The following is a 144,179-nucleotide window of genomic DNA, read 5'->3' on the forward strand; positions in this document are numbered from 1 at the left end:
CCTTTCCAGTTCTCCATTTTGTCAAAGGTCACAAAACAGTTTTTAACACCTGGTATTACATGTAGTCTGAGATATTCTGCTGGTCTGAATTGACCTTTATTCAAGGTCTTTTTCTAGTTACATCATCAGCTGATTGTAATCCCTCAGCACCAGGGAGGCTTATCTCTGGAAGACATGTACAATGCTGGGGGGAAGGTAATGCATTTACATGCTGAGTTTGGCTTAGAGAATTGTCACATTTGAGCAACATGGAGGCTCTCAGGAGATAACTATTAGGCACACTGCAGCTCTAGGTCTACTTCATATTTAAGGCACACAGGCTTATAATCAGAGCCATCAGTATCAAGGGCTCATTGTTGGACCATTCATCTTTATTGTTCTTTGCCATTGCACTTGGAGGATTGTTGCTGTTCCATTGCAGAATGTGATAGAGCTGCCCTGGGTAAGAACTCAGCACTCTCTCAGTTGTCATTTTTAACTGAAACTGTTGTAGAATTTGAGAGAGGCTCAATTATTTGTGTATAGAGAGGCCAGGACTCAGGAATGATTTTGAGAAGGAAAAATGGTTTATTGATGGCCGGCCGGACTCGGGAGCTTTCTGTTTGAATCCCGAGCCATGAACAAGATTTTCGAATGTCTTTTATACCGCGAGGAAAGGCCAAATGGTCGCTTTGTTTCAGTTCTCAATAGGCTTCAATTAGCATATATATCTTCCACATCTTAGGTAAGCTTTTAGGATTGACTCCAGACATTCTAGATAAGCCTTTAGCATATTTTGTTTGCATTTCCCCTGAATACTTAAAGTTTATAGACCTTGCATTGTTAAACTGTTTCCTGCTCCCCAAGGGCAGGACTGCAGCCTTTCATCATCCCACACCCACAAGTCACAGATAGTTTAGATTATCTCTGAAGAGACAAAGAGCCTGTCACCCATAGCCCACATCAAAACCACTATGTAAATATCCAAACATTTTTATGTACCCTGTACATAAAATGCCCTGGAGAACTCCCAACCATGTGCCCCTATCAATAACACCCAAAACCAGTGTTCCTCCCTGCCATAGTTGAACATCTCTGTAGTCCAAAACTTCTTTAAAAGGAAGTCTAATATATTGCCAGGTCCCATTAATAGTAAAATGGAATATAGTGATAAGTTTAAAGGTTAGATATAGAATACATGCTAATTTAGAAAAATTAAATAAAGCAAAAATAAATTGGGGTATCAAAAAATGAAAAAAATGAAAAAGCTCTGTTTTTGACATTTTGCCTTTCATCACTGCTATAGGTGTTGCCCTGTATGTACAGTGGCAAGGCAGTTCCTTCCATTTCTTCCTCAGTGTCCACATCCTTTCTTTTTTTTCTAATTATTGTTTGTCTTCACACAAGTTTTAGATCACAGTGCGGCTGGGGCGGCTTGCACCCCGACGCTGACAGGGGGGTTTGGAGGGGTCAGCTGGCTGCAAAGGCGTCTGAGGCTGCGGCAGACAGCCTCAGAGGGGCTCTCAGGCGTGGAGGACGCGCGGCGAGGGGAGAAAGAATGCCGCGGAGACCAGGTCTGGTACGCAAGTCCGGTTTATTGCGGAAGGGGACATAGCTTTATAGGGTTAGGGACTGCATGGAGGGATTTGATAGGTGCGGGCGGGTACTGCTTCCTGATAGGTGATTGTAAGCGGTTGCTAGGCAGAGGGCTGGCGGAGAGGTTTGGAATAGGGGAGGGGAAAGGGGGAGTGAGAGCTGGCCGGATGTTGGGCTAGGCGGGAGATTAAAAGGGGGAGGGCAGCGCCGGCCAGCCGTTAGCAGCAAAGGCCTAGTCAGGCATGGTCACCTTATCTAGGCCCAGTGGGCAGAGGCGGTATCACTTCTTGCTGCACCGTTTGCTACTGTGGCAAGCCGGGCGCCCTTCCTCCCACATTTCCCCCTTTGTTTTTATTAAGCTCCTCCGAAAAGCTTGATTTGAGGAGGGAGGGGGACTGTGCCTGTCTTAGGTCGGGATTGCGCCCAGCCGGGCAATGCCCGTGCCACACAGGTGGCCAGTCTTACCCGTCATGGGGAAGCGCGGCAGCAAAAGGCCGTGTCCCTGCCTTAGGTTGACTGGCGGGCCGATCCCGTTGCCCGTCATTGGCTAACCAGTCCAGCGCCTCGATGGAATGTTGGCGGCCTTAGATAAACAGGGTGGGGGAGGGGAAAGGGTAAGGGTAAGGGGTTAGGATGGGCGGTGAGAAGGGGTAGGGGCAGGGGGGCTGGGGCTTGGGTGCGTTGAGAGGCGGCTGGCCATTTGGGGAGGACGGCAATTAATGGAGACTCCTGGTGCGTCTTCGTCGGTGGTGCGGATTCGCTGGTACCGGACCTGGATGGGCTTACTAAGGACAGAGTTAACTTGATTTTTGACAAGCCGGACAATTCACCTGATGACCCAGGGTCCTAGGGCTAATAGGAGGACAAGGGTGAGGAGCAGGCCTAGAAAGGGGAGAAAGTAAGAAAGGATTCCATTGGGCAGCCCCCAAGAGAAAGACCATCCGGCTTCACATTCCTGCTTTCTCTTGCGGAGGCCCTCCCTAACTTGTGCGAGGTTATCTCGAATGAGGCCAGAGTGGTTAGCATAGAAGCAGCATTTTTCTCCTAATGCTGCGCAGAGCCCCACTCTTTTAGGAGGAGGAGGTCTAGGCCCCTGTGGTTTTGGAGAACGACCTCGGACAGGGAGTTGAGAGATGTTTCAAGGTGGGCCATGGAAGTCTCAAGGCGGGCGATGTCTGCATCGACAGCTTGCCTAAGGGTTGAAAAGGAATTATCTTGGAGGCTGAGAGCTGCAGCTCCAGTGGCTGCGCCGGCAAGACCTAGAAGGGTGGCAGTTGTGATGGCGGTGAAGACTTCCTGTTTCTGCTCGTGCTGCGGGGAGCTGAAGTGCTGCCAGGAGTCAAAGAATTGGTTATCAGTATAAAAGAGAATGCGGGGGGCAATGAGTATGAGCACACAGGTGTCGCTGGTGGAGTTAAGGGTTTGAACATTGAGACATGGAGTGAGGCCGGAGGAAGAACATAGCCATTTGGTGTTATTAGGGGGAATTAGGAACTTGGTGGCTGCATTAGGGGTGTGAGTTAGGCTGCAGAGGGACTGCATGGAGGGGAGAACCTTGCCACCGATTCTTATTATACAGAGTCCAGTCTGGGAAACTGATCGGAGGGTGAGTCCTCTTTTTGTTTGGTTCCAATTGCAAGAGGTACCGGTGGAGTCTGGGGAGGCGCGATAGGCGCCGTTGGTAGCTATGGCTTCATAGAAGGGAGCCGCGGCGGAGAAGCAGAGCCAGCAACGTTGTGTAAGGTTGGGCTGGGATAAGTTTAAGGAGATAAATGATGCATTGAGGAGGGCTACAAGAGGGTTGGGGGGTGGCAGGGTTTGGCGGTGGGGAGGATACCTAGTGATGGAAGGATTTAAGGTGGTAGTGGGAGGAGAAGGAGAAACAGAGGGAGGAGGGGGAGGCCATGTGTGGGGAGGATTGAGAACTTGATTTGGGCTCACGGCGGCGGATTGTGTGCGGATTGAATTTTTCTTTATAATGAAAAAGGCACCGTAATCATAGTTGCTCATGTAAAGTCAGGCTCCCCAGGTGCGGCCCTGTAGCCAGCCTGCATTTTTAGGGTTTTTGACAGTGAGTGTAATGCTGCTCCAGTAGGGTTTAATGCTGCTCCTGTGACTTTTATCCTTAAAAGAAAGGGAGAGGTAGGGGTCCCTATTGGGAGCTCCCGACCATCCGTGGGCCATGGTTTTGCACCCCCAGGAGGGGCAGTAATAGTGCGCTGGGTCATAGCAGCCTCTGGCCGTGGAAGGACAAATATAGAAGCCTGAGACTTCATGATTATAGGGGCCGTCAAGGCCTGTAAGTGAGCTGTATCAACACCGGTGAGTCTTGTGTGTAACGTCTACGAGGGAACTGATGACAGGAAGGTTGGCAAGATTACATATGTGCACTGTGAAGGAGGGAGCACCTGCAGTAATGTTATTAGTGAGGAGCTTTTCCTGCTGCTAAAGAGAGAGTGTCCAGTTAAAGGGCCGATGGCTTATACTAGCCTGGTCCGTAGTGGAGGGGAGCAGAGCTAACATGAAAAGCAGGAGAGAGCGTAGATTTTTAGGTTTTTTGTTTGAAGCTAAGGCGCGGACAGCAAGCTGTACTAGCTGTCCAAGGAGGAGGGTGTCATGAGCTAGGTCTGCGGCCATATTTAGCCTCTCCATCCGATGGGCGAGTGCTCTCATCATCTGTCGTTGGAACCTGCTGCTGGCCGGTGGCAGTTTTGACGTTTTTCCCGGGGATCCAGAGCGGCTGGGAGGCATTTTCTGGAAAGACACAAGAAAACCCTCTGCCTTGGGTGAGAAGGGGACTGGGTCCCTGCCAATTGTTTGTTTCTGGGTCCTTCCAAAACACCATCGGGGCAACTGTTGGTGCGTAGGAGGGGCCCCAATGCTTATGGAGGGGGGAAAGACCGTTTTTATCAAAGGAGAGGAGGTTTATGTGAATGAGGCAGGCAGTGATAATGTCACCTGGTTGACTATGTGGGCGTAGATCCTTCTCTTATTGAATTTGCACTTTGAGCTGGCGGTGGATGCATTCTACTATAGCCTGCCCCTGGGGGTTGTATGGAATGCCGAAGTGATCAGTAACGTTGTAGAGCTGGAGAAATGCAGTGAATGAGGAGCTGCGATACCTAGGCCTATTATCGGTTTTAACATCCCAAGGAACCCCCATGAGTAAGATGGCTTGCCGCAATGCTTTAATGCAATGCTTGGCTGTTTCTCCCGGTAAGGGGACGGCGTAGCAAAGGTGAGAAAAGGTGTCGACTGTGACATGGACATACTTGAGGCGCCCAAATGATGGCACATGGGTGACGTCTATTTGCCATCGGGAGTTTGGCTTGAGGCCGCGGGGGTTGACCCCTTGTGGCTGCAATGGTCCAAGCGGCAAGAAGGGGGTGCATGTTTTACAGGCGCGCACCAAATGCTTGCACGTTTCCTTGGGGAGGCCCGGCAAAAGACGTTGAAGTGAGGCTGCTGAAAAGAGGAACTTAGAATGGAGAAGTTTGGCTTGATTGACCAAGTCTCCGACAGTGGCTATTGTATGGGTGGAGACGGCTTGGTCGGCAGCAGAATTACCCGTGGCTAGAGGCCCGGGCAGCCCTGAATGGCTGCGAATATGAGAAATGCACCATGGCTGTGTGCAGAGCTTGAGCTCTCGCTGCAAGGCACGGAGTGCTTGATCAATGGGCGTGTCACATGGAAAGAAAACAGCATGGGCAATAACTGAACAAACTTGCAGGGCGTACTATCAGTGAAGATGTTGACGGGCTCATTGCCGTGGTGTTGGAAGGCAGTGAGGATGGCTAGTAGCTCGGCCATCTGAACCGATCCGGGATGGGTTTGGCAGTAAACGGTTGGCAAGTCATGGCTGGGAGAGTAGGCAATATAAGTAAACTTGGTCTTAGAGGCATCTGTGAAGACAGTAGTGGAGTTGGAGAGAGGCTTGGAGCCAGGGAAAGGGTGGTATAGTGGGGAGAGGGGGAGACTTGTGAGGCCCTGGAGCAACTTGTGTGTGGGGGGGTAATGGCAGTTAAAGGTCCCGTGGAAGATTTCTAGAAGAATTTGAGCACGGGGGTTTTCAGAGAAAAGGGCAGTGGTGTGCTTGTCAGTAAGGCATACATATTCAGAATCAGAGACAATATTCAAGGACTCTTAAAACATTTGTAAAACTTTAATGATGGCTCAAAGCTCTGTGCATTGAGCAGATGAATAAGGGAGTTGGCTAAACCTGTTCTTTTTGGAAAGTAACACATGCTGTTTTTTTTTTTTTATGCTGCTTTTTCATTACTATTACTATTAGTAAATACTGTACAAGATGGTTGGGCTATGCACATAGCCTTGAAAAGCACTGCAAAAGTTTATTGTTGGGTTCTTTACAGATAAAGGAATGCAGTTGGCTTGATTTGTCCAAGAAGACATTAAAGAAAGTCTTAGGAAGTTTTAAAACAAAGTGATAGCCATGTAACTGGACTTTAACTTTTTGCAACAAACTAGCAGTATTTGGGATTGATGCATACTAGTGTTGTTACTTTAATCTATGGTAAGGGGTTGTTTTTGTGACATATACTCTTTTATAATAATTAAAACTATAATTAACCTTATTGTACTTTTCTTTAATATTATGCTGAAATATTGGTAACTTTATACACTTTTAAACATTCATAGAAACCTTTTATCCATACGACTTTAATTAATAGAGGGTTTAAGGGAAGAAAAAGTTGTTAATTTTATAACACTGTAAAACACCTTTATTTAGCTTATAACATATTAAATGAACTTAATTATTACTTTAATTTTTCTTTCAAGGTAAAAGAACAAATCTCTTATAATTAGTTTGGAACAAAAGGCCACTGTTCAGGATTAGGTCTTGAGAAAGCAGTTTTGAACGTTATGTTCCTTTAAGAGATAAAGCTTTCTTTCTTGGAACACCGAGGAAAGGAAACAATAAGCACAAGAAACATTAGATAGACTTTCTTTGTATACTGACTGAGGATAAGAACTTTTATCAAAACAGATTAATGGTGAGAGGCCTTGAGAAAGAACAAAAATTTTCAACTTTGCATCAGCATACTACCCGACACCAAAGCTTGTAAAATTTTATAGATAGACCCATTAAATTTTATTTAACTTTAACTGTAAAAATTCTTTGTCCATTAATCTTCTGCAGTTTTAGCATTCACTCAGGTTTCGTCCTATACTCTACTTTTTCCAATAGTCAATTATTTTATTTCAGGACAAAATTATTTTCTGTTTCCTTAATAATAAAAACACATTCCATATAGCCTACATCAAAGTTATCAAGCAAACCTCTTATAACAATACTGTGAACATTAAACAAGCTTGTTGAAATAATGAACTTTTCTTTAAATACTTAGTAGCATGCAATATTGGCCATTTGTATAGAGCTCTTTTATAAATTTTTATTAATTTATATTTACCATCCGGAGGTATCAAAATATACACTGACATTGAAAGAACAGACAAACACAGAACAATCACAACACAGTAACAGAAACATACAGTTTACAATTAATTCATAATTCTTACTTTCTTGGTATAGCTGCTTTTAAATCCTCTGTTATATAGCACATTTTAGATTGTACCTTTCAAGATTTTCTCTGGAACCCATGCTGCCTGCAACACGAAAGCCTGTGCTCGGAAACATTCCTATCAGTTATCAGCAATCAGCTAAAATAACCTGAGCAGCAGTTAGGCAGACCATTAGCACACATTTTTGGATAATTACTGTAAGACTATACTGAGACTTGAAGTTCAGGAGTAAACTATTGATTTAAAACTGAAAATTCCTTTTTAAACCTTGATAAAATTTTTGTACTAATTTTAATATCTTGGTTAAAGAAGTCCAATTAGAATTAGCATGGAAATAAAACAAAACACAAATGTTGCCACGTTTTTCTCTCATACCAGTGGATTAATTATATCAGCCTTCACTAGCCCAGAGATACATTGTCATGTAGATAGTAGGGAGCTTGAGGAGTTGTGAACAGGGGTGGGCGTTTGCTGGAACAGAGTTGATTGCCTTATAAGCTTGTGTGGATTTTCGGGCTTGTGGCTGGCCTTGTTGATAGGTGGGGCCAATTTCAGGTAGGTATCAGGGTCTGAGAGATTGGCAGTGAAAGCCAGGGGTTGAAGGGGACCAGTAGATCCCAGTAAGCCTGGAGTTGCCTGCCGGAAACTTTACATTGGTGGCAGGCTAGTAGGCCAGCAAGCACTCTGACTTGCGGCGCTTGGCGGGAAGATAGACGTCCGCCCATTTTTCTGCCGGGGGCCGATAATGGGGGTCCTTACCTTGAGAGCGTGGTGAAGGGGTGGGAGCAAGGTCCCACGGGGGTGAGGCAGCGGTCACGTCGGACCAGACTTGAACTGCCACCACGTTGGGGCGCCAGTTGCGGCTGGGGCGGCTTGCACCCCGACGCTGACGGGGGGGTTTGGAGGGGTCAGCTGGCTGCAAAGGCGTCTGAGGCTGCGGCAGACAGCCTCAGAGGGGCTCTCAGGCGTGGAGGACGCGCGGCGAGGGGAGAAAGAATGCCGCGGAGACCAGGTCTGGTACGCAAGTCCGGTTTATTGCGGAAGGGGACATAGCTTTATAGGGTTAGGGACTGCGTGGAGGGATTTGATAGGTGCGGGCGGGTACTGCTTCCTGATAGGTGATTGTAAGCGGTTGCTAGGCAGAGGGCTGGCGGAGAGGTTTGGAATAGGGGAGGGGAAAGGGGGAGTGAGAGCTGGCCGGATGTTGGGCTAGGCGGGAGATTAAAAGGGGGAGGGCAGCGCCGGCCAGCCGTTAGCAGCAAAGGCCTAGTCAGGCATGGTCACCTTATCTAGGCCCAGTGGGCAGAGGCGGTATCACTTCTTGTTGCACCGTTTGCTACTGTGGCAAGCCGGGCGCCCTTCCTCCCACATCACAGTAATTCATATACACAATATATGGTACTCCCACATATCCAACATCAAGCCCTTTATCCCTTCCTGAGCAATAATTACTTTACATGTTCATATTATATTTGCTGCAGCTGATGTACAGATTTTGAACCAATAGCTTTCAAACTTGGTTCCATTTGAGTTTACATTATTGTTTATATTTTTCACTATATGTAGATTTCTATATGACCTTTCTATACTGCTTAGCCTAGTTTGGATTCCTGGAATATTCATTCACATATATAACTGCATATTTAATTTGTTAACACTTTGAATAGAGCTCTTTTAAGGATTTTCATTTGTTAATTTGATATTACCATATCTATATATGAAAGTATACACTAAAGAAATAGGCAGAAACTCAGCATGTAAATGCATTGCCTTCATCCCAGCATGGAACATGATTCCCAGGAATGAGTCTCCCTGGTGCAGAGGGGTTAGTAGCAAGTACCAGCTGATGATGTAACTAGAAAATGACCTTGAATACAAAGATCAACTTGGACCAGCAGAATATCTCAGTCTACATATAATACCAGGAGTTAAAAATGCTTTCTGACCTGAATCAAGGGGGAAATGGAAAGGACAAATGAGTTTATATGGCTATGAGTCTCCAAAAAAGAGCCTGGAGGTTATCAGAGAGGTTGCCCTTATGCACACCTCAACAGAGTCCCAGAGACAGATAAAGTAGATACAACCCCAGGTATTGATTCTTCTGAGGGCTACAGAGACCCACAGGTTCTATGGTCATGGCAGATGGAGTTCAGTGCCATGTCAGTTGGCCCTTCTTTGAAGTTTGTGTTTCTGTGTGATGGAGCTGGACTCAGATGTGATCTTTTTCCACAAGCCTCTCCTGTTATGTTTACCAGAACTGTAGATGGTGCTGGGGTTTAATATATACCCAGAGGATCTGAATCTCTGGACTGACCATATGATGGCCAGGCCCTGAGCCTCAACAGACTTCAGCTCCTACACTCTGGTTTATTGGACTTACCCCACTCAGCTAACATGGAGTTGAAGAGGGTCAACCACCACACCATGGAGCCAAGAGTGCCTACAACTGAAAGCAGGAGGATTGCATCCAGCATCCATGTGGAATCTAAGCCCCCTCTTGATATATATGTGGAGTGGACACAACCAATCCAAGGTCCACAGGATGCAGGAATAGAATATGGATTAGAGTGGACTTACTGATATTCTATTCATGAACTATTGTGATTAGTAGTCGAAGAAAATGTGGCATTGGTGTGGAGAAAGGGGCCATGGTGGTTGCTGGGTATGGGGAATGGGAGGAAGAGATGAGATGTGGAGGTATTTTCAGGACTTGGAGTTGTCCTAGGTGGTGCTGCAGGGACAATTACCAAACAAGTCCTCCCATGGCCCACTGGATGGAATGTGGGACACTGTGGGCTATGATGTGGACCATTGACCATGAGGTGCAGCAGTGCTCAGAGATGTATTCCCCAAATGCAACGAATATCTCATGATGATGGAGGAGATTGTTGCTATGGGGGGAGGAGTGGGGGGAGGGCGGTGGGGGGGTATGTGGAGACCTCATATTTTCTGAATGTAATAAAAAAGAAATAGACACAGAGTTAGAAAAAACACAACTCACTGATGTTACTTATACTTTGCATATTTTACAAAATATGTTTAATTATGAAAGAACATTTTTTGAGCATTTGTTTTTATTGTATTTTTTGAAGATACATAGATCACAAAAAGTATTACATTAAAAAATATAAGAAGTTTCCACACACCCCACACCCCCACATGTCCCACATCAACAACCACTGTCATCATTGTGGCACATTTATTGCATTTGGAGAATACACTTTGCATTTGCATTTGTAGAATACACTTAGGAGCACTGCTGCAGTGCATGGGTTATAGTTCACATTGTAGTTTTCACTCTTCCCCAGTACATTCAGTGGGTTATAGCAGGATGTATAATGTCCAGCATCTGTCCCTGAGTCCCAAAAATGCCTCCACATCACATCTCTTCTTCCTTCTCCCTGCCCTCAGCAACTACCATGGCCATTTTCTCCAGATCAATGCTGCAGTTTCTTCCATTACTAGTCACAATAATTTTATAGTAGAATACCAGTAAGTCCACTCTAATCCATATTTTATTCCACCATCCTGTAGACCCTGGGATGGCAATGACCACTCTACCTCTAAATTGAGAGGGAGCTTAGAGCCCACATGGCTGATTAATGTGATTTTTCTGCTTGCAGTTGTAGGCACTTTCAGTTCCCTGTTGTGGTGGTAGAACATCTTCACCTCCCTTTTAGCTGACCTGGATAAGTTCAATGAACTGGAAAGTAGTGCTGAGGCTCAGTACCCAGCTGGTACATGAGATTCAAGCCTCCTGAGTATACACCAACCCCAGTGTCACACACAAGTTCAGTAAAAGTGAACAGAAGAGGCATGTGTAGAAAAGCCACATCTGAGTCCAACTCCATCTCATTCAGGAACACAAATTACAAAGTAGGGCCCACTGACAAGGCAGTGAACTCCAGAGCCAACTGCCATGACTGTAGAACCCGTGTGTCTCCATAGCCCTCAGGACCACCATATCTAGGATTGTTAAAGAAATATCCCTAGCCAGCACCTTTCCTAGTGTCAGTCCAACTTGAGTATTTGGTCTAGAAACTAGACCCAGATGTCCCCAAGACTTCTAAGGCTCTGGGGATGCCAAGAGATAAAGCTCCTGATCCCCAGAATATGGGGATGGTGAGTAGGGCTCCCTGATTTTCAGGACACTGGTTTGCTGATAATTCATTCTGTCAGATCTAGTGGTGTGATAATCCCAAACCAATGAATGTATTTTATTCTGCTCTAGGATAATGGGTGGCTCTTCCAGGATTCTCCATTGAGATGAAGAAAGAGGTTAATCTTTTCCAGCCATATCACATAGTCACAGTATGGCCAAGAGTGGGCTCTGTATAGGACCATGAATTCCTGTGTAAGAAAGGCTGACAAATCTGAGTGCCAGAGACCATGTGGCCATGCATCCATAAAAGGATGAGGAAATTCACTGTAGTTACTAAACTTCTCTCCTGTAGAATAAGGAACCTCCTCATGTGCCATCAATTAAGATTAAAATGTTCCCGGTTTTACTAGCCCCCTGCCTATTTCTTTGTACCACTCCAATCATTCCAGCAAAAAAAGCTATTGCATGGCTTTACCCCTTGCCAGTAGGTAACCAAATGGATACAACCCCCAGAGGACCACCAATTTATGTCTCATCAGGGGCACTACTTCTCTGGACCCCATAGCTCCAAATTTAGCGGCTACCCAGGGATTTTCCTGGAGGAACCAAAATTAGGGTCCTGCATGAAATTTCTGCCATGGACAGAGAGTGGGAGTTTTGCATCTAGGTGAGGAGTTGGGGAGGCCTCCCACCTTGATTGTTGAGGATCCTAAAAGCAGCAATTCATGAGAGAAACCAGTTTCCCTGAGGCTTTAATAACCTCAGTGAGTATATACTGAAATTAGAGTTTTCTGTCCAAGGTCTGCCAAAGTCAAAATGGGAACTAAGCAAAGAATTTATTGGGAAGTGGGGGGAAAGAACATAACTTAATGAGAAATGGCAGAGATAATCTAGTTCATGAGGGCCAAAAGTGACGGCAGTTGCCCAGAGGTTAGGGGAGCACTGACCCTACTCTGACTCTGACAGGGGTAGACTGTAGGACAAGCTTGCTCTTGGGGCTCCTTACTCTGCTGCCATCTTGCCACTTTCCCCAGGTAATTAAGTTTATGGAAGGAATGAGGGGAGAGAGACAGAGACAGAGAGAGACAGAGATAGGGAGACAGAGAGACAGAGAATTATCCTTTACAGTGCTTTAAAATTTATTCCCAATGGAGAGTACACTAGGGTGGCCAACATGGGTGGTGTGTGCATTGACAATAATCGAAACAAGAACCATTACAAAAGATGAAGAGATATTTTATAATGATAAATTTCAATATTCAAGGAATATTAAACAACATTGAAATTGATGGACCTAATTATATAACCTCAGAATATATTAGCCAAAAAAATAGGAAAGTTGGAAATCCGTAATAACATTGGGAAATTTTAGCACATCTCTCTTGCTAAAAAAACAAAAACAAACAAAAAAACAAAACAAAACAAAAAACCTGCCCTCAAAAAATTTCAGGTTTTCTTTACTTTTAAGAATTTTATTGAAATTAAGATAAATATGGTCATGGTAGTTGCTGAGGACAGGGAGAGGGAAGAAGAGATGTGATGTGGGATCATTTTCAGGACTTGGAGTTGTCCTAAATGATATTGCAGGGGCAGATGCAGGACATCATATATCCTGCCATCACCTACTGAATGTACTGGGGGAAAGTGTAAACTACAAAGTAAACTATTATCCATGTGGTTCAGCAGTGCTCCAAAATGTATTCACCAAATACAATGAATGTGACACAATGATGAAAGAGGTTGTTGATGTGAGAGGAGTGGGGTGTGGAGGGGTGTGGAATATATAGAAACCTGTTATATTTTTTAATGTAACATTTTTTGTGATCTATGTAGCTTCAAAAATACAATTTTAAAAAATGTTGGGGGTGAGGGGTGGGAAGTGGGGTATATGGGAACCTCATGTTTTTTAATGTAACATTTTGTGTGATCTATTAACTTTAAAAAAGATAATTTAAAAAATAACGGATGGAGGGTCTAACCAAAAATCCAATGAAGAAATAGAAGCCTTAAATAATACAGAAATGTAAAATGTCCTTAGGAGGAAAAATTTGTGTTAGTTATATGGTATCTCACTTCTTTGTGCATAATTTTTCTGTAAACCAACAAATGGTCTAATTAAATAAAATAATAAAATTAGTTGCTGGTAATAAAATGTTTCAAATAAAAAATTAAAACAAATATATGTGCACTTATTTTGGATGACTTTTCATGATCTGCATACATCTTTGTAATTAGCCTTCAGATCAAGCAATACATTAGCTCTATTTTTCCATAATTTGTTAATTTTCCCTTTCAGTCACTAACACACACCCTGCATGACCCAATCAAGTGTCTACTTTCCTGATTTCTAATAGCATATATTATTTTGTCAGTTTCTGAATTTTATACCATGTAATCACACAGTTTCCACTAATTAGTAGGGGGTAAGAGAGACACGTCAACCATCACAAAGACCCTGTAGAGCTGACAATTGACCTAGGAAAGGGCATTCAATTCACAGAGGGGGTCAGGGATATAGACTGAGTTCACAAAGCTTTAAATTTATTTGTTAAATTAAACTGTTTTCTCTAGATGACAATAGGATATTTATCTTATTTAATATTAAGATGTAATTTGTGCTTATTATGCAAATTAATTTTCAAAAGTTAAATATTATCAAAGTTGTATTCCTGCAATAAACAAAAATTTCTCCCTTAAATATTTAAAAGTATTATTGGTGATTCCATTCTTCCATGAATTTTATTTTGTACTCTCCAATTTCTATAACTTCCAAAATTTCAATTAATTAAAGAAATACTACTAATCATATTTTATAGTTTTTCTTCTATCAGTTTTGTTAGGTTTTGTTTTCTGGGAGTTTGTCAATTTAATATAAATTATTAAATATAAAGTATTAAAAGTATAATTTTTATGACTATACAATGTAACACTGAATCTTCTTATAATATATACTGTTTACAATTTTTATTCATTCCTAATATAGGTTATTATTTCCAAAAGATTTATTAATTTCATTTATTATAAGATGGTATTTTTTAAGGGTTGGTTTTGCCATTTTGAAATTCTGTTATAGATTTATTTTCTATTTTGTTAATTTATGTATTTGTTTTAATTATTTCTTTATTTGTATTTTGTGCTTTATAATTTTTTTCTAACATTTGTGATAAAAATTTACACCACTGTTTTTTAGGTTTTCTTCTTTTCTGTTATATAATATTTGGGTCTATATAATTTTCTCAGAGCAAGACTTTTGTTGCATCCTGGCATTTTTGATATGCTATAAGTGTTAGTTTAAAATTTCTTCTAATTTTGATTCCAGTTTGTTTTTGGACATATTAGCTATTACAATGCAAATGCATAAACATCTAAGGCTTTTCTCCTTATCCTTTTAAAATTTCTAGCAGTTTGATATTATTGATGTATTCCACAAAGAAATATTGGATTATATTTGTAAACTGGTCTGTACCTGGGCATAATTAAATTATGATTAGAGCTCTGATTGGATCATGTCAGTAGGGCATTGATTCCACCCCTTGGTGTGTGGGGACTCATAGATAAAAAACATTGCAAATGAAGAGAGTTTTTGCTCTTGGAGTTTGATGCTGGTATCTTGAACTGGAGCCCTGGGATGTAAGCACACAGAGGAGCTTGGTTGTGAGGAAAGAGAAGCAAGACTCAGGAAAAGAGGAAAACTGAGCATGGGGAGAAGCAAGCCCTGAAAAGAAAGGAACCCAGGGAGCCTGAACCCTGACAGACATCAGCAACCATCTTGCTCCAACACATCACAAAATACTTTAGTGAGGGAAGTAACTTATGATTTATGGACTGGTAATTTTAAGCTCATACCCCAGATAAATATCCTTTATAAAAACTGACAGATTTCTGGAATTTTGCATAAGCACCTCTTTGGCTGATTAATACAAAAACTTAACTCCATTGTGACCATAGAAGATACAATATAAGTTCTATGATAATTTATAGGGAAGTATAAAGTTGAATACAAACCTTCTCAACCAAGGCCCTATGGCCATTTTAGAACAGATCATTCTTTGTCATGGGGGACAGTTCTGGATATTGTAAGATATAGTGGCTTAAAACTTTGTACCACAGAAAAACATTTCATTAACTTATTTGATTCCTGTGGAGGAAAATTTGGTGAGATTACTTCAGTTAAAGTGTAGTCCAACAGAATGAGGAAGATTCTTAATCTTATTACTAGATTCCTTTAATGACTGAAGGAAATTCCAAGACATAGCCATAGGAAGCTGGCAATAGCTGGAAATCAATGGAACCTAGAGAAGGCAGGGGAGATCTACACATGCTGTGCCATGTGGCAGAAAAACAAGGAGCAAGGATTTTCATAATCCAGCTCCAGAACACCACAGGCTTCTGCAAGAAAGCATTGTTTGGAGGATACCTTGATTTTGGACATCCTCTAACCTCAAAACTGTGAGTCAATGCATTCCAGTAGTTTAAACCAACAAATTGCATGGTATTTGTATTAGGAGACAGGAAATGATTGGTAGCAGCATCTTTTGCAACTATGCAAAGACATGAGTAGCATACCCCACCCCAATCATGACAATGAAAATTACCTCCAAAATTGACAAATATTCCCTAGAGTTCAACATTGCCTAGTGTTAACAAAAATTAGTTTAGCCCATGCTCATTTTTCTGTAAGTTCTCTGTGCATTTAAAGCTAAGGTGAAATCTGGCATTGTTATATCTGATATTCTATATATGTCAATAGTTCGATTTTGTTATGCTTTTTAAATTTTTATATCATTTCTCTTATGAATTACTGATTAATTTTTAAATCATAATTATTTATTTTAGCATTTATTTTCATTAAATTCTGTTGCAAGTAATTTGATATGTTATTAGATTTACACAAATTTGGAATAGTAATGTCTTCATAATGGAGTGCCATTTAGTCTTTCTCAATACACTTTACATTCTGATATATTCTGGTTAATTTTAACTTCTCACCTTTATTTTTTAATCACCTCATCTATTCATTCCTCTCACTCCTTTCTTATAATCTTTTTTTAAATGAATGACTTCATTTAAGAAATGTTTATAAGAGAAAATACACATATAGTGTTGTTCAAAAATAACTAGAAAAGGATAAGTGGCAAATACTCCTCTCCTTCACTCTGTGTTATGCTTTCAATGTCTAAATCACAATTTCCAGGATTCTCTCCTACTTTGAACTGAAGCCGCTAATGCATAAGCTACTGTTTTCTTAGTGATACTTTCTCCCTTATCTCCAATTCCATTTCAAAACCAAAAGCTAGTATAACTTGATAGCTTGAAATGAAAAGTTTGTGACTTCCAGAACAGATACAGAAAGAACATTTTAACAATAAATTTCATACTAAAATAAATATTGATCATGATCTATTATGGTAAGTCATCAAACAAAGCACCCAAAAGAATGGAGGACAAGGCAAATTCAAGTTTTAACACATTCAGATTTAATTACACTGCAAAGATAGAATTCACATGGCATAACCAATTTTCTCCATTAGTTTTGTAATAAAATTTCAGGTTGTGTTTCAAGTTTTGTGGTAACATTAAATGAAAAAATTTTCACTACTTTATACTTTCTAGAGGGTATTCAAAGAAATATATGGTGTGTGTTTCATTAGATATCATTATATTTACAAACTTTTTTATGTTTTTAAATTTGGGTATCCATCCACTATGCTTACAACCTTTCATTAAAACAAGATGGAGACTGAAATCTAAGCTAGTGCTTCTGGGAAATTGTAACAAGACATGGCTCAACCCTCATAAAAACATGGAGGAAAGGCAAAAAGCTTTCCAAGGAAGCTGGTTTGGTGGCCTGCATAAAAGGAGAGTGATGTGCCTCATCCAGGAGGGATAGGGACAGAGAGACAAAGAGACAAATGAAAATAGGACAACTACACAGATATATATTCATGCTATAGTTGCTGCAGCTGATGTACAGATATTGAATCATAGCTACCAAACATGGTTCCATTTTGGTTTATGTTATGGTTTTATTTTTTAGCCTATAGACATTTATATAGTCTTGGTGAAATTTAGCATGTCCTATATCCATCATTGTACAACCTTGGGGAACATTTTCATTGACCCCCATTTACCCTGCTTCCATTGATTCTACTCCTCCCTCTCTCCTCATTGCCCACAGTGAAAACCAAACTTCACTGCTTAAGGGACCAGATTCACAGATATTTGCAACAATACTGAGGGCTTGACACATTAGGCTGTCCTCCACCATTGGGAGCCACCAATTCTTTTGAGAGACACAATTCCTTATGTTTGAGAACTTCAGGCCTCCCCAGGATGGGGGTATAACTTTTCACTCATTGTATGGGTCCCCACCAAATGGTATAACACCCATTTACAAGGATAGCACTCACACACTCCATAGAAGACTGCTCCTGTGCCTGATGTCCCCCATTAAGCACCTTATTATATTTTCTAAAGAATTTTCTCATCATTATAATTTCAACCATATGGGACAATCTCCCATGTTCATCTGTTCCCCCAACCCTCCTCCTAATTCCTTGGGCCATCTGACCCATCCTCCCAACCCCAGTCCCCCCAAGCCTGCAAAGCCCCACCCAATAGTATCCCTATGCCCTGTCATCCCTTTCCTGTATGACTACTTACCTCCATATTATCATAGATTTTACCCATATAGGGGTCAACTCACAACCTTCCTCTCATCCCCTGCAATTTCCTGAAAGCCTATTATCCAATCTCTAGCTCTCTGAGACAATTTGGTTTGTATATTTCATATCAGAGAGGTCATGTAAAAAGATCATTGCTGGGGAAGGGTGAAAAGGATTTGATGTTGGATATATGGGAGCTCCCTATATTGTATAGTTGACTTTACTGTGATCTAAAACTTTTTTGAAGATCAAATTAAAAATTTTAAAAAAGGGTTTAGACACTGAGGAAGGAATGAAATAAATTGCCTTGCCACTATACATGCAGGGCAACATCTATTACAGTGATGACAGGTAAAATGTCAAAAACAAAGTTTTATGATGTTTTTAATTTTTTAATACACCAATTAATTTTTACTTTATTTTAGTTTTTCTAAATTAGTGTGTATTCTATTTTTAATCTTTAAACCTATCACTACTATTTCATTTTCCTAGTAGTTGAATTTGGCAATATATGAGGCTTCATTTTTGAAGGAGTTTTGGACCACAGAGCATTCAACTATGGCAGGGGAGGAACGCTGGTGTGGGGTGTTATTGATGGGGACACATGGTTGGGAGGGAGTTCTCCAGGGTATGCATATAGGGTACATAAAAAATGTTCGGGTATATGTTAGGTATTTTCATAGTAGTTACATTTACAAATGACAACTGAGGGAGTGCTGAGTTCCTAGCCAGGGGAGCTCTGTCACATTCCCCAATGTAACAGCAACAATCCCCCAAGTGCAAGGAAGGGTGGTCCAATGATGAGCCATTGATACTGATGGCTATGCTTATGAGCCTGTGTGACTGAAATTGTTACTAGGTCTAGAGCTGCAGGGTGCCTAAGAGTTACCTCCTGAGAGTCTCCATGTTGCTCATACGTAGCCACTCTCTAAACCAGACTCAGCATGTAAATGCATTGCCTTCTTCCCAGCATAGGACAAGGTTCCTGGGGATGAGCCTCCCTGGCACAGAGGGATTACTACCAATCACTAACTGGTGATGCAACTAGAAAATGACCTTGAATAATAGGTGGATAATGGTAAAGGCAAATGAGTTTATATGGCTAAGAGTCTTGAAAAAAGAGTTGGGAGGTCATCAGAGGGGCCTCAGGAACCAAGAGACTGTCAAAGTAGATACAATCCCAGGTACTGCTGCTCCTGAAGGCTATGGAGACACACAGGTTCTATGGTCATGGATGATGGCTCTGGAGTTCTGTGCCTTTTCAGCAGGCCCTACTTTGTAATTTGTGTTTCTGAGTGTGATGGAGTTGAATTTAGATGTGACCTTTCTATACATGCCTCTTCTGTCACCTGTGGGTGACACTGGGGTTGGTGTATCCTCAAAAGACTTGAATCTCTGGACTGGCCATGTGCCAGCTGGGTACTGAGCCTCAGCAGAGTTGCAACTCCTACTCTCTGGTTTATTAGACTTACCCAGGTCACTAACAGGGAGGTGAAGATGGTCAACCACCACAACAGGGAACCAAGAGTGCCTACAACTGCATGCAGGAGAATCACATCCATCAACCATCTGAAATCTAAGTCCCCTCTTGATTTAGAGGTAGACTGGATATCACCATTCCAAGATCCACAGGATGGAGGAATAAAATATGGAATAGAGTGGACTTACTGGCATTCTACTATAGAACTATTGTGACTCTAGCAATTGAAGAAACTATCATTGATATGGAGACAGTGGTCATGGTAATTGCTGAGGGCAGGGAGAGGGAAGAAGCAATGTGATGTGGGGGCATTTTTGGGACTTGGAGTTGTCCTAAATGATATTGCAGGGACAGATGCTGGACATTATACATCCTGCCAAAACCCATGGAGTGTACTGGGGCAGAGTGTAAACTACAATGTAAACTATAATCTAGGTGGTGCAGCTGTGTTCCAAAATGTATTCACCACAGTGGTGGAAGAGGTTGTTGATGTGGGAGGAGGGGATGGGGTGTCAGGTATATGGGAACCTCTTATATTTTTAATGTAATATTGTTTGTGATCTATGTATCTTAAACATGGGAATTAAATAAAAATTTTTAAAAAGAAAGGAAAAGAAAAGGGATATAAAATAAATGGAACCAAGTGTCAAAGATGAACCTTAACACAAAACAAAACAAAATAAAAGCCTAGAGTAGAAACAGAAGCTAACCACAGAAAAAATCCAAGATAAACAGATACCTAGAAACCAGCAAAAAATTACAGGCCATATTAAGAAACAGGAAGACATGGTACAGTCTAAACAGGAGGATCAACTTAATGACGTGAAGGAAGAGATAAAGGATATTAAGAAATTGGGTGAACATGCAGAATTAATTGTAAACAAACAGATAACAGAGGTGATGGTGATGAATGGCACAATGCAAGAAATTAAAAATATTCTGGAAGCACATGATAGCAGACTTGACAGTGAAAGAATTAGTGATGTCAAAGATCTGAAATTGTGCAGATAGTATGAAAGATAGATAAAAAATTATAAAAAATTCAGCAGCGACTTGGGTTTGAATGATAACATGAAACACACAACCATATGCATTATAAGCATTCCAGAGGGAGAAGAGAAGGAAAAGGAGCCAGAAGGAGTTTGGGAAGAAAGAATGACTGAAAATTTCCTAACTCTTTAGAGAGACATGGATGTACAGGTCCAGGAAGCACAGCATACTCAAACAGTATAAATCCAAAAACACCTACCACAAGACAAATACTTATAAAATTGTCAGACACTCAAGACACAAAGACAATTCTGAAGGGAGCAAGAGAAAAGAGACCCATCACATACAAGGGAAACCTGATAAGGTTAAGTGCTGATTTCTCATCTGATATAGACGTGAAAAGGCAGTCTTATGACATAGTTAAGCTTATAAAAGAAAAAAACCTGCCAACCATGAATCCTGTTCAGCAAAACTGGCATTGAAAAATGAGGAAGAGTTCAAAATATGCAGAGATAAACAGAATTTAAGAGAGTTTGTTAGCAAGAAACCTGCCCTTCAAGAAATAATAAAGGGAATTCTGCAAGTTAAAAGGAATAAATAGGAGAAAGAGGGTTGGGGGAGAGTGTAAAAAAATATTAGTAAGAATTAACAAAAAAGATAAACAGAAATAGAAACAAAATATGAAACATAAACTTAAAGAAAGAATGGCTAATGTAACAACTTCCCTGTTAGTAATAACATTGAATGTCAACAGATTAAATTCTCCAAGCAAAAGAGGCAGATTGGTAGAATGGATAAAGAAATATTATGCAAATATACAGTCTACAAGAAACTCACCTTAAATCCAGAGACACAAGGAAGTTACAAGTGAATGGTGGGAAAATGATTTAACTAATTAACATAAAAGGGTTAGAGTAGCTATACAATATAAGATAAAACAGGCTTTAAAAGCAAAACTATTGTAGGAAACAAAGAAGGACACTATATATTAATAAAAGGGGTATTCTATCAAGAAGAAAGAACAATTATAAAATTTATGTATTTAACCAGGGTGTCCCAAATACATGAGGCAAACACTGGACAAACTAAGTGGAGAAACAGATGTCTCTACAATTATAGCACACTATTTAATACACCATTATAACATTAGACAGAACATCTCAACAGAGCATCAATAAAGAAACAGACATTGAAAAATAAAATAAATATGTTGGTTTTTATAAAGGGTACTTATTTGGGGTAGGAGCTTATAGACACCAGGCCATAAAACATAAGTTACTTCCCTCATCAGAGTCTATTTTCACATGTTGGAGCAAGATGGCTGCCAATGTTTTCATGGGTTCAGGCTTCCTGGGTTCCTCTGGGGTTCAGTTCCTCTGTTTTCTCCACAAGGTCAGCTGCAAACTCTCAGGTGAATGGCTTTGTCTCTCTCCCTGAGTCTCCAGGTTAAGACTTCAGCATCAAACTCCAACATCAAAACTCCAAGATTAAAAGCCCCCAACTCTGTCCTTTGCCATGTCTTTTATCTGTGAGTCTCCACATCCCAAAGGGTGAGGACTCAATGCCCTACTGGCACAAGAGATTTACATGACAACTTAATCAAGCAAACCTCTGAATCCAATATAATCTAATATGTCCAGAGAAAAAGATCAGTTTACAAACATAATCCATTATTTCTTTTTGGAATTCATCAATAATATCAAACTGCCACATACACCTAAAGACAAACACAGAACATTACTCCCAAATATGGCAGTATATACATTCTTCTCAAGAGCACATGGACATTTTTCCAGTATAGACCATATGCAAGGTCACAGAACTAGTGTTAATGATTTCAGAAAGATTAAAATTATACAAAGAAGTTTCTCAGACCACAATAGAATGAAGCTGGAAAATAACAAGGGGCAAATAACCAGAATAGGCACAAAAACATGGGTGTTAAACAACACACTTTTTGACAATTAGGGCATCAAGGAAGACATTGTAAAAGAAATCAGTAACTACTTTGAAACAAATGAAAATGAGAACAGAACATATAATAACCTATGAGAGACAACATAAGCAGTGTTGAGAGGGAAATTAATAGCAATAAATTATTATATTAAAAAAGAAGAAAGAGCTAAATGGAAATCCTAACTGCACAGGTGGAGGAACTAGTGAAAGAACAGCAAACTAATCTCAAAGCAAGAAGGAAGATGGAAATAACGAAGATTAGAACAGAACTACATGACATTGGGATTAAAAACACAAGAAAATTTAACAAAATTAAAAGCCATTTTTGAGAATTTTAATAAAATTAATAAATGCTTAGACAAATAAGAGAGAAAATGCAAATGCATAAAACAAAAAAGAGGGGACATCACCATTGATCCCACAGAAATAAAAAGTACCATAAGAAAATACTTAGAAAAATTTTATGTCAACAAGATGGAAAACTTGGATGAAATAAACAAATTTCAAGAAACATACAAGCAATCTACATTGATGAAAGAAGAAATTGATGAACTCAATAGGCCAATCACAAGTAACAAGATTGAATTAGTCATCAAAAATCTCCCAACTAAGAAAAGTCCAGGACTGGATGGCTTCACAGGTGCTAAATGTTTTAGAAAGAACTAACACCAATCCTGCTTAAAATCTTCCAAATATAGAAGTGGAGAGAACATTACCTAATTCATTCTATGATGTCAATATTACCCTAGTAATAAAGCCACATAAAGATACCACAAGAAAAGAAAACTACAGACCAATCTCTCTAATGAAGTTAGATGCTAAAATTCTCAACAAAATGCTTGCTAAACATATTCAACAATACTTGCTAAATGTGTTCAACAGCATATCAAAATAATTATACACCATGATCAAGTGGGTTTCATTGCTAGTATGCAAAGATGTTTCTATATAAGAAAATCATCTGAAGTAATACACCACATTAACAGATGAAAATTAAAAAAAGTCAGTATATGTTCTCTGTTGATGTAGAAAAAGAATTTTCACAAAATACAACATCCTTTTTGTTAAAAAAAAAACACTTCAAAAGATAGGAATTGAAGGTAACTTCCTCAGCATGACAAAAAGTATATATGAAAAACCCACAGCTAACATCATATTCTAGGACAAATGCTAAAGGCTCTCCCTCTAAGATCTGGAAGAAGACAAGGATGCCCATGTTCACTGCTCTTATTTAACATTATGTGGAATTACTTGCTCAGCCATCCAAATTGTAAAGGAAGAAGTAAAAATTTCACCATTTGCAGATGACATGATCCTACTCATAGACAAATCTACAGCAAAGCTTCTCAAGCTGATAAATGTGCTCAGTAAAATGACAGGATATAAGATTAACAAGTACAAATAAGTAGCAATTCTGTACACCAATAATCAGCAGTCTGAGGAGGAAATTAAGAAAATAATTCCATTTTCTATAGCAACCAATAAAATCAAATATATAGGAAAAAATTAAAGATGTAAAGGACTTGCACACAGAAAAGTATACAACATTATTAAAGGAAATCAAGGAAGATTTAAATAAATTGAAGAATATTCCAAGATAATGGATTGGAAGACTAAACATCATTAAGATATCTATCTTCCCCAAGTTGATTTACAGTTTTAATGCAATCCCAATAAAAAATAAAACAACATTTTTTACTGAATTGAAAAAGCTAATTATGAAATTTATTTGGGAATGAAAGGGAGCCCAAATAACAAAAACTGGCAATGGGGATAAGACTTCCTGGCACTGGGGATTATTACCTAGAGCCAACTTGTGATATATTTGGAAAGACCTTGATTATACTGGGGAAATATTAAATAAAAGTAAGTTTTTCTGGCTAAGTGCTTTCAAAGTGAGTTGGGATTTCATCCCAGAGGTTACACTTATGTATATCATTAGTATCCATTGACTGCCAAAGTAAATATTACCTCAAATAGCAGGGATCCTGATGGCTCTGGAGACATCCAAACATTATAAGCAGAGTAGACAGCTCAGGAGTTTGTCACCCTACCAATGGGTCCTCCTTGGAATTCATGCTCCCCAGTGTGATAGAGTTGGACTCAGTCGTGGTTTCCCTAAACATGCCTCTTCTGCCCCTTCTATTTAAAACTATAATTAGTACTAGGGTTGATAGGTGTATGTCCAAGAGGCTTAAATCTTTTGGCTGTCCATTTACAATTTGGGACCAGAATTTCCACAGAGTTGCAACACCTACTCTCTAATTCATTGTACTCACCCAGGACAAATAACAAGGAGATGATGATGAACAATGACCATCTCAAGGAACAGAGAGAGTCTGCAACTGAAAACAAGATAGTCCCATTCCTCTGCCCCATGGGACATAAGCCCTCTCTTAACTGGAGGTGGGTTGGACATCACCATCCCAGAATCCTCAGGATTGAGGAGTAAATGATGGACTATATTAGACATACTGTTATTCTACTATAGACTTATTGTGATTCTAGTAATTGAAGAACTTTTGTCATTGATGTGGAGGCAATGGCTACTGGAAATTCTGGGAGAGAGAAAGGGAAAAATAGGTGCAATATGGGGTCATTTTTGGGACTTGGGAATCATCTTGAATGACATTGGAAAGACAGATACAGTCCATTGTATATCTTGTCATAATTTACAAAATTGTGTAGCAGAGAGTATAAACTACAAAGAAAACTATAATCCACACTTAGTGGCAATGCTCCAAAATGTGTTCATCAATTGTAACAAATGTACCACCCTAATGAAGGATGCTGTTATTGTGGGAAAGTGTGGAGAGGAGTAGGGAGCAGGGCATATGGGAATCCTCTATACATTTTTATGTAACATTTATGAATCTAAGTTTCTTTAGGAAAACTTTAAAAGTATATTAAAAAAATAAAAATGGTAAGGATATTTGAATAGACATTTTTCCAAAGAAGGAATAGAAATGGCTAAAATCATATGAAAAGATGCTCAAAATTACTAGCTATTGGGAAATGCAAATTAAAACTACAATGAGATATCTTCTGTATTAGTCAAAAAGGTTGCAGATCAAAATAAGAGAAATCAGTTGGTTTTTGTTTGCATTAGAAGCTTACAGTTACCAGACCATAAAGCATAAGTTACTTCCCACACCAAAGTCTGCTGCCAAATATTGGAGCAAGATGGCTGCCAATGTCTCCCAGGGTTCAGGCTTCTTGGGTTCCTCTCTTCCCAGGGTTCATTTCTCTCTGGGCTCAGCTCCTCTGCTTTCTCCACAAGGTCACTGTAGAGTATGAGGTTCTCTAGACTTTGCCTCTCTCCACAAGGCCAGCTGTAAACTTTCAGGTGACTGGCTCTGTCTTTCTCTCTGGGGTTTGTTTTTCCCTGGGCTCAGCTGCTCTGCTCCTCTGTATGCTTGTTTTGCAGGCTCCAGCTCAAAACCCGAGCATCAAAACTCCAACATCAAAACTCCACCACCTCCAACAACTCTTCCACTACAATGAGATATCTTCTGTATCAGTCAAAAAGGGTGCTGTTATATTCTCAATTAGAGGGGCAAGAATATCTGGACAACATCAGTAGTCCCTACTAAAAGGAAACAGACCACTGTGTAAAGCCCTCAATATTAATTATGGAACTATGAACCTTATTCTTCAAAAAATGTAACAATCATTGCCATAGGTTCTGAGGGGAAGGGGAGGTAACAATAGATGGAACATAGGAATTTTTCTGCATGATCTTGCAATGATGGATACAGGCCATTATACATTATGTCTAAATGTATAAAAGTGTATTGGGAAAAATATAAACCACAGTGTAAACCACTGACCATTTTTATTAGCAATGCTTCAATATTTTTCATCAATTGTAACAAATGTACCATACTCATGTAAGATGTTACTAATAGGGGAAAATATGAGGGGAGAGGGAGGGAGGTAAATGGGACACATATAATTTCTATGTGACTTTTCTGTAACATAAAAATTTGCTGAAAATAAAGTGACACTGGGGGAACATACAAAGGAAATTGTCACTGTACACAAAATATAACACTTAAAGGTGATGAAAAACACAAGGCAATTTTTCAATATTTTATTTTTTTGTATTTGTTTTTTTTTTATTTCAAAAGTGTTGCAACTGTGACAGTAAGTTCACTGGTGTAGGTGTCAATTTTGGGGATTATATGAGGAGGGGTGCACCTGGGGCATGCCTCTATGGAAAATGAATGTATTCATGTGCTCATGGGGTGCTGTCTTGGTGGGTGTAGATCCACAAAATAATCAAAAGAATATTGAATTACTACCCTGGGAAGTCCTGCTACATTCTCTAATATAGTGGCAAGAATCTCTACAGTACATGGGCAGGACCTAGTGAAGGAGGACAGACCAATTCACCAGGCTCTAGATATTGATGCTTGTACTTATGACCTTGATCTTACGAAATTGAAACTTAGCCTACTATTGTATATTGCCTAAGGGTTACCTACTGAAAGTGTCCTTGTTTCTCAAATGTGACCTCTTTCAAAGCTGAACTTAGCATATAAACTTACCTTCCCTATGACATGGACCCAACTCCTAGGGATGAGTCTTCCTGGCACTGAGGGTTATTACTTAGAGCCAACTTTTGATACGTTTGGAAAAAGACTTTGACCAGAATGGAGAAATATTAAATAAAAGTAAGTTTTTCTGGCTAACCGCTTCAAAAGTGAGTTGGGAGTTCATTCCATAGGTTACACTTATGCATGACTCAGGAGGATCTCACTGACTACCACAGTAAATGGTGCCTTAATAATGGGTTTTCTTGAGGGCTCTAGGGACATCTAAACAGTATAGGCAGGTCAGAGAATCACAGTACCTTGGAATATATGATAATCAATGCATTGTATTTGGATTCATTTATAATTTCCCTACACATGTGATTTATGTCCCTTTTATTTGAAACTCTACTTAACACTATACCCATTAAATATGTGCCCCAGAGACTTAGATATTCTGGATGATCATATGACATTTGAGCCCTGAATTTCAGCAGAGATGCAGCCAACACCTATTCTCCAGTTCATTGGGCTCACCCAGGACAACTAATAAAAGGATGATGATGGACAATGCCCATCCCCCAAAACAGAGAGTATCTACAACTACAAACACGGAAGTTTCATCCATCTGCCACAAGTGATCCAGGCCTCCTCTCAACTGGAAGCAGAGTGAGCATCACCATCCTCAAATCCTCGAGACTGAGGAAAGAGCAAATATAAGGGGGGAATGCAACTATGGACTAAAGTAGACATTATTATTCTAGTAATGGAAGAACTTTTAACATCAATATAAAGGCAGTGGTCATAATTGGTCTTGAAGGGAGGAAGAGGGAAGAATAGATATAAAATGGGTCATTTTGGGGACATTGGAATTGTTCTGCCTGACATTGCAATGATGGACACAGGCCATTATACATTTCTCAAAACCTATGATATTGTGCAGTATAAAGTGTAAACCATAATGTAAATTATAGATCATGGCAGTAGCAATGCTTCAATATGTGTTCCTCATTTGTAAAAAATGTGCCACATTTGAAAGTTCTTGTTAGTGGGGAAAAAGTTGGGAAGGGGAGGGAGTGTGGTATATGGGAATCACCTATATTTTCAATGTAACATTTAAGACATGTAATGCTTCTTTAAGAATAAAATAATTTTTAAAAATCTGGAAATAGAAAAAGACCTTTAAGCACATCTTCAGCCAAATTCCACAAATTATGCTGTTTTATTTTTGCTTAAGTTTAGATTAAAATAATTCCTTTCAAACATATGGACTTTTTTTAGAAATTTGCTATTTAATTTTGAATTTTTAAGATAGTCTGTTATTTATACCTTTCTCTTATTGATTTAAGTTCAATTATTATCAAATAATATACATCCTATTATTTCAGCTCTTAAATGTATTGTTTTTTTCACTAACTAGGACATGTTTTGTATTTGTGAATATTCTGTGTAAACTTGAGAGGAATGTGATTTCTGCTGTTGTTGGGTGGAATGGTTTAGTAATGCCACTTAGATACAGTTAGTCAATAGCATTGTTCAGATTTTTCTATACCTTGGTTGAGTCCCTATACTAACGATAACTGAGAGAGGAAAACTCTAACTGTAATTGCAGCCTTGTTTTTTTTACCCTTTCAATTCTGGTACTCTTTTCTGTTTTTCAGCTTTCATCCAAGATTATGACTTGTTTGTACATTGATCATCCTATCATTATCTCATGCATCCTTTATTCTTGGTAGTTTATTTGTGGTAGTAATAGAACCACTCCAGCATTTTAAAATTAGGGTTTGCCTAGTATCTTTCTCTTAATGTTACTTTTAGCTTACCTGTAGCATTATATTTGGAAAGAGATTTTGCTTACATCACATGCTTGGGCCATTTTTAAAATCAGTTCTGACAATTTCTGCCTTTTGATTGGTGATATTTGACCATTTTAATGCAATATAATCATAGTTATTAGGGGGTTAAAGATTATACTTTAATTATGTTTTATATTTAACTTTTAAATCATTTTCATAGAGAATATTTTAATACAAATTTTTGATAGAATATAATTCTTTTTTAAATATAAATTTTAAGTATAAAAAGGAAAAAAAATAAAGGGTGACAATTAAAGCTCTCTGACATGTATAAATCACTGAATATGGGTCATACCGGTAACTGAACTTAGATCTTGGAAGAATGCCCATAACACGGCAGTAGCAATTTACTATCCAAGTAAGAAAAGCAACTGCATATGGTTCCTATTTATTTAATGTGATTGACTGGACGCCATCACATAGTTACATTGACACACAATTTTAACCATCATAGCATGGGATTGAAAATCTGGGCTCCATTGCCTTCAAATACCAAGCTGTCCATGATCCAACAGGAAAACATGCCACTGGGTTCAAGTTTTGGCAAATTAAAACCCAGTTTAATTAGCCACTTGGGAACTCTAGAATATACGTACATCTTAATATCTTTTAGATCTAAACACTTAAGAGAGAAAATGCAATGTCATACTGACTTGATCTCAAATAATACAAACCTGTTCATCCAGATCGAATTCCCAAAAGAAGGTCTGCTTGGTGAGTACATAAATGTATAGTATTATACAAATCTCTACTTATAGATCTACTTTGCATAAAGAATACCTATAAGGGAGAAGTGGAATTGAGAGACTGCTGATTTCTATATGGTGAGACAATTTCAGTCCATTATGAGTGATAGTTTCCTCACACTCGTTTGTCACTTGCTGTTAGCCCAAATGAAAGCAGAAGACTAGGAAAGGACATGCTACATTTAAAAAGTATAGTTACAGGTTCTCTGCCCCCCCCCCCCCATCTGCTCCTTTCTTCTCAAAATAAAGAAGATGAGATACTAGGTGACTCCATGCTCAAACAGTTAGGACTATTTTAAAATCAATTCAGTTCAGTATATTTTGACAAGTCTGTATCTGACAAGCTGATCTATTCTGATTTCTCTTTATTTTTACATTGACTACATAGATCATATTTTCCCAGTACAAACTATAAAAAAATTTGATCATGTTCTGATCTTCTCATTATGATATTTTCACTTGGTAATTGAAATACTAATTCCACCACTGTAGCTCCTACAAAATAAGCCTACTCTCCTTTTTGGGAAAGTAAAGAGAGGGATTGGACATGATATTTGGAAAGTTTTCCAATAGCGCTGTTAAATATAAGCACACACATGCACATATAATTCATTTAAAATTACCTATATCATATAGATATGTGCAAATACTTACATGTGCACACACATTTATACAACTCCACACACACTTATAGGGATTTTAAGAGTTGATTTACCTAGTGATATACCAATATATATTTTCTTTATTTGTCATCGAATTTCCCTTCAACATTTTACACAGCTCTAGAAAGTATATGGCATTTTTCTATTCTTAGGAAATTAAAATATTTTCTGCTGGAGGTCAAGAAAAGTGCACAGATATATAAGGATTTTTAAAATAAATAAAATAAATAAATAATAAATAAAATAAACTTTGTAGGTAAAGGAGAACATATTTTGTTGATCATGTTAGTAAACAAATTTAGCTCTAGTGTATTCAGAATATGCTCCAAAACTATTCTCTCTCCTTCCAGAATCTGAAGGCACAGTCAGTGATGTAGCCCTTCTGTGTTCATGCCCCACTCATAGGCAGATTTATTAATGTTTATATTATTATTATTCACTCTACATATTTTATTTTATTTTTTTTAAATTAAAATTATTTATTTTTATGAATTACATTAAAAAAACATGAGGTCCCAATCAACCCCACCGCCCCCACCTCCCACTCCCCCCACAGCAACACTCTCTCCCATCATCGTGAGACATCCATTGCACCCAGTAAGTACATCTCTGAATATCACTGCACCCCGTAGTCAATGGTCCACATCATAGCCCACACTCTCCCTCGTTCCATCCAGTGGGCCCTGGGGGGGTCTACAATGTCCTGTAATTGCCCGTGAAGCACCACCCAGGACAACTCCACGTCCCGAAAACGCCTCCACATCTCATCTCTTCCTCCCATTCCCCAAACCCAGCAGCCACCATGGCTACCCTTCCCACATCCATTCCACATTTTCTCTGTGGACATTGGATTGGTTGTGTCCATTGCACACCTATGTCAAGTGAGGGCTTAGATTCCACATGGGTACTGGATGCACTCCTCCTGCTTTCAGTTGTAGACACTCTAGGCTCCATGGTGTGGTGGTTGACCTTCTTCAACTCCATGTTAGCTGAGTGGGGTCAGTCCAATAAATCAAAGTGTACTCTACATATTTTAAAAGGAAATCAATTTCACATGTTAGAATTATCCCATAATAGACTTATAACTAAGCATACCACTCATAATAGAAAAGCATTTAAGGCACTAGCAGAAGAGATCGGGTGCAGAGCTCTGAATAAGCCTGCTGTGTTTTGTTTTTCTGTTTTCACTCTGAAGAATCAGCATGCCTGAGAAATTTATCAACATGACCATCATAATGGAATTCTTGTTCATGGGATTCCCTGATGACTGGATGCTACAGAGACTGTATGCCACACTCTTTCTCCTCATTTAACTGGCAGCAGTGATGGGGAACTTCCTCATTATCATCATCACCACCACTGACCAGCATCTCCAAGTGCCTATGTATTTCTTTCTTAAGAATTTGTCCTTCATTGACATCTGCTGTATCTCTGTCACTCTTCCTAAGCCCATCATGAACTCTTTGAACAACAGTCATTCCATCTCCTTCCTAGGATGTGCCATGCAAGTTTTTCTTTTTGTATTATCCTTTGGCACAGAGTATGCTCTCCTTATAGTGATGTCCTATGACCGCTATGCTGCCATCTGCCATCCTCCGCACTATGAGGGCATTATGCACAGAGGAGCCTGTGTGCAGATGGCAACAGCATCATGGCTCAGTGGATGTGTTTATGGTGCCATTCATGTAGCAGGTACATTCTCTATCAGTTTCTGTGGGTCCAACATAGTCCATTAATTCTTCTGTAATACTCCATCACTGCTTATGCTTTCCTGTTATGGAGAGCACATTTTAGAAGATACATTTATTATTCTTAGCTGTTGTTTGGTTTTTGTGTGTTTCTTTAATGGTTGTTTCATATGTTCACATTTTTACCACTGTTCTAAGAATCCCATCTGTAAAGATAAGACAAAAACTCTTTCAACCTGTCTGTCTCACCTCACTCTGGTGATACTGTTCCTGTTCTCTGGGAGTATTACATATTTTGCAAAAAATATCAAATCTGGGAGTTTAGGCAAGATGGCGGCTGAGTGAACAGCCCTGTTAGGGTCCTCTGCAGGGAATCGGCTGGGCGGCATTGGAGACTCTTTGGGACCGGATTGTTTCGGGATTTTTGCTGGTCCGGAGGTGTCTGGACATTGATTTGGAGGGAAGGTAACAGAGAGGATCCGTCTGTGAAATATACACGGAGATCCCAGCTACCTGTAGAGGATTCCCTCCTTGGGTAGGCGGAGACGAGGCATCTAGCCCCGCTCGGTGGGGCTGAGCCAGGCTGGGCCGCAGCGGCGGACGCCGGAGCCAGGCCAGGCCGGGCTGCGCCTGCGGCGAGCGGGGCCGGGCGGGGCCGAGCCGGGCCGAGCCGGGCCGCGGCGGCGTGCGGAGCCAGGCGGGGCCGGTTCAGGCCGCGGCGGCGGGCGGCGGATGCCGGAGCCGGGCCTGGGCCACTGTAGCGAGCGGAGCCGGGTGTAGCCGGGCCGGGCCGCGGCGGCATACGGAGCCGGGCGGGGCCGGTCCACGACGCGACGGCGACAGGCGGAAGCCGGAGCCGGGCCGGGCCGCTGTAGCGAGCGGAGCCGGGCGTAGCCGGGCCGGGCCGCAGCGGCGTACGGAGCCGGGCGGGGCCGGTGCAGGCCGCGGCGGCGAGAGGCGGACGCCAGAGCTGGGCCGGGCCGCTGTAGCGAGCGGAGCCGGGCGGAGCCGGGTCAGGCCACGGCGGCGTGCGGAGCCGGGCGGGGCCGGTTCAGGCCGCGGCGGCGGGCGGCGGATGCCGGAGCCGGGCCTGGGCCACTGTAGCGAGCGGAGCCGGGTGTAGCCGGGCCGGGCCGCGGCGGCATACAGAGCCGGGCGGGGCCGGTCCAGGACGCGGCGGCGACAGGCGGAAGCCGGAGCCGGGCCGGGCCGCTGTAGCGAGCGGAGCCGGGCGTAGCCGGGCCGGGCCGCGGCGGCGTACGGAGCGGGGCGGGGCCGGTGCAGGCCGCGGCGGCGAGAGGCGGACGCCGGAGCTGGGCCGGGCCGCTGTAGCGAGCGGAGCCGGGCGGAGCCGGGTCAGGCCGCGGCGGCGTACGGAGCCGGGCGGGGCCGGTCCAGGCCGCGGCGGCAAGAGGCGGACACCAGAGCTGGGCCGGGCCCCTGTAGCGAGCGGAGCCGGGCGGAGCCGGGTCAGGCCGCGGCGGCGTACGGAGCCGGGCAGGGCCGGTCCAGGCCGCGGCGGCGAGAGGTGGACGCGGGAGCCGGCTGGGCCGCTGTAGCGAGCAGAGCCGGGCGGGGCCGGTCCAGGCCGCGGCGGCGAGAGGCGGACGCCGGAGCTGGGCCGGGCCGCTGTAGCGAGCAGAGCCAGGAGGACCCAGGCCAGGCCGCGGCGGCGTAAGGAGCCGGGCAGAGCCGGTCCAGGCCGCGGTGACAGGAGGTGGACGCGGGAGCCGGCTGGGCCGCTGTAGCGAGCAGAGCCGGGCAAAGCCAGGCCAGGCTGTGGCGGCGCAAGGAGCCGGGCAGAGCCGGTCCAGGCCTCCGCGGCGGGCGGAGCCGGGCCTGCGGAGGGGTTTCTGTTCTTTGTGTTGTTTTTTTAATTTATTTTACTTAATTTTTTTTTTTTTTTGAGCATCTACAGTACTGGGGAGTTCGTGGGCCCTGGGCGGCCTATTGGGGGTTTGTGGGAAGGGAGGTGCTTGCAGACCCATTTGGGCAGACAGACGGGGGTTTTAGGGCAAAGCGGGGGGAAGTTGTTGTTTTAGATAGTGTTGCAATTGTGACACGTGTATACCTGTATCTCTCTTCCCCCTATCCGTTCCCCACCGTTTGCCCATCCGCTTTTTCTTTCTTCCTTTCTTCTTGTCTTTCTTTTTTTTCTTTATTATAATTAGTTTTTTTTTTTCGGTTTTCTCTTTCCCTCTTGTCCCTCATCTTCCACTTATTTTATTTTAATTCAAGTATACAATAGGTGATACAGGGAACACCTCACATTTGCTGGGTTTTCCCATCCTCCACTGCCTCATTTCTGTGTGAACTGATTTAGGCTACCTACACTATCCCCCTTTCCCTGCATCTTGTTATCCACTATCATCTACTGTCTCTTCTATATTCCACCCCCCACCTCCCGTTCTTTGATCCACAAAGTGTCTAACTCTTAATTTCTAATACCTTTGTTCTGTTTTCTGTCTGTTATCCACTCTTGAAACTATTACCTTTCTTTTCTTTTTCCCTCTCTCATGAAATCAATAGCTTTGTAGTTCATACCATATTCCTCCCATATTCAGTCATCTACTTCATAAAAGGTACTCTACCTACAGCTATAACTCTATACAATCTACATAAATCTAACCTCCATCCTCCCAGATCTCATATTCTTGCTTTGTTAACATACATCACCAATACTACTTTACACTTTTCCCTTGCTTACACAATTGCCTTTCCCCAACACTAATACTTTCCTCTAAAGTGAACTTAACCAACAACAAGTAACTAGAATAAGAAGAAAAAAGTGACAAAGAGAAGATATAACACCTATGCAAAAATAACAACTAATTAACCTCCAAGAGCAGACAAAGAAGCTAAGGAACTGATTAAATTCGTCAAAATAAAGAGATGACCAGAAAGCAACAAAAATCTACAAACCAAACCAATAATCAGGAAAACATGGCTGAATCCAAACAACAAACCAATAATCACGAAGGGGAGCAAAACTTGGCACAAGCAATGAAAGATCTCAGAACATTTATCACCGACAAATTTGATGCAGTAATGAAAGAGGTTAACAACATGAAGACATCACTTAGAGGGGAAATTGCAGACATACGCAAAAACATAACAGATATGATGGGAATGAACACCACAGTTCAAGAAATCAAAAATACACTTGCAGCAAATATCAGCAGACTAGAAGAGACAGAGCAGAGAATTAGTGATGTGGAAGACAGTACATCAGAAATCAAACAGATAGTAGAAGGGGTCAATAAGAAGATAGAAAAAATCCAATTAGGATTTAGGGACCTGAATGACAATGCAAAACGCTCAAACATACGTATTATAGGCATTCCAGAAGGTGAAGAGAAGGGAAAGGGGTCAGAAGGAGTGTTGCAGGAAATAATGGCTGAAAACTTCCCAAATCTACTGAAAGAGACAGATGTACATATCCAAGAAGCACAGCGCACTCCACAAGTCATAAACCCCAACAGGCCCACCCCAAGACATATACTTGTCAAATTATCCAATGCTCAAGACAAAGAAAAAATCCTAAAAGCAGCAAGAGAAAAGAAAACCATCACATACAAGGGAAGCTCAATTAGATTAAGTGCTGATTTCTCTTCTGAAACCATGGAGGCAAGAAGACAGTGGTATGATATAGTAAAGGTACTAAAGGAAAAAAATTTCCAACCAAGAATACTCTATCCAGCTAAACTAGCATTCAAACATGATGGAGAGTTCAAAATATTCGCAGACAAACAGAAACTGAAAGAGTATACCAACAAGAAACCTCCCCTTCAAGAAATTCTAAAGGGAGTTCTGCAGGAAGAAAGGAAAAAACAGGAAAGGCAAAGTTGGAGGAGAGTATAAGACCAACAACAACAACAAAAAAGACAAAAAAAATATACAAACAAAATATGACAAACACAAATCCAATCAAAATATGGCTAACACAAATAATTCCCTGATAGTAATAACACTGAATGTCAACGGATTAAACTCACCTATCAAAAGATTCAGACTGGGACATTGGATAAGGAAATATGACCCATCCATATGCTGTCTACAAGAGACACATCTTAGACCCAGAGACGCATGGAGATTGAAAGTGAATGGCTGGAAAACAATCATACAAGCTAACAATAACCAAAAAAAGGCAGGAGTAGCTATATTAATATCAGACAAAATAGACTTTAAATGTGAAACAATTGTGAGAGACAAAGAAGGATACTACATTTTAGTGAAAGGGAAAATCTGTCAAGAAGATCGAACAATCATAAATATCTATGCCCCTAACAAGGGTGCCTCTAAATACGTCAGGCAAACGCTGGAAAAACTAAGTGAAAGAATAGATACATCTACAATTATAGTGGGGGATTTTAATACACCACTATCAACTCTGGACAGAACATCTCAAAAGAGAATCACCAAAGAAACAAAACATCTGAATAGTATATTAGAGGAGCTGGATCTAATAGACATATATAGATCGCTACACCCAAACACAGCAGGATATACATTTTTCTCAAGCACACATGGATCATTCTCCAAGATAGATCATATGCTATGCCACAAAGAAAGGCTAAACGAATTCAGAAAGATTGAAATCATACAAAACATTATCTCTGACCACAGTGGAGTCAAGCTGGAGATTTGCAAGGGACAGAAGCCCAGATTTCACACCACGATTTGGAAATTAAACAGCACACTCTTAGAAAAACAGTGGGTCAAAGAGGAAATCTCAAAAGAAATCAATGACTACCTTGAAACAAATGATAATGATAACACAACATACCAAAATTTATGGGATGCAGCAAAAGCAGTACTGAGAGGGAAGTTTATAGCCATAAATTCATATATCAAAAAAGAAGAAAGAGCAAAAATTGAAGAACTAACTGCACATTTGAAGGAATTAGAAAAACAACAGCAAAGTAACCCAACAGGAAGAAGAAGGAAGGAAATAACAAAGATAAGAGCAGAACTAAATGAAATAGAAAGTAAGAAAGCACTTGAACAGATAAACAAGACCAAGAGCTGCTTTTTGAGAAGATTAACAAAATTGACAAACCTTTACCAACACTAACAAAGAAAAAAAGAGAGAAGATGCAAATACACAAAATAAGAAATGAGAAAGGCGATATCACTACTGACCCCACAGAAATAAAGACTATCATAAGAGGATATTTTGAAAAACTATATTCCAACAAAAATGACAATCTAGAGGAAATGGACAAATTCCTAGAAACACATAAGCAGCCCATATTGACAAAAGAAGAAATTGATGATCTTAACAAACCAATCACAAGCAGAGAGATAGAATCAGTTATTAAAAATCTCCCAACTAAGAAGAGCCCAGGGCCAGATGGCTTCACAGGTGAATTCTACAAAACATTCCGGAAAGAACTGACACCAATCCTGCTGAAACTATTCCAAAACATCAAAACAGATAGAACATTACCCAACTCCTTCTATGATACCAACATTACCCTAGTACCAAAGCCAAACAAAGACATCACAAGAAAGGAAAATGACAGACCAATTTCTCTAATGAACCTAGACGCAAAAATACTTAACAAAATACTTGCTAATCGTATTCAACAACACATTAAACGTATTATACACCACGACCAAGTGGGATTCATCCCAGGTATGCAAGGATGGTTCAACATAAGAAAATCAATCAACGTAATACACCATATAAACCGATTGAAGGAAAAAAATCACATGATTATATCTATTGAAGCAGAAAAAGCATTTGACAAAATACAGCACGCTTTCTTGATAAAAACACTCCAAAAGATTGGAATACAAGGGAATTTTTTGAACATGATAAAGAGTATATATGAAAAACCTAAAGCCAATATTGTTTACAATGGAGAAATCCTAGACTCCTTCCCTCTAAACTCAGGAACAAGACAAGGATGCCCACTGTCTCCGCTCCTATTTAACATTGTCTTAGAAGTACTTGCTCGAGCACTGAGGCAAGAACCAGAAATAAAAGGCATTCAAATTGGAAAGGAAGAAGTCAAAATTTCATTATTTGCAGATGACATGATCCTACACATAGAAAACCCTGAGAGATCTACAACGAAGATTCTAGAACACATAAATGAGTTTAGTAAAGTCGCAGGTTATAAGATCAATGCGCAAAAATCAGTAGCATTTCTGTACACCAATAATGAGCAAGATCAGGAGGAAATCAAGAAACAAATACCATTCACAATAGTAAATAAAAAAATCAAATACTTAGGAATAAATTTAACTAAAGAGGTAAAGAACTTATACACCGAGAACTATACAAGATTGTTCAAGGAAATCAAAGAAGACCTAAATAAATGGAAGACTATTCCTTGTTCATGGATAGGAAGACTGAACAATTTTAAGATGTCTATCCTACCAAAACTGATCTACACATTCAATGCAATCCCAATAAAAATCAACGCAGCCTTCTTTAAGGAACTAGAAAAACTAACTATGAAATTTATTTGGAAAGGAAAGAGACCCCGAATAGCCAAAGACATACTGAAAAAGAAAAACGAAATTGGAGGAATCACACTACCTGACTTCAAAACATACTACAAAGCTACGGTGGTGAAAACAGCATGGTATTGGCATAAGGAGAGACACATAGACCAATGGAATCGAATTGAAAGCTCTGATATAGAACCTCACATATACAACCACATAATATTTGATAAAGCCACCAAACCCTCTCAACTGGGAGAGAATGGCCTATTCAACAAATGGTGTCTGGAGAACTGGATAGCCATATGTAGAAGAATGAAAGAGGATTACCATCTCACACCTTATACAAAGATCAACTCAAGATGGATCAAAGACCTAAATATAAGAGCCAAGACCATAAAAACCTTAGAAAGCAGTGTAGGGAAACATCTACAGGACCTTGTAATAGTAAATGGATTTATGAATACCTCACCAAAAGCACGAGCAGCAAAAGAACTAATAGATAAATGGGACTTCCTCAAAATTAAAGCCTTCTGCACCTCAAAGGAGTTTGTCAAGAAAGTAAAAAGGGAGCCCACACAGTGGGAGAAAATATTTGGCAGTCATATATCTGATAAGAAACTTATAACTTGCATATACAAAGAACTCCTATATCTTGAAAATAAAAAGATAAACAACCCATTTAAAAAATGGGAAAAAGACTTAAACAGACACTTCTCTGAAGAAGAAATACAAATGGCAAGAAAGCACATGAAAAAATGTTCCAAATCTCTAGCTATCAGGGAAATGCAAATCAAAACTACAATGAGATACCATCTTATACCCATAAGATTGGCAGCTATGAAAAAAACAGAAGAATACAAGTGCTGGAGAGGATGTGAAGGAAGGGGAACACTCATCCACTGCTGGTGGGAATGCAGAAGGATCCAACCATTCTGGAGAACAGTATGGCGGTTTCTCAAAAAACTAGCCATAGATTTGCCATATGACCCAGCAATACCACTGCTAGGTATATACCCAGCAGAACTGAAAACAAGGACACAAACCGATATATGTACACCAATGTTCATAGCAGCATTGTTCACTATTGCCAAAAGTTGGAATCAACCCAAATGCCCATCAACAGACGAGTGGATCAATAAAATGTGGTATATACACACAATGGAATACTACTCGGCTCTAAGAACAAACACACTACAAACACATGTGATAACATGGATGAATCTTGAGAACCTTATGTTGAGTGAAGCAACCCAGACATTGAAGGACAAATACTACATGACCTCAATGATATGAAATAAACAAGCTGCCCTAGATAGCAAGAGACTGAACGATAGGTTTACAGGAAATCGGAGGGTGGAGGAAGGATATGAGCCGATGTCTGCAGGGGTGGAATTTAAGACGAGATGGTGGTAAGTATGAACACAAAGAAGAGATAAAAGGGGGGCAAGGGGTTGCCTTTGGTTGGGGCTTTGCGGGTTTGAGGGTGGCTGGGGAGGGAAGGATGGGTAACGTTGCCCAAAAGTGGGGGGAGGGAGGGGTAGCATACGAACACAGGAGAGGGTCAGGTGTTGGTGGAGAGTAAAATGCCGAGAAAATCATATCAAAATATAATAAAGAGGGTTACCTGTTTAGAATGTTCGGAGGGGAGGGTCTGATGCAGGACGGGCTCCTGGGGAATGTCTAAATGCTCATTCTGCCAGAGTGGGTGACACCATGGGGTAGAAACCCAAGTAGTGAGAGTGGGGGTGGACCCACATCCTGGGGAGGACTAATGTCATCAAATAGAGGGAACTGTATCCCTCGAGAGAAAGGGTGGCTCCCAGGGCATTGGGGCAGTTGAGCAAGTTAGGCCCTGAACACTATTCCATCTATCTCTGGAAGTGGCTCCTCAAGAAACGGAGGTTGGCTGTCACTGTGGGCACCAAGGTGGAAGGGAAAATGGACGTTAAATGTGTGGAACCAAAGTAAATAGGGGGTAAGAGAGGAGTTTCTTGAGAGTACACAAGGATGGATATAAAACATGTAATATTACACCATAACATATAGGAGATGGCAGACTGATAATGTAAACCATAATGTAAAACATAGGATAACTAAAAATGTAAAGAACTGTGTATCCTAAAGTATGCACCACAATGTAAGCACAGATGTCACCTTGCTAGAAAGCTAAGGTCTCAGACTCTGTACATCACTTTAAGTAAATATGATATGAATAGGTCGTAAGAGTATCACTGTGGAAGGGAAAAGGTTTTCTGGTGGATGTGTGGGAGTGCTGTATATTATATATATACATTGCTGTGGTCCAGGACTCCTGTGAAGAAAAGCTGAATAATTAGGGGGGGGGGGGGAAAGAAAAAGATAGGATGTGGAATTTTTTCAAGTCAACATTCTTTATCTAAGTTCTTTATCTAACTTTATCCAAGTTCTTTATCTATCCTTTAAACCCATCGCTATATGCCATTCCCTAGTAAGGGACCATGACATTATATTGGGCTTCAAATCTCGGGGAGTTCTAGATCACAGAGTGTTTCAACAATGGCAATGGAGGGATACTGGTATGGGATACCAATGACAGGTGATATATGGCTGACAGGGAGCTGTACAGAACATATGTCCAGGGTGCATGGTAATGTATGGATATACTCATAGTGGCAACAATTAAAAACCACAGTAGGGGGGGTACTGGGTTCCTGGCCAGTGGTGCTCTGTTGTGGTCCCTAGGGGAGCAGCGACAGTCTCCCAGGTACAGTGGCGGGGACCGGGAGGGAGTGAGGGTTCAACAGTGAGCCCCTGATGCCAATGACTATGCTTGTGAGCTGATAAACCTAAAATAAGAACAAGGCCTAGAGCAACATTGTGCCTGGGAATTCCCTCCTGTCAGCCTTCATGTTACTCAAATGTGGCCAGTCTCGAAGCCAAACTCAGCATGTAAATGCAATGCCTTCCCCCCAGCGTGGGACATGACACCCGGGGATGAGCCTCCCTGGCAACGAGGGACCACTATCAACTACCAACTGATGATGCAACTGGAAAATGACCTTATACGGAAGGTTCAATGCGGAGCGGCAGAATATCCATGTCTACATAAAATACCATGACTTTAAAATGCTGTTTGACCTAAAGTAAGGGGGAAATGGAAAGGAGAAATGAGTTTATATGGCTACGAGTTTCTAAAAAAGAGTCTGGAGGCTGGCAGAAGGATTGCCCTCATGCACAACTGAGCAGAGTCAGAGAGACAGATAAAGCAGATACAACCCCCAGATATTGGTTCCTGTGAGGGCTAAAGAGACCCATGGGAGTTATGGTCATGGCCAATGGGGTTAACTACCAGGTCAGATGGCCCCTCTTTGGAAATGGTGTTTATGTGTGATGAATCTGGACTCAGATGGGATCTCCCTTCATAAGACTTTCATGCTAATGTGCTGGAGGTGCAGTTAGTGTCAGGGTTTAAGATATATTTAGGGGATTTGAATCTCTGGACTGACAATGTGATAGCCAGGTCCTGAGCCTCAACAGACTCCAGCACCTACAATCTGTTTTATTGGACTTACCACACTCAGCTAAGATGGAGTTGAAGAAGGACAACCACCACACCATGGAGCCTAGTGTGATTACAACTGAAAATGGGAGGATTGCATCCAGCATCCATGTGGAATCTGAGCCTCCTCTTGACATAGAGGTGCAATGGACACAACCAATCCAATGTCCACATAGAAGAGGTGGCATTGGATTGGGAAAAGTAGACATGGTGGCTGATGGGTATGGGGAAAGGCAGGAAGAGATGAGAGGTGGAGGCGTCTTTGGGACATGGAGCTGCCCTGGATGGTGCTTCAGAGGTAATCACCGGACATTGTAAATCCTCACAGGGCCCACTGGATGGAATGGAGGAGAGTATGGGCCATGATGTGGACCATTGACTATGAGGTGCAGAGGTACCCAAAGATGTACTTACCAAATCCAATGGATGTGTCATGATGATGGGAACGAGTGTTGTTGGGGGGGGGGAAAGGGGGGTGGGGGGTGGGGCTGAATGGGACCTCACATATATATTTTTAATGTAATATTATTACAAAGTCAATAAAAAAAAATATCAAATCTTCTTACCTGAAATTGTTGATATCTGTGCTTTACACGGTGTTATCCCCCACCCTGAATCCTCTCATCTACAGTCTGAGAAACAAGGACATGCAGACAGCATTAGGAAAAGTGATAGTGATAAAACTTGCAAAGTGATTTCTTGATTTTAATATTGTTTTAATTAATATGAACAACTTTTAAAGATAGACATCTTTATTTTCCAATTTCTAATCAAGAGAGTTTAACATTGTGCTGTGTTAAGAGTGTACCAGGTCAATATTTTATTAACTTATTTTCTGTGTAATAAATGAGAGTTTGTAAATGCTTGACTCAATATTTCTCTTTCCAGTATCAATTTCATATTATCATGTTCTATTTGGGAGCAAATTCTGGATGTTTTACACTCACAGTGAGTGTTTCCAAATACATTGCAATCTACCAAAATTTTAGGGTTGTCATGAAAATAGCATTTTAAAATTTTTATTTCTGGAAGTGACTTTATTTTTAGGGCATCTGTAGTTAAAATGGGAAGGCATAAAAATTCATAACTTGTCTTTAAGAATTCTGTTGATCCAAGCTACTTAAATATTTACTTGTGGAGTTCAGTGCAGAAACATTATAGGATTTGTCAAATTGTGGTGATTTTTGGTCACTTAAGAGTTAAGAATGTATAAAAGTCATGATGATAACATTCTTATTATTATCCAGATCAGTATAGAAAATCATCAGGAATGGTTTGTTTTGTTATATGGAATCACAGTCTATGACAGTCCTGAAATAATTCTGAACATGTCTCATCTCCACATATTTATGACTCTAATTCACCTTTTCTGAATACAATATTCTACCACAAATTTCTGTGCCTTCCTTTTCCTTTCTTTCCATTTCCCCCCTTTTATTCTGTAATTCCTTCCTTCATCCCTACTTTCTATCCTGGACTTTATGGTTTCCCTTTCCTCTTTCTCTTGTTTATTCTCCTCTTCATCTTCTGTCTTTTTTTAATCTTCAACAATTTAAGAATAGATTCTTCAGGTCTCCACTTATTTATAAGCTCATTTCACTGTTACTTGTTATTCTACTTATATTCCAATTCAAATTATCCTAGGACCTACAGAAAACTCATATTACATCTATCTTCTTTTGGTTACCTTGGAGTATTCAATTAATTTATTATTACATGCAATTTTGTTTATACTGATGATGACTTTTAAAATCATACTTGAAAATACAACCTCCAGGCCAATAAATGTGGTTTGTTAAATTGACTGTTATAGTAAAATGTTTAATCCCTAGAAAATAACATCAATTACCACTACTATCAGCAGAATATCAGAGTATTGTTCTCACTGTGTTTTAACCAGCTTTAATAAGTTTTTTTGAAATTATTTTTCTGCTCATATGGGAAAATTAGTGATATAACTTAATTTTTCAATTTTTATATTCCATGTGTAAGATTTAATTTGTAAATTTCAGTCCAATTTCTTTGTCCATTTTTCTCTTCGGATGAGATATTTATCTAGTAACATGTAAAATTCTCATTCCATTTTGTGAGATACTATTCCTTTGTAGTTTGTCAATTTTTGTATCTGATGCACACTAATACCTAAAAGGTTACACCTATTTCAAATATCCAAGAAGATCAATCCAAAGCTTCTACTTCATATAAATTAAATATCTGCCTCCAGGTAGATTTTACTCTAACACTGTGTTTTGATTCTATAAGAATATGGTTTATTTATACCAATCACACATTAGTCAAAATTTAGAAATAGCCCCAAAAGAAGATTTTCTGTTTACATGTTTGGCTAGCAGTTTAGTAATTATTTTAGGATATATAGAATAGAGTAATTACCATCTTTCCTCTATTGTTTTGTATTTTATTTTAATTATTTGAAAAGTACATGACCATGAGGGTAAATAACTGAATATAATTTCCATTTCATTGTGAACCTAACTACTTTTAAGCACCTAGGGCTATAGGCAGTGTTACTGGAATTATTAGTTGTCTATAAATTTTTCTCTTTACTTCAGTTTTCTGGTCTCCTTCATCAATTTGTTAATTATTATTTTTTGACTGGGTACAGTGTACTTTATTGATGGTACATGATAAGGTAGGGCCCTCTGAGCCCCTCCTCTCAATCAGGAGTCTGGTATGGAAGCTGTAGAGGATGGGTCATTCTCAGCTATGAGGGATCAAGTTGGACTAGGACTCCCCAGCAGTGACTACTTCTTTCCTCCTCTCATGCTGTTGCTGGGGCTGGTGGTCCAGGGGCTCTTACTTTTTTGGAGGTCATGTGGACCATAAGGTCCACCACCCTCTTGCTGTAGCCTAAATCATTGCTGTACCAGGAACTGAGCTTGACAAGGTGTTTGCTGAGGGCAAAGTCAGCCTCAGCATGAAAACTGGAAGATTGTGTGTCACTGTTAAAGTCTCAGGAGACAACCTGGTCCTCAGTGTAGCCCAGGATGCCATTCAGGGAGCCATATGATGCCTGCTTCACCACCTTCTTGATGTCATCATATTTGTTCACTTTCTCCAAACCAAAGGTCAGATACTCATGGCAGCAGGGTTGATATTGAAGATAGAAACGCATTCACCAGTTATTTTATTATTTAAGATTATATGTTAATCACCATATTGAACCACAGTTTATTCTCTAGAAAGGTTTTCAGAATTTTAATATTATTCATAATATTTGGAAATGGCCAACTTTCCCAGCAATGAACCATAGCAGGCAATTTTACCTCAGAGGCTGATAGCCAGATAGATATCAGTCGGGTATCACAAAATCTTTAGAAGCAGCTGTTGAAACTCATACTCCTGTCGAAGAAAGAAGGTATGTTTCCAGCATTCAAATTTTGTGCAATAGACTATTTATATGAAACTTAGAAAGAAGTTTTGCAGAGACTATTGCTTTGTTTCCCTTTATGTTTATATCAAGATGAAAATTTTCATTCAGGAGTTACTGATGATAAATTTTGGAAGCCATGGACCAGAGTCTCAGTTGTTTCAGTTTGGGGAATGACAGATATCTCAGCCTGGATCAATGGAGAGCAAGCCTGTTTGTGCAGTATTTCCTTGAAAAGAAAACAATTACTAGACTATGAAACAATTACTAGATTAACAATTACTAGATTAACTACGAATTTGCAGACATTCATAGTTCAAACTAAAATTCCAAAAACTGAATTAGAGGAAGCCAACTTATACAACCATACGGACAATAGTGAAGACTTTACACATATCTGCTGTTTAGAAAAGTGTCCAGCAATTCAAGCACAGAACAAATATTTGTCTATTGATGATGAAGAAATAATTTTTGTAAATAATTTTATGGTCTATAGAAGTCAACTACTAACTTTGGATACTCTCTTGAGTAGACTAAAACTATATTTGGTAAAGGATCCCCTTTTAGATTTCAAAGGACAGATCTTCACAGAAGCTAATTTTTTCAGGTACTAAATTGTCTAATACTATAAATAGTTTTAAAAGGAAAAAATAATCTTGTATCCTCAAAAGTTTAGATGTTATCAATAGTAATAGTTTGCCATTGCTTTGCTTCAACAGCAATTTAATCATTATGCTTTTCAGTTGTCTAAAGTTCTGGACACATTTCCAAATCTTTGCCAATAAATACAGTAAAAATATTCCATAAATATGCTAATTGAAAATTATGTTAAATTTCAACACAGAAAAATGAGATGAAAGAAAGCCACTTCAGTTTTCTATTTTATTAAAAATTAAACCACTGAGTTGAGATAACTACAATTACTTGACACCATTATTTCTTTATTTTGTGATATTGAATTTAAGCTGAACTTTGGTATCTTATAATAAAATATCAGGTAGTTTGGTATCAGACTATAACCCATTTTTTACTCACTACAAATAATCTAGATGCATAGGTTGCAGAGACAACAAAATAAAATGTAATAAAGATACATTCCATTAGTAATTTTTAACTTTTTATACTAGAATTTTGATGACTATATTTTCAAAGCCAGAACTGGGGTATGTGGTGTAGTAAAGTCATTTTATTTTGTTTGCATTTCTGGGTGCACAAAGTAATATAAGAATGCAAAAAATAATGACTTTTTTAAAATTAAAAAAAGAAGAAAAGAAATGACACTACCTAGCTTTGCTGTACAACATGGCAGAAGCTACTGACATCAATTTAAATTAATTAAAATTAAATACAATTAATAATTCAATTTTTCAATCAGACTAGCTATATTTCAAGTGCTCAATAATGAAAGTTGCCTAATAGCTATCATATTGGATAGTGCATGTAGGACATTTCTAACCTTGAAAGTTTTAATGGGTAACTGTTTTTTGCTTTCTTTTATTTTTTTGTCTACTTTCCTGATCTTCTTAGTAATATTGAAAACCTCAGAGCAGTCTTCAGGGATTTAAGTACATTACTCCAATAAAACAACCCATATTTTCCCTTCAGAGGCCTCTTTGTTTTATCTAAACTTGATTCTGAATGACTTTAACAATTCCATAAATCTCTGGCAAGAGTTCCAAGGAGAATCCATACATCTCAAATGTTCATTAATCAGTAGTATTGAAATGAATGTGCAAATATGGCAAAATCATCCCCTTCCAGAGTAGAGGAAGAAAGTCAATGGAATCTCCACTTAAATAGAATTTGTAGGCTTACAATCAATTTTTCATTTTGCCTTGCTCTCATTTGTCTACAATTTACAGAGTTAAATTCATTGTAAGTCTAGAATTAGATAGTGAGGAAAGATGTGATATAAACATTGAAGCACAACATATTCCCCTTAGTTTTGATGATTCTACTATTACATTTTTGTTCTTCCAGACCTGAGGCTTGATAGTTGCTCCCTGAAGTTGATATTTCTTCAACTCTGCATTATCACCTTGCTTCTGAAATGATTAGCCTGTTTTATATTTTCCTAAGTAATCCCTGTTTTATTCTGGGCTCTGAATTACATAGTACTCTTGTACTGAAACTTTAAATCCCTAAGTTTGGCATTCCCTTTCTGTCAGGCAGAAGCAGCTATAACAACTCACCATCTGATTACTCATCAACTTATCAGTCAACTGAGGCAGCCATAACTTCATCTCTTGGGCACTCTATGCAAGCAGGTCATTAAAAATCAACAATGAATCATTAGCTTCCATTTTCTCTTTAGCAAGAACTTAACATTGTATTTTGGGCCAAAGAAACAATTGAATCAGTCCTAGAGTCCTACATTTGAAGAACCATATTCATGGAACACATGATATCAAGTACAATGTAGGAAAATATTGATAAATTGGACTATACTAAAATTAAAATCTTGTGACCATCAAAAGACCACAATACAATAGCCAAAAGATAAGCCATATGGTAGGTGACAGTTTTTGATATATATATATGTATATATATATATATATATGGATATATATTTGACAAAGAACTCTTATTCAGAATATTCAAATAAATCCCACCAATAAAAAGTGAATATTGTATAAAGAGATGCATAGATTTTGAAACAAATATAATATAAAGAAATGAGGTTATATTGAGATTTATACATACATACATACATACATATATATATAAATATTTGGAGATATTTCTATGTGGAAACCTGAATATTATATTTTTATTTTCTTATTTTATTTTAATAGGCTTTCTGTATGTGCATTTTTTCTTTATTACTATCATTTTAAGTTTTTTACTTTTTAAAGATACATAGATCACACAAAATGTTATATTAAAAATATGAGGCTCCCATATACCTTACTCCCCACCCCCCCCACTCCTCCCACATCCTTTTTCATCAGTGTAGCAAATTCATTGCATCTGATGAATACATTTTAGAGCACTGCTACACCATATGGATTTTAGTTTACACTGTAGTTTACACTTCCCACCAGTCCATTCAGAGAATTATGTCAGGATACATAATGTCTCGCATCTGTCCCTGCAATATCATTCTGTACAACCCAAGTCTCAAAAATATCCCCATGTCACACTCTCTTTCACTCTTCCTGCCCTCAGCAACTCCATGTCTATTGTCACAACCTCAATGACACAAATTCTTCCATTGCTAGAGTCAAAATAGTTCTATAGTAGAATATCAGTAAATCCACTCTAATCCATATTTATTCCTCTATTCTGTGGACCCTGGGATGGCAATGTCCACTCCACCACTAAATCAAGAAGGAGCTTAGATCACACATGGCTGATGGATGTGATTCTCCTGCTTCCAGTTGTAGACTCTCTCAGTTCCCTGATGTGGTGATCGACCTTCCTCACCACCCTGTTAGCTGACCTGGGTAAGTGCAATGAACTGGAGAGTAGTTGTTACAATTCTGTTGAGGCTCAGGGCCCAGCTGGCAAATGGACAATCCAGAGATTCAAGTGTCCTGAAGATACATGAACCCAGTGCCAACCACAGGTTCAGTAAAAGTGACAGAAGAGGCATGTATAGAGAGACCACATCTGAGGCCAACTCTACCACACTCAAGAGCATAAATTCCAAAGAAGGAGAAGTTTTTTAAAAATTTTAAATACACTTAGATTACATAAATGTTACAAAAACAAGTAGGGTATTCCCATATGCCCCACTCCCTACCCCTCCTACACTTTCCCATATTAACAGCATCCTTCATTAGTATGATACATCTGTTGAAACTGATGAATACATATTGGAGCATTGCCACTATTTTGGGATTATAGTTTATATTATAATTTCAACTCTCTCCCACAAAATTTTGTAAGTTATGACAAGATATACAATGGCCTGTATCTGTCATTGCAACCTCATTCAGAACAATTCCAAATTCCCAAAAAACACTCCTATATTACACCTATTTTTCCCTCTCCCTCCCCTCAGAACCTCTAGTGGCCCCTGTCTCTATGTCAATGATAAAAGTTCTTCCATGGCTAGAATAAGTGTAAGTCTATAGTAGAATAACAATAAGTCTATTTTAGTCCATTGTTCATTTCCCACTCCTGATGATTATCAGATAGTGATGACCTCTAATTGAGATGGGGCTTAGATCCCATGGGACAAATGGATACTATCATGCTTGCATTATTACACTTTCTCTGTTCCTTGGGATGTTTGTTGTCTGTTATCATTTCCTCATTAGTTGTCTGGAGGAGCCCAATGAATTGGATAGTAGGAGTTTCAGCTCTATTGAGATTCAGGGGCCAAGTGGCACATGGAATGTCCAAAGACAAGTCTCTTGGACATAAACCTATCAACTCTAGTACTAAATATAAGTTCAAATAGAAGGGGCAGAAGAGCCATGTGTAGGGAAACCACAACTGAATCCAACTTTGTCACACTTGGGAGTAAAAACTCCAAAATAGGGCCCACTGTCAAGGCACAAAGCTCCTGAATGTTGGCTTTGACTATAGTGTCTAGATGTCTCCAGAGACCTCAGGAGCCCTGCTATTTGAGGCAGTATTTACTGGGGCAGTCAATGAGATCCTGCTGAGACAAGCAGAAGTGTAACCTCTGGAATGACCTCAGACTCATTTTGAAGTCTCTTAGCCATATAAACTCATTTGTCTTTACTCTTTCCCCCTTTTGATCAAGGCCCTTTTCAAGTTGCAGTGCTAGTTGTTTCTTAGTAGTAATCCCTTGGTGCCAAGGAGGTTCATCCCTGGGACTCATCTCTCACACACCAGGGGAAGGTAATGCATTTATATGTTGAGTTTGGCTTAGAGAGTGGCCACATTTGAACAACAAGAAATCTCTCAGAAGGTAACTTTTAGGCAACCTACAATACTAGGCCAAGTTTCAGTTTCAAAAGAAAAGGTTCATAAGTACAGTCATCAATATCAAGGGCCTGTCAGTGCTACATTCTCCTTCACCAGTCACTGCCCCTGTATTCAGGGGATTCTTGCTATCCCATCAGAGAGTGTGGCAAAACTCCTCTGGATGGGAATTTTTGTATTCTTTTGGTTATTTTGTGTATCTCCACCCCCATGACAATGCCCCATGTACACTTGAACACATTCATATGCCTGATAGGTATGCCTCAGGTAAGCCTCCTCCCTATATGGTATTTTTAAAAGTGTGTATATTTTATATATGTTCTATTTTCTCCCTGATTAAGTCTTATATCATATAGTTATAGTTCATGATTTTTTTTTTTTTTGTTTTTTGGTACATTTTGGAAGGGAAGGGGCCTGATTTTAAAACACCACATCAGTTTCCTTTATGTGAATTTTTGCCTGGAATGGCGTTTTCCATATTTTTCTCCCAACATACCCACTTCTTGCTTTAGTTGTATCTCATAAAAACAGCATAAAACTAGCCTTGAAATTTATATTATATCTGAAAATGTAAGTCTAAGAAACATGTAGCTATCTTTCTTCCATTTTAACCATTATTTTAGTTTGTTCCATATTTAATGCTTGTTTTTAAACTTTTCTCATTTTTAAGATCTATATTTCCTCCTAATACAATAATTTTAACAAATTCATGTAACTTGGTCTTTATTTATAACACTAATCTATTGTTACTTGTTACTGTCAAGATTTTGATTTCTTGGCTAATTGGTGTTTCTCCTCAAAAATAGTTTTTATTTGGTCTCAACTATTTTTAAAGACAGCTATAAGTCTCATCAAGTTATCACTTATAATTCATCTATTTCTGGAAACACCATGTGATTCTTTTTCTTCCTCTTTAAGTATTTTCCCAAAATATTTGAGGTCTTGATCTTAGTGTGGCAATTCTTGAGAGAGTTTATATTTGAGAGTACATTTTGAGCCTTTAAATTTTTATAAATGACTGTTGAGATATAATTTGGACATCATAAAATTCATTCATTCAAAGTGCATAATTCAATGTATTTTGTTTTTTGGTTTGTTCACAGAGTTGCACAACCATCAACACAGTCTAAGTTTAGAATATTCAGAGAAATTTCTAACCGCTGGGAATTTGCAGGACTAAGCTCACCAATTACTTGCACATCTTATTAAGATGCAGATTTGCTTGTGTATTCTGGAGTGGGGACTCCAACTCTCCATTTTTAATAAGCTTCCTGGTGATGCTCATGATGACCCTCACAGGCCATTCTGTGAGCAACAAGGATATCGTGACCAAGTAGAGTTGCTCTGTACCTGCTTAAATCCACGTTTTAGATGAGAGAAGCTCTGGTCTGAAAACATGACCTAGTCTTTTGAGCCATTGCTAAGAATCTAAATGTAATGACCCAGTATTGTTTATTGCAATATGCTGGTGAAGGAGAAAGATTGTAAATTATGGAGTCTATCGTATGCCCTCTCCCACCTATTTGACTTTCCTCTTCTCCAAGCTACAGCCAACTGCACACACAGGCGATCCACAAACACAAATTTATCACACAGCCTTTACTCTGCCCAGGGGTTTTCATAGTTTTCATAGTTTCCACCATAGTTTCCAGATTAATAACATCTTTCATTAGTGTCGTAATTTTGTTACAGCTGATGAACACATATTGAAGCATTGCTACCAAGTCTGAACTGTGGTTTACATTATAGTTTACACTGTACTCCACACAATTGTTGATAAAATATATTATGGCCTGTGTCCATCATTGCAATGCCAAGCAGGACAATTCAAACGTCCCAAAAATGTTCACGTTACACCTATTCTTCCCTTTCTCTCTTCACAGAACCTCTGATGGCCAATGCCTTTATATCAGTGATACAAGTCCTTCCATTCTTGAATAATAATAAGCCTACTTTGTTCCATAGTTGAATTCCCCCTATTTTGTTCCTTCCTCAATTTTGAGTGTTTGGGGATGGTTATGCCCACTCTGTTTCTGATTGAGAGGGGGTTTAAATATTTTTGATATTTCACTTTAAGATTTACTTTGGTGAAGGCTATGAGATATTTATGTACAAATTGTTAAATTTAACACTGTCTATTTCATACACTTTTGACATTATAACTGATGTCATGCTTTTAAATTATACTTAATTTTTTTGAGGATGGATTTTCCATTTTCTTGAAAATATGCATTTAGGAGCTTGGAAATATCACATTTCATTTCTTAGCAAAACATTTTACAGGTTTACTTAAATATAATCATACAAACAAAACTCACCACTATGTATACCACCGCACTTATATGTATTTCAAAGAACTGTTATGGGATTGAAATGAGAGAAGGTTCTGCACTAAAATTAAACATTAATGTGAAAACATACACAGAATGCAATTTAGTTTCTACTTTGAAGAGGAGTAACTGAAAACATTGTAACGAGTCTACAAATAAGAGGACAAACAAGTCTACATTAGAAAATAAAGAGAATCAATATATTTCTTCAAAAGAACAAAGGGAAAATGATGCTGACTATGGGAAATACCAGTTTTATTTTTCACATTTGTTTCTGGACTTTTGACATTCTATCATCTTTTTGTCCTGAGTCCTTAGAAAGGTTTTCAGCTGTGGGGCTTTTCTTAGGGGCTGTCGGTCACTAAGAGAAAGAATGAGTGCTACCATAAGAGGAAGGAAAATAAACTTCCCATGACATAGTCCCCCAGCTTCTGTACAGTGCTTTAATTGCACCACCACCTGGTCCATAATTAGTGACCTTTTAATTCATTATAAATCATCCTATTATTTATTATTTTAATTTTTAAAAAGCTTTTTTATTTTTTTATTTATTTCTCTTCCCTGTCCCCCCAGTTGTCTGTTCTCTGTGTCCATTTGCTGTGTGTTCTTTTTGTCCACTTCTGTTGTTGTCAGCAGCACAGGAATCTGTGTTTCTTTTTGTTGCATCATCTTGCTGTGTCGGCTCTCTGTGTGTGCGGTGCCATTCTTGGGCAGGCTGAACTTTGTTTCGTGCTGGGCAGCTCTCATTACTGGGCACACTCCTTGTGTGCATCAGCATTGCACATGGGTCTGCTCCACATGGGTCAAGGAGGCCTGGGGTTTGAACCGCGGACCTCCCATGTGGTAGATGGATGCCCTAATTGCTGGGCCAAGTCCGCTTCCCTCATCCTATTATTTAAATTCATTTCTCATAGTATCACACATTTTATGTTTAACTCTAATATATTTTTAAGCCTACCCTTATATTAATATTTTTAAATTTGTCTTTTTATCTTTTCTAAACTGTTTGAACCCAACTCCTGAAGGACATGAGCTGGTGTGACTGCAAGACCAAACAATGTACCTGGCACAGTCAGACATAAACTTTATTGAGATGTATGAACAGAAGAGAGTCTCCAATTGTGGCCTTTGGTGAATGAAGATAACACTCTACAAAAGAAAATGAATGGTGATATGAGGGTTTCAGAAGAAAAACATTCCATAGGGTATGAGAACAGAGTTTCTGCTAGGGTCCCATGAAAACACACATGAAGCCTGTTGATGTTATCCAGGAATGAAGTTTTACCACTCTGAGGAGATTCAGGTTATGGTACCATCTATACATTATCTCCCCTCTGGGGAGGGTTGCTAAACTTTAACTTATGTCAAGGTCATGCAGGTGGCAACATGCTGAGGATTTAGGAGGAATGCAGTCCTTGGATTCTCATATTCCACCCCCATGTAGTGACCTACATTGACCATAGGACAAGCATCACATCCACATTCCACAGCAATAGTATAAAAAACAACAGAAAAATAGAAGTCCTCCACCAAAAACTAGTAGACCTATAAAAACATGTCACCAGGACCAAGAAAGGAAAGTAAATCAATTAGATAAGGGGTCAGTAGCTAATTTATCAATGTGTTTCATGTTCTCTTACCTATGATTTAGAGTTTGTGAAATGTATTGTGAGTGACTGGGAAGATATATACATTAAACATTAATGAGGGCACACGTCCCACCTCCAGTGAGAACATGTAATGTATCCTATTTTGTAAAACAACATTTTTAGTTGGGTAGTTTCTTAGCTTGATAAGTTAATGCTACTTTGGAATCATTAAGAGCTTGAGCAGTGTAATTGGCTAAAGTCTATATGTTTTTCAGTGACAATTGCAAGACTACCTGGCAAAAAAATGGTCAATGGGTAGAACCATCAGGATGCACACTTTTCTCTATATCTAGCCTTGATCATTTTGCGATTACTTCAAGTATAGGGTAATGAGTCATATAGGGTGGCAGAGACTTAAGGCTCTCCCCACATGCATCAAGCAGTCCAATTATGGTCCAAATTCTGCCCCCATTTTGTCCACAATTCCATAGCCATCCTTTAGGGGGCTGGCAAGCCCCAGTTATTTAGTGGTAAGCCTACTATTGTAAAAGACTATCATTTTCTAGTTTGAGGGTAAAATTACACAACTCAGGGGGTAACCACCCCACATCATGGATTCTCTCCTATTGTTCCATGCAGACAGGGTGATGCAGTCTAGAGTGATAGATTCAGTGGTTAACCATCCTAAACAAACCACCATATGTAGCATATCCTAATAAAGGCCTGCACTTATTCACCTGTTCCCTTACAAGGTTTAACAATATACAAGCAACATTTCCATTAGTAGATAAAGTACCAGGTAGGGGAGTCCTATGAGGAGATTTCCAAAACCATACATTTTCCCCTTCTAATTTCCCCTTCATAATTCCCCTTCTGAATTTTCTGTGGTGACATCAAAAACTATTTTAGGCATTAGGAGAGTCCATATAGACACACATAGGGTCCCAGCAGGAAAAAAACTGACACCTGATTACTAATAAAGATTTTTCTCTTTATTTTTTTAAATGTTATATTAAAAAAATATGAGGTCCTCATATACCACCCACCCCCTTCGCCCCACTCCTCCCACATCAACAACCTCTTTCATTGATGTGGGACATTCATTGCATTTGGTGAATACATTTTGGAGCACTGCTGTACCACATGGATAATGGTTTGCATTGTAGTTTACACTCTCCCCCAGCTGTCACAGTGGGTCATGGCAGGATGTACAATGTTCAGCATCTGTCCCTGCAGTCCCACCCAGGACAAATCCAAGTCCTGAAAATGCCCCCACATCATATCTCATCTTCTCTCTCCCAACCATCAGCAGCTTCTGTGGCCACTTTCTCCACATCAATGCTACAATTTCTTCCATTAGTAATCACAATAATTCCATAGTAGAATATCAGAGAGTCCACTCTAGCCCATACTCTATTCCTACAACCTGTGGATCCTGGGATGGTTATGTCCATTCCACCTCTATATCGAGAGGGGGCTTAGATTCCACATGAAGGATGGATGTAATTCTGCTTGCAGTTGTAGGTACTCTTGCCTCCCTCATGTGGTGGTTGGCTTTCTCCTCCTCCCTGTTAGCTGGCTGATGTAAGTCCAATAAACCAGAGGGTAGGAGTTGCAAGTCTATTGCGGCTCAGGGCCTGGCTGTCACATGGACAGTTCAGAGATTTAGGTCTCCTCAGTATACACGAACCCCAGTGCCAACCACAGGTCCAGTAAAAGTGACAGAAGAGGCATGTGTAGAAAGGTCACATCTGAGTCTAACACTATCACACTCAGTAGCACAAACTCCAAAGTAGGGCCAACTGACAAGGCACTGAACTCCAGAGCCATCTGCCATGTCCATAGATCCTATGGGTCTCTGTAGCCCTCAGGAGAATCAGCACCTGGGCTTGTATCTACTTTGGCTCTCTCTGGGACCCTGCTGAGGCGCGTGTAAGCCCAACCCCTCTGATGACCTCCCAACTCTTTTTTGGAGACTCATAGCCATATAAACTAATTTGTCCTTTCCATTTCCCCCTTTTATTCAAGGTCAAAAAGCAGTTTTTAACACCTGATATTGCATGTAGGCTGAGATATTCTGCTGGTCTGAGTTGACCCTTTTATTCAAGGTCTCTTTCTAGTTACATCATCAGCTGGTGTTTGGTAGTAAACACCAGGGAGCCTCATCCCCAAAGTCATGTCCCATGCTGGGGGAAGGTAACGCATCTACATGCTGAGCTTGGCTTAGAGAGTGGCCACATTTGAGCAACACGGAGGCTCTCAGGAGGTAACTCTTAGGCATCCTGCAGCTCTAGGCATAGTTCATATTTCAGGTGCACAGGCTCATAAGCATAGTCATCAGTATCAAGGGCTCATTGTTGGATCATCCTTCTTTATTGGTCTTTGCCATTTCACTTGGGGATTGTTGCTGTCCCATTGAGGAATGTGATAGAGCTCCCCTGGCTAGGAACTCAGCACTCCCTCAGTTGTTGTTTTTTACTGTAACTACTATGAAAATATCCAAACATTTTTATGGACCCTGTATACATGCCCTGGAGAACTCTCTCCCAACTATGTGTCCCCCATTTGAATAAATGGAATCAGTGTAACTGTGGGGCAATGGAAGTGTTATACAAGATCATGCAAAGATGGATATAGGACAATCTAAATTACACCAAAAATGTATAAAAGTCTATAGGCTAAAATGTAAACCATAATGTAAAACATTTATAACTAAAAATTTAGAAAATTATATAATCTAAAATAAAAGTCATAATGTAAACTCAAATGGAATCATGTTTGAAAGCTATGTTTCAATATCTGTACATCAGCTGCAGCAAATATAATATGAACATGTAAAAAGATAATTGCTGGGGAAGGGACAAAGTGTTTGATGTTGGATATGTGGGAGTACACTATATTGTATATGTGAATTACTGTGATCTAAAACTTTTGTGAAGACAAACTTAATAATTAGAAGAAAAAAAAGAGAAAGGATGTAGACACTGATGAAGAAATGAAAGAAATTGCCTTGCCACTGTACATACAGGGCAACACCTATTGCAGTGATGACAGGTAAATCATCAAAAACAAAGTTTTTTCATTTTTTCATTTTTTGATACTCCAATTTATGCATTCTAAAGCTGACCTTTAAACACTGATGTGGGGTGTTACTAATAAATACTTTAATGGCACGTAGTCTTATAACAATGCTTTGGGCAACTTCTATTCACAATGGGCTTCATATTCCTAACCAGGAAGCCTGCATAGGTAAGTACCATGGTCAAAGGACCTCATTTTCCTCAGTTTGTATAGTTTGAGGCACAGGCAACAACAGATTATTATTACTTCCTCTTTTGAGCTGTAGAGCTATTGGTCCTTTAACTTGTATTCTCAGCACTTGCATTGGTCCTGCTGTTAGCCATTCAACTGGAGCAGGGGCAGCAGCCCCAGCACCAAATTTAAATGGATCAAGATTACATACAGTCTCTTAGTCCATTGTTGTAAAGATCTCTGCCTTTTATTTGTTTCTTTAAAAAGTTATTCATCCTTTCTTTAGACCTGCTCTAGTGGGATTATAGGCTAAATGGAAAGTCCAAGCAATATTTTGTCCATCACCCAAAACTGTGTGAGGTGACTGGTTTATGGAGTTCCTCAGTCACTTACTTTGGGCAGGCACACTTTGTACAGCACATACCTTTTTGAAACAGTGAATAATGGCCCACTGTTTGGCCTTTCCTACTGGGAAGGCCAACAAGAATGCTGTGGCAGTGTCTGTGGCAATGAAAGCATACCCTGACCCATTCCAAGAGTGGGAGGGGAATGATGTAATCCACTTGCCTTCATGCTACTGGAGTTTGTGCTTGATCTGATATGTCCCATTCAAAGAGGTAATTATTGCAGTGATTATGTTGAAGTGAGCATGATGAACACTCATGTGAGATGTTCATGAGCTTCTGGTGAGTGACAGGAAGCTGGAACCACTGGGCTAAGCACCACAGGGTCTGATAATAGCCACAATGTCTTCTTCTGTGGAGCCATTCCACTAGTTCTAGGGTCTCAGTGGTATGGCTTTGCCTCAGCATTCCTGAGGAATATTAGAGGAATAGGCAGGGACACAGATGGCATCTCCCTCTATATTCCCAAGAAGGGTGTTAGAGGAGTGGACAGCAACATGGTAGACAGTTACTTGTCACCACTGGCAGACATCCCAGATGTCCTTCCATAGATCTATCCCCCACAGAGGGCAGCCCATGATAGTCCATTTTTTTGTTTCCAAGTTGCCATCCAGGTGGCAAGGCCTTTGTACACTGCCCAGTTATCAGTACAGATTGATAATGCATTTTTTTTTGGCTCATGTACTCAGTCATACACACCATTCTTAATTCAGCCATTGACTGCTTTGAATGGTGCCTGTTTCTCACCAAATAGTGCCAGTGCTGGGTTGCACAGCCATGACTGTCCATGCAGGAGGTTGTCAGCTAGTCAAATTGTCCATGCACCATAAATTCTCTGGAACTGTTCCTATGCCTTCTTTATTGGACTCTTCAATGGGGAATTTAGGGGTTGTAATTTGGACTGAAGAATCTTCCACATAAGGCAGTGGGCCTAGGATTTTATGCATTTTGGTACTTAATGGGCTAGTGTTGAAGACACTCTGCTGCAGCTGATAAGATTTCCACTTTGTTAAGGTACTCAATTGTGCACTCTTGAGCAAGGTCTGTTCCTGGTATCTGTGATCTAACCCTGGATAGTGATGGCAATCTTCAGAATGACTGGACACTTTTGGGTTAAACTTTCTACCTGCAACAAGGCATTTTGCTGCACATAGCTGCTTCCCTAAGGGGTTATATCATAACCCAGGCCCTGTCCATAATTTTGACCAAAACCCAAGGTTACTCTCTTAAAATATTGCCTTTGCCACAAACCATACCCAAAGCCAATATCATTGTTGGCCACATATAATTCACAGAGTAAGTCAGCGTCCACCTCACTGTAGTGCTTGTGTATGACTGTGTTATTACCCTCTTTGCTTCTTTAAAAGCAGCCTTCTGGGGGTCATCCCACTCCCATGTACAACCTTTCTACATACGATGGTTTCAATATTTGAGCTAAGTGAGGAATGAACAGTCTCCAATACCCCAACAACTCAAGAAAAGCCATGAACTCTTTTGGGGTTTGTGGTATGGGAAAACATTGTACATTATTGATTCAACAGAGAATATAGCTTTTGTCTTACCTGACCAAAGAATGCCTGATAATTTGACAGAGCAGTTAGGGACTTGCAGTTTGTCCTGATTGATTTTTCATCCCTGACTCTCAAGAAGAGGTTCTATTGTCTCTGATGCTCCTTTTAATTCTGAAAGAAAATTACTAGTTAACATATTATCATTAATATAATGAAATAGGGCTAAAGCTACAGGTTTCTTCCATGCTGTCAGATCCTTTGTCATGAGGCCATGACAAATGGTTGTACTATGTATATAGCCTTGGGGAAGCACTGTACAATACACTGTTGTCCTTCCTAAATGAAGATGAATGCAGGTTGACTTGACTTGTCTAAGGAAATACTAAAGAAAGCAATAACAAGATCTAAAATGAAGTTATAGTGACAAAATTGGGTACCAATTTCTTGCAATAAATCAACAGTGTTTGGGACTGCTGCATATGGTGCTGGTGTTACTTTATTTTACTCATGATAATATACTGTCAAGCACAAGCCTGTGGCAGCCCCCTGGTGACCACACTTTTTATGTAGCCATAGGGCTGCCTCTTCAGTGGAGGTGGGGCAAATTAGATGAGTACATACCAAAGCATTGCCTCTTGATTCCCAGTTGGGGAGGTTGTTTCTGTGACATACAGTATCATAAAAATAATAATAAATACACTGTTATATAGTGTAATTCAGGAAACATTGTTAAATCTCTAGGGATTTTACACAATCTTTAAATATTTATATGGATATTTTACCCATACAACTTTGATTAACAGAAGGTTAGAAAATCCCTTCTAATGTTTGTACACTTTTTAAAACTTTCCATTCAACTTATAACATATTAAATGAACCTAACTACTTTTTTAAATATACATTTTTATTTTTTAAAAGAAACTTAGATTACATAAATGTTACTTAAAAAATATAGGGGATTTCCATATGTCCTGCTCCCTACCACTCCCATATTTTCCCACAATGACAACATCCTTCATAAGTGTGGTACATTTGCCACAATTGAGAAACACATCTTGGGGCATTGCCACTAAGTGTAGATTATAGTTTACATTGTAGTTTATACTCTCTCATATACATTTTTGCAAGTTATTACAAGATATACAATGGCCTGTATCTGTCATTGTAATGTCATTAAGGAAAATTCCCAAGTTCCAAAGATACCCCCCAATTACACCTATTTTTCCTTCTCCCTCCACTCAGAACTTCCAATGGCCACTGCATCCACATCAGTGATAAGCATTCTTCCATTGCTAGGACAACAGTAAGTTTGTAGTGGAATAACAGTAGGTCTACTCTAGCCCATTATTCATTTGCCATACTTGAGGATTCTGGGATGGTGATGTGCACTCCACCCCTAATTGAGAGGGGGCTTAGATCCCATGGGTCAGATAGATGAGATTATCTTGCTTACAGTTGCAGACTTTCTGTTCCTTGAGATGGTTGTTGTCAATCAAAATCTCCCTTTTAGTTGTCTGGGTTAGTCTGATGAATTGCACAGTAGGTGTCACAGCTCTGTTGAGGTTCAGGGCCCAAATTTTACATGGGAAGCCCAAAGATTTATGTCTCTTGGACATACACCTATCAACTCTAGTACTAACTATAGGTTCAAATAGAAGGGTCAGAAGAGTATGGGTAGGAAAACCACATCTGAATACAACTCTATCACACTGGGGAACATAAATTCCAAAACAAGGCCTGCTGGCGGAGCACCAAATCCTGAGCTGTCTGCCCTGCCTATAGTGTCTGGATGTCTCCAGAGCCCCAGGAACCCTGCTATTTGAGGGAATATTTTCTTGGGCAGTCAATGAGTTCCTGCTGAGACATGCATAAGTGTAACCTCTGGAATGACCCACTGACTCACTTTGAAGTCTCTTAGCCATATAAACTTATTTGTCTTTACCATTTCCCCCTTTTGATCAAGGTCTTTTTCCAGTTTCATTGCTAGTTGGTGCTAATCCCTCAGTGCCAGGAATACTCATCTCTGGGAGTCATGTCTCACACCTGGGGAAGGTAATGCATTTATATGCTGAGATTGGCTTGGAGAGAGGCCACCTTTGAGCAAAAATAAATCTCTCAGAAGGTAACTCTTAGGCAATGTACAATACTAGGCTAAGTTTCAGTTTAAAATAAATGGTTTATAAGTATAGGCATCACTATCAAGGGCCATCAATGATTCATTCTCCTTCACTAATCACTGCTGCTGTCCTCAGGGGATTCTTGTCCCATTAGAGAATGTGGTAGAATTCCCCAGGATGGGAATTTGATATTCCTTTGACTGTTGTGTGAATCTCCACCCATCTTGACCTGTGATCATACCCCATGAACATTTGAAAACATTCATATACCTTATAGGTATGCCCCAGGTGAGACACCTCCCATGCATCCATCCCCCATCTCTGACACTCCACACCAATTATCCTCCCTTGCCAGAACTGTAACCCTTCTGTGATCCAAAGCTTCTTCAAAATATGAGCCAACAAAGTAATCAAATACAGCCATATAATTATATATATAAATGACATAATAATGATAGTTTTTAAAATAATGAATAAAAAAGAAAATTTTTAAAAGTTTGAAATAATAAAAAATGAAAAAATTGACATTATGTCTTTCCTCACTGTAAGATCTGTTGTATTGTATGTACAGTGACATTTTCTTCTGTTTATTCACCCAGTGTATTATTTTTTCATTTTGTATTCAATGAAGCTTTAGTTTACAGAAAATTCATGTACAGAATATAGGTGGTTCATATATACCCACCCTCTTCCCCATTTTCCTCTTTCACCTATTAATAATGTTTTACATGTGGGTGGTATATTTGTTACAATTGATGTATAAATATTGAAACATTGCTAATAACTATGGTCAATGACTCACACAATGGTGTACATTTTGGACCATACAATTTTATAGATTTTAATGAAGGTTGACATGGTCTGTATTCATCATTGCAAGATCATGTAGAACAATCTCATCACCCCCCAAATGTCCCACATTACATCTTCATTCCTCCCTACCTCTACTTTCCATCAAGACTCATGGTAACCATCAAGATTAACTCATTGAAGGAAATGATTCTTAGTTACTTGCAACAACAATGAGGTCTTGACATAGTGGCTTGGCCTCTTGTATTAAGCACTGCCTATGCTCTGAATAGGTTCCTGCTGTTAAAGGTTCCCTCTCACTAGGTTTGCAATAATTAACAAGCTTTGACTCAGTTCCCCCTGATATGCATTAAGGAAAGACATGTCCCTCCACCTTTTAAACCTACATGTCTGAAAACACATCACTTCCCCTAAGGTTGAACAAAGAAACCACATGGAAACTGGAGTAAAGGGAGATAAAGTCCTTCTCTCCCTGCAGATCAAAGCACCACCTGCTCCACCAGCATTCCAAGAAAACATAACTCCCTAACCCACTACCCTCTAGCAATACAAGGAAAAATTTTTCACCTCTAGGGCTTCCTATTGGCCCCTGCACCTCACTCAGACCCTCAACCGCCTCCCACTGAATATCATTTCCCCACCTAGGAATGTACTATATAAATTCAAATCCCCCCTTTCTAGAAGTGGGCTGAAGTCTCTCTTCAGACCCCTACAATGCTGGCAGGTAGGCCAAAGTCTATTCTTAAGATCCCCTCCACTGGGAGAGCTTCCTAATAAACTTTCTGTCTTTAATCAGTCTCCATATACCAGTGAGCTCCCCCTTTCTCTCCAACATTTGGTGCCAAAAACCAAGGACTGGGGTCATGTTGAGACTGGTTGATTGGTGAGGAATCTCCCCTCTGCCATGGCCAAATGACCGTCCAGCACTGGACATCAAATCTCAGCTGGTTGAGTTAAGGATTTCTCTGCTGGAGAATCCTACTCTCTCTCTCTATCTCCTTTTCCATTGTCCAGCACAACCTATGGGAAAAATCCTAGCACTATATCAGTGATTTTCACTGTCCCCAAAGGCCACAGTGGGTGGAAGGCCTGCATCCTCATGGGAAGAAACCCCTTGGCTCCAGAGATATCTGGCTCCAATCATTGTTTCCTGTTTCCTTGGAGATATCTGACTGATTCAGGGATGCCTGTCTCACTCAGAATCTCCCCTGTCTTAGAGATCCTTAGTCTCACCCCAGCCACCTAAAATGGAAAATTCAATTTTGCCACCCCCCTCCAAACCATGCCTCTGAGCTGTCTCCTTCATAACCTTAAAACTCTGTACCTGGAAAGAGACATCAGACCTAAAAAGCTCATTTTCTATTTTTTTGGTAGTTACAGTGTATTTTTTAAAAATAACTTTATTTTGTACATTTAATCATTGAAAATATAAACAACTAAAAACTAAAATGAAAACAGTTGAATAAAAACATACATTTCTCAATTAAATATACTGGATACATGTACTTTAAAAAATCATACAGTATGTTACACAATATATTTGGTTCATAGTAATGCAATCATACAGTATTTGTCCTTTTGTGTCTGGCTTGCTTTGCTCAACATAATGCCCTCTAGGTTCATCCATGTTGTCATTTAAGACATAGGATCTTTTTTTTTTTTCCAACATTTATTGGCAGGTGGCATTGTTTGTTAGCAGGCTCCTGTGTTTCATTGGGATGTTGGAACTTTCAAGATATGGCAAGAGAGTCTTGAAGTGTGATAAAATTCTCAGGCAGGAGTGGGTTGAATTTGCTATTTTGTGCATTTAGTATCATACACACTGCAGAGTATCTGCAGTCGCACCTTCTCTGCCTCGGGCTGCATCGCCTCCTTCATCTGCGACATCCCCTTCATCTATGGCATTGGCACCTGCTCTGGCTGTAGGTGCAGCAACATTTATATCTGGCCATGGTGCTCAAAGAACTTGACCTGGAGGCTCAGAGCTGTGGGCTTCACTTGGGTTGAGCCAGCTAACCTGTGAGCTGGTGGAACTTTGTGGCTGTAAGATGTAGGATCTTAAAAGAGGTAGGATCCCATGGTACCATGGCTGGCTCCTTCCCTATCCCTTACTGGCTTCGCATGGAGTTAGCCTTCATTCCCAGTGTGAGCCCCTGATCCACCCTCATGCACATACTGTGAGCACACATGCTCTGCCCAATCTGACCTGTGAAGCCCTGAGGGACTGAACCAGGGCACTCATTGCAGGTTCATCACTCTAGAAGTTGCTCCACCTGTAGGAGGCAGCTGACAGAGCTCTCCTATAGAACACTGTCAGAGAGCAGCCAAGTTGTGGTTGCCTGGGGCAAGGGACTGCTGGCTATAGGACATATAATCCAGTGCCCGGGACTGTGAGAAAATGGTTTCCTAAGGAAGAGTGGATGTTCATATCTGTGTAAAAGGTCCATCATTCTCCACAGGGTTCACTGTGTTATACAGCCATCCAAAGTGTACTCACGGTGGCTCTCAGTTTCATCACAGATTTGTGCTGTCATCAGCTCAGTCCATTTCAAAACATTTTCATTATTCCAAAAGGAAAAATCCCATACCCCCTTTAACTCTCCCATTATTGACCTTTAACATTGACAGAGTGCCTTCTTTGTCATTGCTGTAAAAAATTACAATATTACTGTTAACTAAAGTCTATACATTAGTTGCATTTTTCCCATGTATCCCTTTATTCTTAACACCTTATAATAGAGGAATATCTTTGTATCTGTACTATTAGCCACAATCATCATCCACCACTGAAATCACTATGTTATACATTCTCTAGATTATCCTCTAGTTTTCTTTCAGTTGCATTAACCTCCTTAGACTACTCCCTTCAGCCACATTCACTTTTAAAAATCATCAGTGTTAGTTATACTCACTATAATGTATTACCATCAACTCTATCCATTTCCACATTTTTATAATCCACCTTGTAAAACATTCTACATGCATTCTGCATCAGTTCCCCTTTCTCAAGCCACATTCTGTCTCCTAGTAACCTATACTTTATAGTTTAACTCCATGAATTTATTAATCATATTTAGTTAATATAGGTGAGACCACACAATATTTGTATCTGGATTATTTCACTAAACATAATGTCCTTAAGGTTCACCCATGTTGTCACACTGACTTCATTTCTTCTTACATCTGAATAGCATTCCAGCATATGTATATATCACATTTTGTTTATCCATTCATTGGTTGATGGACATTTGGCTTGCATCATCTTTTAGCAACTTTGAATAATGCTGCTATGAACATCCATGAGCAAATATCTGTTCTCATCCTTATTTTCAGTTCTTCCAAATATATTCTTGGTAGTGGGATTGCCAGATCATATGACATTTCTATATTTAGCTTCCTGAAGAACTGCCAATATGTCTTCCACAGAGGCTGCACAATTTTACATTTCTACCAACAGTGAAAGAGTGCTCCTATTTCTCTGCATCCTCCTCAGCTTGTAGTTTTCTGGGTTTTTTAAAAATTTGTTTGTTTTTTATTTATAATAATGTCCATTCGGTAAGGTGTGAAATGATATCTCTTTATAGTTTGACATTTTCTTTTTTATTTGTTAGCTCCTTTAAATCTGAACCATCAAGCATGGTGAGCAAAGCAGGCAGGAATATGCAGGTGATTTCCTTGTCTCTCCTGGACTCTAGGCTCAGGTTGGACTTCAAATCTGTTCCATGTGTCTTCATCCTGGGGCCCAAGCTAAAGGCCAGCTGCTTTCTGGGACATTGTCTTATGGAGGATCCAAGAAGTATGTCCTCATTTTCTATTCAACCTCTGTGTGACTGCAACACAAATTGGACAATGAAAGTCAATGGCCAGAAAATGGCACTTTCAAATTCCAAGAATTAGAGAACTTTATCCAGTGCAATGGCAGATGGTCAGAGATCCCTTACATTCAGGCATTCCTTTTCCTTCTTTCCCTCCCTCTGCCAATCCTGCTCTCCCTGCCAAAATCTTCTTTTACATGAGAAACCTCCTCAGAAATCTTCCTCTTCATCACTTCTATCCACTAGAACTTCTGAACACTCCAACTTTGATCCCTCAGATCACATCCCCCCATTACCTCCTCCATATAATCCTCCAGAATTATCTCTGGGCTAACCCTGCACCCCTTCTTCCCCACCCTTCATCACCACTGCCTTCTACCCCTCCCTTCTCCCCTCCTCATATGCACTTGCAGAGACCACCTCACCCTCCTTCTGCACCACAGCACTCCAACTCTATCAGCATGCAGGCTCCTAACTCCACACAGATGCCAGTTCCTCTCTTACCCCTCCAGGAAGTAGCAGGAGCTGAAGGATTAGAGTACACATTCCTTTCTCACTCTCATATTTAAGCCAGATAAAGGACCAGTTAGGAACTTTCTCTGAAAGCCTGTGTATAATTCTTTCCACCTGTCTATCCCCAGAAGAAGAAGAACATATTTGTCTTGCAGCCCAAATGCTTGCAAATACTATAAATCAACAAAACACTGCCAACAGCCCTGTCAGAGCCACAGCAGCCCCCAAGGGGAACAAAAAGCTGTAAATTATCCACCTTCCAGAGTTGCCAACAGTTGCCCCATCCTAGGCAAATACAAAAATCCACCAAGGCCATGCTTCAAATGCAGAAAGCCTGGGCACTGGGCCAAGCAGTGCCCAAACCTACAACCTCTTCAGAGGTTATGCCTGCTGTGCAAGCAAGGAATCCACTGGAAGTCTGTCGTCCTCAGGCCTATCAAGGCAAAAAGGCATCAGTTAACCAGTCAGACCCAACCCCCAGATTCAATCTCCCAGACCTTCTGGAACAGACAGCAGACAATTAAATGTACCCCAAACCATGCAGGCCCCCACACTTATCACCAAAGCAGAGTCTCAGGTAACTCTGATGGTAGCAGGTAAGCCAATTTCATTTCTTATTAATATGAAAGCCACTTACTCTGCCCTTCCCAAAGTCCCTAAACCCTTAACTCACTCCTCAATCTCAATCATGAAGGTCAATAATTTCACAACTGCTCTTTTACTGCACCCACAAAGAAGCCACTTGTTCACCTACTCACTCCTTCCTCTGCTCCCACTTTTTCCACCAAACTCTGTCAATCCTGAAATCTAAAATACTAAAGTTCTTGTCTTTTCTGCCCACCAAAATCCAGTCACAGTTCAACTAAAAAATCCTACCCTCATACCATTCAAACCCCAATATCCTGTCCTTCTTGATGTCCTGCAAAGTATCAAACCTACAATTATTCACCTCTTACAAGTAAACCTTTAGCTCACTCCTGAACTTTAAATCTAAGTGTACTCCAAAAAAGTAATAATCCAAAATATATGTGTTAAATATCTGTCTATATACACTGCAAAATTAAACTTAACTGCATTTATACTGCTCAAATATTCCTAACTGGTTGCTGATTACTAATAAAAATATTTCCAAGAACAAGCTTGCATATTACAGACAACACTGCTTCCAGAAAAATCTTAAAAGCAGTAAAATCAGAAATGTGAAATAATAAAAACTTAGAAAAAAACCACACCAAAGAGTAAGAATTATAAGTAAAATTGGTGAGTTTTATGTTCTGCAGGTGTGTCTAATTAAATCATTAGCATGACAAGTTCATTTAATTTTTTTTCAGGGGGTCTGTGAGTAAAGACTCATCAGACAACTTTATTAACTACAGGTAGTATTATATATACTCAAGCTATCATGAGAACAAGCACTAACATATACCTACACATTAACACTACTCGTATACAAAAGGGACTTACAGATCATATCTTAGAGTACAAAGTCTAAGTGTTCTTTTAAGCTACAAAGCATGTTTGCTCATTTTTCTTTTTGCCTGTGACAGCTTCATCCTGTTTACCTGGAATGCTTAACTGGTGCATTCCTTAGGTTACAAGCATCATTATGGGAACAGCACATCTCTACTTGTAAAACCATTATGTTCTTTGTTTCCAATATTTCCCCCTTTTTGTTTTAGTCAAGGTGACTGTGCCTGTCTTAGGTTGCTCTTCTCTTAAGAGTCTTACCTGTCATTGACTACCAGCCAAGCTCTTTGACTTGGGGAAATTACTGAAGTGCTTTTGTCACCACCAGATTATTCACCTGTCCCATAGATGCCACACTTTGCAATATTCTAAAACACCGTCCAACACAGGTGAAAATTATGAGCAAAATTATGAATGTTATCAACCCTATCCTAATGCTGACAAGAAATGTTGTGATTTCCACCAATTAAGTGGATTAAATTTTGTAATGTGTGAAATCATATCTGAAAAAACATCTTTATCATTTGCCACATGTATTTGATTGTGAGACAACTTCAATATTTTCCTTTGTAATTCAATTATTTCTAGAGAATTGTTACTCCTATGGTCTATTAAATGATTTTTAACTTCTCCCACTCTATATCTGAAAAATTATATGCAGGTAGAGTTATACAGAAATTACTCTTATTCCAGTCATGCCTCAATCCCCTTAACAGATTTAAATTATACAATTGAACTCCAATATGCAGCACAACTGATTCCAAGTCATTTACTTGATTACTTAACTGTTCAACTATATGCTCTTAACTATGCCACAAATCACTAGCATTTTTATGCCAATCATGTACATATTGTGTTTGTACTGTTTCATGCAAGGCTATGGCAGCAGTAGCAGCAGCTATAATTATTCCATGATAAGAATTTCAATAAATCATTTCATCTGTTTCAAGAATTCTTGTGCCATATGCAGTAGTAATTGACTTTCAGGAGATGATTGCCAAGTTTGTGTCATTTTCATGGGTATCTAAATGCCTCTTCTTCTTGCCATTGTTATTGTTTCTCCATCCTGTAACACACTTTCTGATAGACAAGTAAACAGGGTACACTTTTCATAAAACAATGAGTCATTCTTAAAAGTTATTTTACCAGTTATGAAAACAAATGGATCTCTAACACAGGCTTTAAAATGATACATTTGGTTAATTGTCAAATACTGTCCTGTATTATTTTTATTTCCCAACTATTCAAATGTAGGGGTAATTCCAAGAAATATTTTCCACACATTCTTCTGTATATTATGACTAAAAGTGTCTATTAGCCCAAGGGACTTGTATCCATTTTCCTTTGTATTTCCACACAATAGATTTATTAGTAAATATAGTTTGTTCATTCATAGACCATGAAAAAAGATGTTGCATATTACTGATAACCTTTTATTGTTTATTTATTTATTTATTTATTTAATGTTACATTAAAAAAAATATGAGGTCCCCATATAGCTCCCACCCCCTCACCCCACTCCTATCACATCAACAAACCACTTTCATCATCATGGCACATTCATTACATTTCGTGAATACATTTTGGAGTACTGCTGCACCACATGGATAGTGGTTTACATTGTAGTTTACACTCTCACCCAGCCCACCCAGTGGGCCATGCAAGGACCTACAATGCCCAGCAACTGTCCCTGTGGTACCACCCAGGACAACTCCAAGTCCTGAAAATGCCCCCACATCATATCTCTTCTTCCCTCTCCCTACCATCAGCAGCTGCCATGACCACTTTCTCCACATTAATGCTACATTTTCTTCCATTACTAACCACAATAGATCCAGAATAGAATAAAAGTAAGTCCACTTTAGTCCATAATCTATTCCTCCATCCTGTGGACCCTAGGATGGTTATGTTCACTCCACCTCTATATCGAGAGGGGCTTAGATTCCACATGGAGGATGGATGCAATTCTGCTTGCAGTTGTAGGCACTCTTGGTCCCCTGGTGTGGTGGTTGACCTTCTTTATGTCCTGGCTGGAGTAAGTTCATTAAACCAGAGAGTAGGAGAAGCAGGTTTGTTGAGGTTTAGGGCCTGGCTATCACATGGACAGTCCAGAGATTCAGGTCCCCTGAGCATACACCAACCCCCAGTGCCAACCACAGGTCTGGTAAAATTAACAAGAGAGGCTTGTGAACAGAGATCACATCTAAGTTCAATTCCATCACACTCAGGAACACAAACTCCAAAGTGGGGCCAACTGACATGGAACTGAACTCCATCTGCCATGACCATAGAACCTGAGGGTCTCTGTAGCCCTCAGAAGAACCAATACCTGGGCTTGTATCTACTTTGGCTGTCTCTAGGACCCTGCTGAGGCATGCATAAGAGCAACCCCTCTTATGACCTCCTGACTCTTTCCTGGAGACTCACAGCCATATAAACTCTTTTGTCCTTTCCATTTCCCCCTTTTATTGAAGGACAAAAAGCATTTTTGACAGCTGATATTTCATGTAGGCTGAGATATTCTGCTGGTCTGAGTTGACCCTTTTATTCAAGGATGTTTTCTAGTTACATCATCTGCTGGTGTTTGGTAGTCAACCTTCAGCACCAGGGAGACTCATCCCCAGGAGTCATGTCCCACACTGGGGGGAATATAATGCATTTACATGCTGAGTTTGGCTTTGAGAGTGGTCACATTTGAGCAAAATGGAGGCTCTCAGGAGATAATTCTTAGGCACCTTGCAGCTCTAGGCCTAGTTCTTATTTCAGGTGCACAGGCTCACAAGCATAGTCATTAGTATTAAGGGCTCATTGTTGGACCATCCTTCTTTATTGGTCTTAGCCATTGCACTTGAGGGATTGTTGCTCTTCCATTGGGGAATGTGATAGAAACCCCTCTGACTAGGAACCCAGCACTCCTTCAGTTGTCATTTTTAACTGTAACCACTATGAAAATACCCAAACATTTTTATGTACCCTGTATACATGCCCTGGAAAACTCACTTTCAATCATGCATCCCCTACCAATAACATCCCACACCAGTATTCCTCCCCTGCCATATTTGCACCTCTCTGTGATTCAAAACTTCTTCAAAAATGAAACTTAATATATTGCCAGGTTCCATTAATAGTAAAATGGAATATAGTGATAGGTTTAAAGGTTAGATGTAGAATACATACTAATTTAGAAAAATTTAAGTAAAAATAAATTGGGGTGTCAAAAAATTAAAAAATGAAATAGCTTTGTTTTTGATGATTTGCCTTATCACTGCTATAAATGTTGCCCTGTATGTACAGTGGCAAGGCAATTTCTTCCATGTCTTCCTCAGTGTCTACATGCTTTATTTTCTTCTTCTTTTTTCAATTATTAAGTTTGTCTGTCTTCACAAAAGTTTTAGATCACAGTAATTCATATATACAACATATGGTACTCCCACATATCCAACATCAAACACTTTGTCCCTTCCCCGGCAATGATCTTTATACATGTTCATATTATATTTGCTGCAAATGATGTACAGATATTGAGACAATAGCTTTCAAGCATTGTTACACTTCACTTTGCATTATGATTTACATTTTTGCCTATAGGTTTTTATACACTTTCGGTGTACTTAATGTATACTATATCCATTATTGCCTAAACTTGTTGAACACTTCCATTGCCCCACAGTTACACTGATTCTATCTGTTCAATACCTCTTTCCCCCTCCCCTCAGGGCCCACAGTGACAATCAATCTTCATTACTTGAAGGACCATACTCAGAGATACTTGCAACAATGTTAAGGGTTTGACGTTAACATTGGGCATAAGGGCTTGACTGCCCTAACTCACTGGGAGCCACAAATTCTCTCAAGAAATATAAATCCCTCTATTTGATAACGTCAGTGCTTCCCAGAATGTGGGTATACCTTCACTCTCATTGTATGGGTCTCCATTCAATGATATAACTCACTATGACAAAATGAGTGCTCACACACTCCCTAGAAGCCTGCCCTGTGTCAAATTCTCCCCTTTAAGTTTCTTAAACAGATAACCTTCCTTATTATATTTTCAAAAAAGTTTTCCCAATATTATACTTTCAACCACATACCTGACTATCTCCTATGTTCAAATGTTCCCCATACCTTCCCCCTATTTCTTCAGCCATCTTACCCATCCTCCCATACCTATTTCCCTCAATCCCACAAAATCCCCACCCAAAGGTATCCCTATGACCCATTTTATCCCTTCCCTGTACAAAGACTTACCTCCAGCTTATCACAGATTTCACCCAGGTAGGTGTCATCTTGCAACCTTCCTCTACTCCCCAAATTCCTTTAAGCCTATCATCCAGTCTCTAGCTCTCTGAGACAACTTGATTTACTTATTTCGTATCAGTGAGGTCATGTAGTATTTGCCCTTCAATGTCTGGGTTGCTTCACTCAATATAAGGTTCTCAAGATTCATCCACATTACCACATGTGTTTGCGTTGTGTTCAATCTTATGAATGAGGAGTATTCCATTGTATGTATAAACTACATTTCATTTATCCATTCATCTGTTGTTGGGCATTTGGGTTGATTCCAACTTTTGGCAATAGTGAATAGTGCTGCTATGAACATTGGTGTGCATATATCAGTTTGTGTCCTTGTTTTCAGTTCTACTGGGTATATGCCCAGCAGTGGAATTTCTGGGTCATATGGCAAATCTATAGCTAGTTGTTTGTTTTTTTTTTTTTTTTTTTTTTGAGAAGCCACCAAACTGTCCTCCAGAATGACTGGATCCTTCTGCATTCCCACCAGCAGTGGATGAGTGTTCCCATTCCTCCACATCCTCTCCAGCACTTGTTGTCTTCTGTTTTTTTTCATAACTGCCAATCTTGTGGGAGTAAGATGATATCTTATTGTACTTTTGATTTGCATTTCCCTGATAGTTGAAGATTTAGAGCATATTTTCATGTGCTTTTTAGCCATTTGTATTTCTTCTTTGGAGAAGTGCCTGTTTAAATCTTTTTCCCATTTTTAAAATGGGTTGTTAGTCTTTTTATTTTCAAGATATAGAAGTTCTTTATATATGCAGAATATAGGTCTCCTATCAGATATCTGGTTACCAAATATTTTCTCCCACTGTGTAAGCTTTCTTTTCACTTTCTTGACAAATTTCTTTGAGGTGCAGAAGGCTTTAATTTTGAGGAAGTCCCATTTATCTATTTGTTCTTTTGCTGCTCGTGCTTTTGGTGTGAAGTTCATGATTACAATGCCCTGTAGATGGTTCCCTACATTAGTTTCCAAAGTCTTTATGGTCTTGGCTCTTATATTTAGGTCTTTGATCCATCTTGAGTTTATTTTTGTATAAGGCATGAGTTATGGATATCCAGTTCTCCAGGCACTATTTGTTGAAGAGGCCATTCTCTCCCAGTTGAGTGGGTTTGGTGACCTTGTAAAATATTATATGGCTGTATATATGAGGATCTATATCAGGATTCTCAATTCAGTTCCATTGTTCTGTGTGTCTATCCTTGTGCCAATACCATGCTGTTTTCACTACTGTAGCTTTGTAGTATGCTTTGAAGTAAGGTAGTGTGATTCCTCCAATTTTGTTTTTCTTTTTCAATATGTCTTTGGCTATTCAGGGCCTCTTTCCTTTCCAAATAAATTTCACAGCTAGTTTTTCTAGTTCCTTAAATAATGCTGTGTTGATATTTACTGGGATTGCTTTAAATGTGTAGATCAGTTTCAGTAGAATAGACTTCTTAATAATATTTAGTCTTCCTATCCATGAACAGGGAATATTCTTCCATTTATTTAAGCCTTTTTTGATTTCCTTGAACAGTGTTGTGTAGTTTTCTGTGTACATATATTTTTACATCTTCAGTTAAATTTATTCCTAGGTATTTTTTTATTTACTATTGTAAATGGTATTTGTTTCTTGATTTCCTCCTGAGATTGCTCATTATTGGTGTACAGAAATGCTACTGATTTTTGTGCATTGATCTCATAACCTGAGACTTTGGTGAGCACATTCACAAGTTCTAGAAGCTTTTTTGGAGACTTCTCAGGGTTTTCTATGTAGAGAATCATGTCATGTGCAAATAATGAAATTTTGACTTCTTCCTTTCCAATTTGGATGCCTTTTATGTCTGGGTCTTGCCTCAGTGCGTGAGCAAGTACTTCTAAGACAATGTTAAATAGAAGGGGTGATAGTGGGCATCCTTGTCTTGTTCCTGATCTTAGACAGAAAGATTTTAGGATTTCACCATTGTAAATGATGTTAGCTGTGGTTTTTTCATATATACCCTTTATCATGTTCAGAAAATTTCCTCCTATTCCGATCTTTTGCAGTGTTTTTACAAAGAAAGGGTGCCTTATTTTGTCCTATGCTTTTACTCCATCTATAGATATGACCATGTGATTTTTTTCCTTCAATCTATTTATATGGTGTATTACATTAATTGATTTTCTTATGTTGAATCATTCTTGCATATCTGGAATGAATCCCACTTGGTCATGGTGTATAATTTGTTTAATGTGTTGTTGAACATGGTTAGCAAGTATTTTGTTGAGGATTTTCATGTCTAAGTTCCTTAGAGAGATTGGTCTGTAATTTTCCTTTCTTGTGGTGTCTTTGTTTGGACTTTAGCATTAGGGTAATGTTGGCATCATAGAATGAGTTAGGCAATGTTTCTTTTGTTTCAATTTTTTGGAAGAGTTTCAGCAAGATTGGTGCTAGTTCTTTCCAGAATGTTTTGTAGAATTCACCTGTGAAGCCATCTGACCCAGGACTCTTCTTAGTTGGGAGGTTTTTAATGACTGATTCTATCTCTTTACTTGTGATTGGTTTGTTGAGATTGTTAATTTCTTCTTTCATCAATGTAGACTGCTCGTGTGTTTCTAGGATTTTGTCCATTTTCTCTAAATTGTCCTTCTTGTTGGAATATAGTTTTTCAAAGGTCCTCTTATGATAGTCTTTATTTCTGTGGGGTCAGAGGTGATATCTCATTTCTCATTTCTTATTTTGTGTGTTTGCATCTTCTCTCTTTTTTTCTTTTTTAATCTAGCTAAGGTTTTGTCAATTTTATTGATCTCAAAGAAGCTGCTCTTGTTTTTTTTATTTTTTCAAGTGCTTTCTTATTTTCTATTTCATTTAGTTCTGCTCTGATCTTAGTTAATTCTTTCTTTCTTCTTCCTTTGGGGTTAGTTTGTTGTTTTTTCCCCCTAATTCCTCCAAATATGCGGTTAGCTCTTCAATTTTAGCTCTTTCTTCTTTTTTTGATGTATGAATTTACGGCTATAAATTTCCCTATTTATAGGGAAAAGTAATACTTTTGTTGCATCCCATAAGATTTGATATGTTGTGTTATCATTTTCATTAGTTTCAAGATAGTTATTGATTTCTTTTGAAATTTCCTCTTGACCCACTGTTTTTCTAAGAATGTGCTGTTTAATTTCCAATCTGGCCCTTGCAGATTTCCAGCTTCACTCCACTGTGGTCAGAGAAATTATTTTGCATGATTTTGATCTTTGTGAATTCATTGAAACATTCTTTGTGGCCTAGCATATGGTCTATCTTAGAGAATGATCATATGCACTTGAGAAAAATGTATATCCTGCTGTATTTGGGTGTAATATTCTATATATGTCTATTAGGTCCAGCTCCTCTAATATACTGTTCAAAGTTTTTGTTTCTTTATTGATTCTGTTTTTAGATGTTCTGTCCAAAGTTGATAGTGGTGTATTAAAGTCCCCTGCTATGATTGTAGAGATATCTATTCTTTTACTTAGTTTTTCCAGTGCTTGCCTCACATGTTCAGAGGCACCTTTGTTAGGAGCACAAATGTTTATGATTGTTCATTCTTCTTGAAAGATTATCCCTTTCACTAATATGTATTGTTCATCTTTGTCTCTCACAATTGTTTTTAATTTAAAGTCTGTTTTGTCTGATATTAATATAGCTACTCCTGCCCTTATTTGGTTGTTTGATTATAATATTGTTTTCCAGCCATTCACTTTCAACCTCCTTGAATTCCTGGGTATAAGATGTGTTTCTTGTAGACAGCATGTAGATGGGTCATATTTCTTTATCCAGTCCTCCAGTCTGAGTCTTTTGACAGATGAGTTTAATCCATTGACATTGTGTTATTACTTTCAATGAATTATTTATATTAGCCATATTTTCTTTGGGGTTGTGCTTGTCATATTTTGTTTGATTTTCCTTTTCTGTTTTTGTCTTTTTAGTTGCTCTTAAACTCTCCTCCAACTCTGCCTCTCCTGTTTTTTTCTTTCTTCCTGCAGAACTCCCTTTAGTACTTCTTTAAGGGCAGGATTTTTGTTGGCATACTCTCCTAGTTTCTGTTCATCTGTGAATATTTTGAACTCTCCATCATTTTTTAATGCTAACTTAGCTGGATAGGCTATTCTTGGTTGGAATTTTTTTTTCTTTTAGTACCTTGACTATGTAATACCACTGTCTTCTTGCCTCCATGGTTTCAGATGAGAAATCAGCACTTAATCTTATGGAGCCTCCTTTGTATGTGATGGTTCTCTTTTCTCTTGCTGTTTTTAGAATTTTCTCTTTGTCTTGAGCATTGAATAATTGACAAGTATATGTCTTGGGGTAGGCCTATAGGGATTTATGCTGTTTGGGGTATGTTGTGCTTCCTGGACATGTACTTCCATCTTCCTCAGTAGATTTGGGAAGCCATTATTTTCTCCAACACCTGTTCTGTCCCCTTTCCCTTCTCTTCTCCTTCTGGGATGCTTATATTGTGTATGTTTGTGCATTTTGAATTGTCATTCAAGTCCCTAAGTCCTAGCTGGATTTTTTCTATCTTTTTATTGATCAGTTCTACTATCTGTTTGATTTCAGATGTACTGTCTTCCACATCACCAATTCTCTCCTCTGCCTCTTCTAATCTGCTGTTATTTCCTGAGAGTGTATTTTTTATTTCATCAGGCCATGTTTTCCTGATTACTGGTTTGGTTTGTAGTTTTTTGTTGCTGTCTGGTCATCATTTTATCTTGACAGGTTTAATCGGTTCTTTAGCTTCTTTATCTAGTCTTGGGGTTTAATTGGTTGTTGTTTTTGAGTACATATTATGTCTTCACTTTGTCACTTTCTTCTTCTTACTCTATTTTCTTGTTGCTGGATAAATTCACTTTGAAGGAAAATATTAGGGTCAGGGAAAACAAAATGAGTAAGAAAAGAAAATGTATAATAGTAGTATTGATAGTAAATGTTAACAGAGGAACCATGTGAGACCTAGAAGAATGGACATTAGACTCAGGCAAGCCTTGTAGAATTATAACAGTAAGTAAAGTAGAGTACCTATAATGAGACAGTCAACTGAATATGGGGGGGAGGGAATATAGTATGAATTAAAAGGCCAGTGTTTTCAGGAGAGAGGGAAAGAAAAAGAAAGACAATAATATAAGGAGTGAATAAAAGACAGAAAACAGACAAAGGTATTAGAAATAAAAATTTGGGGGCCAAAGAGTGGTGGAATATAATGGAAACAATAAATGATAGAGGATAGAAAGATGTAGAGGAAAGGGGATAGTGCTGGTGGCCAAAATCAGTATACACAGAAAAGAGGAAATGGAGGACGAGGAAACACAGCAAATGTGAAGCACTCCCTGTAACACCTAATATAAAAATAAATAAATAAATAAATAAATAAGAAGAGAAAAGAAGCAAAAAAGGGGGGCAGACAAAAAAAGCAGATGCAAGCAAGAAAAAGAAAAAGAAAAACAGAAAAGAAAAGGAAAGGAAAAAAAGGTTTTGGGGCTAAAGAGGAAGGAAAAGCCAGAAGACAAACCAATGACAACAAAAATAAAACCCAAAGTTTCAAGCTAGGAATCCTCTTTGCAGTTAAATAAAACACTTAGGAATCTGACATTCCTCCTTTCTCCATTCCTCACTTCCATCTCTCCCAGAACAGCAGGAAAGCTGCATGAGAGGTCTGATAGGAGTTTCAAGTGGGTCCTTGGTGAACTAACTCAACACAGAAGGCTGAGCCTCTTTATTTCCAGTGAGAGAGCATCTATACCTCACCAGGAACCCCAAATATGCTATTGGAAGCTTGGAAAGCATGTGCTATGGTCCCTCTCCCTTAGGTATGCTAGGGGAGAGCTAACTGATATTCTGACTCCTCCTTCTCCTAGACCAAGTTTCCTATCCCAGGGTGTTTAGGTAATTGGGCTTTTCAGCAGATTCGCCTCTCCTTTCTTCCAAGGTTCTCCCCAAGCCAGCTGGTATGCTCCTCCATGCTCAAAAAAAAAAAAAAAAAAAGGGAGGGGGAACCAGAAATTTAACTTACTCATCTAGCCCCTCTGTATCTCCCACCAAATTTCTCACACTCACAGAGACAGTCCAAAAGTGGAGGGCTAGGGCAATCATGGACCTCAGGGAGTGCTGGATTTGGGAATGGAAGTCCAGAATATTGCAGACTCAAGGTATGTAGATCTGTGGAGCATGGGTTATGGGGGTTTAGGGGATATGGACCCCAGAACCACGCATCCAGGAAACAAGGGGCTTGGGAATGCCACCAAACAACCAACAGTTTTCAGGGAATGCCACAGCCACCAGCCCTAGGGGGAAGGATCCCACCCACAACTTTGACCTCCATATCAGAAACCCAAAATTCTATCTCTAGCAAGCACCACTTCTGTCACTGTCTCTCCAAATTGACATACAGACACCACCTGCCCTGCAAGCCCCTGAAACAGCCCACTCTGGCAGGACTCCAACCCCACCCAGCCGCTTCTTTGCAGAAGAGATAAAGAGGTGCACTCACTCAGATGCCATCTTGCCCCGCCTGTCCATTTAATTTTAATGGTAATTGTATACTATAAGAAGTTTGCTTTGAAACAATTTCCAAAGTTGTTTTGGTAACTCAAATATGGAAGGTACATAAAATGTGTTATTTTCTTCATAATAAGGGATAAAAAGTAATTTTTCCTAAGATAAAAGGACTGGTTATTAAGAAAGAATAAAATGCAGGACAAAACCTGAATGAACACAGGCAGTGCAGAAGGTGCACAGAAAAGAAATTTTTGGTTAAAGTTGAATAAGATCGGGAAACGGACTTGGCCCAGTGGTTAGGGCATCCATCTACCACATGGGAGGTCCGCGGTTCAAACCCTGGGCTTCCTTGACCCATGTGGAGCTGGCCCATTGTGCAGTGCTGATGCGCGCAAGGGATGCCGGCCATGCAGGGATGTCCCCCGTATAGGGGAGCCCCACGCGCAAGGAGTGCACCTGTAAGGAGAACTGCCCAGCGTGAAATAAAGTGCAGCCTGCCCAGGAATGGTGCCGCCCACACTTCCCGTGCCTCTGACAACAAGAAGCAGACAAAGAAACAAGACGCAACAAATAGACACAGAGAACAGACAACCGGGGGAGGGGGGAATTAAATAAATAAATAAATCTTAAAAAAAAAAGTTGAATAAGATTAATGGGTTTATATCAAATAATATACCAATGCAAAGTCAAAATTTTGTTCTTTCTCTGTTAAAGTAACAAAGTTTCTTAAATTGTTGGTCTGTTTTAGCAAAAGTTTATGAAAAGTTTTTCTCCTGACCAATCAGTGTACAAAAAGTATCTTTTATCAAAATAACTTATTGTACTTTAACCATATCATGTCCTTAGCTGTTTAAGAAAAACAAGTCATCACTTTTAAAGAAACATAATGTTCAAACCTGCTTTCTTAAAATCAAATCCTGAAAAGTAACTTTTATTTCAAATTATTGCAAAAGATTTGTTGTTTCACCTTAAAAGGCAAAGTAATAAAATAGTATATTTCATTCGATATGTTAGAAGTTAAATGAAAATTGCTTAGAAAGTGATGTAAAATTAATTGGGATTCTTTAACTCTCTGTTAATTAAAGTTGTATAAGTAAAAAGTTCATACAAATACTTTAAAAATGTATAAAATTTCCAAAAATTTAACAATGTCCCAGCATAATATTAGATAAAATATAATGTTGTTAATCATGGCTTTAAGTATTATTAAAAGTGGCATGTATCACAGAAACAACCTCTCCACCTGGAAATCAAAAAGCAAATACTTTTGGGCATACTCATCTGATTTACACTGAAAGCTGCTACAGGACAGATGCTCTAACTCATACTTGCCCAATTCACACTGAAAGCTGTCATGAGGTGATATATAACAGTGAGCTATCATAAATTAAAGCCACACCACTGCTGTACGCAGCAACCCTAAATATTGTCAGTTTATTACAAAGATTAATATCTAGTTATCTCACTATCACTTTGTTTTCAAACTTGTTAATGCTTTCTCTAGTACCTCCTTAAGCAAATCAAGTCACCCTGCATTCACCCTAATGTGAAAAAGCCAACAGTGGATTTTGCAATGCTTTCCCAAGACTGGTTATATAAGCTAATCATCTACCTTGTCTGGTGACAAAAATCTGACTGTATAAAAACCTATAGCTATAACCCCATTTTGTTATATTAATAATATTATGTTAACCAATAATTCCTTTTACAAAATTAAAAGAAGTATCAGGAACAATAGCATCTTATCTTAAAAACCTGAAATGGGCAAACAATTGAAACAAGATATTAAGTCCAAGCTGCACTGCCAAATTCTTTAATGTTGTTTGGATATCCTAATGTTGTAGGATAATACAAAAACTACTACCTTCTGCTGTAATTGCTAAAGTACAATGTTTTCTCAAATTAATAAGAATTTATAATATTGTTAAGATATTGAAAACCCTTCATCCCTCATTTAGCGCAAATATTAAAGCCATTGTGTGTGTTAACCTAGAAAAGTTGTTCATGGAAATAAGAGAACCTCCAGCAAGCTGCTTTTTATTTTTAAAAAAGCAGAGAAGGCATTGGCACAAGCTTAAGCAGGAAGGGGTGAACACTAACTAACCTTGTAAATTAAATATAGCCAGCACCAACATTAGCTTTAAGTAAAGTTTGCAGCAGAGGCAACATTCTAAAGAAACACACATTGGGTTGTAATCACAATTGTAATAGGAACCAAATTTATAGCCCCTTAATTAAAAAAAAAAGACAAGAACAATGAACTGTTGTAAACCACCCTCCGTGAAGAAGAAATCTGTGGAACAACATCTGAAAAAATACCTACTGGCAGTAATGGGACTGTCATATCTGTCTAACATTCCTCTCAGGACTATTAAAGCAAATACCCTCACAAAGATCCAGAGCCATACCACTGAAACCCAAGCAGCAGTGTAGTAGCAGTAATGTGGAGAAAGTGACCACAGTAGCTGCTGAGGGTAGGGAGAGGGAAGAAGAGATATGATGTGGGGGCATTTTCAAGACTTGGAGTTGTCCTGGGTGGGACTGCAGGGACAGATGCTGGGTATTGTCCATCCTGCCATAGCCCACTGGGTGGACTGGGGGGGAGTGTAAACTACAATGTAAACCATTGCCCATGTGGTGCAGCAGTGCTCTAAAATGTATTCACCAAATGAAATTAATGTCCCACAATGATGAAAGAGGTTGTTGATGTGGGAGGAGTGGGGTGAGGGGGATGGGGGTATATGAGGACCTCATATTTTTTAAATGTGACATTAAAAATATAAAGAGAAAGAAAAAGGGACATCATGACTACTGAACCCTGTAGCAGCACTTCTAGCTGTGTTGCTTGCCAAGAGCTCATGAACATCACCCACAAATATTCATTGTGCTCACTCAACAAATGAACATCAGTCCCCTCCTGCTCTCAGAAAGAACAAGCTATACTTTTACTATTACAAGCACTGCAACAAAACTCTTGCAACAAGCCAACTACTGTTTGCTGCCTAAAAATTTAAGTACCCTATATAAAATGCCAGCCACTCTACAGCCCAAAATGAAAAGTAATAATAATGCATTGTTGCCTATGCCTCAAACTACATGAACAGAAAAAAAATCTTTTTAGCCATACTATGCAGCCTTACTGGATGGGAATCTTAAGTCCATAAAAAACAAGTCACCCAAACATTTTTATGAAACCACAGTTTTAATAATCTGAAGTCTCCTGTTTCCACTAAAACTCTATGTATGTCTATGTAAACTCTTCTTATACCTTAACTAATTTTTAATATCACTCGAACCTCACAGCACACAGACCATCAAATAAGTTATCTTAATAATCTACCTACTGACACTATGTCCGATTGGTTTTCCTCATTATCTTAGCCCTGAATCTCATAGTTACTTCCCATATTCACCTCACTAATAACACTCCTTTTAATATCAGCAAGACCATACATTCTCCAAGGTACAATGCAGTTAATTCAACCAACAGTCTAAAGCATCACCCAGAATCATGTGATCAAGCTTTTCCTAATGCATGAAATTCAATACCGGCCATTAACCCCTAAAGCATCATTGCAATAACTCAACACAACCCCACTCCACCTCTCAACAGCAGGAAAGAGCCTGAGATAATAACTATGTAAATAAAACATGACTATACTCATTCCTCTCTTATTTTTCTACACTCTTAAAATCAATCCTTTTACCTCTTATAACACCATTACTGATAGTATTGCTGTTTTTCTTTTTAGTCCTTGTCTCTTACAGCTTCTCTCCTTATTCATACACTGAATCATGCAATCAACAACCCAGAAATATGTAAATGCCATATTTCTGCTGCTTGAGTGATAATATCAACCTCTGCAGAACCTGAAGCCACAGCCCACTGGACAGAATGAAAGGGAACTTTCCCCTGTCCCTTGGCAGCAGGAAGTAGCCAGATTGAGCCAACACTCTGAATCCCCAGTACTATATACCCCAATACCCAGGTCCCCCAACAATAACAAAGAGTTAGGAATATTAGAGATTCCCTTTCACTAAGTTTGCAACAATTCACAAGCTGTGACTCAGTTTCTCCCGACATGCATTGAGAAAAGACAAGCCCCTCTCCCTTAGCCTATATGTCTGAAACCTGGCACTTCTTCAAAGGTTAAACAAAAAACACATGGAAATGGGAGTAAAGGGAGATAGAGATCTTCACTCCCTGCAGATCAAAACAACACCTGCTTCTTTAGCATTCCAAGAAAACATAACTCCCTAAGTCCACTACCCTCTATCTATACAAGGGAAAATTTTCACCTTTAGGACTTCCTATTGGCCCCAACACCTCATTTGAACCCTCAACCTCCTCCCACTGACTATCATTTCCCTGCCTAGGAATGTACTATATAAATTCAAATCCCTCCTTTACAGAAGTGGGCTGAAGTCTATTCTTCAGATCCCCTCTGTTGGAAGAACTTCTCAATAAATTCCCTACCTGCAGTCATATCAGTCTCTATGTCCCAGTGAGCACTGTTTTTCTCCAACAGAAAAGTAAAACTTCCACTATTCACTGATGATATGATCCTATATCTAGAATTTCCTGAAAAATTGACAACAAATTTACCAGAACTAATAGACAAGATCAGTAAAGTAATGCATACAAGATTAATATGCAAAAACTAATCATGTTTCTATTGTACTATGTGCAATCTGAGGAGGAAATCAGAAAAAAATTCCATTTGTGATAGCAACTAAAACAATCAAATATTTAGGAATAAACTTAGCCAAAGAAATAAAGGACTTGTATTCAGTATTTACAAAATATTGCTAAAAGGAATTGATGACATAAAGGGAATGATATTCCAGTTTATGGATTGGAAGACAAATATCACTAAGATGTCAATTCTACCCAAATTGATTTACAGATTCAGCACAATCCCAATAAAAATCCTAACAGCCCTTTTTACAGAAGTGAAAAAAACAATTATCAAATTTACCTGGAAGGATTAGGGTCCCTGAATAACCAAAAATATCTTAAAAAAGAACAAAGTTGGAGAATCTCAGTTTCAGACTTTAGGAATTTAAAACATATTACCTAGCTACAGTGGTAAAAACAGCATGTTACTGGCATAAAGACAGACACATTGACCAATAGAAGTGATTTGAAAACTCTGAAATAGTCCCTCACATCTACAGTCAAATGACTTTTGACATAGCAATCAAGACTTCCCAGCAGGGCCAAAATAGTCTATTCAGCAAATGGTGCTGGGAGAACTGTATATCAATATTTAAAAGAAAGAAAAAAGACCCCTATCTCAGATCATATACAAAAATTAACTTAAAATTGATCAAGGATCTAAATATAAAAATGACAACCAAAACTCATAGAAGAAAATATAGGAAAACATATTCAAGATCTTATGGTAAGTCGTAGTTTCTTAAACCTTTCACCCAAAACATGAACAACAAAAGAAAAAATAGATAAATAGGACCCCCTCAAAATTCAACACTTTTGCATCTCAAATGACTTTGTCAAAAGAGTGAAAATACAGCCAACACAATGTGAGAAAATATTTGGTAATCATATATCTGATAAGTGTTTAATATCTATAATATACAAATAGATCATAAAACTCAACAATAAAAAGACAAACTACCCAATTGAAAAATGGGCAAAAAACTTGAAAAGACAATTGTCCAAAGAAGAAATACAGATGGTGAAACATATGAAAAAAATGTTCATCACTAGCAAGTAGTGAAATGCAAATCAAAACTGCAAGGAGATATCAGTTCACACCTATTAGACTGGCCACCATCAAAAAGTCAGAAAATTGTAAATGTTTGAGACTATTTGAATAGATAGGAATGCTTATTCACTATTGGTGGGGATGTAGAATGGTGCAGGCACCGTGGAGGGCTGTTTGGCAGTTCCCAAGGAAGTTGAATGTAGAATTGCCATGTGACCCAGCAATACAATTATTTGATATATACACAGAAGAACTGAAAGCAGAGACACAAACAGACATCTGCACAACGATGTTCATAGCAGCATTATTCACAATAGCTAAAAGTTGGAAACGATCCAAGTGTCCATCAACTGATGAATGAAAAATTGTGATGTATGCACATGATGTAATATTATGCAGCAGTAATAAGAAATGAAGTTATGAAGCATATGACAACATGGATGAACCTGGAGGACATTATGCTGAGTGAAGCAATCCAGACACAAAGAGACAAATATTGTATGATTGTGCTATTATGAACTAAATATACTGTGTAAACTCATGGAGTTGACAATTAGAATATAGATCACCAGAAAATAAAAGGAAGATAGAGAATGGCAAGCTGAGGGCTATTGTGTACAGGGAATTCTTTAAAAGGTTGTAAATCTTTGGAAATGAATGGAAATGATTAAAGCAAATCATGGTGTTTGTAATTATCAGTGCTATTGTATGGGTATGACTGGTTGAAAAGGAAAGTTTAAGGTCATGTATTTTACTAGAAGGAAAGCTAAAAACTATAACATGGAACACTATAAGATAGTGAAAAATGTGTGTACCTAATGGAATACACAAATATGGGTGATATTGCATATATAAGAAAATTTTTACAAAATATAAATACAAATGAACTAGAGAGAAGAAAAGGAATAGCAGCTATGTATGCCAGGTGAGGCATAGAGAGATTGAGTTGTAATGAGATTTATTGGTTTGTTTTTTTAATTATTATTACTGAAATAATGAAAGTGCTCTGGGAGTGACTGGGGTGATGAATGCACAAAGATGTGATAAAACTGAACATCATTAATTGTATTCTTTGGATAGATTTATGGTTTATTAATGTGTATCAATAAAATTGAAAAAACTTGCTTAAGGAAAAGCATACAAATGTACAAAATAAATTAGAGACACATGAAATAGCAGTTATGTATGGCAGGGGAAATTTCAAGATATTGAAAGGTGACTATTGAGGGGTATGGTTTTTTTGTTTTCTGGTTTTTTTTGTTTATTATTGCTATTACTATTAGAATAATGAAAATACTTTAATAATACCTGAAATGATGAATACACAAATATGTGATTATACCAAATACAACTTTGGATAGATTGTATACTTTATTAATAAATATCAGCAAAATGGATTTAAAAATTTTTAAGTGAGATGATTCTTTTAAACAATAAGGGACATGATAAAGCCAACATAAAATACAGGAAAATATTGTAATAAGACACAGGCTATCTGCTTTCTAGGCAAATACTTAAAAAGTAAATATACCTATTTTTTTGTTTTTTAATTTAATTTAATTTTAATTTAGTTTTATTGTCTTTTTTTACAGAAAAGTATATCACATAAAATGTGACATTATAAAACATAAGAGGTTTCCATATATCCAACTCCCCACCCCACCCCCACTCCTCCCATATCGACATCCCCTTTCATTAGTAAGGCACATTCATTGCATTTGGTGAATACATCCTGGAGCACTGCCACACCACATGGACAAGAGTTTACATTGTATTTCACACTCTCCGCCAGTCCATCCAGTGGATTATGGCAGGATATACAAAGTCCTGCCTCTGTCCCTTCAGTATCATTCAGGACAATTCCAAGTCCTGAAAATGCCCCATATTATACCTCTTCCTCCCTTTTCATGTCCTCAGCAACTCCCATGGCCACCATCTCCACATCAATGATACAATTTCTTCCATTGCTAGAGTCACAACATTTCTATAGTAGAATACCAGCAAGTCCACTCCAATCCATACTATATTCCTCCATCCTGTGGGCCCTGGGATGGCAATGTCCACTCCACCTCTAAATTAAGGGCCTTAGATCCCATGTGGCTGATGGATATGATTCTCCTGCTTGCAGTTGTAAGCACTTTCAATTCCCTGGTGTGGTGGTTGCCCATTCTTACCTCCCATCAGCCAACCTGGGTAAGTCCAATGACCCAGAGAGTAGGTGATGCAACTCTGCTGAGACTCTTTTTTTTTTTTTTTTAATTTATTTTTTTATTGACTTTGTAATAATATTACATTAAAAATATACATGTGAGGTACCATTCAACCCCACCCCCCCACCCCACCTCTCCCCCCCCCCCCCCCAGCAACACTCGTTCCCATCATCATGACACATCCATTGGATTTGGTAAGTACATCTTTGGGCACCTCTGCACCTCATAGTCAATGGTCCACATCATGGCCCACACTCTCCTCCATTCCATCCAGTGGGCCCTGCGAGGATTTACAATGTCCGGTGATCGCCTCTGAAGCACCATCCAGGGCAGCTCCATGTCCCAAAGCCTCCACCTCTCATCTCTTCCTGCCTTTCCCCACACCCATCAGCCACCATGTCCACTTTTCCCAATCCAATGCCACCTCTTCTATGTGGACATTGGATTGGTTGTGTCCATTGCACCTCTATGTCAAGAGGAGGCTCAGATTCCACATGGATGCTGGATGCAATCCTCTCACTCTCAGTTGCAATCACTCTAGTCTGCTGAGACTCTTGACCCAGCTGGCACATGAACAGTCCACAGATTCAAGTCTCCTGGGCATACATAAACCCCAGCAGCAATCACAGCTTCAGTAAAAGTGACAGAAGTATAGAGAGGTCGTAATCAGGAGCACAAATTCCAAAGTAAGCCCCACTGGCAAGGCACTGAGCTCCAGGGCCATCTGTCATAACCATAGAACCTGTGTGTCTAAGGAGCCCTCAGGAACACCAGTACCTGGGGTTGTATCTACTTTGGCTATCTTTGGGTTCCTGCTGAGATGTGCATAAGCATAAATGTATCTTTTTACAATCTCTTACTAAGAAGAGACCAATAATCCTAGTTAATATAGAAATCCTAGTTTAACATGACTATAAAACATTTTTTAAAAATCTTATAGGAAAACCTAATAAATCTTACCCAGATTTGACCATGAAAAATAAAATTCCTTTTCTGCAAATCATTGACAACTTTCCATATTCCTTTGGGTTTTACCAAACATTTTTCTCTCTTTCCCCTATCCTCCCCAAAATGGCTCCCTCTTCTCTCTATTCCGTGTGTCTGCTTGTTGTCTGCTTGTCCTCTATTAGGAGGCAATGAGAACTGAACCTGGGAAGTCAGATGCCCAAATGCTTGAGCCACATCCACTCCCCCATTTTTTTCTTTTTAATTCTGTAATAACTTTTTATCTTTAGTGCACAACTATTCATACAATGTTTTTCAAAATTCAACTTATCATGAATGCTCCACTTTTCTATATTCATCCCTGGACTATTTTTAATGTTTAAAAATACTTGTCTTTTTTGGAAAGGGGACTGATATTGAAACCTCCTAATGCTTGTGGGCATTTTTAGTAAAATATAAAAAATAAAATTCAAATAAGTAAATAATATTTGCAGACCACTTTCTATGTGTATGTAAAATTAGAAAGATCTAGATAGATGGACAAATATACACAAGAATTTTATAATTCAGAAATGGATATGATCATGATATCAATAAGTAAAAAATAGTCATTCACAAATATAATAATTTTGTTTTTATTTAATTAATAAATATTTATATATCTAAAATATGTATTTTATTAAGTTGTAATTGTAGGTGAAATTTGAAAAAGAAGAGAATATAAAAATTTGAGTATCAAAATATTTTAAAATTTTTGGATTATTTAGTATTCACATTAACAAAAAATAGCATTATTTTCTTATATTTTCCTTTATTTTTGTCTCATGTATTCAATATTTAATTATATTATTTAGCACTTCAGAACACTGTCAAAAAACAAGTTTGGCAGATAGTTAACGGGTTTTTTGAAGAAATATTCTTTAAAGTCTTTCATTAGTTGCTACATTACCTACTGCATTCCTCTTGAATTTAATGCACACCTGTCATTTTAAAATAGTATTAATTTGAAATTTTTATTAACTTTTATTTTTTCCTTAAGATAACATATTTAATTTTGTTACATTTTTCTGAAAAATTCATATTATCTGTATTATTATATATGATTATTATTTTTATATTTAATGTGGTATATTATGAAAGTTTCTGTGCATCAGCTTGAAAATCAATAGGAATGGTCTTTTTTAAATGTTGCACTTCTTATCAAAAGAAAAAATTAAATGTAGAATAAAGATTTAAATATTTATAATGAGTATCTGCAATCCATTATTCTAGCTTACATTATAAAATGAAGATTTTGATATAAAAATTTTAAGTATTTATTTATTCCTTCTTTCCATTTATTCAACCATAATGGTTTCTTTACCTATATATATATTTAATTTTCTTTGTATTTAACATTAAGTTGTAAACATCATTATTTTTCACTCTTAAACACATCAGGGTGCCTGTCATTAATTGAAGTCAATTATTTGATTATGGTTCTTGTGGTTTAAGGCAAATTTTATAACCAAATGCATGCATTTTTAAATTCTTTTGTTTCATTTAAATGACAAAAAATCACTGGAACCCAAATCTCTATCAAATAGCACATTTTACAAACATTTCAGTGAGTTTTTTCTCTCCATTCTGGGTAATCCTCAAAAAAAAAAAATTCTCCCTTACTCAGAAGCATGATTTAATCCATGATTTATTTATTTTACACTTGTTTAATTTTTCCTGCAGTAAAACTTTACATAAATTACATCATGCTACAGTCACTCTTTGGTGCAAGGTGCTTTTTAAAAAATCTAAATAGTTTTGAAATACATCCATAATATTGGGCATGTCAGTTTTCTATCACTTTTTTAAAAAATTTGTACTATTTTGTTGTAGAAGTAAACTACAAATTAGTTTTCAGTTTTTCTTAGATGCACACCTGTACCATTTCCATATTTTTGTTAATATGAATGAAGCTAATATAAAAATTCTTGTACAGTTTTTCTTTGGATTCATTCTTCCAGTAATCTTGAGTACATAATGAAAATTTGACTTACTGGTTCATCTTAGTTTTATGAGACACTGCACAATTTTTTTTGTGAATTATGGTAGGATCTTGAAAACCATCAAAATGCATGAGATGTTATGTTGAGCAATATCATCACCATCATTTTGTGTGTGGTTATTTATTTTACAAATTCTGGAGTTTTAATTCGCATGGGATTATGGTTTCATTACATTTCCAATGAAAATATACCAGGATGGAACACATACTGAGCCATAAAACAAGTATGTATGATTTCAAAAAGACTTATGTTTGCATGTGTTCTCTGACCACAATAGAATTAAATTAGACATCAAAAACAACAAAATATTTGGAAATTTAATAACATAAATTTACCAAATTTGTGAGTAAAAGATAAATCAGAAGGAATATTTGAGAAATATCTAAACATTTTCATGGAATGATAGAAAAATAAAATATATCAAAAGAAGTGCAATAAAAACAAGAAAATCCCTAGAGATTTGCTTACATTTGTTAGTGGTTATTCTTAGGAGAAAAAGGAGAATGGACTAAAAGCAAAGACCTATAATTACCTCTGATAAATCCAGGAAAAGAAGAGCAAAGTGAACCTCCATTAAGTGTAAAAAAGAAGAAAATAATGAAGAAGTAATAATAAAGGAATGAGTACAAATCAATATTATCTAAAAGAAAGAAAGAATAGAAAAAGTGACAAAAGCTAAAGATTTTCTTTGAAATGTTCAACCAAGCTTATTACTTTCTTCTTTGATCAATCAAGATTAGAGAATGGTCTCTAGTTTTCTTGTCTTTGGCAACTTCATGTGATTTTGGTATTAGGGTGATTTTGGCATCCTAGAATGAGTTAGGTTATTTTCCCTCCACTTCATTTTTTGCAAGAGTTTAAGCAGGATTTGAATTAGTGGTTTTTAGAATAATGTAGAATTCACCCAAGAAGATGCCTGGTCCTGGACTTTTATTATTTTGGAGGTTTTTGATGGCTAATGCAATTTCATTACTAGTGATTCATCTGAGTTTATCAATTTCTTCATTTATCAATATACATTACTTTGCATTTCTAGAAGTGTGTCTATTCCATCTAAATTATTCATCTTATTGACATATATTTTTCAATGTATTCTATTATGATACCCATTATTTCTGTGGTGATATCCCTTCTCACATTTTATATTTTAATTATTTACATCTTGTTTCTTTTTTTCTTTGTTATTCTAGCTAAGGGTTTTTCAATTTATTAATTGTTTCAAAGAAACAGCTTTTGTATTTGTAAATTTTTCTTGTGCTTTTTATTCTCATTTTAATTTAGATCTACTCTAATCTTTTCATATCCTTCTTTCTGCTTGTTTTGGGATTCATTTTTTGTTCTTTTTCTAGTTCCTTGAAATGTGCATTTAGGCTTTTGATTTCAGCTCTTCTTTTTTAATAATGATATTCATGGCTATAAATTCCACTCAGTACTGCTTTACCTGCATCCCATGGGTTTTGATATGCTGTGTTCTCATTTTCATTCATTTGAAGGTAGTTTTATATTTATCTTGCAATTTCTCTTGACCCACTATAGTTTAAGATTGTGTGGTTTATCTTCCATATCTCTGTGCCTATTCTGGTTTGCTGTCCTTTACTAATTCCCAAGTTCATTCCGATATGGTCATGGAAAATACATTGTATTATTTCAATCTTTCTAAATTCACAGAATTGTTCTGTGACCTACCATGTGGTCTAACCTGAAGAATGATCCCTTTACATTCAAGAATAATGTATATCCCACTCTATTTTGGTGTAATATCTGTATTTATCTATTAGATCCTCTAACATATTATTCAGGCTCTCTTTCTTTTAATTGAGCCTCTGTTGAGATGTTCTGTCTAATAGTGATAATGGTGTATTAAAGTTTCTCTCTATAATTATAGAGGCATCTATTTCTCTCATTAGTATTTCAATTGTTTGCCTTGTATATTTTGGGGCATGATGTTTAGGTGCATAAACATTTATGATTGCTATTTCTTCTGGATAGATTATCCCTTTTCCTAAAATACAGTGCCCTGCTTTGTCTCTTATAGTATTTTTACATTTAAAGTCTATTTTTACAGTATTATTATAGTTCTTTCCACCCTTTTTTTGGTTATTGTTTTCATGTAAAATTGTTTTCCAACCTTTCACTTGCAACCTCCTTGCATCTCTGGATCTAAGATGATTTTCTTTTAGACAGCATATAGGTATGTCATATTTCCATTTCCATTCTGCCAGTCTGTTTCTTTTGATTGCAGAATTTAAGTCATTAAAATTCAATGTTATTATTGTCAAGGCAGTTCTTACATTAGCCTTTTTTATTTAGGTTTACGTATGTCATATCTGTTTTTCTTTCTGTTTTGATTATTTTAGTTGTTCTTACTAATAATTTTCCTTTCTACACTCTTCTCCAATCCTCTTTCTCCTGGCTTTTTCTTTCAACCTGCAGAACTCCTTCATGACTTAGATGTTAACATCCACAACAAAATATTTGATAATTGTATTCAACAACACATCATTGAATTATACACCATGATAATGAAGTTGGATTTAACCCTGGTATACAGGGATGCTACTACATAGGAAAATCCATCAATGTAATATGCCACATTAAGAAATCAAAAGAAAACAAAAATCACATGATGATGAATATTGATGCAGAAAAGGGATTAGACAAGATACAGCAATCTATTTTGATGAAAACACTTTAAAATATAGGAATAGAAGGAAACTTCTTCAACATGATGAAGGGTATATATATATAAAAACCCAACAGATAACATCGTACTCAATGGTGGAATGCTAAAGGCTCTCCCTCTAAGATCTGGAACAAGAGAAGGATGTCTGCAGTCACTGCTCTTATGTAGTATTGCATTAGAAGTATTTGCTTGAGCACTTAGGCAAGAATAAGAAATAAAAAGCATCCAAGTTGGAAAGAAAGAAATAAAAATTTCGCTACTTGCAAATGACATGATCCTTTATATAGTAAGTCCTTAAAAACCTACGACAAAACTTCTAGAGCTGATAATCAAATTCAGGAATGTGGCAGGATATATGGTTAAAAGAAGAAATCAAGAAAAAATTCCATTGACAATAGCAACTAAAATAATCAAATATCTAGGAAAAAACTTAACTAAAGATGCAAAGGACTTGTACAGAGAAAACTACACAACGTCATCAAAGGAAGTCAGAGAAGACCTAAATAAATGGAAGAATATTCCATGTTCATGGTTTGGGAGACTAAACATCATTAAGATGACTGTCTTATCCAAATTGATTTACAGATTTAACACAATCCCCATAAAAATCACAACAGTATTTTTTACTGAATTGGAAAAGACAATTATGAAATTTATCTGGAAGAACAAGGGGCCCTGACAAAATCATATTGAGAAAGAAAAAGGATATTGGAGGAATCATGTTACCTGACTTTAAAGCATACTCCAAAGCTATAGTGGTCAAAACTGCGTGATATTTGCCAAATAATAGCTATACTGATCATTCAAACTAAACTGAGAGTTCTGATATAGATCTTACATACACAGTTAACTGATATTTGAGAAGGCCAACAAGCCCTGTTAACTGTGCCAGAATAGTGTCTTCAACAAATCGTGATTGGAGAACTGGACATCCATATCCAAAGAATTAGAGAGGATCACCATCTCACTCCTTATATAAAAATTAACTCAAGATGGATTAAAGACCTAAATATATGAGCCAAGACCTTAAAACTCCAAGAAGATAATGTAGGGAAGCATGTATAATTTTTGGTAGTAGGAAATGGTTCCATAAACTTGACATTCAGATTGCAAGCAATCTGAAAAGAAAAAAAAGATAAATACGACTTCCTCAAAATTAAAAACTTTTGTGCTACAAAGGGGTTTGTTGAAAGAGTGAAAAGGCAGCCTACTCAATGGGAAAATACTTAACTACATATCCGATAAGGACCTAATATATAGCATATATAAAGAAAACCTACATTTGAAGAATAAAAAGATGAGCATCCTATGTTAAAAACAGGCAAGAGATTTTAATAGTTTTCTCAAGAGGAAATACAGATGGCTGCAAAACACATGAAAAGATGCTCAACATCACCATAGGAAATGCAAATCAAAAATACAATGTGATATCATCTTACACCTATTAAAGTCAGCTATTAAAAACACAGAGAACCACAAGTGATGGGAGTATGTAAAGGAAAGTGAGCCTTCATCTACTGCTTTTGGGAATGCAGGAAGGTGCAGTCATTGTGGAAGACAGTTTGGTGGTTCCACAGAAGCTAACTATAAAATTACCATACAATCCAGCAATCATACTCCTGGGAATATACCCAGAAGAATTGAAGGCAGGGACATGATCAGATATATGCACAACAATGTTCATAGTGGCATCATTCATTACTGCCAAAACTTGGAAGCAATCTAAGGGTCTATCAACAGATGAATGGATAAGCAAAATGTGTTATATACATATAACAGAATATTAGTCAGCTGTAAGAAGGAATGTAATATTGACACATGTGACAACTTGAGGACTTATTTTGAGTGAAGTAAGCCAGTCACTAAAGCGCAAAATATTTCATGACCTCGCTGATATGACCTAAGAAGATTCACAGTGATAGACTCTGGAAGATAGGTTATCAGGAGACCAGGAGTAGAGGGTGGTGAGCTGATGCTCATATAAGCAAAATGCACGCTAAGTTGGAAGGGGGTGATTTGGCAGTGGATGGGGTGGTACAGGGATGTGAGTAGGGTTGACAGTGCATTTGTGGGTCGCAGGGTAGGGCTTTAGGTTAGACTATCCATGGAACTCAGAGGGAGGGCTAGAGGAAGGAAGAGGTAAACTTGGGATTTCTAGGTGTGTGGTTAAAACCACAATGGTGGCAATGTTCTTTTGGCAAATATGGAAACGGATGGTCACTGATGCTGGGTGTCAGTTGTAGGGGGAAATGTGAGGAAAGCCATGCTTCTGTGGAATATGAATGTGTTCACCTTGTCCTAGAGTGTCATCTCAGAGGATGGAGACCCATACAATAAACAAGAAAACATTAAACTCCCTGCTTCCCCACAAAAAAGAGAGTGGAACAAATTACTACTGCCACTAATTAAATATAGGCTATTCTTAAAAGACAGACAACAGGAAAATATACTTTGCTACTTGGCAGGTCTTTTCTAGAAAAGGAATATATAGAAACAATTAACAAAAATAATTGCTAATGATAAAAGTTGAGTTTCAAATTAATTAAATGTGCCCCCCAGAACAAAAGAGGCAGTGATCTTTTTTATTATAGAATTAGACAAAGAGAGGAGGCACCAGGGATGCTATATGCAGTTCACCTGCAAACTGGGGTCTGCAAAGAGGGCATCAGAGGAGGGGGAGAAGGGTGATCTCATAGTTGCTGTTTATGCCACCATAACTGTGCTCCTTAAAAATGCCTCAGGCTTCTCCATCCAGCATAAGTTTTATTAGGGGGAGAAGAAAAACAGGAGCTTGTTAGGGAGCAAGAAACAGGAAATTGTTAGGGAGTGGAAAACAGGAACTTACTTTGCGACTAAAGACACTTTTCATGAAAAGGTAACAATGGACAGCTCCATGCAAAAAAAATTACAGGAGTGAGAAAGTATAGTTATAACTAAAATATCACTTGTTAGCTTTCTAAAAATTAAAGTTCTAGTGTAACATGTATCACATGACTGTTTTTTGTCTCTTTCAATTTTAATAAATGTGAATTACTTTGTTAATATATAATGAAATACATGTATTTGGAATGTCTGCATCACTCTGTGAACCAATATTTTCCAGTTGAAACTGCAAGATACCATGAAATCATGCATGAGTAAGAGATATACTCAAAATGTTTTAATGGATCATGAATTCAAATCTTACAGAGTATGAAAAGTTATTTCTCTGATGTGAGATTAAAAATTGCAAGACTTCTTAAAAAAACTACCATTTGTTGGCATTTGGTGTAGAATCAGAAGAATATGATAATTTTCTGAAAGTGCTATGAGTTATTTTGTAACTATATATTTGTGTGAGATCATATTTTCTTCATACTCTTCAACCAAGATAGTATTGCAAAAGTTTGAATGAAAAAGCCAATATGAGAATCCAGTAAGGTTCTATTAATTCAGAAATTAAAGAGAGTGTGAAAATGTAAAGGGGGATTTCTGCTTCTATGGATTTGATTTCTAATCACTCAATCGCCAAACTTCAGCCTGACTTTTATAACTGTGGTGATAAACTGTAAAGGTACATAGAGGCATCTATTTTTGAACCTTCAACTCAAAGCGTTTCCAGAGTTTCTTAGCCTCTTATACATTATACTTCTCTCCATATTGCCAGTCATCAGTAAAAAAATGCAGAGCAATGAGTTGATTCCTTCCTTAAGAAAGTCTTCTGAGGGGAAATAATTTACATTCTGAAGGGAACCCAGCTTAATGATCATATCCAAAGTGTGAAGATCTGTTCAAAACACATTTGGTGAATGAGTTCCATTCCATGCCACAACCACTTTTTAATTTTTGTTTTTTACATATTTTCCTTTTAAATTCAATTCTAGAGCATTTCATTTTCTTAAATTTAGTAGCTGATTAAAATTGATTTTTTTCAGTAATTTTTAATCTGCATGTGATTTTCCTTAATGCCATAATGTTAGTACTCAAACTTTAGAAAACATATGTTTTAGGTTTAACAAGATATTGTATATTTTCTATATGAAAAAAAGACATTTATATTCTGATATAAAATTGAAAATATATTCATTTGTTGTGAATTGAGATACTTTAATGAGCAATTCATTTGTTAAGTTTAACAACAACAAAAAATTACTAGTTTTATTTCAAAGAATCACCACTATCTCAAGGGTATAGAGAAGGAATTCTTACCAAGCACAATTTGAAGGAAAGCTTGTTCTCTTGAGATTGTGATTGACAGTTAGCCATGTCTCATGGGAGGTATGACCCATAAGTGTCCTTACAAAAGAAAAAAAAAACATGTATATAAAGAATCCAGAGCAGAATAGATGTTATAAGTGCATCTACCTGATAAGGGAGTCTATGAATTGTATCAGTGAAGGAAGAGGCAGGATAATGGATGTTATGGATCTTCTAAATATTACAAAGATATATTTATGTTATGGAAGATAATCTCTCACTTTTCAGGTATATTTGCATATTATATTTGAATTTCTTTTATATTATCAATGAATAATTCTCTGTCACAACATTGTTATGCCTCAAGAATTACTTCTTCGCATATGGCACAATTTTGCTTATAAGGTAGGCTGGATTTTTCAATCGTTCACTTTGTCATTTTTTACTATAGTACCTTAAAATCTGTCTGTGATTACACAGTTTGACTCAAAATATTGGAATTATATTAATACCAAAATCCCCTGAAATCGAAGTATTAGAAGCAAAAAGAATTAGGTATTTTTAGAGCTAGATTCTAAATGAGAGCTAAGAATTTACAGGCCAAAAAAAAAAAAGTTATGATGGTATTTCATGTAAATCTATCAAAGTAAATAAAAATCAATATTAAAATATCAATGGATGTAAAGATTTCCAGTGTAGTTTTTACAAAGAGCAATTTCTGATATTTATATGCTGGATATTAGGAAGCAGCCATGCTCTATGTTGATCATTTTAATGCATTACTACATATCATCTTTTTAAAAATAGATAAGGAATTAACAATCCCACTCATTATGTTATTGTCCACATTTTTAAATTGTAAAGTAAAGGCTTCCTAAAGATCCCTGAGATAATAAGGCACAGAGGAAAATCCTTAAACTGTCTGTGTGTCAATAACTATTCATTTGACCATTCATTTTGAAGGAGAAGATGTGCAGTAAATTTAGCATAATTAAACAAGAATTTCTATAGACTGAGGAAAAAGATACAATCTGAAGAGATGGAAGATAGGAAGGAGCGTTTAATGATCAAGGGCAAATGCATGATTCTGATAAAGCAAATATTTAAAAATAATTTAAGAAACAAGATGTACATATGGGTTAATTTGGTAACATGTAACATAGGCCATTTGCATTTACCATAACCACTGAGTGTTTTCATAGTTAATACGTTACCTTCTTAACATAATTTCCATACATTAGAAATTGAGAATATTAGAAGAAACCACATATTATAGAAATGATATTACAGAAAACAATTTGCTTAAAATACTTTTCAATAAACTAGGAATTCTTCTGGATAAAAACAATGTAAGAAATACATTTTCAATACTATATATAAAAATAGCCACAAAAATGGAAAAATATATTTGTAAAGACAAGGGATTTTATATAAAGAAAATATTAATAAAACAGATTCTAAACACATATAATTCCTTAATTCTAGCTCTCTGACAAATGAAAATTAAATAGTATTAAAATTCTACTTCAACATAACTAGTTTTAGCAATCAAATATAATGTTGAAATAAGATTTCTTTATGATTTGAACTGCTTCAAGACAAGTCCAATTTAATACATTTGTAGCTAGCATAATTATTTATGAATGAGATTTCTGCAACCTAAAATAGCATATAGAAAAGAGATTGGGCCAGAATGTGAACCTTCACTAAATATTTGAATTCATGCTAGATGGTAAAAGGATGCTTTATATAGGAGTATTGTCAGCTGGAATGCTTTTCTTAGATTCTGTGTGTAGGTGAGAAAGTTAACTAGAGTGAAAAAGAAGAAACTTGAGATGCACACTCCCATCTAAACCAAATATAATTTTATGCACATTGTCACAAAGAAGAGTTGAAAAAATCCATCTGCATTTCCTATAAAGCACCTAAAATTAAAGAATGTCCAAGAACGATCATTTGTTTTATTTGGAATAAAATCTCAGATGATCCTCAGAACTATTTATTATCTTTGTTATAGAAACAATTTCTAGGTCATATTGCCATTGCTGGGAAGATAAAGACATTCCTGTTCCCTGATACATGAAGAGATTCAGTAACAGCTTGTAGTGGTAGAATCCTCTGGTCCATGTAGAATCTTTCTTACAGGTCATGTCTGCTTTAATATTTGATATTGTAGAAAATAAGAATATAATCACTGGATTTTTCAGACTTAGTTTTAGGTATATTTTAAGAAATACTGTAAATGTGCCTCAAGGATTGAAAGATTGTTCAACTTTAAATCTTATAGGAAATATTTATATTTGCTTAGATTCTATTATATCTTGATAGTCACAGTTACTATAGCTCAGCAGATTTGGGGTTGAAAATGAAAAAAGAAATTTGTGCATTTATTGATTTTTAAAGGCTGCCATTTCTTGATTTCCTGTATATTGATTCCTAGGTTAGAAGACTTACTGTGGTGCCAGTATTTGCTTATTATTGCTGATACTGTGGATTGGCTTCATTTTGCTCTTTAGTGTTATCTTATAATTTTATACTTTGCCTCCCAGGTTGACTGCAGCATATAAAGTGCACATGAGCAACCTCACCATCTTCACAGAATTCGTCCTCATGGATATCTCAAGCTCCCAGGAGCTACAAGTTGTACAAGGTCTGCTATTTTTAGTGATTTATCTGGGAGCATTGACTGTGAATCTTGTAACTGTTACTGTTATTGTGACTGACCCTCATCTACACTCTCAAATGTATTTCTTTATAGGAAATTTATCCCTCATAGATATTTGCTGCATTTCAGTTACTGTTCCCAAATTCATTGTGAATTCTCTGACAGGCAGTAAACTGATTTCTCTCCCAGCCTGCGCTGCTCAGATTTTCCTATTTCTTCTCTTTGGATCCACAGAGTTGGCCTTCCTGGTGGTGATGTCCCATGATCGCTATGTTGCCATTTGCCACCCTCTGCACTATGGACTCACCATCACCCCACGTCTGTGCACACAGGCAGCTGGTGGCTCATGGGCAAGTGGGTTGGTGTATTCTTCTATCCACACAGGCACCATGTTCAGGTTTCCCTTCACAGAGACCAATGTGATCCATCAGTATTTCTGTGATATACCTCAAATTTTAAGGATCTCATCCTCAGAAGTTCAGTTTTCTGAGTTTATCATCCTAACTGTAGGTGTGGCTCTGGGCTTATTATGTTCTGCTTTATTGTTTATATCATACATTAATATATTTACAATGGTGCTTGGCATGCATTCCATGGAAGCCCGTAATAAGGCCTTATCCACCTGCACACCACAGTTGGCAGTTCTACTTATATTTACAATTTCTGGAATGGCTGCTGCCTTAGGTCCCATTTCAGAGAAAGCATCTCTTAGCAACCTGCTCACAGGCATGTTCTACACCATGGTGCCCCCAGTTATAAACCCCCTCATCTATAGTCTACGGAACAGAGAGATTAACACTGCTCTAGGCAGAATGTTCCACAGATATTTTGAGTTACGAAGGAGGGCTTTCTTTGGTTAAAAAAAAAACTTAAAAATACAATTTCAAATAAGTTTAATTTATATTTTATATATGTTTTTAAATGTGAATCTTTCCCTATAAAATTTTAAAGCTTTCTTGTCTGTACATATCTTATTAGCATGAAACAGTAAGCTAGAAAACTGTTATAATTTTTCATTCTCCATTCTATATTTGTATGATTCATGTATTCTTTCTGAATAGACTTTCAAATTCTAAAAATGTTTTGGAAAATTATTATGATGGTTTAGAGCAAAAAACAACACACAGCATCATAAGAAAAAGCCATGCCTTCTATATCAGTGCCTGAACAGGTGCCTATGCTTTTTATGTATGTCTATGGCCACCCTGGAAGAATATATTGCGTCCTTTGGTTTAGAGAAACATCCTTTGTAAATTGCTCTCCTTGATTCACTCATATGCATGTGTCTGCTCAAAGTAATAAAGTGATTACATCTAAGAGACAACTATGGAATTGAGGAATCGACATGAGTATACATATAGAAATTGAGAAATCATCATGGATATAGCACAGAGACCAGTATTATTGTTGAAATACTTGAGATTTGTTTGTCTCATTCAAAAGGGGCCTATAAGAACCCTGTCCTTTAACACAATATAATTTGCAAGTTCTAGGTTTTATTTATCTCTGTGTAAATGATTTTTGCTATATTTATTTCATTCAGTCTTCTGCATGAGGTAAACCAGGATTCATTATTATAAAATGGAGTAGATATAACAATAAATGATATTGGATTTGCCTACAGAACATCAGTCTTGCTAATACTATGTGATTCACTTTTCCCATAAGTAAGATATAAAAGTTAAACTCTCACAATTGAAAGAGTTTTATTTTTCAGATAACTAAAGGCTTAGCCAGCATTCTGATAGTCTAAGAATATATTAGCTTCTATATATCTAAGAATTTAATTTTTTGATGACTTCCTTTTTAACTCCAGGAGCCTATGTAGGAAATGTGTACTTTGTAGAAACTTAGGCTCATTTATGCTCAGCTGCAAGTTTACAATTTACAGTCTCATTATGGCTCAGTATGAATTATTTGACATAGAAGCGAGATTATGTTGAATTCAGCCCTCCTTTCATCAAAAGTAATAATCCTAAGAAAAATCTAAAATTTGCTCCTATTTATCCAATGTCTGAAATATAAGCTTAAGCTTATATTTTCAATGTTTGAAAATTGAGGGAATCATCATATTTCTTCATAAAATTTAGTTGTTCTTACATGAGTTTTCTTCCTAGCTTTTTCCTGGGTAAAGGCATCACTGATTGATTTGTGTGTGTGTGTGAAGTAATATTTATTGCAGCAGGTTATAAGGTAGTTGGAACAAGTAATCGGTCTTACAATTTGTTGGAAGTAAAACAAAGTTTCCTGACATTTTAAGAGATAAAAGCAACAATGAAAGAATTAAACAAGAAGGCATCTGGACAAAGGCACAGATTTCTACAAAGTGCTTCATACTCTTTTTATGGCAAATTCTCACCAAGAGAGGACAGAAGTTAAGCTACATAAGACATGATGTGGACCATTGACCATGAGGTGCAGAGGTGCCCAAAAATGTACTTACCAAATGCAATGGATGTGTCATGATGATGGGAATGAGTGTTGCTGGGGAGGGGGAGAGGAGGGGTGGGGGTGGTGGGATTGAATGTGACCTCATATATATTTATATTTTTTAATGTAATATTATTACAAAGTCAATAAAAGAAAAAAAAAAGGATTTTCACACGAATTGTATCCCTATAAATACCATGTAAATTAAGCTGCATAAAAGTTATTTCACAGGTGGAATCTCAGGTTTAGTGCAATTCATCTCTTTGTCCCTAGAAGTCCACTCAGTTCCTAACTTCCCATCCCTCCTGGATTTGTTTCACGGCAATTCACACCTGCTTATCTCCAGCTCCTTCGCTCTTTCTTTGCAAGGACGCATGAAGTATATGAGAGTGTCCCTATGTTTGATGGTCTTCCTTGTGTTCACGCCCTCTGGGACCTCTCTTCTCTGAGAGGGTCTTTAACAACTGACAGGCTGAGGCTATTAAGGTGACTTGGGCTCTCAAGGATTGAGGGTGTGGTTTACCATTGGAGCAGGTGTGTTGGAAGAGCAGAACATTACCTTTAATTCACCCTTTTTCTCCACTTTCTTGCCTCTGTTCTGACATTGTAAAACCGAAAAAGAAGATACAATCTCATGGGATACAATCTGTCTTTTCATGGAAACCTTCAGAACCCTATCCATGAATAACATATCCTTTGCATTAGTGTGTAAAACATTTTTAGGGAGTTAATTCCATTGATTAGCTTTTCATCTTTGAATAATAAATATTTTCTGGATGAGCTATCAAAAAAAAAAAGCTGTAAAGGTGTTATAATACCCTTGACATTTTTCTGCCTTACAGCTAAAGGCTTTATAAAATCTCTCTGGGGAAAAAAAGTATGACAAATACCTGTATAACAAATGAAACAAAAATAGCAATTAAGACCCAACTATCCCTTTGAAATCTTTCATAGGAAAAATGCAGTGCAAATTCAATATTTAAAACTCAATACAAAATTTTTATTTGATTTCACATTGAAGATATATTTTGCAGGAACACTTTCCCCGAAGCTTGAGAGCTAGAACAAAAAGAGAGCTGCAGCCAGGTCACTAGGGGATGAATTTTTCACGAGGCCACAGTAATTCCCTTCTGGAGAAAGCACTCCAGCTTTAAACTAACCATTCCACTTGTTAAATGGTTCAGGCTTTTAAATCAGTTGTTTCCAGTTTACTTGATACAGAATTTTATAATGTCAGATAATGGTAGGCTATAAAAGATAACCCCAGTAGATTGATCATTTCAGCTGCTTTAATAGGAAGCATGTTGCTCAGCCACCTTCCAATCTTTCTACATTAACCAGGTAAAACTCAGTTTATTTGATCATGTATTATCCTTTCTCGAATAAAGTCATATTAGAGGAACTGTTTTTAAATGTCTTTTAAATTAGCCCTTCAAGCATTTAAAAAAACTTCTTATAAAAGCCCATTTCTTTACTACAAAAGATGAAAGATTTTACCTTTTAAAAAAATCTCATTTTTAAGCCAAAATAAATTAAAATTTGCTGAAATACATTTTTAAGTGGCTCAGTGCTTATTTTAGATCAAGAGAGCTATATTTTTGTGCATGTTCAGAAATTAGATATACTGAAACTGAGTAGTTAACTGTAAGATGATATAATAGAACCCTGCCTCAGGGAACAGATCAAGCTTTAAGTGTCCAGGAATAAAACAACGGATACTAATCATCCAATATATATAGTCCTATGTTATGTAAATATTAACAATGTATTCAATGGTAAAAAAGAAATTTCATGAAACTATTTCAAAACTTTAGAGCATAAAAATGTAAAGAAACAAAACATTAAATGTACAATCTATTCTATTTGGCAATGCATAAATTATATTGAGAGATAAAAACTTATCTACAAATAAAATATAACATAACAAAAAGGAAATGTGATATAAAGGAGTGATCCCAGGTCCTTAGCTCCTCAGTTCTTCCAAATCTGCAGATCAAGTTTCTAAAAGAAAAGTGGATTTTGAGAAAACACTGTTAGTCCTGGATAAATATCAATATTTTGGGTAGCATAGGCACCAAAAAGAATCCACATGGAAACAATAAGTAACCCAAACATCAACAAGAAAACAATGAAAAACTGAACTGGAGCACCTGTTCTTCCTAAACAGCGGTTCTCACAGTCATCAGCTCACATCTGAGCATTTGACACAGCATTTATCTTGAAGCAAACCAGTGTGGAAAACACACCACATGTGTGAAAGGCATGGTTCATCTGTTCTGGCTTAGGCTACACCACCCTGTTAAAAGCAATATACCTGCCACCACAGAAATACCTGCATTTCTTCTCTCACTTCAGTCAATACTTTCACATTCTGGCCAATGGAAATTATCCAAGAAGCCTGTCATGTTTACCCCTTAAGCCAGGATTTTTCATTAAATGCTGTATGCCCACGTGCCCAACACCCACGTTGACCCCTATGCGTGGAAGAGGCAGATGCGGCCGCTGGGCAGGTGTCCTCCCGCACCTCCTCAGCCCTGGAGCCGGGAGGTGACCATTGTCTGATTTTATATTCAAGGAACAAGCTTACAAAGATTAGCTATATCCTTTCTGAATCTTTGCATGTGTGAATATGTCTTTATATCCCATCATGTCTTATTTATATTTATGTTTATACTCACATATATAATTTCTGTCAATTTTAATTGCCCCCAGATATATGACTATCTAGAAGCATTGAATTATATTTCTCAGTGGCTCCTGATAAAAATCTAAGTCTTCAGATTCTCTTCTTTCATTTTCTTGATATTATGTTTTTTAATGCATTTCTTGATATTCAGTATTTCTAAGTGTGTGTTTTAATTAATGTGCCTGTCCTGTAGTATGCTATTATGCTATCTTAATCAGAAAACTTGTTTTATTCCTGAAAAGATTTTCTATGGATTTTATGTATGTAATATTTAACAATAAATTTCATTTTTATCACAGAAATTGTACGATAATTTTGTCCATATTTTCAACATTTTTATATACTTTTGTATTTCTTAAAAGATATTTAGATTACATAAATGTTACATCAAAAATTTATGGGGTTCCCATATGCCCAGCTCCCTACCCCTTCCATAATTAAAAAAAAATTATAAATATATATTATGAGAAATATCGTCAAGTTTTTTCCAAAATATGAAATGAACTTCTGATTAAAGACATCCTGTACACATATATAATATCCCCTTTTTCTCTCTTTAGATTCTTGTATTTCTCATAGCTCAATTCAGATGCAAAATTATGCTTTATCTCCTTGAATATATTAATTAGATGTCTTAAAATGTCACTCCCATTTAGTGTCTCAACGCAATTGTGGCCACTTAAAAATGATTTCTTTATGTTTATTCTCATTCAAAATCTCAATTTTTGCCAGTGCTTTCTGCCAAGCATCCCTTCAGAGGGCCCCATGGATTTCACCACCTCCTGGCATAGATGCCTCACAGCATCTTCTGGTTTTCCAGAACACCATCCAGCTTAATTTGCTACCCTTCCCCCAATTTTATTAAGAGCTGAGTTCAGCTGCCAGGTATCAAAAGTAGCTGATTTAAATACTCAAAGCCAAGATGGTAGTAACAAGTGGGGCATTTAGTCACTTACTGTGATAATATAAAAGCAGGAGGGTAAACACTAAAGACATAGACTGAATCCTGTCTCATGATGCTGTGGAAAGCTGCCACTGGGGGAGGGACAGACGGATCTGTATAGACATGGAATCAACTCACTGCTGAGGGAGCACCTGAAAAAAGGCTTCTGCAGTTTTATGGGCCCTGGGCTAGGAGTTTAATATACAGAGTATTGAGGAGGAGAGAGAGAAAGGCCTCAAAGTCTCCCTCTCCATCCAATAAAGAGTTCTCAGTTGAGGCACCTGAGGAAAACCTGGGTTTGCAGCTGGGGATCAGAGGCTCCTAGTGGAGGCACCTTGGGGAGGAATGCAGCTGTGGTCAAGAGCAAGACTAGCCAGGGGTCCTGAGTCCTGAGTCCTTGACTGCAACTTCCTTCAGAGACTGCAAAGCACTGGCTGGGTGATGTCTGTTGAGGTGAGGGCAGCTTTACTTATGTGGACTGTCAGGGAAAGTTTTTGTAATTGTCTGTGATCAGGCACAAAGAAAACACTCATAATTTAACTAGGAGTAAGACTGCTCAGAGGGAACAAATATTGATGCAATTAGAATCAATACATTTCAGAAATCAGGGATAAATGTAATTCAAGCATTTTACAGTAACCTCAAGAAAATGAATAAATATTAATGTGTATGTGGTGACTTTGTTGGACAAAGATTAACACTAAATTTAATCCATATTTTGCAGATTTGTTATAGAGTAAGAATGTATTATATTCCAAATCACACTTAAAGTTAAACCCATAATTATCAAAATAATCCTAATGTAATCACCTCAGAATCCTAGAGATTTTCCATATTTATCTCCTTTTCCATCACCTTTTATTCCATCATAAAGGTAATCACTCTCCTTACTGGAAATGCAGGGTCATAGCATGTATATCTGAAATTTAATATATAAAGCTCAGTTGGGATCATTATTCAATCAATCAATGTCTTTTGAGATGCCCCTCTCTGCAGTGCCCTTGTAAAAGTGAATTATAATGTCCTAATTCATTACTGCAAGACTAGGCCACAGATGTATGTGTTTAATAACTTCTCATTCTGCCAAAAGAATGAGTAACATCCCATACACAAGCTGCTCCAGTAGCCTGGACAAAGAATGTGAATGGTGTGTAGCAAAGCCAGAGCCAAAACTCATGAAACGTGTCATAAATTGCTCTCAGCATCACAAATTAAGACTTACTGGTGACTGCAACATAACACGGTCATAGCTGACTGAAACAATATTAAACAGCTTTCCAAAACTTCTCTTCCAACTTATATACACATATCAATAACTTTTGAGCAGGTCCTCTGCTCCACATTCTCAGCTATAACTGGTGTTTCCAGATATTTTTTGCAGTCTATTGAATTTGTTGTATTACCTCATTGTAATTATACTATTTATTTTCTTTCAGCATGAATATTGTAAGGTGTAAATGAGATATTTGTGCTTCTTCTTTGAAAACTTTATAAGTGACATTTATTTTCACTTGATATATGGTGTAGGATACTGTGCTTTCATGTTGTATTTAGGGAAAAAATTCTTCATCTTAATGCAATCAAATTCACAAAAAATTTCTAGTTGTGTTTTTATATCATTTTTCCTCCTTCTCCTCCTTCTCCTACTATGTAATTCTTTCCAACTTTAAGATTCTGAAGATTTCTTCCCAAATATAACACTTTATTATTCGACCCACTTAGAGTTGATTTGGGGCAGGTTGGGAAATATGAATACAATTTGATTTTTCAAATATTTTTTCCAATTGTCCTGGCACAACTTAGTGAAATCTACATAGTGTTCCTACATTTAACAGAGCTGCATCTTTAATTACTTGAGGTTTTTTTTTTTTGCTCATGATTTTGTTGTAAAGTCTATGAAACAGTTGCCTAACACAAGGTCCTGAAATGTTTCCTCACATTTCATTTTCTTCTGGGAATTTTTTTTCCATTTTAATGCTTATATTTAGTTCTTTGATTCATTTTTTAGTTAATTTTTGTATAAGTTGTGAGGTAAGGATGCACTCATTTTCCCATGTAGACATTTTTTCCAGCTTAATTTGTTGAAGAGAATTTTCTCCCCTATTGAGTGAACTTGGTACCATTATCAAAAATCAATTGGCTATCCTACAGAAATGAAGAGAAGACAGGCAGTCTTCCTGTGCATTGGGGAAGTGTTGGGGCACAAGTTGAAAGGTATGCCATTAGCTGGCAAGTGGGGACTTGCTGGGCATGGAGGGAAATGGTGGAGCCACAGGGTGAGTGATGCATGGGCAACTAGTGAGGGAGGGCCTTGCTGGGCATGGGAAACTGGCACAGTCATGGCCAAGCAGCACACAGATGTCAGGAAGGGGATCATGTTGGGCACAAGGGTAACTAGTGGGTCCATGGGGTGAGTGGCACACAGGAGGCTGGCAAGAAGGGTGCAATTGTCAGCCATCAGTGGAGGTAGCAGGGCTATGAGGTGAGCAACACATCAGTGACCAATGAAGGGACCCTTGCCAGGAGTATGGGGAAGTGGCAGATGCTCAGGGCATGTGGCAAGGCCAGTCAGATGGGCCTTGCTGGGAGGAGGGGGAAGAGTCTGGAAGAGAAGTGTCACTGTCATAGGCAGGTGCAGGCAGATGCAGGGAGAAAAGAGACAGCTATGCTCAGATTCTGAAACCAGAGGACCACTGTACAGTGTCCAGGAAGATTCAAGGACATGGAGACTGAGAGAGGCCAATGTAGAGGAAATGACTTTTGGACATATCTATGCCAATTCCATTTGGCCATGGTCCAGTTTTTATTAGTTAAACACAGGACATTGTAAAAATTTAGAATAAGTTACACCAAGTATTAAAGAATAGCATTAACAAAGTTCTAACAACCAAAAAATAGTCGAGAGAAAATGACCAACAGAGTGAACTCATCAATATAAACAGATGGCTAGACATCTGCAAAAAATGGCAAGGCATACTAAGAAAAAGGATGATGTGGTAGAGTAAAAGTAACAAAGTAAAAAGAGTAAACACAGAATTTGGAACAACTAATTAAAGATGTTAATTAAAATCCCATAAATCAAGTCAAGGAAATGAAGGAAGAGATAAAGGATATTAAGGAGACACTGGGTGTGCATAAAGAAGAAAATGTAAACATATATAAAAAATTAAAAGATCTTATAGTATTGAAGGACACAAAGGAAAATAATTAAAGATACAATAGAATCACACAACAGCAGACTTGAACAGGCAGAGGGAATTATTAGTGAATTAGAAGACAAAACACCCCAAATCAGACAGACAGAAATAAAAAACAGAGAAAAACTGGAAATAATTGATTAGGGTTTCAGAGAATTGAATAACAGCATGAAATGCATAAACATACACATTATGGATGTTCCAGAGTGAGAAGAGAGAGAAATGAAAAGGGCAGAAAGAAAGTTTGAGAAAAAAATGGCTGAAAAATTTCCCAACTCTTATGGGGTACAGAGATATATATTCCAGGAAGTACTTCAAACAATAAATTCTAGCAGGACTTCTCAGAGACACATACTAATCAGATTGTCAAATGCCAAAGATAAAGAATCTTGAAAGCAGGATGAGAAAAGCAACAGATCAGATACAAGGAATATGTGATAAGTTTAAGTGCTTATTTCTTATCTAAAATCATGGAGGGAAGAAGGCAATGGTTTGACATATTTAAGTACTGCAAGAGAAAAACTGCTAGCTCAGAATTCTTTACCCAACAAAATTGTCCTTCACTAATGAGGGAGAGATCAAAGTATTCAGATATAAACAGAAATTGAGAGAATTTGTCAAAGGAGTCCTGCTTTTCAAGAAATCCTAAGGACAGTTAAGCAGGCTGTGAGGAAAAGACAGGAGAGAGTGGTTTGAAAGACAGCGTAGAAATGAAGATATTTTATAAGAGCAACTGAAAGGGTAAAAAGAGGGAAACAAAAGATATGATGTATAAAACCCTAAAGATAAACTTCTTGAAGTAAATATTGCCTTCACAGTAATAACATTTCCTTTTATTTTGTTTTGTTTTGCTGGTTATTTTCTTCTTTGCTTCCTTATTTTCATTCTTCCTTCTCCTGTTTGTTTGTTTTTACTTTTTATTCTTCTATTCCCATTTATTTTTTCACTTTTTAAATTTTTTCTTTTTTCCTCCCTTTGTATCATTTATTATTATTTTCCTGTCTTTATTTTTCTCTTTCCTTACTCTTTTTTATTTTTCTTTCATTTTCCCTCTCTTTTTCTTCCTTCCTTTCCACCTTTCTGTTTTACCTTTCTTTTTCCTTTTCTTAATTAGCTGGCATTTTATTTTATTTTCTTCTCTTTTATTCCATTCTATTTTAAATTTTCCCATTTTTCTCACCTTTCATAATTTTTCATTCCTGCTTAATATATATATGACCTATCTATATGCTGTCTACAAGAAACTCACCTTAGATACAGGGATAAAAACAAGTTGCAAGTAAAATGTTGGAAAACAATTTTACATGCAAACATTAACCACAAAAGGGCAGGAGATTCTATACTAATATTAGAAAAAAAATAGTCTTCAAATGCAAAACTGTTGTAAGAGACAGAAGGGCTCTGTATATGAATAATAGGGTTAATATACCAATAAGAAAGAATAATATGAGGCAAATACTAACAAAACTAAGAGGAGAAAAAGATTCCTCATGGTTGGCTCTGGAATTCAGTGTCTTGTCAGTAGGCCCTACCAGGGAATTTGTGTTCCTGAGTGTGATGGAGCCGGACTCAGATGTGACCTTTCTACACATGCCTCTTCTATCACTTACTGAACCTGTGGTTGTTGCTGGGGTTTGTGTATACCCAGGAGATTTCAGTCTCTGGACTGGCCATGTGCCAGATGGGCCCTAAGCCTCAGCAGAGTTGCAGCTCCTACTCTCCAGTTTGTTGGACTTGCACAGGTTAGTTAACAGGGAAGTGGGGATGGTCAACCACGATGCCAGGGAACTGAGAGTGACTACAACTCCAAGCAGGAGAATCCCATCCATCAACCATGTGGGATCTAAGCTGCCTCTCAATATAGAGGTGTGGCAGACATCACCAAACCAGGGTCCACAGGATGGAGGAATAAAATATGGATTAGAGTGAACTGACTGGTATTCTACTATAGAATTATTGTGACTAGCAATGGAAGAAACTTTATCATTGATCTGGAGAAATTGGCCAAGGTATTTGCTAGGGCAGGGAAAGGGAAGTAGAGATGAGATGTGGGGCATTTTCAGGACTTAGAGTTGTCCTAAGGGATATTTCAGGGACAGATGCCAGACATTATATATATTGCCATAACCCACTGAATGTACTGGGGGAGAGTGTAAACTATAATCCATGCAGTGCAGCAGTGCTCCAAAATGTATTCACCAAATGCACTGAATGTGTCACAATGATGAAAGAAGTAGTTGATGTGGGAAGAGTGGGGGGTTGGGGTGTGGGGTATGTGGGAACCTCTTATATCTTTTAATGTAATATTTTCTGTGATTTTTGTACCTTTAAAAAAACAATTTAAGAAAAAAGTATATAAATTTTTTAAAAAATATGCCTGAACAATCATAATGGGGAGACTTCAAATTACCATTATCACCATTTGATAGAACATCTCAACAGAGGCTCAAAAAGAGACCTTGAACATTACATTAGCAGAATTAGAGAAGATAGGCTTATTCAGAACTTTCTACTCAAAAAGAGCAGGATATACATTCTTCTCAAGTGCTCTAGCATCATTCTCCAGGATAGACCACATACTAGGTCAGAGAAATTCTCAAAAAATTTAGAAAGATAGAAATTATACAGAATATTTTCTCTGATCACAACTAAATGAAACTACAAATCATTAAAGGAAGAAGTGCAGTAGGCACAAATATGTGGAAGTTGAACAATCTCTTTAACTATCGGTATGTCAGGTAGGAAATTGCCAGAGAATTCAGTAACTACCTAGAAGCAAATGAAAATTAGAATGCAATATATCAAAATTTATGGGATGCAGCTATATCAGTGCTGAGAGGAAAATGTATAGCTCTAAAATACCTGCATTTAAAAAGCAGAAATAACTAAAATTAAAGACCTAATTCCACACCTGGAGGAACCAGAAAAAGAACAATAAACCTATCCCAAAGCAAGCAGAAAGAAAGAAATAAAAAAGATTGGAGTAGAATGAAATGAAATAGACATAAAAAGGAACATTAGAAAGAATTAACTAAACTCTAAGTTGATTCTTGGAGAAGATGAATAAAAATGGCAAACCTTAGCTAAACTAACAAAGGAAAAAATGAGAAAAGATGCACATAAATAAAATTAGAAATGAGAGAGAGAAGATATCACTGACCCCCAAGAAGTAGAGTATCATAAGAGTGACTTTGTCCGGTAAGATGGACAATTTAGATGAAGTAATACATCTAAATACAAAATACAAATATACACAAGCAACCTATATTGATGAAAGAAGAAATAGAAAAACTTAAAAAAACAGTCACAAGTTATGAGATTGAACAAGTTTTCAAAAACCTCCCAACAAAGAAAAGTCCAGGACCAAGTGACTTCACAGGTGAATACTACTAATCATTCCAGAAAGAACTAACATCTGTCATGCTCAAACTCTTTCATAAAATAGAAATGGAGTGAATTTTACCTAACTCATTCAACAGTGCTAATATCACCCTAATACCAAAGCCACACAAAGATGCTACAAGAAAAGAAAATAACGGAACAATCTCTCTAATGAACTTAGATGCAAAATTCCTTAGCAAGGTGAAAACCATGGACCCCTTACTAAGTCCCATGATTATTTAATAAATATGCCACACCCACACCAACACGTCCCTACAAGTATAATGTTTTTTTCTTTTTTATTTCAATTCAAGCTCATGGATTCTTTGTTAAGAACCCTTTCTTTAAAGTCAGGCAGTGTGATTCCATCAATTTCATTTTTTCTTTCAATGTTTTTGGCTATTTAGGTCCCCTTGCCATTCTGAAAAATTTCATAATCTGCTTTTCCAATTCAGTAAAAAATGCTATTGCTGTTTTTTATTGGGAGTGTATTAAATCTGTAAATCAATTTGTATAGAAAGATATCTTGATGTTTAGTGTTTAAATCCATGAGCATGGAATATTTTTCAATTTATTTAGGTCTTCTTTGATTTCCTTTTACAATGTTGTGAAGTTTTACATGCACAAATCCTTTATATCTTAAGTTCATTTCCAAAGATTTGACTCTTTATTTGCTATTGTAAATTGAATTTTTTTCTGGACTTATTCAGACTTCTCATTATTAGTATAGAGAAATGCTACTGACTTTGCATGTTGATCTTATATTCTGCAACAATATTGAAATTATTTATCAACTCTAGAAACTTTGTTTTAGATTTTTCATGATTTTCTGTGTATAAGGATCAAGCTATTTGAAAATATTTGTTTTTTTTTTTACTTCTGCCTTTCCATTTCAATGACTTTTATTTCTTTTTCTTGCCTAAATGCTTGAGCAAGTACTTCTAGCACAGTGTTAAATAAGAGCTGTGATAGTGGGCACCCTGGGTTTTTCATATATATCCTTTATCATGTTGAGGAAGTTTCCTTATATTCCTAGCATTTGAAGTGCTTTTATCTGAAAAGGATGCTGTATTTTGTCAAATGATTTTTCTGATTCAATAGACATGATCATGTGATCTTTTTTGTTGCTCTCTTAATGTGGTGTATTACATTGATTTTATGTTGAACTATCCTTGTGTACCAGGGATGACACCCACTTGACCATGGTGTATAAAAGCCATCTGATGTTTCATTGAATAACAAGTATTTTGTTGAAGATGTTAGCATCCGGGTTCATTAGACAGATTGGTCTGTAGTTTTCTTTTCTTCTTTTTTTATGTGGCTTTCATTTTATGTTGATGTTTGCATCATAGACTGAGTTAGGCAATGTTACATCTACTTTTATTTTCTGGAAGAGTTTAAGCAGGATTGGTATCGTTCTTTCCAGAATTATTGGTAGAATTTCCCATTGAAGCCATGTGATTCTGGGTTCTTCTTTATTGTGGGGTTGATGACTAATTCAATTATCTTACTTCTGATTGGTCTGTTGAGTTCATCATTTCTTCTTTAGTCAATGTAGACTGCTGGTGTTTTTCTACAAGTTTGTCCATTTCATATAAGCTATCCATCTTGTTGGCATGCAATTTTTCAAAGTGTCCTCATATGATACTCTATTTCTGTGAGATCAGTGATTTCTTATTATATGTATTTGCATCTTCCCTGTTTTATTAATTAGTCTAGCTAATGATGTGTAAATTTTATTAATCTCAGAGAATTAACATTGGGTTTTGTTAATTTCTTCTAGTGCTTTCTTATGTTCAATTTCATTTAGTTCTGCTTTAACCTTTCTTATTTCCTTCTTTCTGCTTGATTTTGGATTAGATTGCTTTTCTAACTCCTCCAGGTGTGCAATTAGGTCTTTGATCTTAGCTCTTTCTTCTTTTTAAATATAGGCATTTATGGCTATAAATTTCCCTCTCAACCTGCTTTTGCTATATCCTGGAAGTTTTGATATGTTGGTTGTCATTTTTATTTGTTTCTAGGTAGTTTCTGATTTCTTTTGCCATTTCCTGATTGTCTAAGAGTATGTTTTTTAACTTCCATATCTTTGTGCCTACACTGGTTGAGAGGTATTTCTTTGTGGTGAGTTCAGTTACCAGGGACCCACATGAATTTCAGAAGGGAACTCGAACTGACCAGGAGACATGAGGGGGACCTAATCACACAGGCTATCATGTCCTGCTGCCCTTGGAGTAAAATCAATAAGAATAGAAAGTGGGCAGGGACAGGCAGTCCCTTAATCAGCAGGAATCCACCCAATTACAAAGAGTCAAACCTGCCTAGGGAAAATGACTGAATAGCTCTCTAGCTAATAAACCCAATGAGAAAATTTACCTCAGTAGAGGAGTCCCCAGTTTGAATATGCAAGGTCCCTGGCTTGATACCCAGCTTTCCTTAGAGTAGTGATCTGCTGGGTTATCAAACACCCAGGTGATATTTTATGACAGGGAACATATAGACAGTATTTTTAAAAATATATTTTTTACTTATTTTTAAAAGTTACTTAGATTACATAAAATATTACATAAAAAAATATAAGGGATTCCCATATACCTCACTCCCCACAGCTTCTGCTTTTCCCCACATTAATAACTTCTTTCATCAGTGTGGTACATTCACTGGAATTGATAAACACATTTTAGAGCACTGGCATTAAGCATGGATTGTAGCTTACATTGTGGTTTATGCTCTTTTCTACTCAATTCTATAGGTTATGGCAGGATATATAATACCCTATATCTGTCATTACAATATCATTCAGGTCACCTCCAAGTCCTGAACATGCCCCCATATTAAACCTCTTTTTCTTTTTTTTTTTTTTAAAGATTTATTTTTATTTATTTAATTCCCCTCCCCTCCCCCGGTTGTCTGTTTTCTGTGTCTTTTTGCTGCGTCTTGTTTCTTTGTCCGCTTCTGTTGTCGTCAGCGGCACGGGAAGTGTGGGCGGCGCCATTCCTCGGCAGGCTGCTCTCTCCTTCGCGCTGGGCGGCTCTCCTTATGGGTGTACTCCTTGCGCGTGGGGCTCACCCGCGCGGGGGACACCCCTGTGTGGCACGGCACTCCTTGCGCGCATCAGCACTGCACATGGGCCAGCTCCACATGGGTCAGGGAGGCCCGGGGCCCGAACCACAGGCCTCCCATGTAGTAGACGGACACCCCAACCACTGGGCCAAAGTCCGTTTCCCTCTTTTTCCCTCTCACTGAATTCAGCACCTTCAGTGGCCACTGTCTCCATATCAATGATATCATTTCTTCCTTGCTAGAATCAAAATAAGTCTATAGGAGAATACCAATAAGTCCATCCACTCTAGTCCATATTTTATTCCCCAGTCCTGAGCATTCTAAGATGGTGATGCCCACTGGACTTCTAATTGAGAGGGGGCTTCAGTCCCATATGGCTGATGCCTGGGACTTACAAGCTTGAAGTTGTAGACTCCTGGTTCCTTGGTGTGGTGATTGCCCATCCTCACCTCCTTTTTGTTTATCCTGGGTGAGTCTAATGAACTGGAGAGTAGGTGTTGCAGCTGGAAGTCCAGAGGTTCAAGTCACCTGGATGTATACCTCCCAACTCCAGCACCAACTATAGGTTCAAATGAAAGGGACAGATGATGTATGTGCAGTGAAGTCACATCTGAGTCCACCTCTGTCATACTCAGGTGCACAAACTCCAAAGTAGGGTCCACTGGCAAGGTTCCAAATTCCAGAGCTATCTGCCATGACCATGGGATGTAGGTGTCTCTAGATCCTTCAGGAACCCCACTATTTGGGATAGTATCCATGTTGGCTGTCTATGAGATCCTGCTGAGACATGCATAAGCATTACCTCTCTGATGACCTCCTGACTCACTCTGAGGTCTCTTAGCCATATAAACTCATTTGTCTTTACCTTTTTTTCCCCTTTATTCAAGGTCTTTCTCCAGTTGTGTCAACAATCAGTGCTTGGTAGTAATCTCTTGGTGCCAAGGAGGCTCATCCTCAGTCATCATGTCCCATGCTGGGAGTAAGGCAATGAATTTATATGCTGAGTTTGCCTCAGGGAGAGGCCATACTCGAGCAACATGGAGGCTCTCAGGAGGTAGCTCTCAGACACCCTACAATACTGGGCAAAATTGCAAATTCAAGAGCAAAAGCTCAGCATAGTTGTCAATATGAAGGGCCCATCAATGGACCATCCTTCTTCATTAGTCATTGTTCCTGTACTTGGGAGATTGTTGCTGTTCCATTAGAGAGTGTGGCAGAGCTCCCAAGGATGGGAATTCAATATTCTTTCTGTTGTGTACATCTCTGCCCACTGTGGCAATGCTCTATGAACATTTGAACATATTTATATACCTTATATGTATACCCAGGTGAATTTCCTCCCATGTATCCCCCATCACAGACACCCCACACCAGTGAACCTCTCCTGTCATAGTGATCCAAAACTCCAAAAACGAATTCAAGAATATTGCCAAATTTGATTAAAAGGAAAATGAAATAATAATGATAGATTTAAACATATTAAATAAAATACATAATATTTTAGAAAAACTAAAACTAAAATAAAGTTTTAAAAATTTGGGGTATTAAAAAATGAAAAAATATTTTAAAGAATCATTTTTGATATTTGCCTCTCATCATTGAAATATCTGTTGTCCTGTATGTACAGTGGTGTTTTCTTCCATTTCTCGCCCAGTGTCTTACATTTTTCCATTCTGTCTCCAAAGAAGTTTTAGGCCACAGTAAAGTCACATACAGAATATAGGAGGCTACCATATACCCAACATCCTCCCTCTCTACCCTCTTCCCTATTGATAACCTTTTTACATGTGAAAGATACATTTGTTACATTTGATGTACAAATATTGAAACACATGGTCAATGGTTTACATTATGGTCTACACTCTAGATCATACACTTTTATAAATTTTTGTTGAAATTCAACATGGCCTTTCAAGGGAACATAGACAACAGCAAGAAGATAGAATAAGAGGAAGAAAGTGTCTAAGAGAAAACTCACCATACACAGTCAGCAACTAAATAAAACCCTAGAGTAGAAAGAGAAACTAATCAACTGAACCACCATCAAGATAAGGAGAGGTCTAAACACCAACAAAAAATTATAAACTGTAACAAGAAACAGGAAGACACAGCCCAGTCCAATGAACAAATTTAAAACCAGGAAGAAATGCAGAACATGGAAAAACTATTCAGAGCTGTCCAAACAAATATCATGAACTAACATAATGAAGTGAAGGAAGAGATTAAGGATATTAAGAAGACACTGGGAGAACATACTGAAGAAATTGTAAACATACATAAAAAGATAATGGATATGATTGGTAGTGAAAGGCACAATCCAAGAAATCCAAAACACACTGGAAGAAAACAAAAGCAGACTTGAACAGGCAGAGGAAAGTATTAGCAATGTAGAAGACAGTAGCTCTGAAATCAGATAGTAGAACAGATATATAAAAAGATAGAAAAAAATCCAGCATGGTCTTAGGGATCTGAGCAACAACACAAAATTCTCAAACATATGCATTATAGGCATCCAAGAGGGAGAGGAGTAGGGAAAAGGGACAGAAAGTGTATTGGAGGAAATGATAGCTGAAAACTTCCCAACCCTATTGAGACAGATGTACAAGTCCAGAAAGAGCAGCACACTCCAAAGAGTATAAAATCCAATAGGCCTAATCCTAAGACATATGCTGGTCAAATTGTCCAATGCTCAAAGAGTAAATACTGAAAGCATTAAGAGAAAAAAGAACCATCACATAAAAAGGAAGCTCAAAAAGATTAAGGGCTTATCTCTCATCTGAAACCATGGAAGCAAGAAGGCAGTGGAATGACATAGTTAAGCTGCTAAAAAAGAAAATCTTCCAGCAAAGAATTCACTATCCATCAAAGCTGGCCTTAAAAAATTATGGAGAATTCAATATATTCACAAATACACAAAAATTAAGAGAATATGCCAATGAGAAACCTGCCTTTCAAGAAATACTAAAGGGAGTTCTGCAGTTTGAAAGGGAAAATTGAGCAAGAGTTGAGGCGAGTGTAAGAAAAAATTATAAAAAAGAAAAAGAAAAATAGAAACAGCATATGGCATACATAGAAAGAAAGTATTGCTAATGTAATTAATTCCCTGACTAATAACTCTGAATGTTAATGTATTAAGCTCACCAGTCAAGAGATATAGATTGGCAGAATGGATAAGGAAATATGACCCATCTATATGCTGTCTACAAGAAACCCACAATAAACCCAAAGATAAAAGGAGGTTGAAAGTGAATTACTGGAAAACAATTTTACAAGCAAATGACAACAACAACAACAGAAAGGGTGGGAGTAGTATATTTAGGCACCTAACCAGGGTGTCTCAAAATGCATCAAGCAAACACTGGAAATCTACATGGAGAAATATATGCTTCTACACTTATAGTGAGGGACTTTAATACAACATTGTCACCATTAGATAGAACATCTCAACAGAGAATCAATAAAAAATGACTTTGAATAATATATTAGAGGATCTGGGCAAATACATATACAGAGCACTACACTCAAATACAGTGGGATATATTTTCTTATTGAGGCACACGGAACATTCGTCAAGATAGACCACATTCTAGGTGACAGAACAACTCCCAATGAATTCAGAAAGATAGAAATTATACAAAGTAATTTCTCTGAACACAATGGAATGAAGCTTGAAATCAGTAAGGGCCAGAGAGTCAGATTTGGCACAAATATATGGAAATTAAAACAATCTTAAATAGATGGTAGGCTAAGGAGGAAAATATGAAAGAAATCAGCAACTACCGTGAAACAGAAGAAAATGATAACACAACATATCAAAACCTATGGGGTGCAGCAAAAGCTGTATTGAGAGAGAAATTCATAGCTATATATACATATATCAAAAAAAAAAAAAAAGAAAGCTAAAATTGAAAACCTAACTGCACAACTAAAGGAATTAGAAAAAGAACAACAAACTAAACCCAAAAGGAAGTAGAAAAAAGGAAATAACAAAGATTAGAGCAGAAGTTACATAGAAAATTAAAAAGCATGGGAAAAAAATAAACAAAACCCAAAGCTGGTTCTGCAAGAAAACCAATAAAGTTGACAAACCATTAGCTAGATTAACAGAGTAAAAAAGAGAGAAGACACAATACACAAAATAAGAAAAGAGGAATGGGATACAGAAATAAAGAGTATCAAAAGAGGATACTTTGAAAAAGTATATGCCAACAAGAAGGATAATTTAGAGGAAATAGGTAAATTCCTGGAAACACACAAGCAGACTGCATTAATGGAAGAAGAAATTGATGAACTCAACAGAACAATCACAAGTAACAAGATTGAATTAGTCATCAAAAACCTCTTAACTAAGAAGAGGCCAGGCCCAGATGGCTTCACAGTTGAATTCTACCAAACATTCCAGAAAGAACTAACACCAATCCTACCTCAAAATCTTCCACAAAAAAAAGTAGTAGAAGAAATATCACCTAACTCAATCTATGATGCCAACATTACCCTAATACCAAAGCCAAACAAAGATACCACAAGAAAGGAAAATTACAGACCCATCTCTCTAATGACCCTAGATGCTAATATCCTCAAAAAAATACTTGTTAATCATATTCAGCAGCACATCAAATGAATCATACACCATGACCATGATCAAATGGGTTTCATTCCTGGCATGCAAGGATGGTTCAACATAAAAAAAAATCAATCAATGTAATACACCACATAAACAGATTTAAAAAAATTCATATCATCATCTCTATAGATAAAGAAACAGCACCTCTTCCTGATTAAAAAAAAAACTGCAAAAGGTAGGAATAGAAGGAGACTTTCTCAACATGACAAAAGGGTATATATGAAAAAGCCACAGCTAACATCATACACAGTGGCGAAAACCTAAAAGCTTTCCCTCTGAGATGGGAGCAAGACAAGGATGCCTACTATCACTGCTTCTATTTAACATTATGTTTGAAGTACTTGCTCAAGCACTGAGGCAAGAAAAAGATATAAAAGGCATCCAAATTGGAAAGGAAGGAGTAAAAATTTTACCATTTACAGATGATATGATCCTATACATAGAAAGCACTGAAAAATCTACAACAAAGCATCCAGAGTTTATAAATGAGTTCAGTAAATTTGCACCTCATAAAATCAATGCACAAAAATCAGTAGCATTTCTACACTTATAATGAGTAATCTGAGAAGGAAATCAAGAAAAAAATCCCATTTACAATAGAAGCTAATAGAACCAAATACCTAGGAATAAATTTAACTAAAGATGTAAATGACTTATACACAGGAAACTACACAACACTGTTAAAGGTAATCAAAGAAAACTTAAATAGATGGAAGAATATTCTGTGTTCATGTATGGGAAGACAAAATATCATTGAGATGTCTATCCTACCCAAACTGATCTACTGATTATCACAATAAAAATCAGCACAGCATTTTTTACTGAATTGGAAAAACCCTGAAATTTATATGGAAGCGCAAGAGGCCTCAAATAGCCAAAGAAATATTAAAAAAGAAAAATGAAACTGGAGGAATCACAGACCTGACTTTAAATATACTACAAAGCTACAGTGGTCAAACTGCATGATATTGGCACAAGCAATTTTTTTTTTATTTTTTAATTGACTTTTTTAAAGATGCATAGATCACAAAAAAAGTTACATTAAAAAATATGAGGTTCCCATATACTCCACACTCCACCCCACCCCACCCACTCCTCCCACATCAAAAATCTCTTTCATCATTGTGGCACATTTCATTGCATTTGGTGAATACATTTTGGAGTACTGCTGCACTGCATGGATTATAGTTTACATTGTAGTTTACATTCTCCTACAGTCCATTCAATAGATTATGGCAGGACATATAATATCCTGCATCTGTCCCTGCAATATCATTTAGGACACCAAGTCCCAAAATGCCCCCACATCACATCTCTTCTTCCCTCTCCCTGCCCTTAGCAACTATAATGGCCACTGTCTACACATCAATGATACAATTTCTTCCATTGCTAAAGTCACAACAGTTCTATAGTAAAATGCCAGTAAGTCCACTCTAATCCATATTTTATTCTTCCATTCTAGAGACCCTGGAATGGTGATGTCCACTCCACCTCTAAATCCAGAGTGGGCTTAGATCCCATATGGCTAATGGATGCAATTCTCCTGCTTGCAGTTGTAGGCACACTCAGTTCTGATATAGATCCTTGAATATACAGTCATCTTGTATTCAAGAAGGCCACCAAGCCAATTCAACTGAGAGAGAATGGCTTCTTCAACAAATGGTGCTTGGAGAACTGGATATCCATATCAAATGAATGAGAGAGGAACACCATTTCACACTTTATTACAAAATCAAGTCAAGATGGAAGAAAGATCTAAATATAAGGGCCAAGACCATAAAGACCTTGGAAGACAAAGTAGGCACGCATCTACAGGACCTTGTAATAGAAATGCTTTCATGAACTTCAAACCCAATATACAAATAGTAAAATAAAAAACAGATAAATGGGAACTCCACAAAATTAAAGCCTTTTGCACCTCAAAGGAGTTTGTCAAGAAAATGAGAAGACAGCCTACCTAAAGGGAGAAAATATTTGGTAACCATAGATCTGATAAGAGTCTAATATCCAGCATATATAAAGAAATCCTTCACCTCAAAATTTAAAAAAACAACCATTTAAAAAATAGGCAAACATTTAAACAGATACTTGTCCAAAGAAGAAATAAAAATGGCTAAAACCACACTAAATGAGGATCAACATCACTAGCTAGAGGGGAAGTGCAAATCAAATCTACAATGAGATATCATCTTACACCCATTAGACTGGTGGTCATTAAAAAAACAGAGGCTTACAAGTGTTGGAGATGATATGGAGGAATGGAAACTCTCATCCACTGCTGGTGGGAATGTAGAATGGTCCAGCCATTATGGAGGAAGTTTGGCAGTCCCTCCAAAACTAATGACAGATCTACCATATGATTCAGCAATTCCACTGCTGGGTATATACCCCCAAAGAATTGAAAGCGAGGACACAAACAGATATATGCACACCAATGTTCATTGTGGCTTTATTCACTATTGCCAAAAGTTAGAATCAACCCAAACACCCATCAACAGATGAATAACAAAATGTGTTATATGCGTACAATGGACTATTACTCAGCTGTAAGGAGGAATACAGTACTAACACATGGGATAGCATGGATGATTCTGGAGGACCTTATGTTTAGTGAAGCAAGCCATGCATTGAATGACAAATATTACATGACCTCAATGGTATGTATTAAGCATATCAAGAAGACTCAGAGAGCTAGAGTCTGGAAGATAAGTTTACAGGAAATAGGAAGAAGATTGTGAACCAGTGTCCATATGAGCAAAATCTATGATAAGGTCGAAATGAATAGTTGGGCAGTGAAGGGATATGATGAGGTGTAGTGATACTATTGGGTTTGACGATGCAACTTTGACAGGGGTGTAAGGTAGGGAGGGTGGGTTAGATGATCCATGGAAATGGGATAGGGGTTAGGGGAGGGAGCAGGTGAACACTGCAGATCGGCAGGTATGTAGTTGAAACTACAATGTTGGGAAAGCTCTTAAAATTTATAAAAATGTTTGGTCTACAGAGTAGACCATAATGTAAACCATTGACATGGTCAGTGACTGTTTCTATATTTGTACATTAGTTGTAACAAATGTACCATCCACATTTGAAAAGGTTATTGATATGGGAAGGGGGGAAAGAAGGAGGATGTTGGGTCCATGGGAGTTACCTGTGTTCTGTATATGAGTCTATGTGACCTAAAACTTTTTTGAAGACAAAATGAAAATAAGTAAGACAATGAGGGAATAAATCGAATAAAATGTTACCGTACATATAGCACAACAGACCTTACAATGATGAAAGACAAAACATCAAAAAAATTTAATACTTTTCATTAATTTTTAATATCCCAATTTTTAAATTTTCTTCTACTTTTGATTTTTCTAAATTGTTATTATTTCATTTCTTATGTTTAAACCTTTTGGTATTATATCATTTTCCTTTTAATAGTATTTAGCGATATTCTTGGCTTCATTTTTCAAGAAATTTTGGACCACAGAAGGGTTACAACTGTGTCAGGGGAGGATCATTGATGTGGGGTATCAGTCATGGGGAATACATGGGAGGAAGTTCACCTGGGCATACATAAAAGGTACATAAATGTGTTCAAATGTCCATGGGGCATTGTCACAGTGGGTGTAGATTCATGTGAGAATTCAAGGAATATTGAATTCCATTCCTGGGGAGCTCTGCAACATTTTCTAATGGAACAGGAACAATCCCCCACGTACGGGCTTATTAGCCTTTGCTCTTCAAATTACAACTTAGCCTAGTACAGTAGGGTGCCTAAGAGTGACCACCTGAGAGTCTCCTTGTTGCTCAAATATGGCCTCTCTCTAAGCCAAACTTGGCATATAAATGCATTACCTTCTCCTCAGTGTAGGTCATGACTCCCAGGCAACTAGGAAATATTACCAAACACCACTGAGCAATGCAACTGGAAAAAGACCTTGAATAAAAGGGGGAAATAATAAAGACACATGAGTTTATATGGCTAAGAGACTTCAAAGTGAGTTAGGAGGTGATCTCACAGGTAATATTTATGTACATCTCAGCAGGATCATATAGACTGCCAAAGTAGATACTACACCAAATAGCAGGACTACTGAGGGCTCTGGAGAAACCCAGATTCTATGGTCATGGCAGATAACTCTGGAGTCTGGTGCCTTGCCAGTGGGCCCTACTTTGGATTTGTGCTCCTCAGTGTGACAGAGTTGGACTCAATTGTGACTTCTCTACAAGTGCCTCTTCTGTCCCTTTTATTTGAACCTATAGTTGGTGCTGGATTTGTAGGTGTACATCCAAGAGTCTTGAATCTTTGTGCACTTCATGTGTCAGCTGGGCCCTGAACCTCAGCGGATTTGCAACACCCACTCTCCAGCTCATTGGACTCACCCAGGAAAACTAAAAGGAAGTGAGATGGACAACCACCATATCAAGGAACTGAGAGAGTCTATAACTGTGAACAAGAGAGTCCCAACAATCAGCCATATGGGATCAAGGTCCCCTATCAATCAGAGGTAGAGTGGGCATTACCATCCCAAATCTTCAGAATTGGGGAACAAAATATGGAATCAAGTGGCCTTGATTGTATTCTCCTATAGGCATATTATGACTCCAAAATGGAAGAAATTATGTAATTGATGTGAAGACAGTAGCCACTGGAGATACTAAAGGCACCAATAGGGACAATGAGGTATAATATGGGGCATTTTCAGGACTTGGAACTGTCCTGAATGTCATTGTAATGACAGATACAGGTCATTATATATCCTGCCATAATCTACAGAATTGAGTGGGAGAGAGGGTAAACTACAATATAAACTATTATCTATGCTTAGTGGCAATACTCCAAATGTGTTCATCAATTGCAATTAATATACCACGCTAATGAAAGAAGTTGTTAATATGGGGCAGGTTGGGAGGTATGGGGAGTGGAGTATATGGGAATCCTGTGTATTTTTTTGTGCAACATTTTGTATAATCTAAGTATCTTTTAAAAAATAAATATATTTAAAAAATAAAATGTACAAGAAGAACAAGAAAACAAAAGCCAACAACAACAAAAAATAAACGCAAAGCTTTAGGCTTTGAGAAAATGTATAATGACCTGTATCCACCATTGCAATATCAAACAGAACAACCCCAATGCCCTAAAAATGCCCTGTATTGTAGCTATTAGAGTTTGTCGAAACCTATAAAACTATACAGTGCAAAGTGTAAACCATAATGTAACTTAATTATACCATAATACAAATAGTCATGCAATAAATGTCAAGATAGAAAAAGAAAAGTAAAATAAAGTCTATTTTGTCTGATATTAGTATAGCTACTCCCATCCTTTTTTGTTTGTTGTTTACATATAAAGTCATATTCCAACTATTCACTTGCAACCTCCTTGCATCCCTGGATTTAAGCTGAATTTCCTGTAGACAATATATAGGCAATGTGTCTTTTGATCAGAGAGTTTAATCCATTAACATTCAATTTTATTACTGTCAAGGTAGTACATACATTAGCCATTTTATCTTTAGGTTTGTATATGTCCTATTTTGTTTTTATTTCTCTTTTTAATCTTGTGAGAGCCTACAGTACTGATAGCATCTCCTATGAATGCCCTGTAAGATCCCTAAACCTTCTGCTTTCCAAGGGCATCGCTATGTTTAATTGACTACTCTGCTTTGGGTGCTAATTTGGTCAAATATGAGTTGAGTTACTGGGGGTCAATGGTAGTTAATTAAAATGTTAAGGCCAAAATAGAACTAGAGTCATTATGAATCACTTACCAAAATATGTATATGCGAGAGTTTGAGCTAAGTGGAGCTGTTATTTGTCCCTGTTCCATTTCCCAATAGAGTCGCACCAGAAAGGGAGATTCAGATGGACCAACACAGACATGGGATCATCTCATTGTTGAGGGACCTTTGAACAAAAGGCTCCTGCAGGTTTATGGTCCCAGTGTCTAGAAGTGAAAAAATACTGAGAACTGAGTCATGGTGGAGAAACCATCTTCAAGTTCTCCCCGTCCTCCCTCTGAGGAGGACTTTTCAGCAGAGATGCATTAGGAAGGCTCATTTCTGGGTCCCTGATACGGAAGTCTCCTGATGGATTAACTGGTCTAGGAATGCATGTGTGCACGAGATCATGCTTTATAAAACCCATGATAGTAAAATCTCTTAATGTAAACACTCCAGAATCATAGAGTTTTACTGTGTTTTTCTCATTTTCCATGACCTTTTCTTCCACCTAGCAAGCGAGCACACTCTTGACTGGAAATGCAGGGTCATAGCATATGTGTTCTAATTTAATAAAGCCTAATTAGACCAGTATTCAAAAGGTCCAATCTCTCTATGATGACTCTCTCTGTGGTGCCCCTCTTAAGAGAGGATTATAACATCCCAATTCATGAAGGCAGACTTGGTCACTTCGTTTCTTCAGGAAATAAATTTCAACAAATACAGGCCCCAGCATATTGATACATTTAAATATCTCTTCTTTCTCCACAGGACCATTACCTTCCCATATTGTGGCTGCTCTGTAGCCTGGACATAGTATGTGGATTCTGTGCAGCAATGCCAAGGACAACATACATGGGATATGTGTCACAAGTAGAAAATAATCTTAGCTGTTCTCATCATCAACACTTAAGTTTTATTGGTTACTGTGACATATGGTCTTAGTTGACTGGTACAATATCAAATGGTTTCCAACTTGTGTACACAAAACAGTGATAGGTAAGTCTCTCTCTTGCTTCTAGTCCTCACCAGCATTTAGGAGTTTCAGATTATTTTTTTCCAGTCTATTGAATTTATGGCAGTAATTGATTCTATAGACAACTACTACTCTATTAATTTAGTCATCTGTTATCATAGATTCAATGTTCCTGTTCTAAACATTTATATACATTACATCATGCAATGGTAAATTTTTGTGTAAGAGCCCTTTTTTTGTTTTTGTTTTCATTTTAAATTGTAATATTATATTTTATAAACATATCACAGTTTGCTTACCACCTTTTCTTTGATGGATACCTGTGCCATACCATGTTTTCATTATTAAGGAAAATCTGCTATGCACACTTTTACACAACTTCCTTTGGAAATAATTTTCAGTTCTACTATGCAAATAATGGAGACTGAAATTGTTGATTCATAGGATAGATGATAATTAGTTTTATAAGAAAATTCTCACCATTTGCAAAATGTTTTAAATTGTCTTGCATTACCAACAAAATGCATGAGAATTTAGAGTGAGCAAAGTCCTCACAGCCTCAATCATGTCAATCATCTTACATTTCATCGTACTTATTTTTTCTTTTGTCAGGACTAATCTGCTATTGAAACCATCTGGGGATTTTTTTTCTTCGACTGTGTTTTTCAATTCCAGTGATTCTGTTTGGTTTCTTTCATTATATTAATTCATGGCTCCCTGATATGTATTATTTCTTGGTGCTTTTATCTGAACATTTTTAAAACCAATTTTACATTTTTTGTCTGTTATGTATTGTCTTAATTCTAAATTGTTTCTGATGTTTTATGCTTTTCCTTTGGATGGGACAGAATTTCATATTTTTGTCTTTTATTCTATCGCTCTTATTCAATAGAATATACATTTCTATATTTTATCTTGATATTTCTTGTGCCAAGTCCAGCTATCCCACAAAGATCAGCCATAAACAAAAATCTGTATTCCTCTCTATTTTCTGAGCCTGTGTCTTGTCTGTGGCATATGCTAATAGCCATATGAAGTTCCCTGTTTACAGGAATCTGAATGTCCCTTCTATACATGATGGAATGGACACATGGTATAAGATCAAGAATAACATTACATGTTTTGTGGGAGACAGAAATAAAATAAAAAGTGACAGAAGGAATAGTCAAAGATACAATGGTAGAACACTTCTCAGATGTAATAAAATACATGTATATGCACAGTCAAGGAAGCCAAAGAACACCACACAGGATAAAATCATAGAAAACCATGCCCAGATACATTGTGTTCACACAGTCAAATGCTAAGGACAAGGAGAGAGTTCTGAAAGTTGCAGGAGTAAAGCAATGTGCTTTGTTTGAGAGAGTCCCAATAAGATTAAATAAAAATTTCTCAACAGAAATAATGAAGACAAAACCAAGAAGGCAAAAACATAAGTTGAGGTGAAATATTTAGAGTGTTGACAGAAAATGATTCACTTCTAATATTATATGTGGTGAGACAGACTTTCAAAAATGAGGGGAAGAATAATATGGCATCCCCATATTAGAACAAACAAAATATCCTGAGGGAGTTTTTACCACTTGTGCTGCCCTTCAAACAATTTTAAGCAAGTTCTACAGACAGATATTAAAGAAAATTTAACAGTGGGTTGAACTGCATAAAAATTTAAGATCTCTGGTAACGGAAACCTTCTTCGTAATTATAAAAACAAGTAATAATGTATTGGGTTTTTGGTATGTAACTCCAAATTTTACAATTTCTAAATTTCAAGTGCATAAATATTAAAGATAATCTATGTTTGGGGATATATAGAGTATGAAGATATAATAAGTAATAATTACAAGAAAAAGAGGGGTGACAGAAGGGAAGGGGAACAGTATACATGTATATGGACTATATTTAACCCTATAATAATAATAATATTGGTTTATCAATTGTAAAAAGGTACCACACTAATGTAAAATATTAATGATAAGGAAAACTGAATGTGTGTAGGGGGTGTTATATGGTTACTCTGTTTATTCTTAATTATTTTTCTGCAAATAATAACAGTTATAATTAAAAATAACAGTGCTGCCTAGGACAAATAACACTATATGATGATAAAGGGATCAATTAAAGACAAATACAACAATTGCATATATAAGCCACTATATATATATATGCAGCAAAACTACAAAATATTTGAAGCAAATATTGATAAATTTGAAGGGAAAAATAGATAGTGGCACATTACTCATAGGAGAATTCAATACACCACATTCAATAATGGATCAACCCTTTAGACAGAAGATCAATGAAGAAATAAAGAAATAAAGAAATAAATATAAAATGTTAATAATAAGGAAAACAAGTGTGGGATATATGGAAATTCTTTATTTTCTCCAATAATTTTTTGATAAGCCAACTGCTCTAATAATAACATGACTATAATGAAAATAACTACTAAAATCATGGTGAAATTTGTTTCAAGAGAAAAATCAATTTTAGAAAAATTGTAACTTACACATGAGCTTGAGAACTTCCCAAAACTTAAAGATCTGTCTGAGAGGATTGGTGATATTAATAAATGTGATTTATTTTAGAGTTGCAAATCATTCTGTGAACAAATATTTTGCAGATGAACACTACTTGATGTTACAAATCTAATAAAATAAAAATTTATTCCAAATTGGAACTATTGTATAAGAAATTTTCTCACTGGTTTTTTTCTTAGAGTATTATTTTTTTATAAAAGAATATTATAAGTCATGTTAAAGCTCAAAACAAATATTTCTTACTTCTCTAAACATCGAACTGTGTGACACAATCTTTTCTTCAGACTCTTCAACGAAATCAATATATTGCAAAAAAATTAATGGAGAAACAGATATATTTCACCTATTCCCCAGTAAACCAGAAATATACTGAATTTCAAAAGAAAAAAGAAAACTTCTCTCTTTCCTCAAAATGTATTTTAGTTTTGGAAAATAACTTTTTGATATACATTATTGCATTAAAATATAATACTTTTTTATTTCTATAATTAAAATGTTATACATGTATCAGATTTAATTTCTAAGATGGTAATTTCCCTAGATATTAACAACAGAAATGTAAGTTATTTAAGATTTTCAAATATTTTTAGAGTGCAAAGAGACCCTGAAAGAGAAAAACACAAGAACCAATGATTTATGTAAATTATATTAAATTATGTACTGCCATATTTCTAGAAATCTCAGGTAACATATTTTTGCAAGTATTTTTCCTACCCTTACCCTCTTCCCAGTGCTAAATTTCATGAAAATATTAGTATGGCTTTATTGGATGTGTGGCCATCATTTTCACTCATAGTCATCTTCAGATGCCAAACTTGTCCAATTCTTCAGTGTATTTTGTTTCTCTCTCAATATCCTTGCCATATTGGGGAATTTTTCTGCATCTAAGAAGCTGGGCAATCCTTCATATATTTACTTATTTTTGCCCTGAATATAAATATAAAGACCAGGAAGATGGAGTGATTATGAAAATTGGCAAAGATTTTCCTGGGCTTCGTGAGGTTACCTGGCTCTGGTTAAGCTAAAAATGTCCTATACTAAGTCAAGGAAGACATCTGTTTTCATAGATTTGACTTATCTCTACTCACCACACACTACCTGCCAACTAGTTGAGAACCTGTAAGGTTATTTGGATACTTTTAATTTTGAGTCTTCTTTTCCAAGACTTTCCTTAGAACTTCTTAGGGCTTCCCATGTTCTGATACTCTCCTGGTTGGCAGAAATTAATAAGCACATTTTAGAATGATGACAAATGGGTTACTTTCCTATAATTTGTGCGAACAGTAACTCATGATCTCATGTTTTTCCTAACATTATTGTTATTGACAATATTCCTTGGACTCTTCCAATTGCAAGGAGGCACTTTTGGTAAGAGTCTAACTATATGTCACAAATTCTTTTACTTGATTTTTTTTTAACAATTCATTTTAAAGTGATTCCCAATTTGGCTACTGGCCAAATTGGTTTGTTTTTCTTGTTGATATTTTTTAAATTTTAAAAATTTTATTGAAGTATATCATGCATACATGAACATACATATACAATAAGTGTATAGTAAAAGTTATGAACTTACAAAGCAAACATCAATAATAGCAAACAACTTTCCTTCATGCAATATTTTTATAAACCCTTAAAATATAATTTTACTGTGGTTGCTTGACTTATGGATATATTGTTATATTAATGAGTTATATTTATGACCTAAAATAAAATTGAAAATGTACTGAATTACAAGTAACTATGAAACATTTTGGAATAGTTCTTGTTTGTTAAGTTTAACAACCAAAAACCTTTGTTAATTTTATTGCTAATAAGCACTATTACAAATTTAATCACAAGAGTATAGTGAAAAATTCCTCATCAATAAGGAGTTGAAAGAAAATTGGCTTCCCTGGATGGGGGAAATAACCAGTTTTCTAGGTCTCCTGAGAGATATGACCCATCATGTAATCATCCTTAATAATAGCCATGTTCATAAAGAATTTAGGAGCACAATTGTTGCTGTGATTATGGGTAAATGTGAATTTCTTGGAGCAATGGCTCACTGAATTTTAATAAGGGAAGAATGAAACAAGATCACAGATTTTGTAAAGTCTCCACAATTGGTTTCTCTGGAAATTTATGAACTTTTTTCTCTACACAGCTTAGCAAAATAAGAAAATGCAAAGAAAACTTCACAAATTTTCCACAGCAGACATTATACTGGTTGCATGATGAAATAAACCTTTAAGCAGGATAATTTGCCTCGATGAAAAATAGCAGTTTCTGTAGGAACAAAAAGAGCAAAAACTAATTATTACTTGTAAACTTAATTACTCAAAAAAGAAATCCTTTAGTCAAAGAAGAAACAGAAAACTGTAGTTATTTATTACTAATAAAATAAAGAAAATTACTATTTGCATACCAATTTCTTGATATGAGTGCTTTATTCAGATATCAAGTTTTGTATAATGTATATTGCCTAATGTTTCAAAGCATTCCAGCACAAGCCAATGGAAAAATTAAGGAAGAAGTACAAACCAATTTCTCTTAAAGCAGAAAAATCAAAAGTAAATCAAAATCCAAGAACATGATGCATGAAAAGATTGAGAACATTTTCCAACTTCTGACAAAACCCTTTCAGTAGATCAAGGAATAGTCAATGTGCATTTTAAGAGATTAAACTTGTATAAACAAATGGCGTTTTATGTATATACTGACAGGATGTGTAGGACTTTGACAGAGGCAAGGTTAAAAGTTCTTCTTGGTCTGTAATGTGCTAGTTTGATACTAACTAAGCTTGTGACACACACATTCACAGGAATATTTCTGTTTAGTAGGTTTGGCTTCATCTTTTTGGCATCATGAACACTTCCCACCTCTTACTCTCTTACTACCTAATATTTGTGGTCTGTAAAATTAGAATTCCCCTTATACCTCCACTAACTCTGAAGTTATATCCCACTGAAGGTATGCAAAATGTGGCAAGATTGCCAAACAAGATACAGGTCACTCAGGCTAGGTGGTGAAGAGGACATGTTAGTGATTTTATTCTGTATAGTAAAAAATATGGGGAAAGCTGATGTGGCTCAACTGCCTACAATATAGAGCATTTGCCTACAATATAGGAGGCCCAGAGTTAAAACCCAGGGCCTCCTGGCCCATGTGGTGAGCTGGCCCATGTTCATTGCTGCCATGTGCAAGGAGTGCCATGCCACACAGGGGTGTACTCCACGAGGGAAATCCCATGCACAAAGACTGCACCCCACAAGGAGAGTCACCCCACATGAAAAAAGCACAGCCCACCCAGGAGTGGTGCTGCACACACAGAGAGCTGAAGCAGCAAGATGGCACAACAAAAAGAGACACAGATTCCCAGTGCCACTGAGAATGCAAGTGGACACAGAAGACAGAGTGAATGGACACAAGAGAGCAGACAATGGAGGGGAGGGGAAATAAATAAATAAAATAAATCTTTAAAAATAAGGAATTCAAGAAAATAATTTTAAACTGTGGTAATAGGATAAATTTTGTGTATTATGTGTCAGATGGATATAAGTACTGTTCATAAATGGAACTGGAGTATGGGATGAACATTTCTGTGACAAGGTGTACAAATTTAAAACACATATTCAGGGTGGGCCTATTTTCCACAACTTTGTCTTTGTTATCACTGAATAAAATATATTTCATAGATAATTTTAATTATTTTGGATGTGTGTATTTGCTTGCCATGAGGGTACAAATTAGTTAATTTGGGAAACATATAGAGTATATAGAATTGAAAAGAATGCAGATGCAACAAGCTGAAATCAGAAATCAATCCAAACATATCAATCAATACTTTAAATGTCAATTATTTAACAATAAAAGAAAAAGATTAAAAATCAAAGATTGGGGGAGTAAATGTGACTCAAACAGCTGGTCATTCACTTCCCATGGAATATCCTGGATTCAGTTCCTGGTACCTCCTATAGAAGACAAACTGATGCAATGAGCTGATGAACAAGCAAACACAACAAGGAGACACAATGAGTAGAGAACAGATGTGGCTCAAGTGGTTGAGCACCCACCTCCCACATGGGAGATCCCAGGTTTGGTTCCTGGTGCCTCCTAAAGTAAATGAGTAGACACATGAACAGACACAATGAGCAGACAAGCAGAAACCATTAGCAAAGACAATAAGCAAACATAGCAAGCAGACAGATGAGGGAGTCATCTTGGGGGGGGAAAGTCAAGTATTATCAGAGTGGAAAAAATTTAATATATATATTGTTTACAAGAAATTCATTTTAAATATAAATGTGCAGGCAGGTTAAAAGTTATGGAATGGGGAAGCTGACTTAGCCCAATGGATAGGGAATCTGCCTACCACATGGGAGGTCTGTGGTTCAAACCCTAGGCCTCTTTAACCCATGTAGAGCTGGCCCATGTGCAGTGCTGATGCACACAAGAAGTGCCATGCCACACAGGGGTGTCCCCTGCATAGCGAACCCCTATGTGCAAGGAGTTTGCCCCATAAGGAGAGAGCCACCCAGTGTGAAAGAAAGTGCAGCCTGCCCAAGAATGGCACCACACACATGGAGAGCTGACACAACAAGATGATGCAACAGAAAGAAACACAGATTCCCAGTGCACTGATAAGGATAGAAGTGGTCACAGAAGAACACACAGCAAATGGACACAGAGAGCAGACAACTGGGGGGAGGGGAGAAAAATAAATTAAAAATAAGTCTTTAAAAAAGTTATGGAATGGAGAAAGATATATCTTGCTATCACTAACAAGGATATATCTGGACTAGCTATATCAACTTCAGTCATCAAAACTGGTCTATAAGGAAAAAAAAATCAGGGATAAAAAGCTGTACTGCATAATGAAAAAGGAGACAGATCTCTGTATGTAAAAACAAAACATCAAAATGTATGCACCAAAACTGATAAAATCAACAGGGGATCCAGGGAAGCCCTGCTACTGAGGAGACATGAATTGAGCCCTCTCCCAGCTGTCCTAAGCATAACCACTGCTGTGGAACCTGGGGTTGGCAGTTTATACAAAAACCCAAAGGTCTACCACAGTATCTCCTTAAAGTAAACCAACAGCATAAAATAACTCAAGGAAAAGGCTGTTTCCCATCAATTTTGTGAGGATATAGCCTCTGAAAGCACCTGGCCTTTCTCACTCATGGTCCAGTATGTCATAGCTGGCCACCTTTAGAACCCACTTTCCACCATCTTCTTTATCCTCTTAGAGGGTCCATGCACCTTCAAAATTCTAATTATGTTTATTTCTTACAAAATCAATGCCTAATTAGTCACATGGGGATTTCATCCAGTTCCAACCAGTGTTGGACCCATCTATCTTTCCTTGACCTTAGTAGAATAGCCAGAACAGTGTACACCCTGTCACTTAGGGACTACTACCCTAACTAGCAGGAAGTAAATACAGAAGAATGACCATTGCCCCTCAGCACACCCTTAAGAATAAGAGTATGAGCTCTCTGAGGGGGCTGTTGAAGCAAGTTATTACAAAGAAATGAGGAAAATATAAGCCATAACATCGCTGACAGAGAACATAACCAAGAGATTTGTCCTTAGACCCTGTCTAGAACTTGACTCTGACCTTGAGGTATGAGTTAACTCTGTCTTGGACCTCTCCTTGGCCTGAGATATTCCAAACAGTCCTCACCATTAGCAGACACCACTGGCGAGGCAGCCAATAACAGCTGGGGCCCCTCCCTTAGTGTTAACAAGGGGAGGAATAATGAATAGTTTAAAAGGTAACCACACAAGCCAGAGCTTATTCTCATACCTAGAGGGCCCACACCAAATCTCAGTGAGGATTCCTGTCCTTCCGTACCATTTCTCAGAAAACTCAGTTCTTCAACCCATTTCCCAATAAATTCTTTTTACAGGCCTAACTAAAAATATCAACAGGGGAAAGAGATAAAATCACTTAAAATTTGATAATATAATATGACTAATTAATATATCAAGTAGGCATTAAATCAGTAAGGATATAGGTAACCATTTTCTATCAGTTGTTCTAGTTGATCTTTATAGATTATTCTGCCCAGTAACAATACAATGTACACTCTCCACCTCACATGGAATATTCACCAAAAGACACATTCTGGGCCATTAAACACAATTTAACAAAAGTAAAATCGATTAAGATGGTGGCTGAGTGAGCTTACCTGATGGTCTCTCCTGCAAAGAAGTGGCTGGGCAGCGTTGAAGGTTCTCCAGGACCAGGCTGTTTTGGGATTTTTGCAGGGCCGGAGGTGTCTGGACATCGATTTGGTGGGAAGGTAACAGAGAGGATTAGTCTATAAGATATAATTGAAACTCTATTGCACGGAGGTGAGAGCTGCACGTGGGATGCTCCCTCCTGGGGTGGGTGGAGCCACAGAACCAGCACTGCAGCTGCGCTTTTTGGAGGCTCTGCAGTACTGGGGAATTCGTGAGCCCTGGGTGGGCTGTTAAGGGGTTGACAGGACGGGACGCCTTTGCAGACCGATTTGGGGAGACAAACGGGGGTTTTGTTGCGAAGTGGGGAATTTTTGATTGCGGATACAAATAATAGTGCTTCCACCTGGAACCCCTCCCCCCCAAGCCCGGCTGCCAATCTGCAGTGGACTTAGATTGCTGGCAATAAAAGGACATAACCGGGAGGCTGTTACAGGGTGTGGCGGGGGCGGGGTACACGTCTGGAAGCCAGTTGGGGGAATATTTTGCGAATCTTGGGAATTTCGGTTTTGGACTCTGTTTTTGGCATTTCTGGCTGGGACCCCACCCCCGGGCCTGGCTTCTGATCTACATCATTAAATTAGCTGCACTGTAGAGGCACCCTCAGGTGGCCATTCTGGGGGCTTACAGGGTGGGAGGTGCCCTGAAGCCGAATTGTTGATACATCCACAGAATAGACCCCAGTGAGTGAGTGAATTGAGGGGTTCAGACACATAAGATAGAGTTTGCAGATCTGACTTCCCCCATAGGGCTGGCACCCAGCTGCAGGGATCCCTGAAGGCTGTGTTACACTGCAGTGCTCCCAGGCTCCCTGTTGACCAGATTTGAGGTTGCCAGGTCTGAGACCACTAAACCCTGGTGGCCCACACCCCAGAGACTCACACCTCTTGAGTCTTCAATATCTCAGAATTTCCATCCCTGAATCCATCATGTCCTGAGGTCCATCTGAGGTCCTTGAATGTCCCAGCACTCAACGTTTGCGTTTTTTATTTTTTGTTTCATTTTGCTTTGTTTTTATTTTCATTTTATCTTATTTTTTATTTTTTTAATGTCCTGATTGCTAACATTGCATTATCCCCTAGTTTTTTCTCCCAGCGTATCCCCCAAAATCTTTTTTTCTCAGTTATTTAGGGTTTTTTTGATGTTGTTGTTGCTGTTGTAATTGGTGTATATGTTTTTTTTCTTTTCCCTACCTGTTCCCCACCCTTTACCCACCCCCTTTTTCATTCTTCCTTTCTTCTCTTTTTTTTCTTCTGTTTTTTCTCTCTCTCATCCCTCATTTTCTTCTTATTTTATTTTATCTTAATTATACAATAGGTGCTGCAGGGAACACCTCACATTTGCTGGGTTTCCTCATCCTCCACTGCCTTATTTCTGTGTGAATAGATTTTGGCTACCTACACTATCCCCTTTCCCCTACATCTTGATATCCTCCATCATCTACTGTCTCTCCTATATTTCACCTCCCTTTCTTTGACCCAAAAAGTGTCTAACTCTTAATTTCTAATACCTTTGTTTTGTTCTCTGTCTGTTAACTACTCTTGAAACTATTACCTTTCTTTTCTCTTTCCATTTCTCACGAAAATACTAGCTTTTTAATTCATACCATATTCCTCCCATATTCAGTCAACTACCTCATTATAGGTACTCTACCTACTGCTATAACTCTACATAACTTACATGAATCTAATATCCATCCTCCCAGATCTCATATTGTTGCTCTGTTAACATTTATCACCAATACTACTTTACACTTTTTCCTTGCTTACACAATTGCCTTTCTCTGGCCCTAATGCTTTCCTTTAAAGTGAACTCAACAAGCAATAAGAAATTAGAATAAGAAGAACAAAGTGACAAAGAGAAGATATAAGACGCAAAAACAACAGCTAATTAAACCCCAAGACTAGACAAAGAAGCTAAGGAACTAATTAAACCTGTCAAGATAAAATGATGACCAGACAACAACAAAAATCTACAAACCAAATCAGTAATCAGGAAAAAAAGGCTGAATCCAATGAACAAACTAAAAATCAGGAAGGGGAGCAGAACTTCACACAAGTAATAAAAGATCTCAGAACATGTATCACCAACAAATTTAATGAAGTAAAGGAAGAGGTTAACAACATGAAGACAACACTTGGAGGGGAAATTGCAGACATACGCAAAAAGATAACAGATATGATGAGAATGAACACCACAGTTCAAGAAATCAAAAATACACTCGCAGCAAATAGCAGCAGACTAGAAGAGGAAGAGGAGAGAATTAATGATGTGGAAGACAGTACATCAGAAATCAAACAGATAGTAGAATAGATCGATAAAAAGATAGAAAAGATCCAGTTATGACTTAGGTACCTGAATGACAATGCAAAACACACGAACATATATATTATAGGCATCCCAGAAGTAGAAGAGAAGGGAAAGGGGACAGAAGGGGTGTTGCAGGAAATAATGGCTGAAAACTTCCGAAATATACTGAGAGATACAGATGTACATGTCCAGGAAGCACAATGCACCCCAAACATCATAAACCCCAACAGGCCCACCCCAAGACATATGCTTGTCAAATTATCTAATGCTGAAGACAAAGAGAAAATTCTAAAAGCAGCAAGAGAAAAGAAAACGAAAACATACAAGGGAGGCCCCATAAGATTAACTGCTGATTTCTCATCTGAAACCATGGAGGCAAGAAGGCAGTGGTATGATATAGTCAAGGTACTATTTCCAACCAAGAATACTCTATCCAGCTAAACTAGAATTCAAAAATGATGGAAAGTTCAAAATATTCACAGATAAACAGAAACTGGAAGAGTATGCCAACAAGAAACCTCCCCTTCAAGAAATTCTAAACGGAGTTCTGCAGGAAGAAAGGAAAAAACAGGACAGGCAGAGTTGGAGGAGAGTGTAAGAGCAACAAAAAAGACAAAAAGAGAAGGGGGGAAAAAAAGCAAACAAAATATGACAAACACAAGTCCAATCAAAATATGGCTATCACAAATAATTCCTTGAAAGTAATAACACTGAATGTCAATGGATTAAACTCACCTATCAAAAGATCCAGACTGAAAAATTGGATAAGGAAATATGACCCATCTATATGCTGTCTACAAGAGACACATCTTAGACGCAGAGACTCATGGACGCTGAAAGTGAATGGTTGGAAAACAATCATACAAGCAAACAATAACCAAAAAAATGTAGGAGTAGCTATATTAATATCAGATATAATAGACTTTAAATGCAAAACAATTGTGAGAGACAAAAAAGGATACTACATTTTAGTGAAAGGGACAATCTGGCAAGAAGATCGAACAATCATAAATATTTATGCTCCTAACAAGGGTGCCTCTAAATACGTGAGGCAAACACTGGAAAAACTAAGCGAAAGAATAGATACATCTACAATTATAGTGGGGGATTTTAATACACCACTATCAACTCTGGACAGAACATCTCAAAAGAGAATCACTAAAGAAACAAACCATTTGAACAGTATATTAGAGGAGCTGGATATAATAGATATATATAGATTATTACACCCAAACACAGCGGGATATACATTTTTCTCAAGCGCACATGGATCACTCTCCAAGATAGACCATATGCAAGGCCACAGAGAAAGGCTTAATGAATTCAGAAAGATCAAAATCATACAAAATAATATCTCTGACCACAGTGGAGTGAAGCTGGAAATTTGCAAGGGTCAGAGGCCCAGATTTCACACCATGATTTGGAAATTAAACAGAACAATCTTAGAAAAACAGTGGGTCAAAGAGGAAATCTCAAAAGAAATCAATGACTACCTTGAAACAAATGATAATGATAACACAAAATACCAAAATTTATGGGATGCAACAAAAGCAGTACTGAGAGGGAAATTTATAGCCATAAACTCATATATCAAAAAAGAAGAAAGAGCAAAAATTGAAGAACTAACTGCACATTTGGAGGAATTAGAAAAAAAACAAAGTAATCCAAAAGGAAGAAGAAGGAAGGAAATAATGAAGATAAGAGCAGAACTAAATGACATAGAAAATAAGAAAGCACTTGAAAAGATAAACAAGACCAAGAGCTGGTTTTTCGAGAAGATCACAAAATTGACAAACCATTAGCGAGACTAACAAAGAAAAAAAGAGAGAAGATGCAACTACACAAAATAAGAAATGAGAAAAGAGATATCACCACTGACCCCAGAGAAATAAAGACTATCATAAGAGGATACTTTGAAGAACTACATTCCAACAAAAATGACAATTCAGAGAAAATGGACAAATTCCTAGAAACACATAAGCAGCCCATATTGATGAAAGAAGAAATTGATGATCTCAACAAACAAATCACAAGTAAAGAGATAGAATCAGTCATTAAAAACCTCCCAACTAAGAAGAGCCCAGGGCCAGACAGCTTCACAGGTGAATTCTACAAAACATTCTGGAAAGAACTACTAGTAAAATGGAATATAGCGATGGGTTTAAAGGTTAGATATAGAATACGTATTGATTTGGAAAAATTCTACATCCTATCTTATTCTTTTCTTTTTTCCTCATTATTGAGCTTCTCTTCACAAGAGCCTTAGATCACAGTAATTCATATATACAATATACAGTACTCCCACACATCCACCATAAAACCTTTTCCCTTCCACAGAGATATTCTTATAACTTATTCATATCATATTTACTTAAACTGATGTACAGACTCTGAGACAATAGCTTTCAAACAAGGTGACATCTGTGCTTACATTGTGGTCCATACTTTAGGATATACAGTTTTCTAAATGTTTAGTTATCCTGTGTTTTACATTATGGTTTACATTATTAGTCTGTCGTACCCTATGTTTTTGGTGTAATATTACATGTTTTATATCCATCCTTGTGTACTCTCGCGAAACTCCTCTCTTACCCCCACATTTACTTTGGTTCCATCCATTCAACATCCATTTTCCCCTCCCCTTGGGGCCCACAGCGAAAGCCAATCTCCATTTCCCGAGGAGCCATGTCTGGAGATACTTGCAACAGTGTTCAGGGCCTGACTTGCTCAACTGCCCTAATGCCTTGGGAGCCATCCTTTCTCTTGAGAGATACAGTTCCCTCTTTTTGGATGGCATTAGTCCTCCCTAGGATGTGGGTCCACCCCCACTCTCACTACTTGGGTCTCTACCCAATGGTACAACCCACCCTGGCAAAATGAGCATTCAGACATGCCCCAGGACTCCATCCCATGTCAGACCATTCCCTCTGAGCATCCTAAACAGGTAACCCTCTTAATTATATTTTGATATGGTTTTCTCAGCATTTTACTCTCAACCAACACCTGACACTCTCCTATGTTTGTATGTTGTCCCTCCCTCCCCCCAATTTTTTGGGCACTAAATGGGCATCCGCCCATTCCCAGTCCCCCTCAAACCCACAAAGCCCCACCCAAACGCAATCCCTTGCCCCCTTTTTTCTCTTCTTTCTGCTCATACTTACCACCAGCTCATCATAGATTCCACCCCTGCAGACGTCGGCTCACATCCTTCCTCCACCCCCCGTTTTCCTGTAAGCCTATCTTCCAGTCTCTAGCTCTCTGAGGCAGCTTGCTGATTTCATATAATTGAGGTCATGTAGTATTTGTCCTTCAATGCCTGGGTTGCTTCACTCAGCATAAGGTTCTCAAGATTCATCCATGTTATCATGTGTGCTTGTAGTGTATTTGTTCTTACAGCCGAGTAGTAGTCCATTGTATGTATATATCATATTTTATTGATCCACTCATCTGTTGATGGGCATTTGGGTTGATTCCAACTTTTGGCGATAGTGAACAATGCTGCTATGAACATTGGTGTACATATATCAGTTTGTGTCTTTGCTTTCAGTTCTGCTGGGTATATACCAAACAGTGGTATTGCTGGGTCATATGGCAAATCTATGGTTAGTTTTTTGAGAAACCGCCAAACTGTCCTCCAGAATGGTTGGATCCTTCTACATTTCCACCAGCATAGATGTGCATTTATGCACTTCACTATCTTTATGCATAGTTTACTTTCAGACCTGTGACCACAATATTAATGTTTTTTTCAACATGGGAAAAAATATATATACCTAGGGTTTATTTTAACACTTTGAAGACAGAATCTTGGAATATGAGCTTCTTATTTTCATTCCAAATCTGTGAATGATCAATATGGGCCCAAGAGCCATGTGACAGTTTGAAATTTGTGAATCCCAAAAAGCAAAATATTATATTTTAAATTAATCCATTCCTGTGGGTGAGAGCCCCTTTGACTGGATTATGCCAGTAGGGTACGATTCATGTTGAGTTTTTGCCCTCTTGCTGGGTCTGATATAAAGGGAGACACAAAGAGACAGACACAGAAAGAGGGAGCTGCCATGTTTGATTCTGTTATGTCAGAGAAAGGACTGCAGAGAAACAGAAGTCCTGAGAGGTTCAATGAGCTGAGACCCAGAAAGAGACAAGCCCGATGCCTTATTGTTCACAGTGGAGCTCCAAGAGATGGTAGATTCTGTAGGGGAAGACAAAGACTTCTTCACAGATTGGCAACCATTTTGATTCACCATGTGGCAACACCACCAGGGTAAACAGTAGCTGATTTTGGTGATGAAGCATTTCTGCTGATGCTTTGATTTGGATTTTTCAAAGCCTTGGAACTGTAAGATTTTATCCCAGATAAATCCCCTTTATTAAAGACAACAACAGATTTATGGTACTTTACATTGGCAGTCTTTTGGCAAACTAAAACAAGCCACATGTAGATATTAATAAGTTTAAACAAATTAATATTAAATTAAAAGAGCAATTCCTCAACCTTATAAGCTACATTTATGTCATTGAAAAAAGTTATTATATATCGGACAATGTTGATGCATTTTATTTCATGCTGACAAAGGGACTTCTCTACATCATGGTCCTTGGAATACCTCACACCACACAACAGAATGAATTACATAACTTTAAATACAGGGAACTTGGAGTTCCTTGAGGAGAGTAATAGTAATATAGTTAGAAAAGTTTCTGCCCTCAGGGAGGAAAGTAGATGGAAATGCCACCTGGATTTCAGCTTCACCAGAATGATGTGTTTCTAGAGTTCATGACCTGTGAACCTACCTTCTCACATTGAAAAAATTGCCCTATACAAGCTGTTGCCAATGTCTAGGGGAAAATAGTCAATTATTAATATTTTTCACACTCTCTGGAGAGGATCACTTTATTATTCCTTTCTTGATCCTGGTTTCAAAAGTTTGCAAAAATGACCAATGCTCTGACCCAATTTTATTTATTATCCTTTATTGTACCTTTCTGCATATTCATAATCTTTCACCCCTTTTTAAGGATTTGCAAGATATAGTTTATCACCGATTTCTGAATTTTCCTAGCTTTGTGATTCACTTCCTTCCACCCCAGTTCTTTCAGAAAGGATTTGTAGAATTTTTCAATTGGATTGCTTTTCTTCTCTAGTATATGGTATGTTAATTATGAGTATTTTAGTGATTACCATCACTTTCTGGCCCAGATATTTCTTTTTTCTTTATCTATATGTTATACATTGATTGAGAAATATAGAATCTATGAGGTCCATCTTTTGAACAGGAAAATCCAGACTCCCAGGAAACTCAGTGCAGGATAGTTTTAATTATACAAGCAAGGTATGGAAATCACTGAGGATACTCAGTATTTCTATGGCCTAGTATTCTAAATACCAGAAGTATTTAACAAGCTTCTAATTTTACCAATAGGTCCAATGAAGGGCATCAAGTCTGTATCTTTCAAATGTATATTGCTTTGGTCTTTTGCTCTTGATGATATTTTATACTAAAAAAGATTCCCCCCAAATTATCTGACAGTGGAGGTGAGCGGAGGAAAAAAAACCCATAAAATTAAAGACCCCAGAAGCCTATATGCACTCCACCCTCATCTCCATATGCATTCCCACCACATCCTGGAGCCCCCTTCTTGGTCTATTGCTTGCTGTTCTCAGGCCCATTGTGCTTCTTGTTGGAAATAAGATAATAGATTCAGATTTTTAGGGGCAAAATATCACTGCATAAAGGAAATAAGGAACTGCTTGGAAAAGAAGAGGGGCATGCTCACCTGGCAAAAGTTGAAGCTTAGCACACCTCAATAGTCTGCCATCAAAATTTTGTTAATGCTTTACCAAAAACCTTTTTTGTAAATCTTTGGAAATGAATAGAAATGGTGAAAGCACATCATAGTATTTGTAACTAGCAGAGCTATTATATGGGTAGGACAATGGTTGAAAGGGTAAGTCTAAGACCATATGTATTACTAGATGGAAAACTTAAAAATGTAACATGGAACTGTATAACAGAGTGAAACCTCAAGTAAAATACAAATATGGGTGATAATCTACATATAAGACCATTTTAAAAAAAAAGACCATTTTTACAAAATATAAATACAAATAAATAAGAGATGGAAACAGAATAGCAGCCAAGCACAGCAGAGGAAGCAGAGATTGTGAGATGAGCTTTTTGGTTTTGTTTAATATTTGATTTGAATAATGAAAATGCTCTGAAATGACTGAAGTGTGGAATGCACAACTCTGTGATTATACTGAATACCATTGATTGTACACTGATGGATTTATGATTTATTAATATGTATCAGTAAAATGGATTTGTTTAAAAATTTTGATTATGCTATTATATCCAGCTAAATGACTAAATTTGATCATTTTAAGTTATCTATAGATTAATAGAGTTATGATGTTTCCCTGGGAATTTTCTGATGATTTGACTGAAACACAATCAAACAATTGTGAGGACTAAGCAAAGTTGTGTATGACCTGAAGACAAGGACTACTGAGGGTATATCTAAATGGTCTAATGATCAGTTTAATCTATATTTCTAGAGTTATGAATAAGCAAGCCTGAGAAATTAACCAACATAACTATAATGGAATTCTTGTTCAAGTGATTCCCTAATTACCATTTGCTAATAGACTGTACACAACATTCTTCTCCACTTATCTGGCAACTCTTATGAGGAATCTTATGAGGAATCATCCTCACCACCATTGACTAGAATATCCAAACACTTACATATTTCTTTCTTAAGAATTGGTTCTTGTTATCTTCTGTATTTTTTGTCATTGTTCCTAAATCCATCATGAACTCCCTAACCAAAAGCCATTTCATGTCCTTCCAAGTATGTGTCTCACAAGGTTTTAATTTTAATTTTTTTTCTGGTACAGAGGTTGTCCTCCTTATACTCATGACTTATGACCACTTTTCTGCCATCAGCCACCCTTTGCACTATGA

General features: G+C 37.7%; 1 protein-coding gene across 1 annotated transcript; it reads left to right on the forward strand.

Moving 5' to 3' along the window:
- Positions 1–31,667: 31,667 nt before the first annotated feature.
- LOC139439600 (olfactory receptor 14I1-like) lies at positions 31,668–99,979 on the forward strand. Its single transcript, XM_071217154.1, has 4 exons — positions 31,668–31,800; positions 63,905–64,015; positions 65,705–65,732; positions 99,004–99,979. The coding sequence occupies exons 1-4, from the start codon at positions 31,668–31,670 to the stop codon at positions 99,977–99,979; spliced, it is 1,248 nt and encodes a 415-aa protein (XP_071073255.1).
- The last annotated feature ends 44,200 nt before the right edge of the window (positions 99,980–144,179 follow it).

The sequence above is a fragment of the Dasypus novemcinctus genome, chromosome 9 (assembly GCF_030445035.2).
Source record: "Dasypus novemcinctus isolate mDasNov1 chromosome 9, mDasNov1.1.hap2, whole genome shotgun sequence".
NCBI lineage: Eukaryota > Metazoa > Chordata > Mammalia > Cingulata > Dasypodidae > Dasypus > Dasypus novemcinctus.

Excerpts from the sequence above, each read along its gene's own strand:
- LOC139439600 (XM_071217154.1), top strand. The coding sequence starts at position 31,668 with ATGTCCTATGACCGCTATGCTGCCATCTGCCATCCTCCGCACTATGAG. Across the intron at positions 64,016-65,704 it reads CATTGGCACCTGCTCTGGCT|CTCCTTTAAATCTGAACCAT; the intron begins GTAGGTGCAGCA and ends TTTATTTGTTAG. Across the intron at positions 65,733-99,003 it reads AATCTGAACCATCAAGCATG|GTTGACTGCAGCATATAAAG; the intron begins GTGAGCAAAGCA and ends TTTGCCTCCCAG.